Here is a 144,179-nt window from a genome sequence, read left to right as displayed (position 1 = left end):
CTCCTGAGTTCCAACCTCGCTTTAGGGTCTTTCTGTGTTGAGTTTGCATGTTCTCCCTGCATGCATGGGTTTTCTAGGGTTCTCCGGCTTCCTCCCACAGTCTAAAAAATGCTCAGGTTAATTGGCAATTCCAAATTGTCCGTAGGTGTGAATGTGAGTGTGGTTGTTTGTCTCTATGTGTAGCCCTGTGACAGACTGGTGACCTGTCCAGGATGTCCCCTACCGTCACCTGAAGTCAGCTGGGATAGATTCCAGCCCCCCACAACCCTACAGAGGATAAAGCAGTGTATGGATGGATGGATGAATGGATGCTCATTCTTTACCATAAAATACATTTAAATCAGCTGTTATTTTTCTCTAAATTGCACAGATTGACAGGGAAATAGAGAAAGCATTAGTTGCAATTGTTCCTGTTTTTATATTCAAGGTTTCGTGATTTATTAGGTAAGTGAAACATAGTTCATAAGCTGACATCAGTATCCATCAGAGTTTCCTAGTAAGACAAAAAACTCCTAACTTGAATTCTTCGTGACTTTGAGCTATCGTGCATTACAGATCTACTTGGTAAAGGGCAAATTTTCTTTTAACTGATGTTCCTGCTGCGTCTTGTTTGAATTGTAATCTTACCTGTAGCTTTCAGCTGCAGTGGAAATTCCTGACTTTTGTGTCTGAAACTGATCTGATGATCAACAAAGTGCACGCAGTCCATGCTATGAAATATCAACTACTCAGGAAACATATTTCTAACTCATTTCCATTGAGTGGACCTCTAAATTAAAGTGTCTCAGCGTGGCTTCTTTTTATATCAAATCAAAACTTTAATATTGTGTCAGTCTTTCTACGAAACTGATGAAATACAAAACTTTAATTTATCTAATAAAAGTGGATACTTTTTTCAACCTGGTGCATTTCCTGTAAATTGTGGCTGTTGTGGTTCAATGGATCATGCTAACTTTTCACTCCCTACATCCATTTTACAGATTCAGGGAAACAAGAATTAGCACAAACTGGCATGCAAACAGCAGATATCAGGATGAAAAGCATGAGCACCATGCTGCTTTCAAAAAAGCGAGATTTTTACATGAACCCTTGTTTGTTCTCATGTCAGACTGTAAGTGAACACAGAAATTAGGACTCAGCTGATTTGACAAGAGACGTAATGATCTTGCATCAGGTTAGCTGGTGTATTCTACTGTGAGGTAGAGTATAGCATCAGTGGTAGAGAGGTTGTAGCAAATCAGACATCCAGTGCATAAAATGTCTTCTTATTTGTTATTTGTAACTGTTACTTACTGTATGGACAGCTGAGCATTGGGTCCAGCCGGTGAAGGTCTTTTCTTGCAGTTGATTTTAGGGAGGTGAAACACGACTCTCAGGACACGATGTTGTAGATTCATTAGTCACAGTTGCACAGTTGGGGTTACTCTGATCCATGGACACATGGAGATTATCCAGTTCTGCCATGCACAGATTCCATTCTTTGCAGCAACAGTTTACCTCCTCAGTTGGCAGCAGAGCAGTGAGTGCAGGAACACCACCAATGTCATTCGTCTTTTAGGATGTCCGGATGTCTGACTGCCTCCATCTTCTGAGTCGTGTCTTTAATTCGGTTCCTCGTCCGTGGACAAATAAATACGGCCAACCATCAAACCGAAATGATTTGCCACTTGAGTTCACAGTAGTTACCCCACTTTACACAGTTTGCATGCTGTTTTATGCGATTGCTGATTTCCCAAAAGCATCATTCCCCAATGAACGTGACCCACAGAGACACAACAGCCACAACAATACTAAATATACCAGGCTGAAATAAGCCAGAATTGCCCTCGAATACTGTCACATTTCCCTCATAACTTGGGTAAGACTGGACACATCTTTCTTAGAAATATCCTTGAAGTTTATGGCTAAACACGAGGAGCAGGTACAATTATACCTACATTGATTGTTAAGAAGCCACACTGACAACTGTTCAACTTACAGCTAAGTAGCAGCGTATTTTTCGGAAATTATGAGGAAGGCTTTCTGGAAATTAGGGGTGAAATACAGGATAAATTTTTAAAAAGGACTCACCGACTTCTACAACTACTATGCAGTTTAAAACGCTTTATATTTTACGGAAACATTTTTAAAAACTGAGACACAAAAAAATAACTCAGATGGCTAATACAACTGAAAGTAACATTAAGAAAACAAAATTGAATCAAAAATATATACACTACTGTTCAAATGTTTGGGGTCACTTAGAAATGTCCTTATTTTTGAAAGAAAAGCAGTGTTTTTCCAACGAAGATAGCATTAAATGAATCAGAAATACAGTCTAGACATTGTTATCATGGTAAATGACTATTCTAGCTGGAAACGGCTATTTTTAATTCTGTTCTAATGCTACATTGTGTGAGCTAATGGTGTTGAAAGACTAACTGATGATTAGAAAACCCTTGTGCAATTATGTTAGCACATGAATAAAAGTGTGAGTTTTCATGGAAAACAGGAAATTGTCTAGACGACCCTAAACTTTTGAACCGTAATGTTATATATACATACATACATATATCTATATATATATATATATATATATATATATATATATATATATATATATATATATATAATATATATATATATATATATATATATATATATATATACATATCACACACATAAAAGCAAGATTATCATTAGTTTGACTAGACAGTCAAGGTGCTAACATACCTTTAAATGAACATAGAAAGAATCTTTACAAAGCAGAACCTTTTTTAAGAAATACAAAGTTCTGATTCTTACTGAAGCGCTATCTTGTGTCATCACGTTATATTCTTCTATATGTTGTCTCAGGACTCACACTGTCACTGCAGCTGTGTGATACTGGATTTCTTTGTGCTTCGAACTGTCATTTCTGTTCCTGTGATGTCCTCTGCAGAGCCAGAGAAAGGCAAGAAATCTCCATCATTACAGCTGCAGTGTGTTGCATGTGATCGAGCTGCATGAAAACATGCATGTGGGTAGGAATGTTGGTAGGCTGTGTTTACAGTGTGTGTGTGTGTGTGTGTGTGTGTGTGTGTGTGTGTGCACTGCTGAAGCTGGCTAACAAGTGATGAACACACAGCCATCTCACAGTATCGGAATCTGAAACCGCAGCCTGAAAATACTGTCCTGACAGTCAGGATAAAAAAGGAAGCAGTTGACCACAGAAACCTGCGATTTGACGTGATTCAACCGCTGGTCATCCACCTCATCAAACCCCAGTCCATACCAGTGTTCTTGATAATGCAGCCTGCTTCCCACAAGCCTACTGGCAATCTGACCTGTGAAGCTGTGTGATGAGTGTTGAGTCTGGCCACACACATTCCTACCCAGCCACCAGACTCTCCACCCTGTGGGCTGAGGGCTCAAGCTCATTCCTGGACTCTTCCTCTGCACTTCTAGTAATTGCATGTGTTCACACTAAAGGATGCAAACGTTTTTGTAAATCTTATGATTAAAAAAAAAAAAAAATCACGAGAGCAATGTGATCATGCTGGATTTTAATAGACCTGAAATTCATAACATTTTGACCAAGAAAAGCTCTCAGAGAGTGCAGTACTCCGCTAAGGCTGCTCAGTCATTGTATCATATCTCACGGATGAAATCTTTCATAAAAAATTACCTTTCAGTGAGCACAGGTGTGTGTACACATGTCTACGTTAAGTACGGATACCGAATCCCGTGACCTAAATATGTAGCGGGTGGCGGGAATTGATGGGATTCAGACACACATCAATTGTTCCTTGTATCATTTCTGACGGGTAAGTCTCGATAAGTCTGCAACGGTCAATTTGTAGTAGGATCGCAATCATGTGATCGTCAGCAGGCAGCTGGCATCGTGTTTACTTATAGTTAATGACACCGTGCCACTATCTTGCAATGTTGCAGAAATCTTTAACAAATTCGTGGATCCAGACTATACGCCACATCACTGCCAAAATCTAATGTGGTGCTCCTTTGGTCATTTCTGAAGCTTCCCTGAAGATTTCATCCAAATCTGTTTGTCTGTTTTAGAGTAATATTTCTAACAGACACACAAACAGACGGACAAACATATGCCGATCATCACATAACTCCTTGGTGTTCCTTGGTGGAGTTAACATAAGAACAACAGCAACACAGTCAGATAAACCTGATAGGACTCTGTGTACAGCACCGGTCACAAGCCTGGACATACATCTTGATTTAAGGGTTTTCCTAGATTTTAGAATAGCACTGAACACACAATCTGCGCAGCAACACATGAAATTATGTAGTAAACAAAAAGCAAAGCAGTCTTGAAGGAGTTCTCACATATGCTGAGCACTTGTTTGCTGCTTTGCCTTCACTCTGTGTTCACATCCATCCCAAATGGGTTTAGGTCGGGTGATTGTGGAGGGCAGGTTGTCTGATGCAGCACTCCTAGTACTACAGAGCATTACTATTTTGCAACCAAATATTTGTCAAGATATGCGCCGAACATTTTGCAAGTCTGTCTCCATCCTCATTCTGCGTTACATTGCCAGTCGTTGACTGTGTAGAATTGCTGTGTCTGATTCTTCTGCTGCTCCCACTGCTCCAAAAAACTATGCTGCTGTGCCCTGCACCCTGACTCACAGGTGTTTCTATCATTTGTGGCTAACCGGTGAGGTCGAGTTTACACAGTTAAGTGTTTTATTTCAGCTCCATTACGTTTTGAGTACAAGTTGGGTAATGTACGCACTAGTGACATGTAATATGCTACATTAGCTGGTCCATTTTGCCTTGTGAAAGACAACAGTGAATTATACAGTGTCTTTTCGGATGTTTTAATGTCCTTCATGCACTTTATTGGTGTAATTACATTCTGGCGAGAGTACTTTTATTTGTTAACTTGCAGTGCTTTCACTGTTTCCTACTGTCACACAGTATTTTCCCAGCTCATTAGATATTCCAGTTGTAAACACTGGGAGTGCCGAAACCACATGTGAGCACAATCATGTGGCGCGTCGGATCCCTTTGGGTTTAGGAAGGGTTCAGCTGATTGTTTCATTTGGGAGAGGTCGGCCAGTAGCCCCCCACCCCCAAGTAATTAAGAATGCACTAGTCCTTGCTGCAGCTCCACACCGTTTGTGCACATTCTTAGCTTCTTTGTTGTTTTCTCCTGTGGGAGAGAAGCTGGAGTGAGCAGCTTATTACATACATCTTCTTTATCGTTTGTTATTTAAGAGATCACTGTGAGTCACAGCAACCTCTTCGCAAGGAGCCCACCAGTTATATCTATTATTGTTGTATCAACAGGTGTTGTGAAACATTCAGGGTGCAGCTGAAATATTTGCTGGGGCATATGAAGGAAGACGTCTAACTCTAATATTAAAAGTTAGTCTGGATTCCATCACTCTGCCTGTTGATCAAACAGAAACTTCAGGTGGTCCCTGAAGTTCCAAGTTCCACCATGAAGGCCTGGTTCATATTGTCTTCATTAGGAAGCACTGATTTGGGCAGGTAACTCTGATGAACTTCTCTTCTGCAGCAGAGGGAACTCTTGTTCTTCTTTTCTAGTGTAGTCCTCATGAAAACAGTGCTTGATTTCAAAATTCAAAGTTTTCAAAGTTTCAAAATTCTTGAAATTCGGCAGATTGACTGACCTTAATGCCTTAAAGAAATGATGGACTGTGGTTTCTCTTTGCTAAGCTGAGTGGTACATAGCATAATATGGATTCCTACAATAGTTGAATAGGGCTGTTTGCTGTTACACAACCTCAGTACAACAAAACTGATGCCCTCAAACACACTTAGAAGGTAAGAAATTCCATCAGTTAACATTTCACAAGGCTCCTCTATGCCAGGTGACGACCTCATACAGCTGGTTATGTACAGTATTACCGAAAATGTGCATGATGATGCATGAAGATGGATGGCTGGATAGAAGACAAAAAAAATTCCCATTTGCAAATTGTTCAAACTTTCTCAAATATTATTGTCATTAGCAGAAGAAACAATATCAGTGCCAATGCTGTTACATTAATGAACAACTGAATAGTTCTATTATTTCTATTATTGCAATTATTATTAAGAATTAAAATGTAGGTTGTTTTTATTTTAAACCAAAAATCTATTAATTAAGTTGTTCAAGCTGGTTCAGCTTTAAAATATAACTTCATCTGTTTCTTTACAAACTGAAGGGCTCGACATTTACATTTTCTCAGTTTGCAGAGTCAGTTCTCCATCTAACATGAAGAACTTACAGTGGTGGTTTCTCCTGCTAAAGACATTTTGTATCAAATAGCCCAAAGACAACATGTGTTTCAGGTAGCTAACATGGCTTGAGGGTAAGACCAATGCAAAAGTATCTCCATCCATCCATTATCTACACATCACTTAATCCTCATTAGGGTCATGGGGGGCTCTGGAGTCTATCCCAGCTGACTTAGGGTGAAGACAGAGGACACCATGGAAAGGTCACCAGTCTATCACAGGGCTAAACATGGACAAACAATCACACTGACATTCATACCTATGGACAGTTTAGAGTTACCAATAAAACTTAGCATGTTTTTGGACTGTGGAGGAAGCCAGAATACCTGGAGAAAACCCATGCATGCACAGGGAGAACATGCAAACTCCGTGCAGAAAGATCCCGGGAAGGCCGGGACGTGAACCAGGGATCGTCTAAGCTGCAAGGCCAAAGTGCAAACCACCAAGCCACTGTGCAGTCATAAAGTACCTAAACGTGCAATTTCACTGTATCCTAAAACTCCCTGAATCTCTGGATTTTAATCAGTAACTCATTATGGTCTCAACTAAACTTACTAAGCTAAACTTAGTAAAATTTACTAAATTGTTGTCACTCCAAACAGAAATGAAGATGCTGACTTTACCATCTTCCCCATCTCAGCTCCCTGTTCCTGGTGTTTCTTCTGTTTCTCCATCTCTCTCTGTGTCTTATGTTTGTCCTCATTTGTCCTCTTTGTGTGCTGGTGTGGCAAACTGTTCCTCGGAATCACGTAGCATACCTGGGAATCATCTGCTGCTTTACTTGTTCTGCCTGCTTCTGTGGTAGTATTGTCAGCCAAAACGCTCCTAATAGCATCTCCCAGTTCTAACCTGCAGCTTTGTGCCTCAGGTCCCAGTCATCTGCAGTTTGTTCCTCTCAAGCTCACTCTTTGCCAAGTCTCAGGCTGAGGCTCATCCAATGTGACAGCATTTTCAGCCATTCGCCAAGCCACACACCACACTCACAGTCACCAGCTCTCAGACTCCACACACTTCAAGATTCCCATGCCAGTCATTCACCTACAACAGTCTCCTGTATATGGATTACCTCCCCTGGTTTTCTCTCTTCCTCACAAAGAATGTTTTTGTGTCTTAAAAATGTCCATCTTTGTATACAGTGTACAGACTTCAGGATTATCCTTGATCACAATCCAAATAGTTTTAATTATTAAAAGAAAAAGCAACTAAGACTTAATTAACAAGCATTAAAGGGACATAACAACAACATTTTCTTCAAACTAAAATACCAAAGGGTCTCTGGAGAGTTCAGAAAAATTGCATGCTGCTAATTTCCTGATGATGTTTTTTAAAAAAAAACAAAAAAAAAACTGCGAGCTGAGCAAGTCAATCTTTAAGAACTGATTTTATTGTACAATATAATTGCAACAGTATATGTACACAATGCATATTCAGATAATCATAATTGCACTTGGATTGTGTTTTCTATTACCGTAATGAGGAAATATTGCTCATTAATGTATTTGACAGATGATAAACTTTGATAATGTCACTCAGCTTCTTTAAAGTCATTTTTATAGACTTGCTTTTATGTGAAGTTTACTTTAAGCTTTAATTGGTTTTAGTGTTTAATTTTAGCTGTCTAGTTCTTTGGTGTGACGTCATCTTTAATTCTTGAATTTATTATTTTTTCTTTACTTCTTTTCTTATTTATTTGTTATAATTGATTGCTCTAACTTGTCTCCTTATGTCTTGCTTGATTTTCTGTGTTGCATGTTTTAACTGTCAAAGCACCATGTGAAGGCTGTTCTTAAGGCTGCTATATAGATGAAGTTATCATTACTCTGCCAAGGAACGTGGAAGAGTTATGTGGCGATCGGCATACATTTGTCTGTCTGTCTCTCTGTCCGAAATATTACTCAAAAACAAACTCTCTGAGTGCGTTTTCTTGTATTATTACTCCGCCAAGGAACCCGGCAGAGTTATATGACGATCGGAGTACATTTGTCTGTGTACAAAATTACAAAAAAAACGGACTAATGGATTTGGATGAAATTTTGAGGGAAGGTCAGAAATGACACAAGGACCACCTCACTATGTTTTGGCAGTGATGCAGCTTATAGTCTGGATCCACAGATTTGTTAAACATTTCTGTATCATTGCGAGATAGCGACACAGCGTAACTGTAACTATGACAACAAGTGAACACTACATCATCTGTCTGCTGACAATCACATGATTGCGATCCTACTACAAATGGATCATTGAGGACATATCGGGACTTATCCATCGGAAATGATACATTGTAGGTGTGTTTCCGAGTCCCATCAGTTCCCACTGTCCGCTACATGTTTAGGTCATACGATTCAGAATCCGTCCATAACGTACACATGCATGACACATGCCTGTGCTTAATGCGAGGACATCTTGTTTGTGGGTACATCTATATTAAATGGCCACATGCCATGGTGCCGTGAAAACCTGCCACACAATTTCTCAAGATTTCAGCCATCAGAAATGATATAACGACTGAGCATCCTTGGAGGATGTACTGTGCTCTCTGAGTGCTTTTCTTGTACTATTACTCTGCCAAGTAACACGGTGGAGTTATGTAGCGATCAGAGTGTGTTTGTGCACAAAAGTACTCAGAAACAGAATAACGGATTTGGATGAAATTCTCAGGGAAGGTCAGAAATGTCACAAGGACCACCTGATTAGGTTTTGGCAGTGATGCGACTTATAGTCTGGCTCCATGGATTTGTTAAAGATTTATCATTACGAAATAGCGGCATGACGTCACTGTAACTATGACAACAAGTAAACACCAAGTCAGCTGCCTGCTGATGATCACATGATTGCGATCCTACTACAAATCCACTGCTGCGAACTTATGGGGACTTAGCTGTCGGAAATCATACGACAGAGCAACCTTATTATTATATCAGTCACATATTCATATTAAGTGCATTTCTTCGACAAAATAGAACATTTTGGAGAATTATATCTACTTGTCTTAACTACGTTATTCTTCAGCTTTTAATAACCCTTTTCCAACACTTGCTTAAGATTTGGGAGGGTTCTAGTCTGGTTTAATGCTGGAAACCTCCACAGAGACTTGAAACACAAAGTGTTTTCTTAAATTTGACCAAAACCACCATCTTTCCTTAACTTTAACCACAAACTATTGAACTTATTGTCTCTGGTGTGAAGGCTCTTTACGCCCACCATTCCCTGAAACCACCTCCTGCTGACTTTATTGCACTTCATAAAATGCTTCATTCTAAAAGATTTTTGCGTCTAAAAGTATTACACTCACAGATTATGTTGCATCTAAATGTAGCTGCAAAAACTCAGAAAAGTAACTACCAGGAGACAAGGTCACAACTCCTCAAAAGAGCTCAAGTCAGGAAGTCATGTTTGTAATTCTACAATTTCCTGAAAATCAAAACTAGATATTTTAGGTTGAATTAACTTATAATGAATAGCATTTAGAATAAAGAAATTCATGAAAAGCAAATGAGAAAATATCCACTGATTCCACTACATTCCTGTGATGTTTCACAGAATCAAAATCACGGCAGGTTGAGAAAAAACAAGTGAAAAACAAACATGTTCGTATTTGCCCGTGGCTTTTCTTCAGACTGCACAGCCCTCCTGACCTCTTCCAGGTTCCCCCATCAGACTTATTAATGATTTAGTTGACCAAAAGCCAAAGCTAAAGTGGATAATACCCTTGTGGAGGAGTATTTCTTCAACTGTGATGCTAACTTTTTTGCTTGTCCTCCTGAAAACAGGTGCCATCAGCAATGAATGGTAGAAACTTCAGAGAGAAGAGAGACTGAAGGGAGATAAAGAGAGTGAAGGGGCCTTTGAGTAACAGCTCATCTTTTATTTGGCAACACTTCAAATGTAGCCCGTTTACCACGTCTAGACAAGACAGCTTTCAAAGCTAGGGTAGGGTACTGTTTTTTTACCCGAGTATATAAAAGCTATTTACTGTAACAGCAGAAGACAGACATCTCTTTTAGTTTTCCTACCACAGACGCTCTGCTACTCCTCTACGTTGCAGATGAGTTTGTCAGATGCCTCTGTCCACCTCTCTTTCTCTCAGTATAACCCTCCTCCTCTCTCTTCCAGCAGTCTGTTTGAAGCTGTGAAAGAAGTGAGACAATCTGATCCCGTTTGATGGATAATTTGAAGAACTCAGCATGCGAGATCAGGGCTGAGGCGTTGTTCGCTTTCTGGAGGCTGGAGCTTCACAAAGCAGGTTTTTGGTGTTTTTGCTGCCCTTTAAATTCGACAGTCAGCATGTTGAGGCCATTCATGTACTCGAACTACAGCCACTGTAGTGCCAATACAAGCTTTTCATGTGGCTCTTGATGCTATTTTGTAATTGACAATCCTGATATTAAAAGATGCAGTGTGAGGAGAAGACTTTTTTACTTCAGAAATTATGATTTTACATCAGGTGTATCTGAACAGACACCCTAGCTCCCTTCTGTTTTCCTGTTTGACTAGTGCCATTCAGACATTCCAGTAAAAGTCTATCCATCCATTTGCTATGTCTGTGTATTTCTATGGAAGGTTGCAGGGGGCTGGAGCCTATTCCAGCTGACATAGGTTGTAAAAGAGAGGTTGCCAGTCCACCACAGAGCTTCCAGCAAAAATATAAGTCAAAATAATCTCAGTGTCTCTTTATAGTAACAAATGTATCTCTTATCTTACAACATTCCACTTTGTCTCGTTTTTTTTCACAAAACCAACACTTCTTATTACAACTAATTATGGGTTAATATATATATTAGTGGCTACACAGTGGTTAGCACTTTGGCCTTGCAGCTAGAAGATCCTCAGTTCACTTCCCCGCCTTCCTGGGATCTTTCTGCATGGAGTTTGCATGTGCTTCCTGTACATGTATGGCTTTTCATTAGGTTTTCTGGATTCCTCCCACAGTCCAAAAACATGCTCAGGTTAAATGGTAACTCCAAATGTGAGTGTGATTGTTTGTCTCTGTATGTATCCCTGTGACAGACATGACCCCCCGTGACCCTAATGAAGATTAAGCAATGTATAGATAATGGATGGTTGGGGATGGATGTATTTTAGCAAGACAATTCCATATTACTCCATCATTATCTAAAGAAGCACTGATCATTGGGTGATCATCTAAAATGATAAATACATATACAACATGATGATCTATGTATTATTCTGAGGGTTAAGTTTTCTCTGAGTACCTGTGCATTATCATTGTGATCACTGATCAGATTTACCAAATGTAAGATTTTTTTTCATGGATTAGATGTTGCGACCTGCAATGGTGAAAATGATATTTAATTGGCTGCTGAAAAATGAAGCCAATGAAGTGCAAAATACTGCAATTCCTCAAATGTCTACCTGAGACCTGAGTCCACCCACATAGACCTCAATATTAAATTATATATATGATGACGTCACATAGAGTTAATCCATCTTCATATCAGTGTCAACAAAAAATTACGTCCCTTTACAACTAAACTGTATTCTGATTTATGAGTGTAAACAAAATTCATTTTATTTTTGAACATATTTTCTTACCTACAACATAGTCCAATCTGAATTTACAAAATAACAGACTGAGCATTCCAGCATTTTCACATTTCACTCCTCTAATGTCATCAGATATAAAAAAAAACAAAAAAACAAAAAAACAACTGAATCAATGCAGAGGAGCCAGAGGTAACATTCTTCTGCTTTTTAAACACTGTCCACTTTACCCACAGTGCAATTCATTATTATGTTATGCTAGTAATGGCTAACGTAGCCTGCAGCAGAGACAAGCAGCAGGCTACAGAGGTCTGGTAACTTCACATCTTTCTTCCTTCACACTCTCAGATTTCTTTTTCATTTTCGAACCTGTGGCCCCAGCTCTCTCTGGAAACACAAAGGGCTTCGTACAGCTAATAAATCATTTACTGTGGGGGTAAATAGACTCTGATGTTTAAAATTGAATAAAGCAAGAATAATAGTCAAGTGGAAACAGCTGTGTACAAATGTATGAAATAAATATATTTATAAATAAACCTACTAAAGATGTTTTTTAAATTATACTTTTTAAAAAAAAAAAGACAGGCAGGCAGTGGTGCTACACCCCAGCATGAACCACAAGACACTCATTTCAAATGTTCACCCTCTGGACTCGCTAGACCTTTGAGGATTTTACAGACAGTGACACATTCACTGTCACTATGTCAAATATGCAACAGCTCTGGACCACTGGAAACCTCAAGTTGCATTGTGGGTAACGTAGGTGCAGATTTTCACTCGAAAGATGCATGGATCTGCAGCAGCAACTGTCATCTATTTATTCGTTTATGTCCACCAAGAGTGTGACATTGCTGAATCAGTGGAGAAAAGGCTCAATTGCAGACAGTAAAGTATTGCCACACTGAGTGGTGGAGTGGAGCTATGTCTCCAAGCCACAGGGTGTCCTTCTCCGCCTTGCTGGTGGGATCCAGGGCTTCTCTGATGACGGGGTGCAACTGTGGCTTTCTGGGGAGTGTCTGGAATGGGTGCCATCTCTCTGCGGTGCTCCACAGTGGCCTGATGACGGGAAGAGAGGGGACAAGTCACCGCTTCGAACCGGCCATTGCTTGACGCGGGAGGACGAGGAGGATGGGAGGTGTTTGAAGACAGAGGGTGCATGGGAATGGCTCATTCTCTCCTCCACCGCCCAGCAGCTCTGGCATATCCCCAACGTTATGGCGGTAATTGATTCTCTCTGTGCCATTAGTCTCTGAGACAAAGATGCGCCAATGAGAGGGGGTGCTGTCACTTAGAGGCTGGCATGGCGCCCAGCCACACACTTTCACCAACACACAAATAGATACATGCAAAGATATATTCATTTTACTGGCACACACACACTTAGTTTTTCACACAGATGCAAAGTAGCATTTGTATAATGTCAGCTGTCAAGGTCTGTCGAAGCAAGAGCATTGCTCATTTGCAAATAAGCCAAACATCAACAGTATACAGCGCAAACATGGTTAATGCAGGAGTCTACACACGGAAGAATCAAAGGGAATACAAATGGCTGGTGATCAGATTTGACATTCTCCTCTTATACATGACATTATTCTGTTTGTGCTGTGTTTGTGAGGTTATTGTGGTCACAGTAGAACAGCATTCCTCTAAGAGATGCAAGCACACACAAACACACACACACACACACACGCCTACACACGCAAACACACACAAACACACACACACACTCAAATATAAAAAGAGAACTCCCCAGACAAAGAGCAGGGCATGTCTTTATCTCATTAAAGTTAACGAGAGGCTGCTGTCTTCTGCCTGCAGACCAGGAGTAATCTGATACAGAAGCCTTTGCTGTGGGCATCAGGCCTCTTAGCCGTCACCACCAGCACCGTGCTGCTCGTCATCATCATAACACTCATCACCAAGCCCGCGACTGCTGTCGTTGCTGGCACCTTAACACTCATCGCAGTCGTAACTGTAATTCTATGGTCATTTCAGAAATCTCCACAGTCGGCACGTCACCATATCGTCTTTAATGTCGGCACATGGATGCCAAACATTGTACACAGTCACCATGGCAATTGTCTTTTGTCATCCTCCGCGATGCTGTTTCTCATCACCATGGCCACGGCAGCAGCACCTTCTTCACACGGAGGAAAAGAGGCAGAACAAAAGCAGGTAGAACCTAGTATACACACACGCACACACACACACACACACACACACACGTGTGCATGCACGCACACACACATGCACAGACACACACGTGCACTCACACACACCCACACAGACAAAGCATGCACTGAATGCCAATTAACCAAATGAAGGATAAACTAGTGGAGACAGTAGCCTCTCAAAGTCAGTTACGAGCTAATTAAAGAACATATAGCATACAATCTGAGATCACTCAGATCAGTGTGCCCCCAGGCGCTGGGAGCTGCTGGATAAGCATTCCTCTACATCTCTAAAGTGAGCTCTCCATATATGCAAAAGCAGGGCTATAAACTGGTGGCACCCTTCCATCACTCCAGTAGAGTCAAACCATCTCTGGCTGACTTTATTCCTCTCGCCTCTCAAGGCTTGCTACAACTTGGATGCTCATTTGGAGTCTGTAATTAATTGGAGCCTCTATTTTTTTTTTCATCTATTTTTGTTTGGCTGTTGACCGACGTGTGGTCCTCTCACGCGCTCATCTTCAGGTCGACGTGGCTCCCTAATTAAGACTCCAGAGGACGGCTAATTGCTGTTGCGTGCCTCTCGGCGGAGCAAGGGAGCCTTCTCTCTGGCGCTGCCCGGAAAGAGCGCCCGAGCGCCGAATTAAAGGGGCTTATGTAAGCTTGTGGTGAAACTATTAAACACCAACCAACTTTTCCTTGTGAGGAGCTGCCACTTGATTTAATGGGCCTCATTAAAAGTGCACATCACAGAGATCCAAACCGCTCTCTCCAGCTTCACACGACAATGGGATAATGGTTCCTCCTCCATGCTGTCAAAGCCTAATCCTAAATATTGAACATTGCTATTGCTTCTGCAGAACAATCCAAAATGGGCTGCAGCATTCTTAAAAGGAAGGATTCACATCATTTGTCTTTTTTGACAAGGGGCAGAGAGGAGGAATAGATGGCGTCGAGCAGCTCGGTGTTGTTTATTAGGAGAGGTAAATGGAGAAATCTCAAGCTGAGTGAAAATAGATCTGAAATATTGGTTTTATTGCACTCCTTAAAATTTTTGAATAAGCTTTGTCTGACAAGGCCAGATTAGATACATGTTGGCATTGTTTATTAGGAGACTGGCATGGTGGGGATCTGATTAAATGTCATCTAGCAAATCTTGAAATCTATCAATAGGTCTAGCTACATGAGTCCTGTTTAATCCACCTATTCTTCAAAAAAGAGTCATAAAAGGAGCAGGAGTTTGGAGGGCATTGTGTTTAAGAAAAGATTGGCTATGTGTTCATTTTTAATTGTTTCCCTTCTTGTAAATGTTACACAATTCTTTAATGACATTTTGATGATGCACACAGCTTATTTACATTGCCTATAACATACCCACAACAGCTAGCTCTACAACCAAAAGCATCAGTAGGATACTCTTCCGTAGCAATAAATATAATAGTGGATTGGCTTGGTAGTGGTAATGCTAATTCAGCTACTCTGTTGCTTATAGGTCATAGTGGCCCCACAAGACATCAAATTTTAGATTCATTTAATCAGATACAAAAGCCTACAACATATCTTTAAAGCTACACCAATAATTTTCATTTTAACTGCTCAAGTGTGTGGGTCTTTTAACCTGGTGTTTCAGTATTATCGCTGCAACTTTGTGGTTTGTTTTACATTTAGTCTTATAATCCTCATTTTTAATGGAAAGAAGCAGTTGCTTGAAAATGTTTTAAACTAAAGGCTGTATTTTGACCCAAACTAAGACCCCATAATGAACCTAACTAAGTAATGTTAATGCCTAAACTTAATCAAACATCAACTGATAAAAAACATGTGCAAGAGGAAGTCAAAACAAGACTGAAGTTAAAATATAACTCTTTAAGAATGATCAGAGACAAGACCCAAACTCGCGTCTTTAAGGTGAAAGCTCCCTGACTTACACCTCCTCCATCTCCTTCAAATGCACACTTTTGCTTCTCTTTGTAAGTAAAACATTTCTGCACAGCCAATAAATGAACTGAAAATGGAGTTTCATTGAAGGGGGTGAGTAGTTAACTACTGGCCCACATGATGCTGACAACAGACCATTAAATGGAGCTAACATCTGCGCTGTTTAACTAAACAGGCATTGCTTAAAACACTTGGGCTTACATGTTGCTCCACTGCACACACTGCACAGTGCAGCTTTAAATTGAATTTGTATAGCTTTTATGAATGCAGGAAATATAATGTTACAGTAAAACAGAGAAGAGAAGACTCTGACACTCATACAGCTGTTTCTATAACATTTGCCAATATTAGCTAACATAGCCACTTTGAGATACTGATCATAAAAGACCAAGTCAGGTCATAGCATCAAAATGTGTGAGAGTATTAAATTGAGTTATGAATCCACATTTTCAGGCTGCATAGTGGCTCAGTGGTTAGTACTGTCAGTGTACCGTTAGTACAGTTTGTGCATGTTCTCCCTGTGCATGCATAGGTTTTCTCCAGGTACTCCGGCTTCCTCCCACAGTCCACAAACATGCTGAGGTTAACTGATAATTCTAAATTGTTCGTAGGTCTGAATACCAGTGTGACTGTTTGTATATGTAGCCCCGTGATCGACTAGTGACCTGTCCAGGGTGTCCGCTGTCCCCTGTCCCTCCCCTAAGTCAGCTGGGAGAGACTCCAGCCCCCCCGCAACCCTAATGAGGATCAAGTGATGTATAGATAACGGATGGATCCACATTTTCAGTTTCACCTCATGAGAAAAAAAAATTTTGACACGAGGTATAAAGCAACTGAAATGTACGGAGACATAATTTGATCTCTGACTGACCTTCTCACTTTGAAAGGTCCTCCATACATGCTGTCTGTAAACACCCCAAGGAATACATGAGGGGTTGGCTACAGTTTCAGTAAGAGAGAAAGGGAGGAAACACAGCAGCAACAATTACTTAAGAGACATAATTAAGGCATAAGCACCGCAAAGACCACCACCACAATGGGCGCTTCAGTAGATACCCTTGAAACATTCCTTCACTTCAAACACATAACTTGTGCTTCTCATAGAAAAAAAATCCCTAAAAGAAGAAAGAGATGGTGGGAAAAAAAAAAAACAAAAACAAATCAGGAAGAAGCTGGAAATGAGTGCAATTCATGCATAACTTCAAACACTCCATCTTCAAAGTTGCATAACATTAAAAACCAAGCTCACTCCGAGTTCTCAACATCAAAAACCAGCCAGCATCGAGGGGACACTGCCGAGCCTGCTGAGCCATGCCCTCACTCTGAGGCACAGCGTGCACCCACCCTCCTCTTCATCTTCATCCTTTGTCGTCCCTTGCTATCTTCCTTAGGGTATTTGTTACTGCAGAGCAATACAGCATTGTGGGTAAGAGGAGGGCCAGGTGGTAACACACATAATGACCCAAGAGCGAGCCGTCAGAACACAGAAATCCTCTGAATTGTTTCCACAGGAATGCTTCTTAAACCACATGCATATATTTTTCTGTTTGTGTGAAAGAACCTATAATGACAAAGATGAAGGCTGTACTGTGTTGGGTCCCAGATTTTTTTTTGTCTGATGTGCTGTCCTTCATCAACACCTCCAATCATGTGATCATCTGAAACAATGTTTAAACAGTTAATTAGCAATTTCCTGAAGAAATTGGTAGTTCCTTAGAAAGTTCCTGGACATAAGTTCCTGAATTTTTCTTTGATGATATTTATAACATCATTCTAAGCAGTCATAATGACAGTTGGAGATATCTGAAATAATGGCAGCTGCTTTGGTGGATAAACCGTTTAGAAAACTATGAAGTTTGAGGAGAATGAGAGCTTCATGTGAGACTTTTGAACTAAATGAACTAGAACTTAGGCCTCAAGCTGCTCTGACTTGTCATATGTTATTAAGGTTATAGCGCCAAAGTATGTTTTGAACAGCAAGTCTCCTCCATGTTCCACTTGCAATAGCTTCTGACAATAATACTAATATCTGAAATGCCATTTCACAGAATAAAAACTCTAATTGAAGATATCTGTGATACATTTTGATGAGGCAGAACTGTAATTTGAAATATCTACCACACAACTGTGACTACTTCAGATTTTATGGAAAACATCTGAAAAGGGCAATGCACGCCTTGAAATGTGGGGAATTAAAGATATCTTTAATTATAAATAACTGCTAGTCAGAGTTAATCTTTAGATATTTGGAAATGGAATTACAACTAGTCAAAAGTAGTCTAGTAATACATTCACATTCACATTGTGGACATCTGTAGCTCAATTGTAGATATCTGTAATAATGAATCCCATACACATTCTTAAAAAAAGTGACATAATTTGTCCCACAAAGAAATAAAGTAACGGACATCTATCAGTGTGGAAAGAGTTACAAAGCCATTTCTAAAGCTTTAGGACTCCAGGAACCATGGTGAGAGACATTATCCACAAATGGAGAAAACATGGAACAGTGGTGAACCTTCCCAGGAGTAGCCAGCCTACCAAAATTACCCCAAAAGCACGGCAACGACTCATCCAGGAGGTCACAAAGTAACCCAAGACAACATCTGGAGAACTGCAGGCCTCCCTTGCCTTGGTTAAGGTCAGTGTTCACGACTCAACAATAAGGAAGAGACTGGACAAAAACGGCATCCATGGAAGAGTTCCAAGGCAAAAACCATTGCTGACCAAAAAGAACATAAAGGCTAGTCTTACTTTTGCAAACAAATATCTGAATGATCCCCAAGACTTTTGGGAGAATATTCTGTGGACTGTGTCTCATTTTATCTGGTGTAAAAGTACCACAGCATGTCAGAAAAAGAACATCATACCAGCAGTCAAACATGGTGGTGGAAGTGTGATGGTCTGGGGCTGCTTTGCTGCTTCAGAACCTGGACGACTTGCTGTGATTGATAGAACCATGAATTCTGCTCTCTACCAGAATCTTCAAGGAGAATGTTCGACTATTAGTTTGTGACCTCAAACTAAAGCGCACTTGGGTTCTGCAGCAGGACAACAATCCAAAACACACCAGCAAGTCAACTTCTGAATGACTTAAATAAGCAAAATGAAGGTTTTGGAGTGGCCTAGTCAAAGTCCAGACTTGAATCCAATTGAAATGCTGTGACATAACCTTAAAAAGGTCGTTCATGCTGGAAAACCCTCCAGTGTTGTTGAATTAAAACAATTCTGCAAAGAAGAGTGGGCCAAAGTATCTCCACAGAGATGTGAAAGACTCATTGCCAGTTATAGAAAATGCTTGATTTTATTTTTTGCTGCTGAGGGTGACCCAACCAGTTATTAGGTTTAGGGGGCAATTACTTTTTCACACAGGGCCAGGCATCTTTGAATAGTTTTTTTCCCCCCGACAATAAATAAAATCATCATTTAAAAGCTACATTTTGTGCTTACTTGGGTTGTCTTTGTCTGACATTTACATTTGTTTGATAATCTTAATCATTAGTGGGGAAAATATGCAAAAAATAAGAATTTGAGAAGGGGGCAAATACTTTTTCCACACCACTGTATATATATATATATAGTCTAGTAATTAGATATTAAAACAACATGCTACATGTGAGAAAGCACAAGTGAGCATGATGAAAAGCACGCTATGTATTTCATACCTCTGTGTGTGGATGTTGTGCATAAACTATTGACTGGCCTGTTCTTCAGGGTGGTGAGGAGGTCATGCTGATGTCCTATCCAACAACACCTTGAATTTCCGTGACATCCTTCCACATTATATGGTTTATATTCTGTATTTTTTTTCCATCTTCAGTGTCTGTATTGTTAACCAATTATTTTGCCCATCTGTACACACAACTATTGAAAATGTGTCTGTCCTCTGCTGCTCTACCTGAGATTCCACTGTTTTGTCCTTATTCAAATTAAGGGTCTAAGGACAGGCAGTGTTGCGTGCTGTACAGATTGTAAAGCTTCTGCAGGCAAAATTGGGATTTGTGTTTTTGGGCCATATAACTCAAATTGACTTGACTACCCTATTGGTCACAACTATGTATCCAGCGTGTTTTCTTAGTTTTTACCATTTTTTACACTGTAGAACAAAACTAAAAACATCTGTAAAATAACATATGGCATGATGTAGTAAACAAATAAAAAGTGTAAACAAAGCAAAAATTATTTTTAATCGTAGCTTCTTCATAGTAGCCTCCTTCTGCTTTGACAACAGCTTTGCTCTCTTGATTCTCCAACCAGCTTCATGAGTTCGTCACCTGCAGCTTTTCCAACAGTCTTGAAGGAGTTCACACCAATGCTGAGTTTGTGTTGACTGCTTTTCCTTCATTCTGTGTTTCAACTCTTCCCAAACCATCTCAGCTGGGTTTAGATTGGTGATTGTGGAGAAGAGGTCATGTGATGCAGCTTCATCACTGTGTTTGTAGTTCCAACGGCCCTTACAGAGGCTGCAGGTGTTTTGGTTCATTGTGTTGCTGAAAGAAAGGGATGGGATGTAGAGTCTCAGCAGAATGTTGTGGTAGTGATGCTGGTTAAATGCTGCCTTTAATTCTCAAGAAATCTTCAACAGTGTCACCAGAAAAGCTCCCCTTCACCATCACAGCTTCTCCTCCATGCTTCATGGTGGGAACCACACATGAAGTTAGCATCACTTCACCCTCTCTGAGTCTCATAAAGACAAAGCCTCTGGAATCAAAGATCTCATATTTGGTCTCATCAGACTAAAGTTCAGATTTCTGGATTGTTGTTTGTGTTTCTTTGTCCAACCAGTTATTTTCTTCTTTTTGGTCTCCCTAAGTAGTGGTTTCTCTGCAGCAGTTCCACCATGAAGGTCTGATTCACACAGCTCATGTTGACATGTGTCTTCTGCTTGAACTCTGGGAAGCACTGATGTAGGCTCAAATCTGAGTTGCCATTAATTGTTGATTTCTAAGGCCTGTAAGTCGAACAGACTTCTGTGCAGTAGAGGGAATTCCTAATATTTCTTTACCTTGTTTCCATAAGAGTCAGTTTCACGACAATGTTTGATAGTTTTTGTGACTGAACTTGAAGAAGCTGTCAAAGTTCTTAAAATCCTTCAGACTGACTGAACTTTATGTCTTGAAGTTTTGCTGGACTATTGTTTCTCTTGCCATATCATCCAACACTACCTCAACACAACACAAGTCAAGCTCTCAAACACATTTAAAAGGCAAGAATATCCATTAGTTAACTTTTGACAAGTTAACTGGAAGCCACTACAGGTGACAAGCTCATGAAGCTGTTTACTATATTACCACTCGTGTGCAAAGGCATGATAGACAGTGGCCTGTGACAGTCATCTTTAGTTTTGTTCTGCATTGTAGAAGATAGTAAATCTACAAAAAAATGTGTCCAAACTTTTGACTGCTGTCATACCAAGAAGTTCTGAAGACAACTGCCTTAACATACAAGGGGAATTTAGAAATAAAATATATGCTAGTATAATACTTGGTACCTAAAAGGTACATTACTGTGGAGGTGGAGCATGTTGTTAGCGTGAGAAATACTTTATACTGGATCCCACATAACTTTTTATTTCTGTGTAAGCAAGGAAAAAGAGCAAAAAAAGGTCTAAGTACTAATTCTAGGTTTTTCAATAGGCGTTCCATTAGCCATCTATATGTAATATTATCACATGAATATATTATATTGTAATTTTCTGACATTTCTGAGCTTCAGAGCTACTTGAGCAACCCTGAACAGGAAAACGAGTCTGCAGTGTACAGCACCAGGGAGATTTAGGATCAGGTGTGAGGTGACAGTAAGCAGATTGCAATCAGCAGGTACAAAGTGTTAGCATGTTGCCATTCAAGAAAGGACAAATACACTGGAGGCAACATGGCTCGAAAACACAACCTAGGTGTAAAAACACAGAGGTGTCTTGAAGTCTCCCCTTCTTTGTCACTTTCCAGTGCTCATGACAAATTCTCCAATATACTGATAAACACATACAAAATCCCGCCCACATGTTTAAACAGAGAAAGCTCTTCAGAAGCGCACCTTTCCACCCACATATGTTGACACAGGCTCATGAACAAACTGGTAATGTTCCATCAAAGCTTATAGCACCCATTAAAACGCGGAGACACACATGGAGCCATGCTCATAGTTAACACCCACACACTCTTGAATGGCGTGCCGTTCCATCACTGCAATTGCCGGTGACAATCATGTACCCCACTCAATTACACCTGGCTAATTGTGAAAGAGACTTGCAAATACAAGTCACACACTTTATATATGCCTATATAGACGTGTGTGCGTGTGTGTGCGTGTGTGTGTGCACGCGTGCATATGTGTATATATATATATATATAAAAAAGAAAAAAGATACATAATTTCAGTTTTGCATTGGATGTATCAGCCTCTTGTAATCAGATAATGGATTATTTAAGCATCTGCTCTCACCGTGCCGTATAAACTGATAGAAATACTGTAGATTCTCTCTGTCTTTTTCCTCTCAAACACACACACATACATACTGTGCACAGTACATGGCACACACTTTGCCTGAAGGATTTTAATTTGAGATGCAGACTCCAGTGTCATAGTGAATGATATTAAAAGTCGTATCATGAATAAATCAGGAGACAGAGGACTCACCTCAGCAATGTGACAGATAAGCAAAGAGAAACAGCACACAGGAGGAGACAGGGAGATGGAGAGAGAGGAAAAGGTTCAGGACTGATAGAGGAAAGACCGTTAAATAAAGCAGCTTCCATTTTAACAATACAGTCGGTGGCACTGTCTGATGTAGGCCATTAGTTTATGGCACTACTTAACAAGGCTGTAATTACTTTAGTGCTAAATTCACAACATACCTTCATCTGTCATTTGATCACTCAACAATGTTTTTTTTGTGTGTTTGTTTTTTACTGTGGTTTCCAAAACAGGAGACATGCTCATAATGAAGCATTCATTTGTAAGAAATCACTCAGTCGTAACATCAGTGGAAATTGACAATTTGTCAATTTGTCATGTAGTTACTGAAAAAGAAAAGATGTCACAGCAGGAGAGTGATGCAGCCCAAATTTCTGAAGGACCAAGAATTCATTCAAACCTGTCAACCATTCAAATCAAGGAGGACCGCAGATGATGAAGTGATGTGTTAGTTTAGGTGCAGTAAACATGTGAGACCTTGAAGGCTCTATCTCGCGCCAGCAGTTGTTAGTGCACATGTTGCATCTTAACCTTATCCTGCTCTTAAGCACCATGGGCTTATACAAAAAGACAAAAATAGTCGCAAGGCAAGGCAGCTTTATTTGTATAGCACATTTCATACACAAGGACAACTCAGGGCTCTTTACATTAAATCATTAAAAGCATTGGAACCATTTAGACAAACATAAAAGAGCACAATTAAAATGACAAATATAATAAAACATAAAAAAGAAAAGGAAAACTAGAAATATATTAAAAAAATAAAATTACAGTTTGCATTTAAAACATGACAAAATAAGCTGTCATAGGAAAGCAGTGGCAAACAGAAAAGTCTTCAGCTGTGATTTAAAGGAAGTGAGAGTTGGAGCCGACCTGCAGCTTTCAGGGATTTTGTTCCAGATATGTGGAGCATAATGAGTCAATGCTGCTTCAACATGTTTAATTCTAACTCTAGGGACTGAAAGCAGACCAGTACCTGATGACCTCAGAGGTTGACAGTGGCGTGCACAGACATTTTGGGGGGCAGGTGCTCAGTGGAAAAAAAGGGGCACCTTGTGCGGTGTGTAGAACCACTGGCTGCCTTAATATAACAGTGTGAGATTTGAAAAAGTAAAAAAATCATGGCATTTATTTTAACATTTTAATAATAACACACAAAGGGTCAATAAAACATTGTAACCTAACATTGTAAATGACATCATTTATTTAGTTACTAAATATTCAACTACAGAATACTGATCATATGCTGTACCAATTCACCAAATAACATTGGTTGTGTGGTCATCGTCGTCACGTTATGTTGATTAATTGATTATTATTATGGGTAGCACCGAGCTTGTTAAGCAGGCGGGCAGTTGGCTAATTTAGACACAGTTGTTTAGCACTGCATGAGACAAGCTACTTCACAACAGAGACAAATAAATGCACCGTGTGGCAACTGAGGCTGATGAACAATACACTTGATTCATTTGTGTGTTACCTGGTTGGTGGCTACAGTCAGGGTGGAGATGCCTGTGGGCTGTGCACCTGCTGCCACACGCGTGTCCGCTCTTCGTGTTCACGTTACAAGATGGGGCGGGGCGAGGCGTGGCACGGCACGTCACGGCACGGGTCGTGTGTTTGTGTGCGCGCCTCTGTGTGTGTGTCTGTGTGTATGTTTAATGTTAAATTTTTTTTTTAAAAGTTGAGACGTGGAGGGCACCTGCTTGATACTGAGGGCAAGGGGCAGGTGCTCTAGCACCACCTGGTGTCTATCTGTGCATGCCACTGGAGGTCGAGATGGTTCATAGAGTGATAGCAGCTCGGCCATGTATTTTGGGCCTAAACCATACAGTGCTTTATACACCATCAACAGGATTTTAAAATCTATTCTCTGGCAGACAGGAAGCCAGTGTAGAGATCTAAGAACTGGAGTGATGTGATCTACTTTTTCGGTCCTTGGTGGGACTCAAGCAGCAGCATTCTTTATGAGCTGCAGTCGTTTGATGGACTTTTTAGGGAGTCCTGTAAAGACACCATTACAGTAGTCTAGTCTCCTAAAGATAAATGCATGGATCAGTTTTTCGAAATCCTGCTGGTACGTTAGTCCTTTAACCTTGATATATTCTTAAGATGATAGTAGGTTGACTTTGTGATTGCCTAAATGTAGCTGCTGAAATTGAGGTCTGAGTCGATGCCTACACCAAGGTTTCTGGCTTGGCTTGCACATTTCATTGTAACAGATTGAAGCTGAGCAGTAGCCTTTCACCTTTTTTTCATGGCTCCAAAAACAAGTATTTCAGTTTTTTTCTTTATTTAATGAAGAAAATTCTGGCACATCCACTCATCGACTTGTTCGGTGCACCTACTCAGTGTTTGTATGGGACTATAATCCCCTGGTCATATGGTGATGTAAATTTGTGTGTCATCTGCATAGCTATGGTAATTTTATTTTGTTGTTTTCCATTATCTGACCCAAGGGGAGCATGTAAATGTTGAATAGCAGAGGCCTCAGATTGGATCCCTGAGGTGCTCCACATACCATTTTCATCCGCTCCGATATGTAATTACCTGTAGACACAAAATAGTCCTGGTCATTCAAATAGGACTTAAGTCAATTTAGAACTGTACCAGAGAGTCCCACACAGTTTTCAGATCTGTCCAGTAGTATCTTGTGGTCAACCGTGTCAAGTGCAGCACTGAGATCAAGTAGTGGAAATGTTTCTCTATACCAGCCTTCGATAACCACTCATAAGCTGCAGTTGCACTGGACGGATTGCATCCACTTACTTCAACAGTGTAAATACAAAGCGAAACTTCACAAATTCTCTTAATGTTCACAGTACAGCAATGCTTAATATTCAGTGGGTTTTAAATCACTCTGTTTCTGACAAGACTAAAGGTATGTTCTGACTTGTATTATTTAGCATGAACATGGCCACTGGAATGTTTCAATCTATGTTTAGTAGACAGTTAATGAACAGAAAATGAAAATGTTAGTACTGCCAATCTATGTCCCAGCTGTCTGTGATGGTACTTCAGTTCTTGCTGTGATTCACAATTCATTAAGTTCCCACTATGACTTGTTATTACTCCACCAAGGAATGTGATGGAGTTATGTGACGATCACCGTCTGTCTGTCTGTCTGTCTGTCTGTCTGTCTGTCTGTCTGTGTGTTTGCAACATTACTCAAAAACGGATTTGGATAAAATTTCCAGGGATGGTCAGAAATGACACAAGGACCAAGTGATTAGATTTTGGCAGTGATGCGGCTTACAGTGTGGATCCACGGACTTGTTAAAGATTTCTGTATCATTGTGAGATGGCGGCATGGTGTCACTGTAACTATGACAACAAGTGAACACTACATCAGCTGCCTGCTGACGATCACATGATTGCGATCCTACTACAAATCAACTGCTGTGGACTTATCGGAAGTTACCTTTCGTAAATCATACAAGGAACAATTGATTAAATTGTGGGGGTGTTTCCGAGACCCATCAATTCCCGCTGCCCGCTACATATTTAACTGTCGCGATTCGGTATCTGTACATAACGTACACATGCATAACACATGCCTGTGCTCAGCGCAAGGTCAGTTTCTTTGTGGGTGCATCTATATTAAATGGCCACATGCTATGTTGCCATGATTTCTGATCATCAACAACTAATAAACAAACAAATGCTGTATTTCTAACAATGCCATATGGGGGAATAAACAGTCTTAGCAGTGTACTGCGCTCTCTGAGTGCTTTTCTAGTTGATGCTTTTGTTAACTTGAGTCATACCGTACATGTTCAAACTGGGACTCGATTCTGAAGAAAGATAATGATACAAAAAGCTACACCTGGCAAGTTGACAGGAATGGTTACCTGAGGTTGTCACATTTGAAAGTCTGAACATGTGTTTTTGAGACTCAGCCATGGTGTTGACTGCTTGTTTTGTTCATGACATGTTTTTCAGCATAAAAAACATAATTTAGTCATGTTGATAAGTTAAAAAACAGAATTTTGCATTGTATCAGTTACCTGGTGATAGGTGGACTGGGCAGGGAGTGGTATAGAGGTTAATGGAGAGAGAGGCAAGGACTTCATAGATACACTACTGTTCAAAATTTTGGGTTCACTTAGAAATGTCCTTATTTTTGAGAGAAAAACAGTTTTTGTCAATGAAGATAACATTAAATTCATCAGAAATACAGTCTTGATATTGTTAATGTAGTAAATGACTATTCTAGCTGGAAACTGATGATTTTTAATGGAATATCTACATAGAGGTATAGAGGCCTATTTCCAGCAACCATCATTCCTGTGTTCTAATGCTACATTGTGTTAGCTGATTGTGTTGAAACGCTAATTGATGATGAGAAAACCCTCGTGCAATTATGTTAGCACACAAATAAAAGTGTGAGTTTTCATGGAAAACATGAAATTGCCTGGGTGGTCCCAAACTTTTGAACGGTAGTGTATGCACATTCTAAAGAAAGCAACAGTGGAGATGCACAGCTTGGCTATTTTAAGACAGAAAAAAATCATTTTAATGGGGAAAAATTTTAAATATACAATTTTAATTATAATTATATAAAAGGTTAGTGTATACTTCTTGCCCAATGCTGCACAAAACTAAAAACAACAAACCGTCTGCTCCAGCTTTGAGCAAGTGTCGGCATTGCCTAATTTTTCCTTGTTTATTTGTGGCAGCAATCTTTTCTTAAACTTAACCATCCACATTGCAATGTGACAACATCTTAGAAAACAAGATTTTAATCTTTTTTTAATAGCACTAAACATACAATTTTAAAGTTAAATAAATAAATCTACTTGCTGCATTTTGGGGTTTTGCTGATTTGTCTGTTATCAATATTTCTAACACTCTTGGCTGGTTGTAAAGTAGCTCTTTTCCAGAAGTCATTTTTTAAACCGAAAGAAACAGAAGGAGCATTTCCACCAACACAAAACCATTTGTGTTCTGGTTTGCAATCCTACATTTGAACTGTTCCATTTGTTTTCACAAATAATAAATAGATAAACACTGTAAAAAAAATAAAAAGAGGTTCACTCATTGAAAAGTTTCTTCTCAAATTGAACCATGAAATAGAACCTGAAGAATGAATCAAGAATCAAGAATCTTTATTGTCATTATGCTTTCACACAGCAACCTTTCGATTGGTCACTCCCAGCTATAGATAAAAAATAGAAAAAGACACACTATATAGAAATAAAATAAAATACTGAAAAGATATATGTGAACAGAATTAGTGCAAAATGAGCAGTGAGATGGGTGGTAAAGTGCAGTCCAGTGCAAGACTCAGTTCTTTGTTGCACATAGTGTGCCTGTTTCTGTGTGCAGGGGGGGAAATGAATTGGACAGCTCTGGGATAAAAAACTGTTTTTCAATCTGGAAGTTAGAGTTTTTATGTTTCTGTACCGTTCGCCTGAGGGAAGCGGAACAAACAGTCCATTTCCCGGGTGGATGGGGTCGGCAGCGATACATCGGGCCTTCCTCTGAATCCGGCCTGCGTATATTGAGTCCAGATCTGAAAGAGGACTTCCCACAATCCCCTGTGCTGTTTTCAACACCCGGGCTTAGTCCTTTCTGTATTGAGCTGTGCAGCAGCCATACCACACTGTTGCACTGAGGCACTGTAGCTCTGTAGAAGTTTGCCAGGAGCTGAGGAGAGAGACCAGCACGTTTCAGCTTCCTGAGGAAGAAGAGTCTTTTCTGAGCCTTCTTTACTAGGTGAGCTGTGTTCAGGGACCAGGTCAGATCAGATGTAATGTGGACGCCCAGGAACTTGATGTTGTCTACCGCTTTCCCTTGCATGTGGAGAGGAGCGTGCTCTGTCCTCCTGGACCTCCTGTAGTCCACCATGACCTCCTTGGGCTTGCTGGTGTTCAGAACAAGGTTGTTGTCTGAGCACCAATAAGGTGCTGGATCTCCTCTCTGTAGTGGGTCTCACCATTGTCTGATATGAGACCCACTACGGTGGTGGCGTCAGCAAACTTCACGACTGTGTTTGTGGAGTGGATGGTAGAACAGTCGCTGGTGAGGAGAGTGAAGAGGGCTGGGCTGAGCTGAGCATGCAGCCTTGTGGTGTCCCTGTGCTCAGGTCCAGTGTGGAGGATGTATTGTCTCCCATTCTCACCACCGGAGGTCTGTTGGTGAGGAAGTCCCCAATCCAGTGATACAGCGATGTGGACAGTCCCAGGTTGTGGGACATGAACAGCGAGTGCATCATTTTTAAAAGGGAAAAACAATAGACTTGCACTGACATTCTTGCACTGCACATCTCTGCACTTTTAAACTTTATTTTTATTTTTATTTTTTCTGTTAAAAATTTTTTTCACCCTTGTATATATTGTAAATAAAGCTGCTGTAACAATGTAAATTTCCCCTGGAGTGGGGAGAAATAAAGAACTTTATCTTTATCTTATCTTATCTTATCAATAGCAAAGTTCCAAAAAATAAAAACATTTTACCTATGCTCATCTTGCACATACTCATTATCTGCATCTGTGCAATAAGCATATTGGTCTCATGTAGCTCTGTTGAACTGACAAAAATATTTGCAATAAAAGATGGTACCGATGTATAATATACCAGAGCAGAGCTGATTCCACAACCAGAATTTTTCTGCAGAAAAGCAGTAACAGTGTAACAAGCTTTATACAGAACTGAGATCAAATGTATTTTATAAATGATGCATGCATCACTTTTCACAGATTTGTGAAACACACACAGACCAGACACAGACACACAGACACACACGCACACACACACACACACACACACACACACGCACACACACACACACACACACGAATAACATCTAAAGGGAAATCATGATGACATTTTAATATCTTTCAATGAATTAGTTCAAGCAAGTCTTTAAACGTTGTCTCCCAGATTGTCTGATAATGTGGGAATGACACGCATTAAATCATAAAGTCAACCTCCAATATCCTGCATGTTGTCTATCAATAGGATGCTACTGCTCACGACATGTACAAGTGTGTAATATATCTACTGCACCTAACAACACAAGGGCTGCTCTTGTGGTGTAAAGTGGAAGAATGAGCCACTTGTACATTAAAAAGGATAGAAAAATGATCCACTGACATCTATTTATGAATAATTGTAGGAGAGGCCACCAGACTTCTGCATGTGTGAACAATTGCTATATGACAGAAAACAATGTGTAACAGGGAACAGTGCTTGCAGGCAAGTGAGACTGGTGGGCATATTCTTGTTTTTAAGATTGTTCTTACCAGTAGAGCAGCCCAGTATAATGTAGCAGCCTAGCAGCATACTTCCACCTCAGCCAGTGAATCGAGCCAAACAGTGCAGACAACCAACTAAAAGGAAATCACTGTAGTTTGAATTAAACTACTTAGGCAGTAAAGACTAACAAACAAACAAAAAAACACAAGTAAAACACAAAGCCAGAGCAAAGTCAGTGAGGTACAGAAAATATGTTTTTGTATTGTTCCTCAGTCATGGGGTCAATGTGTTATGTTGTGTGATTTAGTATAACATATGGCATTTGATGCACTCGCTCACAGACGTTGACATGAGTGAAGGAGTTACCAGTTACCACATGAGGTGTTTTAGAAATAAAAATATGATGAATTATAAACGTAAACTCCAGGTTCGTTCCCTGCATGAAAAAAACATCAACATAAAGGATCATGCATGGACTTGGTAACTGCATGATTAAGCATTTTGATGAGAATAATGTGCCACACTCATGTACACTCCCCTCCAAAAGTATTGGAACAGTCAGGCCAATTACTTCATTTTTGCTGTAGATTGAAAACATTTGGGTTCGACGTCAAACAATGGATATGAGACAAGAGATCAACATTTCACTTTTTATTTCCTGTTATTTACATATGGGTCTGATACACAACTTAGATAACATTATTTGTAACAGAACACCACATTTTTAGGTGAGCAAAAGTATTGGAACAGATAGACTGCAAATAGATTAAAGCAAATAAAACTTAATATTTAGTTGCAAATCCATCCCTCCATCCATTATCTATACAGTGCTTAATCCTCATTAGGGTCACGGAGACTGGAGTTTATCCCAGCTGACTAAGGGTGAAGGCAGAAGACACCCTGGACAGGTCGCCAGTCTATCACAGGGCTACATATACAGAAAACCACACTCACACCTACGGACAATTTGGAATTACCAATTATCCTGAGCATGTTTTTAGACTGTGGGAGGAAGCCGGAGTACCCATGCATTCACAGGGAGAACATGCAACCTCCATGCATAAAGATCCCAGGAAGACCGGGACGCGAACCAGAGATCTTGTAGCTGCAAGGCGAAAGTGCTAACCACCAAGCCACTGTGCAGGCACTAGTTGCAAATCCATTGGTTGCAATAACTGCATCAAGTCTGTGACCCATTGACATCATGAAATTTTTGCATTCTTCTTTTGTGATGCTTTTCCAGGTTTTTACCACAGCCTCTTTCAGTTGTTAGTTTTTGGTGGGTTACTGCCTTCAGTCTCGTCTCAGCAGGTAAAATGCAGCTCTATAGGGTTTTAGTCTGGAGATTGACTTGGCCAGTCTAAAGCCTTCCACTTCTTGCCCCTGATGAACTCCTTTGTTGTTTGGTAGTGTGTTTTGGGTCATTATCTTGCTGCACGATACAGGATCTCTCAATCAGTTTGGTTGCATGTTTCTGTAAATTGGCAGACAAAATGGTTCTGTAGACTTCTGAGTTCATTTTGCTCACGACCAGATCCTTTCTTTCTCCAAACTTTATTCTTTCTGTCACTTTGGTAAAGGTTCATTTTTGTCTCATTAGTCCATAAAACTTTGTCCCAGAATTTTTGAGGCTCTTCTCTGTACTTTTTGGCAAATTCCAGCCTGGCCTTCCTATTCTTCTTGCTAATGAGTGGTTTGGATCTTCTAGTGTAGCCTCTGTTCTTTTGTTCATGAAGTCTTCTGTGAACAGTAGATCGTGATACCTTAACTGCTGCCCTGTGGAGGTTGTTGGTGATGTCACTAACAGTTGTTTTAGGGTCTTTCTTTACAGCTCTCACAACTTTTCTGTTGTCAACTGCTGCTGTTTTCCTTTATCTACCCGTTCGACGTCTGTTATAGTATATACACTAGTGGTTTCTTTCTTCTACAGGACATTCAAAATGGTTTAACTGGCTATGGTCAATGTTTGTGCATTGGCTCTGATTGATTTTCTATCTTCTCTCATCTTCACATTTGCTTGTTTTCACCCATAGACAGCTTTCTGGTTTTCATGTTGGTTAAACCTCTAACTATAGATGCTGTCTTCACAGGAGAAACCCAAATCTGAAACTGAACATAGAAACTGAGCACTAGTTATTGTTGAATAATCAATGTACTAGGACACACCAGGGCAACAAAACACACCTGTCAGTCACATGTTCCAATATTTTAGCTCACATGAAAAATGGGTGGGTTCAAACAAAAGGTGCTATCTTCTAAGTTGTGTATCAGATCCCGATGTACACACCTGGAAATAAAAGCTGAAATGTCGATCTCTCATATCTCATTTTCATCTTCTGATGTCAAACCCAAATCTTTTCAGTCTACTGCAAAAATAAAGAATTTGGCCTCACTGTTCCAATACTTTTGGAGGGGAGAGTATGTATGTTGACTGCAGAGTTGGTAGATAATTAGCCAAAATGAGGATTAAGACTGGAAGCACAGGGATAGTGTTAGCAGGGTTATTCTGAACTTGGTGTTAGTGTTTACGGTAAAAAAAATAATAAACACACCCTGACTTTGACTGTGCTTTCTAAGCTGGTATCGATATCAGTCTTTCTAATTATTTTTATTACGTGTGACACCTTTTACATTATATGTAGTTATTTGACGTACTGCTTATATTGAAATATTGCTCAGCCAAGCTTGTATGTAACACATGGCTGCATGATCATCACCCACAAATGAAAAAAGTTGGAGAAAAGCAACTTTAGCTACACAGAATCATTTTTATATTGAAATATTTATCTTTTTTTTTCATTTTTAGATTATCATTGTTTCATATTGTACTCTTGTAATTTCTATACAAATGGAGATTTGGAAATTTAGTTCAGACAGGCACAGAGTCAGTTAAAGTCACAAGTCTCTGTCTGTCCAGTCATTCACAACCTCAGTCCAGCCCATCCAATTAGTGAGCTGCACTGTATAACTGAGGCAGCGATCATTCATTTTGTTCCCGCATTGGCTGAGTATACAGCTGCAACTCATCTCGTCCACCTCTCCAGTCCCCTCTTGCATGAGCAAAAATTATTTGTTTTTTTTTTTTTTTTTTTTTTTTTTTAATCATTTTTTGTTCATTTAATTGATTGCTGTGCTCTCAGGGACTGTTGGTGTCATGTTTGTTCAGATTATACACAAAGCATCACTGAAGCCAAGTCGTGGATCATCCTGAAATGAACGCTTAAATCGATGTTCTGCTCGAGAAATAAATGAATAGAGGAAATACTTTCCTGTCCACATACAGTTCTTTTGGGTATTTTTGGGCCAGGTCCCTTTTTTATGGTCCAGACTACGCCATAAGGGTGGACTCTCACTTTGGTTCGTTGGGCTTTAATTAAATTTCAAACCTCAAATTTTTTCAGAAGAAAATGAACCACTATTTTTAGGCTTTAATAAAAATATATATTTTAGTGCAGCTTTAAAGTTGAAACAGAAGGAAAGACAGATCTGTATATCTGCTTCCAGTTTAATAAAGGTTCCACCTCGGCCACAGCTTCCTACGAACAGGTCTGCAAACCTGCAACCAAATGTTGTTTGCTACATGGCTTTATTTCATCTTTCATCCATAATATTTTAATTGAAATGAATTCTCCTTTGAAGGCTGAGTTTCCCTTGAAAAGGTGAGCTGGTTGACACTGCCTTAGGGAGCTTCAACTGCTGGAAGAATTTTATTTGTACAGTATGGAGAGTTTTCTGTCTCCCATGATGCTCTGAACACACACCCATGAGACCCACCCACCCAGAGCCATTCATGGGGGTCAGGAGGACAAATGAACAGAGAGAGTAACAATCAGCCTGCTTAGAAGTGTATGTGGGAGGCGGCACGTCATACGCACCTCTGTCTAAGTAGCCAAGAGGGCCCACCGCGTCAACTGGAGTCTGCTGTGTGCATGTGCACATACGTGTACATGAATATGCATGTGTATTTGTGCTGTGGTTACCTCAGAGGGGGAGACAGCGGAGCTATCGGCAGGTTAATCCAGCCCTCAGGCTAAGCATCAAACTTTCAGATCAGACAATCAATAATTCAGACAGCAGCTTGTCAGGATCTATCACAGAACACAGACTGAGAGGCAGGCAGCAGTACGACAAAGGCACAGAGGTGATTTAGAGCCTCATACAACTCACACACATACAAATAAAGGTGGACGCAGACTCACTGCATAATTGTATGCCGATACACTGGCCCGAACCACAGCTGCAGATACAAACACATAATACTTAAAAGTAAGGAAACATGCGCTTACATAAATTTGCCCACGCACAACAAAGCACACATTTACTTCAATACCAGATACACAAAACTACAGTGTAGGAAAGAAACTGATTGATGGTCAGAGTCACTTTTAATTCTCAAACCTCAGAATCTAAAGTCACTCCCGACACTGGTGCGTCACAGGTGTACTGCTGTGCTTAAGATCCACCAGCTAGTCCTTGAAGCATATACCACCATATTAATATGGCCGTGGCACTGCTGTAAATCCCCTGCAAATCAGAGAAACATAGCAACAAACCATGTCTGTTTAGTGTGCGTTGTGGGGGAGTGAGCTGGTAGGGGGTAAGAGAAATTGAGGGATATTTCAGCGCGTGGGTGTATAATGGCTATCAGAGGTGACTTTCAGTGGGATCAACTCAAAACACTCGCACACAAACACACAAACAAGCTTTTTTTTCCCCTCGTACAGTCACAGACACAGAACATTACCTTATACGGATAACCATATCAAATGATCATGCAGCAACGACTAGCAGGATCTGTGGGTGTATGTGTGTGTGTGACTGCGCGAGGCAGTCATAAAGTGAAAGTGCTGACGCTCAGAGACGTTTTCTTGGAGCTGAGTGAGCCCCTGCAGGCCTGGTAACCTTGAGTTCCAAGCCGTGTGCAAACCTAGAGCCTGGCAGTGAACATAGCATGTGTGTGTATGTATCAGTGTCTGTGTGTGTGAGGAGCGCAACCAATCACGGCTCTCCTTACAACCACAGGTGGTCTCCAGGTTGCAGCCCTTTGCTGCAGACTAGGTGACCCATCCTGTAACTGAGGGTGCAATTCCAACCTCACTTCAGTTTGAGCTACTCGCTAAAATCTCTCAAGCCGCACATGAAAAATTATTTTTACCAATGTGTACACACACAGATAATGGCTGGACTCCCCATCATTTTTTATTTGCTTTTGATATTTGTCTGTATGTGAAAATTTGAAAAAATTTAAAGTGCTTTAATCTGCTCATGACCGGAAAGGCTATCCACACAGAAGCTTGAGACGAGTCGAGATTGGAACTCAGTAATCACTTGTTTAACTCGCCATATCTTCCTTGTGAACCTACGCTTTTGCACAGAGCAAACAGTAACCATGGTAACAAGCATGTAACAGACCCCAGTCTTTTTAACATTTTTTTTTTACCTTGATAACATGTTAAATTGTGGTTTTACTTGCATTCTAGAAGACATATCATTAGTGAAATAAGCAGTGAACACAATTTCTGAGCATTTCCACCTTAAACTGCAGTGTATTGATGACAGTCTTAAAACACAGATTCAAACTCATTCATTCATAGGTAAAAAACCTAAGGAACCAATCCTGTCAACTTGGAGGGATGGGCTTTCTGTATTATTATTCTTCCACAGAATCAGTTAGTTGAGTATTACAACTTGCCATTGTGTCGTGAAGAGTAGTATCACAATGGGCTGAGTGGTAGGTGAGCTGATGTACTCAAGTTGGCAATAGAGGGAAGAGGTTTATGATGAGAGAGGTGGGGACTTAAAAGGTCTGCTCATTCTAGAGGAAGCCACGGTGTAGAGTCATTTTATGGCAGGAAGGGATTATACGGCTGGAAAGACTTCTTAAACATGTGACTGCTACTTGGAGATGACGATTTAGGGGGTTAAGTCAATGACCAGAGAAAGACTTTAACATCACAACACAAAGAACAGCAGTAGTAATGTATTAGAATGTGTCTGTAATGTGCTTGTCAGTCAGACAAGGTCCATGAGCTTCTCTTTAAAACATTCTGCCATTGTTGTGGCACCCAAAAACTGCTGCTGACCTTAATTGCTGATACTGCCCTCACCAGTTATGTCTTGGGTTTAATCTCTTGGACATGCCACATTAATTTCTTATGATGTGTGCAACCAGTGCCAGAAACTTCTAATTCAAAAACATGTAAATGTTCATGAATCAGCCTGAATTCCATTCAGCAACCTGACCAAAATCTGACATGTCCATGCAATGTGTTATGCATCAGGTTGGGTTGAAGTCATTTTTTTTGTGTAATATTCTGTCTTTATTATGGCTAAGGTTGGATATTTCAAATGTATCTAAAAGAGAAATATGTCCGCATTGATTCAGGCAATACCCACTGCAAAGTAGGAAAATGGGTTGCCCATCAGTAGTACTTAAAATGAAGCAACAACTTTCAAAAAGAAAAACCTCTTAAAACTTCCAGAGATTGGGGGAATGCCATGCATCATGGAGACAATGGGACCTTCTTGTGACAATATGGCCGACTAGAGAAGGGTTCAAACACTTCTGTTCAAGATTGGAACTATTTGAAAGGTTGTCAAATTAAGAACTTCAAATAGGCATTTATGGTGTACCAGACTCATTCTTCTGGCCAATAGTAAGAAAAGGTCATTTTTACCTTCACTACTAACTGAAAAGGCAGATAATTCATCAATTCTGAGATGTTACAGCATAACATGCTAGTTGTTATATGAGCAGTGATGTATGCAGGCCTATTGCAACCAAACTTTAGCACTGTATTCTCTGTTGGTCTAGATTGCTGTTGATTAAACCAAGACAGAATACTTACATTACTTTTCATATCCATTAAATCTTCCCCAAACCAGCATTATACGTAAAAGGACAGCACAAATAGAAAGGTTTGGTTTTAGGTCAAACTCAGGGATCAAATTCAGGAGTACCAGTGGAGTCCAGGTGGTTCAGGTTAGCAAGATACAGGAATGAAACAAAGTCTTGTCTTCATTATAGGCAGAAAAAGATCTTGAGTATTTAGTCCCATCTATTACACTTGTCCTGACTTTTGCCTTACAGGTGACACACAGGCTATCACTAAAAATCTGCGATGTTTGTTGGATTCTATACTTGATAGCTTGACTAGTTTGATACAGAAGCATAAGCAGACACTATTCAAGGCTGAAAAGGAATGTGCTGAAATGAAGTAGCTGCTTTTAATCACAATCTGCTGGTTTTATATAATGGTATATTGATACATTAAATATACCCCTGTGTACATACATTTAAATACTTCTTGTGTGGAGCTTTGTTTTTTATTAGTTGGGCAAGACCTAAAGTTTGGGAATCCCAGCTCTTGGTGCTTTGATTCAAAATCAAATCTCAATTTAAAATGGTTTCAAGACCTATTTTGAGGTGCCAAGTGTGTGTGTGTGTGTGTGCCAAACCTTTTAATTGTTACATGAATCATAACTATCTAACAAACATCTGACTAAACAAATAAATCAATTTTAAAAAGTGTGTGGGAGTGTGGAGGAAAAGGTAACTTCACTAATTTGGAAAATGTTAGAGTCTTCAGCCTGTCATTATGCACTCTGTGCCCAGTATTAGAGAACACCCTCCACTGTAGCACCAGTCACAGCTGATCATTATCCACAATTCTGTTCTGTGGATTCAGATCATTTAACATGAACCAGGCTACTTTGGGCTGAGTTTCTTAGTGTGATCAGAGTTACATTAAAAAAAAGTTTGGAAGTTTTACAAAGTGGAGTAATGTATGTTGGGCAGCTGGAGTTTGAGGTTTGGATTTGCAGACATTAGACCCCTGGGGATGCCAATAATGTTTCTACAAAGTACTTAACCTTCACCATGAGCCTCAACTCTGGATAACTTCAGGGTGTGTATGTGGCCCATCATGTGGGTGTTGGAATCAGTATAAAAATAGATATTTGTAAGTTGAATAGATTTGCATGGAGAACATCAACACAGTTCTTCTGTGAATCAACATTTCCCCACTCTCAATAGCACTTTGTTCTAATTCATCATTAAGGAGGCATTATGTGCATTTCTGGCTTTTCAGGATCAACTGCCATTTCTTTGCCATATTTTCTATCTCAGTGCCAATTTATGGTTTCCATATTCATGGCATGATTCAAACTCCAGACAGCAATGGACAGTTAGACACTTCTACGTGTAATAAAATCCAAGGTATGCGTAAGTGGGCATGTTCCACATATGCAAAGTGGAAAACAAGATGCCACCTCCTGACAGCAAGAAGAAGAGCAGTTTCATTTTATTTAAAACAATCACATTCACACCTATGGAAAATTTGGAATCACAGATTAACCTTTGTATGTTTTTGGACTGTAGGAGGAAGCCAGAGTACCCAGAGAAAACCCACGCATGCACAGGAAGAGCATGAAAACTCCATGCAGAAAGATCCCGGGAAGGCTGGAACGTGAACCGGGGATCTTCTAGCTGCAAGGCAAAAATGCTAACCAACAAGCCACTGTGCAGCCCTAATCTGTACATGCTTCCTTTTTTTCAAAATTTCCAAAACTTCAAGGTTGCTTATCATAGTTGCGCAGTTGACATCCAGATCTATCTCACATGTTTTGTAGAAAACTTGAGGATCTAAACAATTGGATGCAACAAAATGTTCCCATGGTACAATTTGGAGACACCTGTGCAGGAGTCAACAACAAAAAGCCATATGAGCCTTTTAACACTTGATGGCCCACATGGTGTTAGATTTTTGGCTGCATGCACACATCTGCAGAGGGATCTCCATGGACCCTTATGAACACGTAGAAACATATGGTTTGTGGTATAAAAATCTGTGAACAGTAATGTGTCCACACCAAATGTTCTCTGGTGGTGTCTTCACTGTTGCTCCTTTTCAGGTCAGGAGAAGTTTCCCTTGTAACATGCGGTCAGTGTTTTGAAATGGTGTATTCTAACCAAACCCTTTTCTAAACTTAACCAAGTAGTTTTGGTCTCTTAAGTTTAGTAAGCAGTGAAAATTACACTTCAGTCACATAATAAAACAAAACTTAGTAAAGAGACAGTAGTGCGAGACACGGCACAAACCTATACCTCAGATGCCAAACAAAAGGGCAGTATTTGACACTGTAGGAATGAGAACAGGTTGAGTAAACAGCAGCATTTTACTGGCTGTGCGACACAGCTGAACTGTTCATGAGGCCAGAGGCAACAACAGTACAAGCACCAGCTCTGTTCCTGATGAGAGTGACCATAGTGTTGTACAAACAGTGTACTGGTTCCTCTCAGTGTACCTCAGCTAGCATATTTGGTTTTCTCAAAATCAGGATCAGAGCTTATCCAGATTTCTGATATTTACATGCATAAAAATTAGGTACTTCAAAAAGTCATCATAACTGGGTTACTCAAGTCCATCTAATCTTCTTCTAAGATTATATAAATGAGTGAAAATCCCAATGCTGCAGCACATAGTGGCATTTGAAAGAATGATTTTATTTGTGTTGGTGTTTTGTCCTTTCCTGTTTCACAATGACAGTTTGCTGTTTTCAGTTTGCTGCAGAAGAATCTGACTGACCTGAACAGAGCCCTGACCTCAGCCCCGTCCAGCTCTCCTGGGACGAAGTGGAGCACCGAATGTAAGCCAGGCCTCATCACCCAACATCACAGATCACAGCTGGACCTCACTAATGCTCTTGTGTCTGAATGGCAGCAAATCTCTTTAGCCAGGCTCCAAAATTTGGTGGAAAGCAAGAGACCAGAAGACTGGAGGCTGTTGTAGCACAAGGTTTATGCCCATGTTTCTGGAATGACATATTTAAAAGGTGTATAAACAGGTGTCATATTTAAAGTTTCCAAATAGTTATTTACATAAATTGGCATCATTGTTGCATTTGTTTGTTTGAAGAACCTTTAATAAATTCCATACCTAACCTGTCCAGACATAGAGAGAGTGAGAAAGTGAGAGAGAGTCTGACCTCAAGAGGAGAGGCAGATAAAGAGATAAAAGGATAAAGAGGGATGAGAGATGAGATGGAGGATGCAAGAGAGGAAAGGGAAGGAACAGCCTGCTTGCTTCCTGTGTTCATCTATATTTCACAGCACTTTCAATTAGTACCAGGGTGGCTGCAGTAGGCCGAGACAGATAAAGAGAGCGATGGAGAGAGAGAGGGGTTTGCTCCAGGTCACTGTGGTCCTGGTAATGGCCTCTCTCTCTCTTTAAAGGTGTTTGCAAACATAAAGTCTGTTTGCTTTGGCCTCAAGCAAGGCACAAGCACTTGGTTTGTTACATCTATATATTGCTCAGGTTGTATTTAATGTGGCAAAACTTCTAGCACGCTGTAATTTATCAAGACGAGCCACATGGAAGAGGTCCTTTCGTTCACAGGTAGAAAAAAAATTAGCAGAAGAAGGAGGGCTCAATTTACAATTTATCCACCTAACCCAGTGCAGAAGGAGACCAACATCAAAACAAACAAAATGCTCTGAATATGATATTGATGTGATAGAAATCCAGTTCAAAATAGCTTTGGGAACTGTTTTTAGCTGATAGTGGAGAGACTGTATGACCTGAATTCACCTGATGCAGTTAGAAGTTCTGTGTAGTTTCATGTAGACACTAAATTTACAAAAGTTCACTGTTAAACTGGAAATCTGCTAGTTTTTAAAATAATAGTCTGGCATTTGAGGAGATAAATTCATTATGTCCTTATACACTACTGTTCAAAAGTTTGGGGTCAGCCAGACAATTTCATGTTTTCCATGAAAACTCACACTTTTACTCATGTAGTAACATAATTGCACAAGGGTTTTCTAATCATCAATGAGCCTTTCAACACCATTAGCTAACACAATGTAGCATTAGAACACAGGAGTGATGGTTGCTGGAAATGTTCCTCTGTACCCCTATGGAGATATTCCATTAAAAATCAGCTGTTTCCAGCTAGAATAGTCATTTACCACATTAACCACGTCTAGACTGGATTTCTGATTCATTTAATGTTACTGTAACTGCAAATGCTTTTCTTTCAAAATAAATACATTTTCAAATGACCCCAAACTTCTGAACGGTAGTGTACTTATGACACTAATATACATGTAGCAGTTTGCATCAGTCATTTTGGAGGCATGACAACTCATGAAATTGTGTTAGACCAACAAACTACACTGAGTTAGGGGAACTACCTGTTCTTCTACCATCAGGTATTTTAATCTACCAATTTATTTAGTTATTGGTAGCATAAACAAAGGTTTTTAAGTTGATTACTCACCAAAATCACGTTGGTCCAACTAGTATTTCAGTGTTAGGTATCAATTCCCAGAAATTCAAACAAAAGTTTTCAAGTTGAGAAATATTTTGAAAATTATATTAAAATTTCTCCAGTGGTTTTGTTTATGTAGTGACTTTCAAGAAATTAATTAATTTAACTACAACATTTTGTCTAATCACCTTTATTACATTGAACTGCAGTTGTGAACTTAAACAAGCAATGAGTTTAAATTAAATACAACGTTAAGTTGATGTAATTATCAATACCATTATATCAATAAGTTTATCTAAAAAGCCATTCAGCCTTCATGCACATGTGAACAGAGTTAAAACCTAATAAAACTGATGTTCTGAATCACATCCTAGAAGCTGCAAACACAAGAGTGACATTATATCACCATATAAATTGGTCAAGGACATGTTAGCGAGCAGCAGAGAACTCATTTCTATTAATTTTGTGTTTCTGGCCACTTGATGAATACACAGTAAGGTCAGTATTCATTCTTCTCTTCAGCTGTGTTGTGGTATCCATTATATCTTTAGAAAAATATTTTTAGCTGACAAAAACCTCACTATTCTCTCCAGCTACTTACTAACCAATAATAGCAGGAAAATTTACCAAACTAAATCATGTGCCATAAAAACTGAACAATGACCACTACGCAAGACTTTAGCTGCACATTCAGGTTACAATTGTGGTTTCATCATTTTATCTTTTCAGTATGACATTCTGTCCAAGCTGTCACTATCAGTTCCATACAAATCTGGCCTATACAAACACTGTACAGAAGGGTAATGGCTCAGCAGCTCATGATTTACCACTCAGTTATCAGATTATGACTGTTAATGTGACTTTGCAGAATTTACCAAGGTTGAATTTCACTCACTGAAAATTTGTTGATGGAGAATCAATAGATCATCTACATGAGTCGCACCAAGCAGCCAAAGACCTCCTTGTCACCTGTGGAGTGTGTCCAGCTTTACTAAGTGCTTATGGCCGGTTAAACAGCTCCACAGGCAGAAACAACTGGTCTCTACCAACCAGTACGGAAGAACCTGTCAGCCTAATGAAAGGTTTGTCAGAGGTAGTGAGGTAGTGCTGATGCTACCTCCTCTGACCCTTCTGAAGCTGCACATTCTAGGGTTAAGTCCTCAGATGGGTACCAATCATCAGAATCCACAATCATCCACAGAGGAGAAAGTCATGACTGAAACAAATGTGTGCTGCTTTCGTTAGAATGCATCTCTGAGGGAGCCTCAAAGCTAAGAATGTCTTTATGGCATTTACTCCTGTGGAGATGTTTCCCTTGGTGAGAACAAACTTGTTAGTAGCCCAAGACCAAAGTCCACACTGGATGGTGGCCAATCAGACAGAACCATGTCATTTTTGAGCTGGTTTGATGACAAGCATTAGTTTAATAGTAAGTCTTAGGGGGATTGTTTTGTGTTTTAACTAAGCTTCTTCAGTTCATCTTCAGCGAGTAATGCTCCATCCAACCTTCATCTGTCTCTTTGAGTTATATTTAGACCTTATTTAAATTTTTATTTTTCAAAATAAAATATGCAAATCTCCCTTTTTTACTCTCATTATAAAACAGGTCACAGTCTGATTGGGGAAAAAAATGATATGAAAATGAAACTTAATATTTAATCAATTATTTCTCATTCACTCTGGGACTCTCATGATCTTCATCTCATCCATGTTTCCTAACATTTTGTCACTCTTACAAAAAGTATTTTCTGTGTAATCAAAGTCACAAGTGACCAGTGTCCTCTTTGCTGGTGTAAACATTACAAAACCTTGATGAATAAGGACTTAAAATTAATGAATTCCTTTTCCAAAAATTGGTAAATGCTGAAAGTACCTAAATTATAAAAGACCTAATCAAATTTAAGGTTAGAGATATGCTGATGGAAGTGTTAATTAGCAGGCCTACTGAGCACAGGTCCAGTCACCCAAAGGCTCAGGGGACCCCAGTGCTTCTGTTAGCATTTCTTGTTGGGAAGTCAAACAACTACAAAGAGACAGAAAACAACAAAAAGTTACTCTAGATGTCCATAAAGTAAAAGACAAGGCCACAAAAAAACACAAAAGTGACCTAACAAATGAGACAACAACAAAGACATAAAATAGCTGCAAAGTGATGGGAATCACTGTTAAAAAAAAAAAAAAAAAAAGAGGCAAAATGACAGCAATCAGTTGAAATGCACTGAGCAAGATACATAAAACATACACAACAGTGGCAACATGACTGCATAGACAAAAGATCAAAAATAGGTCCAAAACATTTAATGATGACAAACACCATAGGTAGCACAGTAAAGCCTGGCTCACACTACAGGAGTTTTAACATCCTCACAGATACTGAAATCAAGTTGCATCCCATGGGGAAACAGATGGAAACAAAATTGAAACTGTCCTGCAACAACTGGCTGTGGCATCAGTTTTAATATCTGTAGCTAACATTAACCTTAAGGGCTGGGATGTTAGCATGTAGCATTGCTTTGCAACAGCAACTGCTGCTCTGGGTGGCCAATCTTAACTTTTAAATAATAAATATATTAATTAATCTGAGTGGCGACGATAAGTCTGCAAAAAAAAAAAAAATAGGATGTTTAATTCTGGATCTGTGAATCCTTTACATTGTCAAACAAGAAAAGCACTCAGAGAGCGCAGTACTCCGCCAAGGCTGCTGAGTCGTTGTATCATTTCTGATGTCAAATTTGTGGCATGAATCATGGCAACATAAAATGTGGCCATTTAATATAGATGTACCCACAAACAAAATAACCTTGTGCTGATCGCAGGCGTGTGTTATGCATGTGTACATTATGTATGGATACCGAATCGTGTGACATAAATCTGTAGTGTGTGGTAGAAATTGATGGGACTCGGAAATACCTCCATGATTTAATCAATTGTTTCTTGTGTCATTTCCAATGGATAAGTCTCGATATGTCTGCAGCGGTCAATTTGTAGTAGGATCACGATCATGTGATCATCAGCAGGCAGCTGACGTAGTGTTCACTTGTTTTCATAGTTACAGTGACACCTTGCCACTATCTCGCAATGATACAGAAATCCTTAACAAATCTGTGGATCCAGACTATAAGCAGCATCACTGCCAAAATCTAATCACTTGGTCCTTGTGTCATTTCTGACCTTCCCTGAAAATTTCATCCAAATCCTTTAGTCCATTTTTGAGTAATGTTGCTAACAGACAGACAAACAGATGGACAGACAGACAAAGAAATGTACGCCGATCATCATATAACCCCACCTTTCCTTGGCAGAGTAATAATATGGGGCAAACATTCAGATTAAGATCCCAGACCAGATTTCTCCTCGGATTGTTAGGAGGTGAAATGAGGCTAAATCGACCCGAAACTCCTGTTGTATGAATTAGTTTTTTCCTAACTTCTGGCTTATGTTGTCTCTTTATTGGATAGATCTGCTTAACTGAAAGACATGATTCCACTACAAATTTTGCAGTTCATCTAACAGTTGAGACACTTCACTCTGAACCACCAATGCTAGCCTGCTGATGTTGCTAAAAGACAGGATATTAAAAATCATGAGGACGTATCCTCTGGGGACTACAAACATCTCTTCCAAATTTCATGTTAATCCATTTGGTAACTGCCAAGACTTTTCACAAAAAAAGTGTAATAGTGTAATCTAGTGTAGTCTCATAGTGTAATCATAGGAGAAGTCAGGGGATAACCAAAGTCAGAAGAATGCATCATCTTGGGGCCATGAATGAGCGTGACTAACCTCCTAATGGCTCTTTAGATATTTCTGTCTGGAACAAAGTGGTGGACCAACATCCCTGAAGTCATGCTACTGCTGTGGCTAAAATTAGAAACTTATTACAGATTTTCAAAATGCCACAAGAAAGAACAAGATTTGAAGGCACTAATGTGTTCTGCCATTTTTAAAGCAATGTGTGCTTCAGCTCTGGAAGGATCAGAAAATTTCCACTTGCTGCTTCATAAATACTACAACACTGGAGCTTTCATACAAAACCCTGACCGTGACCTCATTTCATGACACCAGGACCAACATCAAACATGTGACTGAAGACATATGAATGAACAAGAACGCACACTAAGACCTCTGAGTACTCTCAACCACACGGTAGTGATCCACTGGTGAACACAGTGTACTGGTGGGACTGAGGGAGAGCGGGATTGAAGGCTGCATGTGAGGACAGAGCATTTCTACTGCATCCAGCAGCTGTTCTCTGGCAGCACCTGCTTCTCCAGGGAGCCGAGGCCCACAGAGAAGTGACGCCAGCCTCCAGGCGTAACCCCGGGCGATGTATGTCAGCCATATGCCCGGCCTGCTGCAGGGACTAGGGAGGCAGGGAAAGAATGACTCCAGTGTTGGACTGAGACAGAGAGACACTGTCATTTCAGCCTGCACTCTGGCTGACAGCTCAGCTGACGCCACACCAGGTCAATCCCCGGCCACGGAGGACGAGGGGTTCAGGCTCGCCCCCTTAAGCATCGCAGCGGACCATTTTGATGTCAGACATCTTTGATAAAAGTAGAGCCACAGGACACAGAGCAGAAGATGTGACTGCAGGGAGCGACGAGGAGTGACGCGTTAGGAAATTAATTAACGTAGGAAAAGGAGTGAAGCACCTGCCTCTGGGCGTGCAGAGCTGAGCAACCGTCTGAATCAATGAAGCTGTGTTCGACTCTCTTTGACCAGCCGGCCAACCCGCGGCGGTTAGCAGCATATGAAAGTGTAATGAGATGTCTATCATCTGGCTCAACATCACCCCCTCTGTTTGAAGCTAGCCAGAGCTGGATGGCAAGACTGATATCATAGCGCTGTCTGACACCTCTGGAATTGTAGGGAATTGCCCCCCTTTACAAAAAATAAGAAAGCAGAGTCTAGAGGCGGGCAATGTTTTGGGGGAAATGATTTCTCTGTGATAGATGCAATCTACCTGCCATCCAATCTAACACTCCTCCTGCCTCTCAGACTCAGTCTGATACTGCAGGTTTCCTCACACATCTTTGGAAATGGAGTTTCAGTCATGGCAGGCTGGAGAAAAATCAACATGCCAAATTGCATTGTTATATGAACCTCAATGTACTTAAGCCATACACATGCTGTAATTTATGGCTCCCAACAATAATTAAATTAAATAACACATAAAAAACAGAAGTGAAAAAAAATCTGATTATTTTTAGCTTGTCTCTATCGCTGGCCTTCAAAGCGAGTGTGAGCTTTACTGCACATGCGTTTGACACTCTATTCTTTGGCCGTTCCGTCGTGTTGGCTATCTGCAGAGTTTCCTTTTCTTTCCCAGGGGTCATAGCTTTATCTACAGTGTGTATAGGACAATTATCATGTTAGACACAATTTCTATGAAGGCTGAATGAAAACAGCACTCACATGCTATACACTGAAACAGTTACTGTAATTATTACTCATCTCTGTAGCGGCCGGTAAGTTATGCCTAACTGAGAAACTGTTTAAACACAATGTGAAGCAAATTTTACAGATTTGTTGTGATGTAATTTAAGCAGATGTACATTACCAGTCAAAAGTTTGGACACACCTTCTCATGTAATGTTTTTTCTTTGTTTTCATGACTATTTACATTCTAGATTCTCACCGAAGGCATCAAAACTATGAATGAACACATATGGAATTATGTAGTAAACATAAAAGTGTGAAATAAGTCAAAACATGTTTCATATTTTAGATTCTTTAAAATAGCCACGATTTGCTTTGATTAATGCTTTGCACACTCTTGGCATTCTCTCGATGAACTGCATGAGGTAGTCACCTGAAATAGTTTTCCAACAGTCTTGAAGGGGTTCTCAGAGATGCTGAGCACTTGGTGGCCCTTTTGCCTTCACTCTGTGGTCCATCTCATCCCAAACCATCTGGATTGGTTTTAGGTCAGGTGACTGTGGAGTCCAGGTCATCTGACGCAGCACTCCATCACTCTCCTTCTTGGTCAAATAGTCCTTACACAGCCTGGAGGTGTGTTTGGGGTCATTGTCCTGTTGAAAAATAATTGATGGTCCAACTAAATGCAAACTGGATGGGATGGCATGTCTGCAAATCTCTTCTGCACGTTGCTTTTCCTTACTAGAAGCTATTTGATGTTCTCATCTGAACAGTTGATGTAGAGATATGTCTGCTACTAGAACTCTGTGTGGCATTTATCTGGGCTCTAATCTGAGGTGCTGTTAGCTTGCGATTTCTGAGGCTGGTGACTCGGATTAACTTATCCCCAGCAACAGAAATGACTCTTGGTCTTCCTTTCATGGGACGGTCCTCATGTGAGCTAGCTTCGTCGTAACGTTTGATGGTTTTTGAGACTACACTTGGGGATGCATTCAAAGTCTTTACAACTTTTTCCAGACTGACTGACCTTCAGTTCTTAAAGTAATGATGGACTGTCGTTTTTCTTAGCAGTTGTCAATTAGGGCTGTCAACTGTGTACCAACTAGACTTCTGCACAATACAACAATGGTCCCAACTGCATTAAGAAGGCAAGAAATTCCATAAATTAACCTTGACGAGCCACACCTGTGAAGTGAAAACTATTTCAGATGACGACCTCATGAAGTTCACTGAGAGAATGCCAAGGGTTTGCAAAGCAGTAATCAAAGCAAAGGGTTGCTACTTTAAAGAATCTAAAATATAAAACATATTTAGAGTTATCTCACAATTGTTTGTTTGCTACATAGTTTCATATATCTTGCTTCACAGTTTTGATGTATTTAGTATGTATCTATAATGTAGAAAGTAGCAAAAATAAAGAAAAAACATTGAATGAGAAGGTTTGTCCAAACTTTTGACTGGTAGTGTATAAGCAGAATAAAGTCCCAAAAGCTTGTTTATTTATATAACCCTGTTCGAACAAAATTTGGTGCGACAGAAACACAATCCTACACCTATTTCGGTCATGGTAGTACTGAGCTGCGTGTTCATCCTCTGGTGGGTTGCATTTTAACAACAGGTCCTAGTAAAGGGATCTCTGTGAAAAGGGTTAAAAGGATTCACCTGTAAAGCTCTGATCATCCATGACAGAGCTCTTTGAAGCTGGATCACGAATGAATCACCGTCAAAATCTGCACTTTTATGTGGGTTGCAGTGGGCTGTGATGTCATCCTTGTTTGCCCAGTTTGATCTTCGCTCCTCTCCTCCAACACTCCCCTCTCTCGCAGGTTTTCCATCATCTGAGATGGTGTTTCATTGATCTGTTTTTTTCTCCTGCTTGTTTTGGCATTTCAACATGGAGTCAACAGGCAAGCGTCCTAAGGGCAGCAGAGAGCTGCTACTAGTAGGATCACGTTGAGTGTTACAGGCCAAAAAAATGTGTGCAAGCAAGTTTCAGTGACTTTCACTTGTTAGTGATAACATGAGAAATTTAAAGAAAGTTAAAATTGACTCTTTTTTTTCAGAAAAAATTAAGCACAGTTTTTCTCATTTCATTCAATGTATTTTTTTTTATATTACTGTAAACTGAAACCTTGTCTATGGGTTTGAATGTGACTTCAATGCAGAAAAGGCAGAAGAGACAAATCGATTGAATTACTATTGCTGAAAAAATGCCCCTAGCAGCTTATCAAAACATTTGGCAATATTTTAACATTGTTTTCTAGTCTACTATAATACAGGTTGGCGCTTTTCCAGAATTTTCTATTGTTTCGCATTGTGTGGAAATTAATTTAGGAAACAATCGCCAGAAAAACTGAAACTCTGATTGTGAGACTTCACAAAGATAGAAAAGGATACAGGAAGAACACAGTTGCAGCTGTAATGAGAACGTGTAAAATAAGTCACAGTACCACTAATCAGAGCTGCTGTGATCGCCTTCCCAAAATGATGCCACCGAGAGTGTGCTACTTGTACAATCTATGAGACAGGAAAGTGCCTCAGACTTTGCCCAGGGGTTATCAGTGGAAAGAAAAACATTTCTGTGACAGTTCAGACATTGTGAAGGACAGTGCCTAACATCAGCCTCAGTGTATAGCAGGGCTGTCAAACTCATTTTAGTTCAGGGGCCACGTTCAACCCACTTGATCTCAAGTGGGCTGGACCAGTAAAATCACAACATAGTAACCTATAAATAATGACAATTCCACATTTCCTCCCTTTGTCTTAGTGTAAAAAGTACATTCTGAAAATGCTCACATTTAATCAACTATCTTTTTACAAAACATTATGAATAACCTGAAATTTCTTAAGACAATTAAGTTCAATTTCAACAGTATTGTATCTCATTTCATCATTTCCACATTACAATTTACAGATCAGTGAATCTACAAAAAGCACAAAACATTTAGACTGGAACTCAACACTGTAGTATTTTACTTTATGATCAAAACAACGTCAAATCTAGAAATTATTTTAAATTTAAATTCATTTCCACATCTGTGCCATAATCCTGAGCACCACACCACACAAACTAAAGTGGGAACTATAAAGAATGAAGGTTAAGTTGTCCCCCTGCTCTGTAAATGTATTCAATTTATACATTAAAAAAACAGAAAACTTGTGGCCTTACAGTGGACAAATTTAAAATTGCAGTTACTTTTTTTTTTTTGAAAAATTACACTTAATTTCTTCTCTGTAATTTTTACACTTTGCAAAGTCGTCCCACGTGCTGGATTGGACCCTCTAGTGGGTCGGTTTTGGCCCACGGGTCATATGTTTGACACGCCTGGTGTATAGCAACCAAGGAAATCATCCCTTGCTTGCTCTTTGGTAACACACTGGTAGAAAAAATTTTGCTAAAGAACATAAAAAGAAGCATTCCTTGGTCATGTGAGACCAGGATAAATTTGTTTAACTCAGGTAGGGTCCAATATAATAGGTTTAAATCTAGTCAGGATTACTACAGTGAATGCAAAGTCCTGACCTTGCCACCCCATTTGAATCTAAAGCCTGTTTTAATAATAATCTAACGGGCTACTTTAAAGAGAAAGGGAGAGCAACACAACCCCTTAAGCAGAGACAGCAGCTGAAAAAAAGTCTCTGAAGAACAGAACATCTATTCAGAAATTTGTAGACACCAGTAACCTCAATACTGAGGAGGTCTGTCATCAAAAGTAAAGTTGACGTGCAAAGTAATGAAAAACTAAGCAATTTTAATCTTAGTAACAAACACACTTTTGTTGCATTTACCATGGTGCTTGTATTTTTAACATAGTAAATCTAAACTGGTAGCTTTTAATTGTACATAACAGCAAATATCTACTATTTAACCTAGAAATAATGCATTTACTGTAAGGTCATACAATTTTGAATGATTTAACAATTATTATTGAAGCTGATTTCACTCTTTTACCATCTGCTGAATATGATTAGAGTCATTGAACAGCCTATTTGTTGTCTTATGACCCTATGCAATCAGCAGAAATAAGCGGATAGAATTTTACAGGACCCCTCCCATATTTTTCCATATATACAGGGTTTCCATAAAGTCTCTTTACAATTTTAAGAATTTATTACAAAGGCAGTTGATAAGATATCTTAACCAGATTTACTTTATTGTAATCAGTGTTTATTACAATTTGTAATCACATTGAAATTGTGTGTTTCAGGAATCCTGTTGGTGAAAGAGGTACTGTTAAATGAAACCCTAAAAAATGGCTATTCCTCAGACCGGTGGATTGGAAGGGATGGACCAATTCCTTGGACACCGCGTTCACCAGATATCACTCCCTTGGACTTCTTTCTATGGGGTTATGTTAAAGATATCGTGTATCGAACAAAGATACGGGACACTACTGACTTGAAGCAAAAGATTTCTGATGCCATTGCCACCACTGATGAGGCTATGCTACAGCGAAAATGGCAAGAAATCGAGTACCGTCTTGATGTGCTTCATGCAACTAATGGTGCCTATCTAGAGGTGTATTAAATGAGGCCGAAAAAACTTTGACAACCACTGTTTACAATAAAGCAAATCTGGTTGAGATATCTTATCATCTGCCTTTGTAATAAATTCTTAAAATTGTAAAGAGACTTTATGGACCCCCTGTATATGTTTCCAGAGTTTGAGGGGCTTCGCTCAGGAAGCAGACTCCACTGTCCTGGCTGTAAGACGTAGAGGAGAAAGACAACCTTCCTCCCCAGGACGGTCCAGCTCTTCAATGCAGAATGGCTATAAGTTCCAATGCAATTCCACGAATGATTACTTTCAATAGTGCACAATTTTATAATTTATAACTTATTTATTCATGTGTTTTATAACATATGCTTTATCTGTGAATGTTGTCTGCCGTACTGTGAGTGTTATTGGATGTGCATTTCTCCAGCTACTTTCATGCCTTTTTAAATTACCCCTCAGGGACAAATAAAGTGATCTGAATCTGAATTAAGTAATATTTTACAGAGGTATATTCATGACTCAAACTGACCCTAGACTATAGGTGTGTTAACATCCTATGGGTGGGTATCCAATATCTCAGATTTTAGGCAATGCTTAGACTGTCAGGCTGGCAGCTGCCAGGCCTAGGTAGTGCCCTCTCCCTCTTTCTCCGCCTCTTCTTCCTTTATAGGTTTGTCAGCAGTGCAGTTGCAGCAGCAAGTGTCTCTCTTTAACAATCATCATCAGCTGGTGCAGGAGCAGTTGGAGATCTGCCAATCAAGCTCCACTCTCACCACTATAAAACCAGACGCCACTCACCTCTCAGTGCTGATCTCTGAATGTTATTCCAGCCACAATTTTTGTATTCTCCTTCTCCTGGTAATTCTGGTTGTCCTCCTTTGTTCCAGTTTCGGGTTCACCTGCTCCTGCTTCGTTCATCCTGGTTTCAACGTCACCTCCAGTACTCTGTTCCATCCAGCGTTCTGGAAACACTCACCTATGAGGTTTCCTCCATCCTGGCGTCCATCCATACTCACCTGTCGCTGTAGCTTGCCATTCGTCGTTCAGGCTCAAAACCAACTGCCAAGATCCACCTGCCGCTTACAGCTATGAGCCCTGTTCGAGCATCTAGCTTTGTATTCGTGAGTTATAGATCTAGAATCCTGAATCTAGTTTTGTATTCGTGAGTTATGATCTTGAATCTTAAATCTAGTTTTGTATTCGTGAGTTATTGATCTAGCATCTTGAAAATATTACTTCGTATTAGAGTCACGTTAAAACGTACTCCAAGTACTTTCGGTTTTCTCCGACAATATTCTAAGCTTCCTAGTAGTAGCTTCACCTTGAGTTTAGTCCTGTATTCTCGTTCATAATATTATTGTATCTTTCTTGCCTGGGTGTTACCCTATGTGAGTTACTGGTTTCAGGATTTTGTATTTAGTCCTCCTTGCCTCTAGTAGTCACCAGGAGATTATCCGAAGGCTTGCATTCGTTTCCTGTTTAAAATATTTCCTGTTGTAGTTCTTAGTTATAGACTTGTAGTTCTTTTTGGAGATTTTGTAAATAAAGCACCTTTATTGCATCCTTTATCTGTCTGTTCATTTTCTGCGCCTGAGCCTCTTGGACAATCATAACAGACACCTTTTGCATGATCGTTAGATCATTGTGGATTGAATAAAATTAAAACCAAATTATTTCATGCACAATGTGTCATTTAACATTAAATACTGAATCCATCATCTTAAATTGTGTGGCTGCTTGAGAAGAAACAGGACAAAATGCATTACTCCACCTAGGAATGGCGTAGTTATGTGACAGTTGGCGTACGTTTGTCTGTCCATCTGTTTGTCTGTTTCTCAATACTCAAACATTACTCAAAAATGGACTAGCGGATTTAGATTAAATTTTCAGGGAGGGTCAGAAATGACACGAGGACCAAGTGATTAGATTTTGGCAGTGACGCGGCTTATAGTCTGGATCCATGGATTTGTTAAAGATTTCTGTATCATTGTGAGATAGCTGCACGGCATCACTGTAACTATGACAACAAGTGAACACTACGTCAGCTGCCTGATGACGATCACATGACTGCGATCCTACTACAAATCAACCGCTGCAGACTTATCTTATCTGTTGGAAATTATACAAGGAACAACTGATTAAATTGTGGGGGTGTTTCCGAGTCCTATCAATTTTGGCCACAAGCTACATATTTAGGTCATGTGATTCAGTATCCGTACACAATGTACACATGCATAACAGATGCCTGTGGTCAGCGCAAGGTCATTTTGTTTGTGGGTACATCTATATTAAATGGCGACATTCTATGATGCCGTGATTTCTGCCACAAATTTTTTCAAGATTTCAGCCGTCGGAAATGATACAATAACTGAGCAGCCTTGGTGGAGTACTGTGCTCTCTGAGTGCTTTTCTTGTTTTTGTAATTCTGTAATTATGCTTACTAGCAATCAGCTAGTTAGAAGAATGGCACCCAGTGGCTAATAAACTATGTAAGACAATGCAGTTAACTACATGCTAACAATCCCACAATGACAATGCTTTTGTGTTTTGTGTTTTTGTAATGTTTACCCTTTTCACCATCTTTGTTTAACATGTTACCATGCTAACATTTACTTTAATTTTACTCTAACTTTTTTAAAAAAAAGAAAAAGGCAGCATGATTGTGATATACATTAATGCATGTATTTGTGTTGTGTTCTTTATGTTTAATGCCAAGTAAACAGCTGTAAACAGCAGTATAATGATTTAAGCAGCCCATCCTGCACTAATTACAATAAAAGTTCTCACGCTTTTATGTCATATTTGAATTTTGAGCACTTCACCCCCTCCAAAAAGCCCAGTATTCTTGTTTTATCAAAACAATGATCTAAAACTGGGGTGTTGCACAAGGATTTTGACAATTATCACATGTGAGCAAAGATGCAGAGAACAAAGACAGCATATCAATGAGCAGCTGCAGACAGCAGGCGGACCACAAGGTAATATCTGGACAAATGGAATTTTTATTTATTTCTTCCAAGAGACAATCGTCAATTGTATTTAAAGAAAGAAAAGCCTAATAAATATCACTCTGCAAACAATGGAACACTGGCTGATAAACATACACTTGGCTTTGTTTCTTCAGTGAGATGTGCAATGAATGCTTGGCTGTAAGAAACATGTAAGAGTCAATGACAGGCTTTGTCTGAAACTCACTGAATAAATATTACAATTTAAAATATTAGGAGTGAGCTGGGAGGAAATTTGTGGATTCTGAGGCATTGTTGGGTATAATGACAAAATCATACAGCGAAAAGTGAATACACTGTATCGACGTACATGCTGTTCTGATTATTCGAAACACTATTTTACATAGATGCACTTGCTAGTAATCATTCTCAAGTGTTTTCACAACTGAGTGGGTTAACAGAAAAGAGGACCCAAATCCTGGACAACCAGGCAGGTAAGAACAGTGCAGTTAGAGCTCGTATGAAGACTGAGGTGGATGTTGAGGGAATAAGAAGCAGGTATGTGAGTGGGTGTGGTAAATCCAGAGATCAGCCCCTCTTCTCATTTGTCAGTTTGTACATATTTGACTTATTTCTTCTCTTCTCCTTCTCCTGTCTTAGTCTGTCTGAGATGCAAGAGGAGGTGAGGACAAGACACTAGGACAGAGAAGTCAGTTAAATACGACTTAAGGCACTGCTGCATCAGCCGTCCATTGTTCTGTTACAGCCCAGTGCAGTACTGTGTTCATGATAGATTATATGTATTGGCTTCTAATATCTCATAGTATCGCCATGAATATTGTATACAAGTGCTTGTAGAGCTACACCTGTGCACTAAAAAGGACACAGTGAGGATACACCTGTGCAAGCCTATTTTCTCCTCCCTACTTTCTCTTCAAGATGTATTTCACTAGCAAGGACCACATCATCAACTTGAAGATCGATTGTTTATTGAATGCAAATGAGTGTTTTGCTGATGATGACTGAGTTGAGCTGCTGCGGTGTAGGGGAAGCCTCATCATGGGTCAGCAGCAGCTCCCAGGCCGGTGGACCTTCTGGGAAAAGGAGGAGAGAGGAGAAGCGAAGGGAGGGTGAGTGGAGCATAAGAAGTGAGAATGAACAAGTGGGAAGGGCAGAGTGGTATGTATAGATGTACGACAGGAAGGGGAGGGACTAAGGTGTGGTCCTGCTTCTGAACTTAAGCTAAAAATTTGATTGCCATTTTAGGATATGAGATTGCATTCAAGATGCTACACTACGATCGATTTCCAAATCACAGGCAAGAGGGCAGAGGACAAAGGAAAATAAGTGGCACAAAATAAAGAAGTGAGAAGAGCCTCAGAGGTTACTACAGGGCAGGTAGGTGAGAGTGTCTGGTGACTGGATGGGGAAGAAAGTTCGAGGGCATCTGGTGGATGGAAGGAGAATGGCAGTCTGGACATCATAGGACTGTGGAAGGAATTGGAGCAGCAATTCCCAATATTCACTTCAAACTGTCAAATTTTGCCAAAACCTTTGTAAGCCAGTTGCTGTTACAATCAGTTCATTTTCTGATGCTGCCTGTTGTCATTTTGTTGTCTGATTGATGTGTCCATCCTTCAACAGAACCAGAGGCCCACTGGGCTGTTCATAAATCCATCCATCCCTCATGTTTCCTGTGAGCCAACACTGTGATGAGGTACATTATAAGGCAATATAACATTAAAATATGAGCAGTTTGTAACCTTCCACAGTCTATTTTTAGTAATAAGAAATACATAAATCTTTGTTTTAATCACTTAGGAAATGTCACGTTTCTACGGTCTTATCCTCACACAGCCCACTGTGACTTCTCTTACACTGTAAAAAAAAATAAAATAAAAAATTAAAGTAAAATTCCAGCAGTTGTGTTTGCCAGAATGCTGCCGTAAAATTACAGTAAAACATTTTCTTCCATTTGCGGTTTAAAAAAATTTGCTTCATTCCATATTTTATTGTAAAAAGAAAAGTTTTAACCTTTAAAAAAATATTTGTTTTGCTTGAAAATTTACATGAAAATGCCAAAAAAAGCATTTTTCCATTATTAGCACAACAGTTGGTGTATTCAACATTTACTATGTGTATTTTTAGCAATGAATATTATATAATTATGCAAAAATTGCAGTTCTGGCTGTCATAAATATTAAGGCATATGTCCATTATTGACACAAAAGTGAATCAATCTGACAGGTGTAAACTGTATTTTTTACAAGAAATAAATGCAAAAATCGCCATGTTACTTGTTATAAATATTACAGCATGTTTCCGTTATCAGTACGTACATATTTTCCTGGAAATAAATGCAAAAATTACAGTATTGATGTTATACATATTATGGCATTTTTTCATTAAATAACTGTGCCAGAGTAGGGAAATGTATTTTTTCAAGAGAAAAAATGTAAAACAAAAATAAAATAATAATAATAATACATTTTTCTCCTGATTACCTTATTTACGGTGATTCAGTGTTATATAAACTGGATCAAACTGTTTTAGAGTTTGCAGATTTTTACTGTCATGGTTTGACAGTTTTTTTTACAGTAAAATTATGAACATTTTTTATAGTGTAGAGTGACTGAACCTAAATTAGTCAGCACAGAAATCATTAATCACAGTTGTGTGTTTGGCACAAAGTTCACACCACTCTACTGTTTTGCAGTTGAGAGCAAATGGACAGACAAGACATGTACAGCATTTTTGTGTGTCTCTCAGCTGAAGCAGTTTTGATTCTGAAGCTTTTGGGAGTCGCTTCACCTCTCTCTTTTCCTCCTGCTATGACCACGGCAGTTTTAACATTTTTGTGTGATCCTCTGGCTTCCCAAGTTGAAAATCAGGCCAGGAATTTCTTCTTTTTTTTTGCATTTATAGGAGGAGGGGGGGAGGCAGTTGAGGTAACTATTTAAAATTCCCACATGAGTGCTAATTGGACATATTTTCATTATTGTGCCATTCAGAGTGTATCTCAGGTGACTTTTCTTTGTTATGACTCTGCTTTAAATGGTCTGCTGTTGATTTGCAGAACTGCTGTGTTCAAATCTTTCAAGAGGTAAGACAGTGCTGTTCTGGATTAAAGCTGTAACCCAGGTGGCTGTCATGCTACTGTAACACCAGAAAAATACAATCACTGGGCTGCTAACAACCCAAAGTTGAATTCAACGGTTAATGAAAAGCAAAGTCTTTGTTACTGCCTGTCATTTGTAAGTGTCTTAATGACTTAGTGTTATGTTTGCGCAAATGCATGGGTAAAAAAAGAGTGTGTACAAGACATTGTAGTATTCGTGTAGTTTAGAATTATGCAGTATGTTCAATCACGCTAACCTAAATTACATTACTTGATTTTACTGACATAATGTTTTAAAGTCTAAAGTATATCATGTGAAAATATATTTTAAACCTTCCTTGTGTGTATCATCACTGAACATCATTTCAGACATGCATAAACACCTCTCTCTAATTGGTTTAAATATTTCCAATGTAATGGAATTTTTTTCTATACAAGAGTTACCCTTGATATTTATTCAATTTAAATTCTGCGAGCTTCTAAATAAGAAATAGTCTGTGTGATGCAGGCCATTTTTTTGATGCATAACATTTAGAAAATGGCTACAAATTCCCTTCTAATAACTATTTACACTCTTCAGTTACTTCTCTTTACATTACATGATTAAAATGCTTCATCTTTAATATTTACATTATGCTGAGTTGAAGAAGGGACAGTACAATAAGGAGTGATACGTTGATAACTGCTGATAGGTCCACTTTACCAACATATATGATATGATAATTCCCTTGTCTTTTTTCCCCCTGTGGATAAGACCAGAAAAGCTAATATTAAAAATATTCTCCTACTGACTGACCCAGACACATCTCTATGCAGGAAAAATTGGTTTTCAAGTCTTCATCCTCCCCCATATAAGTAACAATCAACTTTCAGATCAATTAGCATTCAGTATCAAATCTCATACCGTGTGTACTAAGCCCGAGCCGCGTATTATTGAGGGGATAATTGTTGCCTTGCGGTGGTTTGAAAGTTGCTTGCTGATTGACTGACACTGATACATACACATACATGAACAGTAATTACTAACAAGCACATAAAGACACATAAAGAATGAGTGACACTGATAATTAACACACATGCAACACATGCACTCCTCTTTCTTGTGCCTTTCAGAGGGGCCTGTGTACACCCCAGTCAGAATAATCCATCTCCATCATGTCGACACAGCGCTCCGTCTCTGGGATTGTCACACTCACTAATTACTCTTTAAGATAATCAGCCTGTGTGGCTGGAGATGCAGCTCCCCTCCATGGCTCCGTCTTCTCGGGGAATGAGAGGTTTAATCTGCGGCGAGATCAGAGCTACTGGGAGCAGGAGGAGGAGGGATGGGAGGCGGATGGAAGGAGGCGGGTGGAAATGAGAAGGAATTTGGGCATCTTAACAAACTCTTAATTACGTTCTCTATCCTCTGCTGGTGGCAGGCGTAAATGGCGGTCCCCAGGGAGCCTCTGATCCACTTTCTGATCTGCAGAATTCACAGCCGAGCTGCTGATCAAAAAGATGGAGCGGCCTAGATGCTTCAAACACATGGGATCTTTTTCTAGCATGGGACTAGTAGCTTGTCATTGAGCGGAAGTTTGAATTGTCGAAATTCATGCTCAAAAAAGAAAAAAAAAACACACTCGGTTCTCTTTAAAGACCAGAAAAAAAAACAGAATTTGAAGAGAGACAGGGAGCGTTCAATGGTTCCATGAATTGATAATGAGCATTTGTGCAACGTGCTGAAGGCGTTTGTCCCATATATGAGGCAGAATTCATTGGAGATGACCTCCACCCACATCCTCGCTGTTCTAATATGCCAGGCATGGCTTTGATGTTCGCCATCAGCTGAATCCCTGGGGAGGCTCTGCTGTAATAAACCACAGCAGTGAGCGCACAGCAACGCACTCACCAGCAGGAAGTCCCATCAGCCCATCCCAGTGGCTCGCTGGGAGCTGCATGGGGTCACTGGATCATGACACATTACTGTACAGTATGTCCGCTGACCACCAGTGTTACAGTTTATGTCCTCTGTGGATATCAAATTAGATAAATACACAAAGATACATAAAGGGTTGTCTCTGCGGTTTGCATGCTATTTTATGGGTTGAGATCATTAACATTTACTTCAAGCACATAGACCCCCTTCATGGCATCACCGTGAAAAAAAATATTTTCTGATTGGCCGGAAGATGTCGATCATGATTATATAATAACACACATTCTACAAAGACCTGGATCACAGTTTGACCACACTTACACAGTGATTAGTCAAAGTATTATGACCACTAATCTATAATATGTTGCTGATCCTTTGCTTGACACCAAAACAGATCCAATTAGTGTGGCATAACACACCGATACTAGAAAGGTATCACAATACTCTACCACTGAAAACCATTCTATTCCCCTTTTATTAGTATTGGAACTTAAAGAATGACAGTGTTTTAATAGAAGCCTATGAGTATCTTTGCTTTTCCACAGCAGTGCAGTGTGCAGTGCTCTGCTACCACTCTCTGTAGGCATAGTGGGTGTGCCAACCGCTTTTTTCTTCTCTCCTAAGCACACTGCAGCTTTCATGGTGACAAAACAGGAGGTTGCAAAAACAAATGCTCCCGCCGGCTGTCCAGATTGTCCGCAAAATAGATGCACAAAGAACAATAAGGCATTATTTTCTTTATAGTTCAAAAGCCTTTCCGTAAAACTGAAAGACTGTTTTAAACCGCAACCAAGTGAGTCAAAACATCAACCTAGGCAAAGTATCTCTCTGGCAGATATGCTGACTTGTTCAAAGACTTCAAAGAGCAACAGGTTGCCATTAATGTTAACTCAGTTTACTACAATCTACTAAAAATCTGCCGTTTACAGTCTGCAGATCAACAACACTGGTTATAAATGATCAACTGAATTCCTGCTGAAAGAGTGAAAGTAGGTGAATAAAATGTGCACTAAAGTACTGCTACACTTGACTCTGCAAGGATTTAACCTTTTCTCAGCAGCAGTGTGACATGTGAAGGTGGAGAGACGTGAACGTGTAAAGAGCTGGTCTTAATGAGGAGTTCCTCCAGTTCTAGTAGGATATAGGAATGTGTGAACACACTGTGGTACAGTAATTCATTCCTGTTGTTTTATAGATTCCCGTCTCCCACTACCTTTAAATTATCTGTAGGTGTGAATGCGAGTGTAGTTGTTTGTCTCTATGTGTAGCCCTGTGATAGTTCTGTCCAGGTGTCCCCTGCCTCCACCCTAAGTCAGCTGGGATAGACTCCAGCCCCCTGCAACCCTAATGAGGATTAAGCGTGTATAGATAATGGATGGATAGATGTTCGGTTTCATTTGTTATTCCATTAGTTTTCTGCTTTTAGATTTTTTTTCTGTGGTATTGTTTCACTATTAGTATAAGTATATTTAGGTAAATATCGAAGTTACAGTTTTGGTACAATGACAGCACTAGCTCTGACCCACTAAGGCTTTCACACTACAAGACCTGTAAAGGTGCCTTGTGGTATCTAACACAAATATGTTCACACCAGGTGCTGTTGATCAGGCTTGTTTCACCACATACCCACTTTGTCATCGGAGGTAGTGTCCCTCAGTAGGGATCCACCACTGCTGACTGGCAGCACCCCACAAACCTTGCCGTATCAGCACTATTCTGACCAAGTTGTCTGGCTGTTCAGGTTTAGCCCTTACCAAAGTCTCTCAGGTCTTTAAACCCGCCTCACTCTTCACTTAGATAACCAGCGTTGCTCATGTCTTCTGTTATTGGTCATAACGTTTTAGTTTATCTGTGAACACAAATGTGAGACCTCTAAACCTAATTGGTGGCCTGTTTTACACTGGTTGGCAGCTAATTACCATTCATCATCCTGGTTAGACCATTGGGAGCAGTTTGATACATTGAGCTTCCTTCAGTAGATAACTTTGCTCAACCTTCAGAACCAACACCTCCAATCTGATCTCAGGAATCCCATCCTACCACGGTTGTTCGGAAATTGCCATTGCTGACCATTAGCACCAACAAGTCTTGCCCTGAAAGTGATGTTCCAATCCAGTCATCGTGGCCACCTCTGCCCATGTGCTGTGCATGTATCCACCCTGTATTCTTACCTCAGACTGAGTTACTCTCCACTGTGTTGAGAGCTGAGTTGCATCAGCATGTCTTTGAGCTCCATTGTCCAGTCCTTCAATTGCTGACTCTGAGCCAGAAAGTGTGTTGTGTTACTATGACAACCAGCAACCATGAGTTGTTGTTACATACAGTTGTTGCTACATACAGTAACTGCACATTAAACACAGTTTGGGGTTAAGGTTAGTTCAGATAAAAAGTCTTACCCATCTTTGGTACAACTTCTGGGAGTTGTACATATCTGCAGATAACACTGAGGTTGGGAAAATTGCAACTTCTTTATTCTTTAACAGGTTGGGGCAAAATGATTATTTGAATTTTGATTCACAGTTAAACTAATTATCAGTTACAATCTTCTCATGAAATCAAATGAATCTGATTTCAATTGTCATGTATTAATAACACAGCTTTTTCCATAGAATTTATGATTCTTTTGTTAGACTGTACTGTAATAATTATATAAAGCACAACAACCATTTTAATCATAATCAGTTATTTGCAATTTATTTTAGAAACAACACCACTAGACTGCATGATTAATACTACGGGAGACTGATAAGAAGAGTAGTTTCCTGCGGTTCAGTGAAGAATTTCAATCTCTCAGTAATATTTAGTGACAGACCCTGCACATTACACACTATCGTACAGTTTATGCAGATATCACACACCAGTACAGAGCTCGCATATCAGCCTACAACCTTTGTCAGATCACAAAATTCCATATCCTGTGAAATATGGGGACGTCTCTGAACTAGCTGCAGAGGAACATGGGAGATTAGGGAGGAAAAGTGCATTAAGATGCTCTAGTTGTAAATATATACGAGGAGGGAGAAAGGGAGAGGGAGAAGGAGTGTAGGTTTTTAAGTTGCTGTCACCGGGCTGTCACCGTGTCTGTCAGAACAGATCCATCAAGGCTCTGACACATCAGGCTTCACATTTGCATGGAGTGCAGCAGGAGCCCGTCCTTATTATGCATTCTGTCTCATACTAACCTTCTTCTTCCCTCTAACAGATGAACTAACTAGCAACCGAGAGGCATATTTTATAGAACGGCATGAGCTGAAGATGATGGAGAGCTGTTATTGGCTTCTGACAGCGTGCGTGTGTGTGAGTGTGTGTGTATGTGTGCGTGCAGTGCCAAGTGCTGCCATCTTCCCAGGTGTACAGGGATCAGCCATCTTGTCAGGTGAGCCGCTGCTAATTAACTATGTATTGCTTTGAGTCTCCTTCTCTGCAGACTCATGCCACACACAGCAACAGAGGTGAGGGGTGATAGGGACATGGTCGTGTGTGTGTGTGTGTGTGTGTGTGTGTGTGTGTGTGTGTGTGTGTGTGTGTGTGTGTGTGTGTGTGTGTGTGTGTGTGTGTGTTGCACAGTATGGCGGTGCAGATGCAGTCAGTCCCTCAGTGCAGAAGCCTCCGCTGGGACGGACACAGCTGTGGCACGGCATCGGGTTGCTAACGAGCCTTATCACACAGGCGCTAGACTAGACACACTCCCCAACACACACACACACATCCACATACGCATGCAGGGAGTTTGCAGCAAATTCACACTCAGACAATCACAAAACTGAGGTCTGGGGTGATACAATGGTGTGTTTAACTCTCCATAAAGTCTCCCACACTCCCATAAACACGTTTACACACACAAACACACATATGTACATATGTGCTCCACAGACATTCATGCACAGGCACACACAGCTGTAGAAATAAAGGTAATGACGTGTCTTGTGATATATCACCAAACTGATGTTAACTAAACAGCAAATTAGCTGTTAATGTGAAATCCTCGAAATTAGTGATCAGGGATTTTTTTTAATATAATGTAACTCAAAAGTTAACAGCCATTACTAGGTTTTTACAACATTGATCTTATTTTTTGTAGTTTTGTCATCCTTTCTTTGCATGTATTGCTTGTAATCATGTACTCAGTAAGTTACCTACATTTGCTCCTTTACTGCACAGAAAAGTTCTGATCTTCACTCTCTCCGTTCACAAGATCATTTGTTGCTTTCTGTTCCATATATCCGAACTGAATTGGGGAAAAAAGGATTTTGTTTAGTCTGCACCTTTTGCATAGAATATGTTGCAGAAGGACTGGACACTAACCGAGTTAATCTCATTGAGCGTTTCTAAATCTAAAGTGCGAGTTCTTGAGGCCGACTCCACAACATGCACTTTGTAATAATTAGCTTGTAAATTGAATCTTTTTGTTTTTACTAGTGTCTTAATTGTGTTTTAACTGTGTTTAATATTTGCTGCTGCCAGGACTTCCTTGAAAAAGGGATTGTGAATCTCCTAGTTAAATAAAGATTAATAAATAAATAAATAAGTTAACAGCTAAGATGGGGTCTTCACTCAGTCACATCAGACATGTTGGTAACTGGTAAGTCAAACTTTACTAGAGGAGAAAACAAAGGCAAACACTGAAGTTATTACCAGTAGCAGTTTACAGACTGATTTCTCAGATCAGCTTTGACCTCACTCACCATTGTTGTACATGCCTAAAGTTTTCATTTGCAATGAAAATTTATTTCCAATGTTTTAGGCAGAATAACTATTAGTTTTAGTGCAAATAAAATGGTTTAGCAATAAATTTTGAACCTGTACAAAACATCATATCCTCTGGATGCTTGACTAATCAACGCCCTGGAACTTCTTGTTTTCACATTTTGACAGTTGCACTGCAATGTTATAACTGCTAAAAATGATGCAAAACCTACAAAAATAAGGCCTAAGTTGTAACAAACCAGTTTGATGCAGGTTCTATGAGTTATAGGCAATATATGGCAACTGCTTCATGTCCTCCCTGAGCCACTGACTTCACATGTGTTTACCAGTATGATCATGTTTCCAGACGCAGATGCTGCTTATAAACTTTTGAGGAAGCGATTTCCTTATCAAGCTTTTCAAGTGATATACACTACCAGTCAAAAGTTTGGACATACCTTTACATTCAGTGGTTTTTATTTATTTCATACATTGTAGATTAATACTGAATACATCAAAACTATAAAAGAATACATATGAAATTTTGTTGTAAACCAAAAAAGTGTTAATCTTCAGTATTAATATACAATGTAGAAAATACAACAGCTAAATAAACATTGAATGAGAAGGTGTGTCCAAACGTTTGACTGGTAGTGTATATGTTTATGTAGTTCATTTGGTTACCATGGTAACATCTATGCACAGTCAGTTATGTTTTTGTCATCTGTGGACTTTGTTCATTAGGTCCATAAAAGAAAATATTACCAGCATTATACCTAAAAATATTTATTTTCCATTTTCTATCCTTTACTTACCCCTTAATTATACAATGATTTGCAGCCTGGTAATAGTAATGTATCTTGTAATTAGTTATTTGTCTACCTGAAAACATAAATATACATATTACAAGTGGAGCACTAGTTCTGATGGCATCACTCTACTCCCTTGAGTGAGTTCCACATCAGTCTCTATGACTCCATATTCACTCTTCTTGAGTAATTAGTAAAAAGTCAATGTGAACACGAATTAAACCAAAACTAAAACCCAGCAATATTCTGGTGTAGATTCAGGTGTCATTTCTTTCCTTCATTGAGATCAAATGAACTGAATTACAGGTGTAAAAGCACCCTCACAGTTCACTTGGGCAAGATACACCTGAGGACAGTGCACATGTGGTTGTGTATGCAAAAACAAACACGAAAAACATATATGTTCTTATTTGTTTTTATTTTACGTTCACCAGATGAGCAGATACATCATTTTAGAAAAGAAATTGATATTTTCAAAAAAATTATAATACAATTTTCTCAATATAGATTATATACAGAATGAAATGTAGTCAAACTGAAATAGCATTCTGCCTCTTTGTCATCAAGAAGACAAAGCAGTGAGGGGTCTGAGTGGTCCTCCACAGACCCATCTCCCTAACCAATAAATATAAACTGTATATATTATGTATGCTGCACTCAGCCAGGCATGGACAATACCAGGGCAAGTTACTTCTCAACAATATTCCCTTAATCAGGTCTTGTACATCACTGTGCTACACACACGCACACGCGCTCGCACACCCACGAGAAGCTTGACACACAAGTGCACACAGGCCAGAGAACAAATTACAGTTGGGTTACAACAATGGGCCATCTGAACTCATGAAAAGGGAAGAAGAAATCAAAAGAAATGTGTATGGAAATACCCGTCATTGTCCTTGATCAGGAGGGAGAAGTGGCTTTCTGGTCAAAGCTCACTGGAGCTGGCTGAGTAGCACTTGACATTTGGCCTGATTGAAACAGCCAATTCTACAGAAAGCTACTGAGCTGGAAAATCTCTAACAGTCTCACAGATCCTGCCTACTCATCTAGCTCCTTCCCTCCTATTCAGTATCTCTCTGTATCTATCTACCTTTCTTCTCTCTCTTGTTCCTATTCTCTCTATCTTAAGTGGGACAGGTGCCAGAACAAGGGTTAACAATTGCCCCCTTTTGACTGCTTTCCCACTATGACCGAAGAAAATAAAATGCACACGAAAGCTCCTATCCACGTTGTATTGAAACAGGACAGACAACTGCACAATCACAGAACGAGCACAAGAAAAGACGACAGCAAAGTAAAGCTATGGCCAGGACGGGGCTAAAACGCTTGTAGAGGATGCTTGAAGGACTTGAAGGACACTGTAAGCACGACACTTGCCAGCCGCTTTACCTTGTCGCTGGGCACCACCTCTCAAAAATCGCCTTCCTTGTGCTTGGTGGGGGGGAAGAATTATGACTTTGTGCCAATGAGCGAATACATGCACTTGCATAAATCATCCATCTTGTTTGGCGGTTAATTACTCTTGTTTACCCTCCGCGTAACCTCGGGATGGGGCGGCGCGATAGGAGGGAGTCTGGGAAGAGGAGATAGCACCAAATAGTAATCTGCTGACGCTGTTCATCAGTGAGCAATTCACAGGAGTAAAAGCACATAGTGGGCTTGAACCTGGGTGTTAGTGAATTAGACAAGGTTGCCGGGGGTCTGAGGACGGCAGCTCCATCAACATCCTGGCCTGACCGCAGCTGCTCGCTAAGCTGTTCTGGGGTCAGCCGGTGAAGGTGCCACGCTGAGGCAGCCCAGTGCAGGCCAATCAGAGAGCTCCTCAGGATGTACAGCAGGCTCTGATCGTTGCTTATTTCATTACGGGGAAAGCTACATAAATCCACAAAATGGAGAGGAAGAGGCACAGAGGGAATATTTGCATTTCTCCTCTCCTATCATCTACCCTCACTGCCCCCCTCCCCAACACCACCCCTTTCAATCCCTCCCCCATTTAGTGCAGAGTGACTTTAATCATCACTTTCGCCAAAACACATTAAGCCGGTGTGTCCGGAGTTGAAGAGGGAGAAGGGGGGTTGAAAAAACACAGAGTGGCGCATTAGATTTGCAATAGTGATGCATCACTCTGGCATTACTTTGGAGATTAAAGAAGGGACGTTGCATTTCAATGGAGTGGCGCTGATGGTTGCCTGATGCATGACTGTCCTCCTTCACTGAGTCGCAATAGGAGACACCACCGTCCACTAGGGAGAGGAGAAATCACACTGACCCTCGAGTTCCTTTCTTTCCTATACCTCCATCCCTTTAGTTCTTATTCCCTCTTTTTCTTAAAAAAGTCCTTTTTTCTTCCTCCTTAAACCTCAAAGCCCCCCTTGCCTTTTAACCCGCATTCTGAGAGCACCTCTACATTGAATGTATTCATGCAGCTGTTTGATCATGTTCTCAAGTCAAAACAACACCTCCTTTGTCGAAGGAGATAATACCGTAAAAGTGGATTGCATACATTAAACTTAAGCCAACACACAACGTGACTTTGCCTGGTCTTTGTGTTACTGCATCTGTATGAAAAGATGGATGTAAAGTGCTTGAGAGCTTAGGACAGGCAGGATGAGACTGGGAGGAGAGCATAAAAAAACACAACAAAACAAAACTGAAGGGCATGAATAGGGGGTGTCACTTTAGCACTGGGCTCATTGGGGGCAGGGTCAATGTAGAGACAGAAGGCTTTATAAACAGGGCTGGAGAGAGAGAAAGAACACGATGTGGGAATGTAGGGAGTCCCCAGGAAACAAAATGACAATACATATTGTCTCAGAGAAACAGAATCACAGTCAGTCAGTCCAAGGGTACAGCCCACCAGCAGCTTAGCCCAGTAGGCGAGCGTTCTGGTCATGTGTCTTTCCAAACCCTTGGGCCTGAGTTCATCCTGGCACCCAGCTCTGGTTGCTGTGCGCCGGTGGAGGGCAGGCAAAAGCTCCTAAACTCATGCCCATCCCCATTCCCACTCCCTGGGACAGAGAACCATCAAAGTTGAAGTCCATGCTGTCTGTGTCCATAAAGTCACTGAGCAGGATGGAGTCCACATCACAGTCCAGACTATTAGGGACATTCTCCATTTCCAAGCTGGCAGCCATTCTACTGTGGGTGTTGTGCTGTTGCCCCTGGTAACCAGCATTCCCCGGCTGGTGGTTGTTATGGTAGTAACCATGCCAGGAGTCAGTCATACCCTGATGGTGAGCTCCGGGGTATGGCTGGTGACGGGGGTGAGGCGCGGACGCCAGGCGGCAGGGGTCCTGGGGAACGTCCATGACTCCAGCAGGGTTGGGTGGCAGGGAAGGGGATGTTGGGAGGTGGGGGCGGGGCCCATAGTGGTTAGAGGTCTTGAGACTGTAGGGCTGCAGGATGTCAGTGCTCACCCGTGGGGACAGAGCTTGATGGTGAGGTCCACTGTGCATAGGGTTATGAGGGTTGTGAGGGGTATGATTGTGCATGTGATTCTGACTGGAGCGAGAGCTGTGATCATGGCTGGGATTCACTTTGTTACCATGACCATGCTCATGACTCGGACCATAGTCATGGGCAGGGTGGGGCTTGTGGCTGTGGCTGTAGTCGAGGCTGGCTTGGTGTTTGTGACCCTGATTGTGGTTCTGATGGTGGGTTGTGTTCTGGTCAAGGACTGAGCCATGGCCATTGTGTAGACTGGGATTGTGAGCGTGCTCCTGGCTGTGATTGTGGTTATGATTGTGGCTGCGATTCTGATTGTGATTGTGCTGGCTGTGAACGCCATTGGTTCCCTGTGTCATTAGTGTGTGTGTCTCCCGTTCCTGGCCCAGCACTGTGTCTTTGTTGCAGTATGGAGGACCTCCAGTGAGCAGACTCTGCAGGGCGTTGTTCTCTGAGTAGCCCCTCATTGGGCGCTGGAAGCTGACTGGCTTGTTCTCCTGGATGGTCTCCATGGGAGTGTGGTGCCGGAGCATGCCCATGGAAGCCTGTCCATACATGGGCCCACAGTAGGAGCCCTCTGCCTTGGGCCCAGGCACATAGGGATAACCATTGCATTTGATTTGCGGTGGCTGAGGGTAGCCACTTTCATCTAGACTGATAGCCCCTGTCAGGTCGGTCAGTTGAGGCAGCTCCACAGTGGGGCAGTGGCCCCCAGTACCCAAGGCTGGGGAACGGGTGCTGGTGGGGCTGGGGTATAATCGTGGAGAAGCTGAACAGGAAAGTCCACCCTCCTCTGGTTCATCAGCCTCTGCCTCAGCTAGGATTGGGGACAGGCAGCCACTCAGCGTGGAGGCAGAAGATGAAGTGCGGGAATGAAGGTCTGTCCAGGTGTCGTACTCCTCACCACCCATGCCCACACCTCCTTTCCCTGCTGGACTGCCATGCTCTGGCGAGCCTTGCATTGCCGGTCCAGCTCCCTGACCTTGAGCCCGTCCAAGGCCAACAGCCCCTGCTCTCTTCCGACTGATGCGACCTTTGGTCTTCAGGTAGCGGTTGCCGTTGTCTATCGAGGCTGCACGTCGTCTGGGACCTTTCCCCATTTTTCCACCTTCTGGGTTGAGCATCCACCAGGAACTCTTTCCCGTCCCTTCATTTTGCACCCGAATGAAGCGACTGTGAAGGGACAGGTTGTGTCTGATCGAGTTCTGGAACGAGAGAGAGAGATGGGAGGGAGAAAGAGGGAGGAAAGCGAGAGAAGAGAAAAGAGATAAATATTAACACTCAATGGAACATTTAGGGTTAAATAATCATTTCTTGAGAACACAAAGTCATTTCAAATTATGGCCAAACTATCAAGCCTGCACGGCAAGTGAGAAAAAAGATGGATAAAGAAAAAGCGGAGATGGAGGGGAGAGCAAAGAGGGCAGGCAGAATGGAGGACCAATCGATACCTCCCTTGACCAGCATCTCCTCTCCACACGCGTTCACTGAGTCATAATATGGACATGGGTGCAGCCTCCACATCAAACCATCACCAAGGTTACAGAAATGAATCACGCGAGGCAACCCAATCACAGACAGCCCATATCGATTGCAGGGCCTCCAAATATGAAAGCCTGAGATCCAGCCAGAGACGGAGAGAGGGAGGGAGGAATGGGGGGAGGCGTGATTTGGCAGAGGAAGATCTGGAAGAGCACCAGAATGAAAAAAGAAACACTCATACACAGGCCTGAAATAAGATAGAGGGGAAGTAAATGGAAGGGGGAAGGAGGAGGGGAGGGACATGCTCATTTAACCTCTTTTAAAATCATGGCACAATTAACATGACCGTAGGCAACCATGGCGGATATTGTTACGCTGAAGTCTTACTGCGAGTAGCTTTGAAGGGGGGACGGATGTGGTGGTTGTGGGTGGGTGTGGAGTGCGGCGGGGGGGTATATAGGATAAGCCTTTCCAGACCCCTGTTTAAGTGTCTGAGTGACGGCTGTATAGTTAATCCAGGGCTCCGCAGCAGCATTTGAAGCCAGTGCCAACCTGGAGTGAGTTGATGAGATCTAAGCCTGCCTAAAGGAGAGCTTAGCAGTGATACACATCATCTCAGCTGGCCAAGTTAGTCTAAGTACAGCATGTTCATCCAAATCTTTCCTGCTTGTGTCATTATTCACACTCTCTCCAGCTTTCTTCCCTTTGCCTTTCCGCCCTCTCTTTCTTTCCCTCTCTTTTGCTTTTTTTCCTTTTCTGATCTTTGGGGAGGAACAAACCCCCCGCCCAACCATGTACCTCATGCACGCAATCACACACTTTTCTTTTTCCTCTCTGGAGATATCTATCTATTTCTGCCTTGTTTATTACCTGCACATAGCTCACAATCTCTGTCTCCTGATATCTCGAGCCATTCTCTATCTTCATTCACTCTCCGCCTCCTGTCCAATTTTCCTGCTCTCAGCCCCATTCATCTCCCTCTCTGTGTCCCAGCCCCTCTTGATCACGACATTGCTCATTCTCTCCCTCTCCACATCCATCCTCTCATCACCTTACAGGACTTCCACCCCCTCCTCCCCTCATTCATTCATTCAGTCAGTCAGTCAGTCAGTCACACTGAAAAGCAGGCAGATTTCAGAAATAAACAGGATGGAGGTTCCGCTTACATTTCAACTTCAACACACACACACACACACACACACACACACACACACACACACACACACACACACACACACACACACACACACACACACACACACACACACACACACACACACGCGCACACACACACACACACACAGAGCCACATGGCTGTGAACTGGACAGCCAGCTAAAAGAGGTGATGGCTCTTTGTTGTTGCAGCGTATTTTGAAAAGCACAGCATCCAGAACAGCAGGTAATAGGTTTCTCGCAAAATGTTTACAAGAGGAATTCAGCTTTAAGTGGGTTTCAAATCAGTCTTGTATCCTACCTACTACTATTTTCATTCATGTAGAAAAGCCCCCTCCCCATGCACCCTTCCCTACAGCATGACTCCTAACAGGTAATTTCATCCCATCCTCCACTCAAATCACGCTGCTTTGACTAGACTCGCTTCACAGTCGTGGAAATTGGATAGGCGAGGTGTATTTATGGTTTTTTTTCTGCTGTTCAGAGGGGTCCTCTCCAAAATACCAGGTCGACAAAATTGCACAAGCTCAACGCTTGGCTACGAAATAGACCGACTGCACTCGTCAGCCGCGGCGTGCTACGGAGAGCAGACTTAATCAAAGCAAAATTGAACGATGACGCCGTCTGAAAGAGGCCGCCGGTGGAGGCGACCCGCATCAGGTGATCTGAGAGTGGCGCCCTGACAGGTTCCTCCACAACATGACAGCTCTGGCTGAGCGTAGCCATGGCAACAGAGTAAACCAAAAGAGAGAAAAATGAAGAGAGGGGAGGTGATGGTAAGGAGGAGAAGCAGGAGGAGGTGGGGAGGCGGCTGATGCTGTTTGATGCTGCAGGCAACTCCAAACAGCCTTTTATCTGTGTCTGTCAGATTCCTGCTTCCAATCCACCAGGGAGGCTCAATCACCAGTAGTCCCAATGCCTCACTACCTGTACCAAGCTGTGATTAGCAGTCGTGTGTGTGGGTGTGTGTGTGTGTGGGTGTGTGTGTGTGTGTGTGTGTGTGTGTGTGTGTGTGTGTGTGTGTGTACGTGGGTGTGTGAAAAGAGGGGGTGGGGGGGTGCTCCATACAACTACAAGAGCAACAATTACAGTACACCACAACAGTAGACTGCTGTTCCTTCACCTGCTGATATATTGTACGGTTACTATTATGTGGCAGCTCTCTACTCTGCATTGTCTTCTGTTAAAGTGGCATTCTATACAGACAGAGACTGACATTTCTGTATTGAAACTGCTAATAGGGAAACTCTGGTGGTGATATGTCCCACTCAGCGTTCCAATTTCTGTGCCCAAATGCAATGATTTCTGATTGTCAGCTTTATCTCAACACAGGAGAGCAATAAGGTTCCAATGAATCATCAACAAGGTAAAGCAAAATGAAGCTATCAAAGTCCTCTGGAGTTCTTTAAACTTGATGTACCGTAGCTCCCTGACAAAGCTCATTCATATTCATATGTGTGGAAACTGATCGAGATGAATCAGTTTCCAGTATGGATCTGAATAGACACCAGTGTGCAATTCATCAAATGAAAAAGAGAATAAATTTGATGATAAATACGTATTCAGTCAAACTAAATTGAATTAATAATTATAACGTTGACAAAAACAGACTAAAATTTGATTTCTTCTTTCTTTTTTGTTTTTCTAGTCTTTCAGCAAATAAGGTTTAACATTGATCTTTTGCTTAAGTCCATACACACTCAGTTGCCAGTTTATTAGATACAGTACACTGAGCTAAAAGTAATACAGTCCCATAATGAATCCTCCTGTCAGGAAGGTTCTGATGTTCTTATTGTGAGAAGCGTTGATTCAGGTGTGTGATTTTTTTGGAGGCTGCTTTTTGTGTGGCTGTTAAATTTTGTTTTATTAGATTGGCACATTGATACCAGAGAGGGTGGAGAAAAGAAGCAACTCACCCGTCTCACTCTACCAGTGACTGGTAGCAAAATTTTCTCTTTCTTTTTTTTGCCTTTGTGGAGACAGACAGGAAACAGGGGAGAAGAGTCAGGGGAAGACATGCAGCAAACGGCCACGAGCAGGAATCAAACCCGGGTCGCTACGTCGGGGACTAGCGCTTGTACGTGGGTCACCCGCTTAACCCGTTGAGCTATACGGACGCCCGGTAGCAAAACTTTCATGTCACTTCACCTTTATGTTTTTGTCTTTTGACATGAAAGTAATCCATTGATGCCTGAAAATGGCTTAGATGTAACTCTGTGGTGTTGCCTGCATAACAAGTCCCTGCCTTGTTCTCCACCTACCCCTCCTCACTGCAGCTCAGCACACCAGCTCACCAACAACTCTATTCAAACACTGTGAAACTACTCTACACTACATAATGACAAGTTGTAATATTGGAGTAATTCAGCCATACACACACAAACCATAACATTATTCTAAAGATTACTTTTAGAGGAAGTCTCACCTTGCAAGTTCACAGAATTGGTTCCCTAAGTTTGCATCATATGAAACTCCGTAAGTGTCAGATAAGAAAAATCTTTAATTTTTGCAGCAGTTAGGAAGGCACTGACATCCCATCTATAAACAAACATGCTGTTAAACAACATTAGCAGTATTTTATGACTAAGTGCAGCAAAACGGACAACATGACAAAAAGAAATATCAAGGAACGCCTTGACAATCACTTCAATGATTCAGAGACCAGCATGTGTTCAATATATAAATGTGACTCTGGCGCAGGATTGGACCATCACACCGCAATGAGAAGGATGACGGTTTGAACGTTACAATGGCAATCAAAGGCTTTATAGCAGAGCTGATTATCACACCGTCAGTCACTGAGGAGGAGCTGATCAGTGAAATCCTCCAGCGGTGCCTTTGGCTGGAATGAAACCTGCAGATTCGCAGCTTTCTTTGGCACACAGCTGCCCATCCTAGCCTCAGTGTATATATTAACTTGTCAGAAAGAGTGATTCTGAAGTGGAGGAGCCTGCTCCCACTGCTCTCAGCCTTTGCCTTTCTGCTAATGCAGGAGGAGATGGACTGCTGCAGAGAAAACGGTGACTGAATCTGTCCACACATCCACCCTGCTCCTCTACAGGGAACCCGCTGCACTTTATCCAGCTCCACTACTGTATATTATACATAAATAGTGACTGAGTTTGACCCTGACACACTGCTGCTTTCACTGAGTCAGGGGATAGTCAGTCCAGTGGTTAGCTAATGGCCTGTGGACACACAGATCTGTCTATACATGGAATTCTTACACTTCTCTCCTTTTTTCAATGTGCCTGGGTGTGAGCATACTGGTCAAGAAGACACCTCTGGCAGGGCAGTATGACTTTGAACTACATCGTCTTTCTATAAATGCTGCTCAGTTCACCTCCAACCAGAGAATACACATTGAATACTGAACATGAAATTGCCTTTTGACTTAAAAAGTAGAGCAGCATGGTGATGCAGTGGTCAGCTCTGTCACCTCACAGCAAGAAGATTTTTGGATTTGAACCTGCTGGTCAGCAGATGCCTTCCTCCCACAGTCCAAAGACAAGGTAGGTTAATTGGTTATTCTGAATTGGGAATAGGTTTACAAGACACGGTTCCATTGGTGCTCATGCACAGGACAGTGGCACAGAGCCTGGAAGGAGTGATGGGCTACAGGGGGCAGTGGAAAAATGTCAATTCTGGCACATGCTATCTAAATATGCTAACATCCTAAATATCAACAATCTTATTCCAATATTGCAGGTGCCACCTTTAAGGGGGTACCAGGGCAGTACTGTAACATTTAAGCTGGGTGACTGACAAGAAGCAAAGAACAGTCAGAGTCGAAGCAGCAGCATCAAGTAAAGTCAAGCTTGAAGAAAATTATATTTCCCATAAAAATTCCACCATTATTTCCATAGTTGAGGAACATCTTAATTTAGAGCTGATTTTTTAAGTGACTCTCCTGCTATTTGTCTTGGTATTGCAAATGAACATGCAGAGAATGGACACAATAACAGTCATCTGTGCAGTGTAGTTCAGTCCTGCTAACTGAGTTAGGCTGAGAAGGGTTGCCTTTAGGATGCTTACTGTATGCTTGATCACATCATTCTGTGAGCTGCTGTTATTTTGTGTTTTATGTTTTGCGTTTTTTTATTGAGATCCCAACTACAAACAGCCTTTTGAATGGTCAGAAACTGTGTGTTCTCTTCAGTGTGATGCCATGAGCCCACATCCTCCGTTTTAGAGTGGCAATAACAGAGCAATGGCTAATTTTCTTGATTATTATTATTTTCCATCCCCTTGTCCCTTTTTTATTCTGGGTAACCTAGCTAACACTAATTACATCTATTGCAAATTATCCAGTTTGTGTTGCATAGCAACGAGAATGATGTAACCCTTTGCACTCTTTCCCTCTTGCTGTCTCTCTGTTACTAACAATTCTCTTAATGGAGCTTTGTGTGTGAGGAGAGAAAAGCCTCAAATGTTCACAACAGCAAATATAAAATGCATCCATGTGCCAGATCCTATCAAACTAAAGAGGAACAATCTGTTTCTAGACATTTTCACACTTCTTTGCTTGATAGTTAACCTTTTCCATCCTGGAGCTCCCTGTACTGCAACCACACCATACCTGTCCACCATGAGGTCGCAGAGTGTGACATATTCAGTGAAGTGGCCTCTTAGCACCACAGTGACTAAAATGGATGTAGTATTGTTGTGCTTCATTTCTACTCTGTTAAATTTGGGGAAGTTGAAGGTGAAAATGTTTCAAACAGGTTCAGTCCATGTTAGTGTTACTGACTCACTGTTATAGGACTGATATTTACTCTCCAATTTACAGCTTTGATTAGGTGAAAGTAAAAATGTTCATTGTAAATTGGAGTTTTTCAAATTTCTCCCTGGCCTGGTGATAAGGAAAATTACTGTATTTCAAAATTCTCTGAAGTGTGTCTGAACCATAGAGCCTAATGTTGTTCTTCTTGGTTTTATAATTTTGCAGCTGTTACTGACTGACTTTTAGTATTTTTTGTCAGGTGGATTTAGTTTTTTTTTTTCACAGCTAGCCTTGGGTTTAAGGGGTTAATAAAATGGACATTCAACTAATCATAGCGAGTGTTGTCTGGACTTTATGGTCCAGGCAGTGCATGTTGCTGTTATCATGGAAGTATTACTTCAAACAGGCCTGTCAGGGGGTCAAGGGTCAGAGGTCCTGCATCCTCACCTGCAATACATCCCAGAAAGAAACAACCAAATTGAGATGCAAAATGACCACAGACACAAAATATCCCCGAAGGTAAGTAAAGGGAGCTGCAATATGGCTACAAAGAGATACAAAATGACGCAATACATCTGCAAGATATACAGTTGAAGGCACAAAATGGCTGTGTGGTTAGTAGTCATTTTGTATCTTTTACCTCAGCCTGGCTGTCCTGTTTCTATGTAATAAGATGGGGGGGGACTTTCACAAATCTGTGCCAAGGGGTTTGTTGTTTCATAATCTATTTGTGATTACTATTATCATTATCTTCAATCTGTTGTTATTTTTTTAAAATCATTTTTCTTCTGTTTCTTTTGTTCAGTTTTCCTTTTTGTGTGTTGTGAAGCACTTCAGATCGACTGCATCTTGTGTAACGTGCTACATACTGCAAGTTAAGTCAACACTACATGTTACACATGCTAAGCAAACATCACCATATATATTTCACAACTTGTTCACCTCAATGTGCAGCGCACACAGCCTCACACGCAGCACCCCCCACCCCAAACTGGCAATCATACTTAATCCCTCTCCAGCCTGAGTAATCCCCGACAATCCAAGGCTAATCCTGGTTAATTCTGGGCACTCCTCAGTTGGGTTTCACCCTGAAACCACAGAGACAGGGTGGGGATTGGTCGGATCATGGCGATAGAGGGTGGGCGCACCGTTGATAGACATAATTGGTTGGGCAGTTAATGGGAGCCAAGAAAAACAAGCACAGGTTTTCACGGGTCTTCAAAATAGGTCTGGATTGACCCCGTGCTATTTGTCACATCCTAGCCTTACTGTTTTCGTCGCTCCGGGTAGCAAACATGTTTTTCACCAGTGTGTGTTAGCATTCCCATGCTAATATGGCACTGTGTTACTGTGTTGTCTGCTTGCTATAGGAAATTGAGCGCGGGAATCAAATAAACTTTTCTGTATGTTGTAATGGAAATAAACAGACAAAACAAACAAAAAACCAAGCAGGATATACAGTATGAGCTATTCCTCTGCTGTAAAGCGCTTCTGAGAAGTCATTAGCCTCGATTCAATCAGCTCTGCCTACCGAAGCTCCGAGCTCAATTCTTCTTAGTGACTATTGATCCTGATTCCAAAATGAAGCACTTAAGACGCCTTGATCAAGCTGCTCCTTAATCTAGCGTTAAGGAGATTGAGACCTTTTCACCCCGTGTCTCAGACAGACTTATTACTTTGGCACAGGGATACAGTGGCAGTCACATCACACTTCACTATCAGCCTCAGTTTGGGTTTTATAGTCTGTTTAAGCCCTTTTGGTGCAGAGCAGGCGGCAGAAACACTTTTACTCTCTGCCATTTTGAAAAAGCTGTCAATATACACAAAGCCAAGAGTGTTAATGAAGCAATATGTCACTGACAGGGGATGGATGGGGATGCTTTGTTAAAAACAAGGAGGCCTCTGGTGTTTGCAGGCTCGACTGTGTGCCTTTCGATTGAGTTTGAACACGGAAACTGCAGGATATGTGTCTTTGAACCACTGGTATACTCATGAGAGCGTGAAAGCAGAAGCAAAAAGGAAACTGATTTACCTTCTGCTGCAGCTCTGTCAGCAGTGAGACGGGGGAACAGGTTGCAGAGGAGTTCTGCTTCTGGACATTTTTATAGGCTGCTTTTACCTCTCTGTCCTCACAGGAGAGAAGCCTCTTGGAGGGGATTCTTTAGAGGATTCAGTCGAACATCATGTAGTGGATTTTATAGTACTTTCCGCTTCACATTTTAAGGAGCCCACCTCTAATTTATGACGCATTCCATAGCGCATTCAAGAGGACTGTTGCGTTTTAAATTCCATACAGCACCCCATTAGATTTGGTCAGGCACAATCCTGGCCAAGTGTTGTGGGGATTGTTCTTTGCCGCCTTGTTGAGAAGTAGTGAGACTAGGCAAAGCCGTTTTCTCCCTTTGCTCAACCATTATTTATTAATCCATTTCACACAGCCAGGAGTCATTATGCACGGTCCTGTCAATGGGTATCTCTCTATGCCGCGCATTTATTTGATAATAAGCAGGAGTGGGGGAGAAGATAAAAGCGCTGACTGCGTTCATTGTGGAGCGTTTTCTGCAGGCGGGGAGACTTAAATGAGAGCAGCCAGGCTCTGTGTGGGAATGGGTCTCGTCTGCTAAGCCTGTCTGGAGGCAATCGATGGAAATTAGTCAACGCTAAAGATTCACTTCCTGTGACTGATGTCACGGGCAGCGCTTGTCTCTTTGAAGGGAAATAAAGAAGTGGGAGGCTGAGGGATTAATGGGGTTGGAGAAGGTGTGAGCATGCGGAGTTTGGGTGGGGGCTAAGCTGGGAAAAAAGATGCTATTCTTTTGGCAGATTGCAGGAAAATAATAGGTCAGAGAATCCAGCGGAATGCAGTGTAGTTTGGAACATTTAAGGGACACAATAATTTTGTTGTGCATGAAGCCAGGAAATGAAATCTTTTGCTCTTTAGAATAAAGATGCGCAGAATAGTGTTGCTGCAACTGTTAAGACATCACAGCCAGAACAGTGTGGAACACTGCAAATATTAAATTTGACTCATATATTTGAAAAGCTTGTTGTAGCATTGCTCTTTAGACAGGTATCACATAGTTGATTAGATTAGATGAGATTAGATTAGATTTACTCTGAACATGTGACAGTTCATAAGTAAGAAAATAAAACCAATAAAACAAACAGTTAAAGTGCATAACAAACTCTGTAAACAAAAAAATACATAACAATGTCTATAAATATTACATGCACAAATAGGAGTAGGAAGGAGTACCCATTATTAAACATATGTATAACAAACCATACAGTTTCTGTTATGCAATACTGTATGTAGAGAACATTTTGTGGTAAGGAAAATCTGTACGTCAGCCGGTTCAAACAAAGAACACTAAAACTGACACTGAATATGCAAGGGTCTTTGCAACTGGCTCGTTCATTTGGTCCTGATAGTCCGACACAACTCACCAATCAGCAATTCTTTCTCTGTGTTGAGGATGAATATCAGTGTTTACAGTACTAGCAGCAGTTTCAGCTGCACACTTGCAGTAGCTGTGACAATTGGATCAGAGTTAGTGTCTCCAGCAGTTGTACTGAGGCCGCCTCCTGAAAGGTGCACCAGTTAGCTTCTCCTCAAAGTACAGCCGAGGGACTAGAGCCAGCCCTCAGGCGACAGAAGGCCTTTCACTCCCCCTTACTCCCTGTGGAGCTCCACAAGCTCTGCAGGGGGGGTAGAGTGGGAAACAAGGCAGACAAGGAGAGAAAAGATGAGTGGAGAGAGGCAGGGAGCGAGGCGTCGTCTGGGGCTAACCTGAGAAAAGGTAGACAGGAAGAGAGCCTGAGGGGCCGGGGGCGGACAGCAAGCCCAATTCCCAGTGAAGAGGCCTCTAATTGGAGCTGCTGGCCTGCCGAGGTAGCCTCTCCCTCTGCGGATGGACATAAGGAGCCGAGTGAAGGCGGAGAGCCCGGGGGCAGGAGGAGAGGGCAGATAAAAATAGAGCCGGCAGATTAACGAGCATCTGAAAGCAGGGCAGGGGATCGGAAAATCCTCCCTGCGTGCCAGAGATGCCCGGTCCACAGGCCACAGCCGGATCTCTAAAGACCGATGGACCTGGAGTGGCCACGAGTGGTGCTTCCTTCCTGTTGGCCTTCCTTACATCACAAACACTATGTGGGCTTTTAATCAAGTACTGTAGTAGCATCTTCCTGGAGTACAGTTACAGCAATATTGTGTCGTTTGTGTCATGTTTACAGAAATTAATCTTAACATAGAATCACCAATCTGCAACAACTTTGTAGTTTATGTGTCTGTATCAATTTTTGTTTTTTTTAGGGGGGAGGGGGGGGGGTGCCTTGTCCCTTCAAAACTTCTTTGGTAAAAACCTTGAAATTTCCTTTAATGTCAATACGCTTAACTCCAGTTATTAATGGTTTAAAATGCGAAGAACAACATTGCTGTTTGAACTATTACAAATAAATTGCTGTCATACTTCTCATTTAGGTTTTTGTGTTTTTAGTTATGAAGCTTCAGGAGGGAAGGTAACTAGCAAGAGTAGCTTGCTAGGATGATCTCAGCTGAGTTTGTTGGGAGCTCAAAACTAAAGAATTTAAGTGTAGGCTAAATGTTGACTTCAAGCTATTCTCAACCCGCCCGGCCAGCAGGCAGATGGGTTCCCCCACATTAGAGCCGGGTTCTGCTCGAGGTTTTTTTCCCTGTTAAAAGGGTGTTTTCCTTGCCACTGTCGCCTTTTGGCTTGCTCTGGGCGTTCAGGCATATGGGTTCTGTAAAGCGTCTCGAGACAATTTGACTGCAATTGGCGCTATATAAATAAAACTGAATTGAAATTAATTGATAGTTTTTGTCTCATCTTAAGCAAACAAATAAACTTCAAATAAATGCACTCTACATGGAAATGCTGCTGGTTTCTAATGCAGTACTTTTAATTAAGTCTCAAAAAAACAGCAGAAATAAAAGAAAAAAACCCTAAATTATAGTAACAAGAGTAAATGTAGTTTGTCACCTTCACCTTTGACTCATAAAAGGAGTCACCTCCACGGCTGTGATTTCTATCCCTCCCCTGGGTGCTTTCACACGCCAGGTGCGGCATCGTGACACCTATGGGAGCCAAAGGAGAAGCTGATAAACAGGCCTGATCACACCTGCCATCAGGTCTCAGGAGAGCACCACCCACCTCAACACTCAGCTGTCACATCCATCCCCACACCAGAGGATCCAGGAAATGTACTGATCTACAGTCAAAAGCTGATACACTGGCAGAAACACATTAATAAAAAGTAACAAAGGCTAGACGGTATTTCTCATCCAGTTAGATTTTATTTGTGGTGGTAGCTGTTAAATCAGTTGGTAAGTCATGCCGTATAAGTGGTGCTGCACCGCAAACATTCTAATGGTCAAGTAGTTCATGGCAAATAAAGAACTGAACACTATACGGAGCTGCATCGCTTCATTTTGTGTGAAATGATTGACGATACCTCTGATTCAGACTGTCTTTGTGTCTCATAAGAATGACCTTTTTGGTCTTTTTAAATATTCATCTTGAATGAAGGAACGAATATACAGTACCAGAGTTAAATAAATAACAGTAACGTTATCCACTTGCACAAAGAGTTGACTCTAATTTGAAATGAACCTGGAGTTGATCATACAAGCTAGACTGTTTACATGCTTGTTAATAAGAACTCAATTGCAGAGTTGGGCCTCTCAGATAGACAGCGCTGTGCCAACAACATAGTTTCCTGACTTCTTGGATTTAAAGGTGGAGTATGCGATTCTAGTGGAAGATTTTGGATATTTATCTCTTTTGCATCATTGATTGTATATAAAGATGGATGAAGTTCTGTGATGTCACGCTTTGCAATTCAGTGTGGTGGCTCCAGCTGTTACTATCTTTGTATTTGCATGTGACTTCTCCTAACTACTGGTGAATCCAAATCTGACCAAAGGGGCAGAACTGAGGTAGGCCATGCAAATATCCCTGTATTTGTAAGCCTTCATACAGTTACCATGGGCGACTTACACTACCGTTCAAAAGTTTGGGATCACCCAGGCAATTTCATGTTTTCCATGATAACTCACACTTTTATTCATGTGCTAACATAATTGCACAAGGGTTTTCTAATCATCAATTAGCCTTTCAGCACCATTAGCTAACACAATGTAGCATTAGAACACAGGAGTGATGGTTGCTGGAAATGTTCCTCTGTACCTCTATGTACATATTCCATTAAAAATCAGCCGTTTCCAGCAAGAATAGTCATTTACCACATTAAAATATCTAGACTGTATTTCTGATTAATTTAATGTTATATTCATTGAAAAAAATGTTTTTTCTTACAAAAATAAGGACATTTCTAAGTGACCCCAAACTTTTGCATGGTAGTGTATATAAAAACTCACCCCTTCTAAAGCTGTCATTGACAGGGACATAGCTATAGAGACCAAAACTGTTTTTTGTAACAGGCTGTAAATACTTTAAAAAACGGTATTCAAACTGACAAAATGACTACAAGAATCACGGGCCACCTTTAATTTGAATTTTAGACAAATTCATGCAGAGGTGGTCTTGGCGCTGGAGTTCAGCCAGCTGTCATCCTTGCAGAAAAAAAGCCAACAACAATCATTCCTCCTGTGCATGATCATGTTTTAGTTCAGAGTTTACAGGGAGAGGAGGAGCTGCTCACAGACAGGTCTGTTTTCAATGTGTGTGTGAGACAGACAGATAGGAAGAGAAAGATGGGAGAGGGGGCAGCTGTAAAATTAAACAAGATTTTTAACATTTTAAGTCGTAAAAAAAATAGAAAATCAATATTGTAGAGGGCAGCCACAAATAAATCAGTGTATGGGAAGAAACACTTTAAGACTTACTTGAAGAACTGGACAGATAGGGACACATTATATGAACACACCTATCTCTTATGGTAAAATAATGAGTTCAACCTTTTGGCCTTTCATCCATAACTTAAGAGGGTTTCCAAACTGAACACAGCATCCTTGAATAAATAACAGATTTGCAAAGACGAGATGATCAACTTTTAACATCTGTACCTCCATTATAGGTTAGTTTGATTCAATCCAAAGTAGTACTGAAAAGCCACTTAATCACGGCCATGAGTATTCAACACTTAGTACTGAATATTCATTATTACTTTGAAAAAACTGAGGTGTTGTTGAATATTCAGAACCTGAGAACCTTTGCTCCCAAACTGCTGCTTGATTAAAGTATCAAACTACTTCAACATTTACTGCCTCAACAGGGAACATCACTAGCCTGACAATCAGACTGAATTGCTATTTTGTTTCACTTCATTCATTTAGCGTGGCAGTGTATTCATAATAGCTGATTTTTGTTAAGGAAGAGGGGGCATTTTATCTTGTTTACCCCTATAACCAAAGTTGACATATCTGTCCTCGTAATGTCATTTTCAGTCCAAATAGAAACTGAGGTAGTATAGAAGCAGTTGGTAATTCAATGACATTATGTAAAAGACACATGCCATGCAATGACTTATGGGTCGCTCTAATCATCCCATCTCGCCATGGTGGCTTTGAAGTGATACGTTAACCGAGCAACTACAATATAGGATAAAAAAAGGCAAAGTCCTCCAACTGACAGAACAAAAGTAGTCTATCAGTTTTGGTGAGGGACTACTAAGGCCCCAAATTAGTGCCAGATAAACTTTAGCATGCTTCAGAGTGCAGAGGTTCTAACTAATTGACCAGTGGCAATTGTACACCTGCTTTAGGTTGAATATACACTACCAGTCAAAAGTTTGCACACCTCTTCTCATTTAATGGTTTTTATTTATTTTCATGACTGTTTACATTGTAGATTCTCACTGAAGGCATCAAAACTATGAATGAACACATATGGAATTATGTAGTAAACAATAAAGTGTGACATAAGCCAAAACATGTTTTATATTTTAGATTCTTCAAATAGCTATCCTTTCCTTTGATTACAGCTTTGCACACTCTGGGCATTGTCTCAGTGAGCTTCATGAGGTAGTCACCTGAAATGGTTTTCTAACAGTCTTGAAGGAGTTCCCAGAGATGCTGAGCACTTGTTGGTACATTTGCCTTCACTCTGCAGTCCATCTCATCCCAAACCATCTGGATTGGTTTTAGGTCAGGTGACTGTGGAGGCCAGGTCATCTGACGCAGCACTCCATCACTCTCCTTCTTGGTCAAATAGTCCTTACACAGCCTGGAGGTGTGTTTGGGGTCATTATCCTGTTGAAAAATAATTGATGGTCCTGCATAATTCCATATGTGTTCATTCAGAGTTTTGATGACTTCAGTGAGAATCTACACTGTAAATAGTCACAAAAATAAAGAAAAAACATAAAATGAGAAGGTGTGTCCAAGCTTTTGACAGGTAGTGTATAAGTTTCCCTCATGGCTTTTCTCATTTTGACTCTGATGAAGACACAGCAGTGGTGAAATAGTCTGTCTGCATGATAAAAGGCAGTGAATTAAGCAGTGTACTCAAACCCACTTTTGTACTGTGAATTTGCTGTCCTTGAGCTGAGAAGCAGCTGTTTGAGTTACATTTTGCTGGAAGATGCGTGCAGAACCCTGTTTCTACTAAACGTCAGCATGGATTGTTGCACTGAATAAGGACTGTGGATTTTCTCTGCTTTCTTTTTCTATAGAGGCACCATATCAATAGGAGACTCAACAGAATGGGTATATTCGACATTCCTCTCTCTCCTCGTACATCTCTGGAAGCATTTCTGGTTCTGAGGCTGCACCCTGGTCCCTCCAACCTGCCCTCTGTTCATGTTGTCTTAATTGTTGTCTCTGCTAACCTGTTCTTTCTCCTCTTTCCCCTCAACCCAACCAGTCAAGGCAGATGGCCGGCCTCCCTGAGTCTGGTTCTTCAGGAGGTTTCTTCATGCTGAAAGGGACTTTTTACTCTAGGCTGTCGACAAATGCGGCTCAACAGAAATCTTTGGATTTGTTGGGTTTTTAGCATAATTTTGACAGGCCTAAAAGCTAATTTTCAAATGAGTCAGGTAAATTGGTAGGGTATATAAAGGGTAGGTTTTTCACCGTAATATTTGAACTGGTTGACGAATTTGTAACATTTATATTATTCCTCTGTTGGACAGCATTTTGGTTCGACATCTGTGTTTTAAATGTATTATTTAAACAATGGTAAATTGACTTAACATGACTATTACAGTTCTTAAGTTCAACTTTTTCTTAAATATTTTTTCCAAACAGTGCACTTGCGGAGACACAGCAATGGTCCCTATATGTTTGTTTTTGCTGGTAAAAGCACCCAAAAATATACTTTTAATGACTGAGACTTGGACGCCATAGAGAAGCTATCGCTAAACTTGCATTTGAATTTCTACAAATGACTGGATCCCATCCCCCATTTCTTCTTCTGTAGCCACTCTATGGAACTACCTCTTTATGACCAGTATGAAGAGGAAGAATTATTCCATGGACCTGTTGCTCTTTCAACCAACACATGGGCATGTGAGACTTGCATTAAGATGGACTTCATTACTTAAGTCCCATCCTCAACACATCCCCAAATTATGTTGTTAATTGTTCCATGAATGTAAAGCAAACATGAACAGCATCATCATCTTACATACTTGGGAGACTTTAAAATAAAAAGGAACAACAAGATTTGAAAAACTGGAGCAAAAAAAGTGAAATTTTGCCTAATCTAAACTAAGAGTCAGCGACACTGATGTCATTGAATGTGCTCTAAAAGTTCTCAACCTCACCTCTACTAAATCAGATGAAACAGATGAAACACAACAGTGCTACATATGTTTTAATCATACCAGGAGTAGTATCTCTCCATTAAATGTGCCATGCTCAGGAACTCTCTAAAAATGGCCAGTTGATTTTTATGAACAGATATCGCCTGGTCTTGGTACAGGGACCTCTGGTAGAAAGGGTTAAGAATTTGGAATCAATCCTTGAAGTGTTATTTTTGTAAGAGAACGTGCAGCAACGTGAATAACTGCATCAGTTTCATCCACGCTTGTCTCTATTTATGTGGTCACGCTTTTTCATGAATGTAGCATTCTTAATCCTGCCAAGCCAAAGCCCAGAATGTGTGATTCAGTCTGGAACCAGGCCTGAACATCACATTGGTACACTACAAACCTTTACAGGAGCATCATTTTATAAACCATCACAGTTTGGACCATCACTGGAATCACAATGACCTGGGATTGCAATATTCATCAAAACAAAGTGCTCACATGGATCTATTTAGATCACGTTTCAGTGCAGCTTTGGTGATGTGTCTCTGTTCATAATGGATCATCATTAGCTTCATCTTTAATTGTTTCTCAGTAATCTGATATCTGCTTTGGGGCCCACACTTAAATACCAAAGCGAGACTGGAATAGTAATGATAAATACTTCATAGTATCCTTTGATTCAATTAGTCCTTTTTTTTTTTTTTAAATTCACTCAGCTTTGGATACACACTTCAAAAAGTCACTGGATGTGACTTGAGATTGATTATTTTTTTCCCAGAAAACAATTTTGCCAATTCACACTGTCACACTTTTTGAGAACTCAAATGTCTTTTAAGAGAAGCACATCTCCCATCAGATGTGTTCTTTTGAAGTATGCCAATTTTTAAAGGGAAAATATTCGACTCTCCGTGTGATGTGTGTTGACTATTACTATTCCAAATCACGCCTATACATTTTTATTTAAAAGATTTTTTTTTTAAAGTTGGAAGGGAAGACGGTATATGTATTCCTAGATAAAAGCTGTAACAAAACTTCTAATTATGTGTTATCAGTTGACATCACAACACTCTGACAGCAAGCATCTCACCTTCGCAAAGACAAAGCCATACAAACACACACACACACACACACACACATACACATTTTGTGCTTTGCTAGCATGGCATGCTGGGCCGGCTCATTACTACAATGCCAAGCTACTAGTTGCTAAGGAGACCTGAGGGAGAGGGAGGGTTCCTGTTGCCATGGCAGCAAGCCTGCATCCTGCCAACTGTCTTCCCCCATGAGACCTGACCATCGTAGACAGAGAGAGAGAAAGAGAGACGGGGAGGAAAAGTGAGGGCAGAACGGAGTGAGCAGAGAAAGGCTGCAGGGGGTTATGGTTAAGATGTTGAAAGAGGAGGACTTGTAAAGATGCCTGCCAGGCTCGCTGGAGAACCACAGAGACTGTTGAAATGATGCACAGGGAAAATTGATGGGATGAGAGAAGGAGAAGAAGGAGACCTTGAAAAAAATACCCCCTTCTTTCAAAAGTGCCCATGTGCAAGTAGCAGCTTTCCCATGGCTAATATGTTCGCTGCCTGGGCGACCACAACTCGACAAAGATGCCACAATGACGCTAAGTACCCCAAACCCAAAACCCCATCTTGACTCCCTCAATTCCAGCCCCGTAATGCCACGCATGTCCCCGAGTGAACCGCCCGCCTCTCAGCTTTTACTACACGAGCTGAAGATCTGACAGGGCTTTTGGACGAGCGTTCACAGAGCCCATCCGTCATGGAAAGAAATCTGCTCTGGTGAGAGTGAGCAGTAATGAACGACGGATGGGAGGGAGAGAGAGAGAGAGAGAGCGCATCTGTGAGGGATGAGAAGAGAGAGATTAAACTGATTGGGGAGCGCAGAAGAAGGGCGAGGAGGAGGTCATACAAGGCGAAAGAAGAGAGGAGAAGTCCTCAGTCTCAAATTCAAATTAGCCTTATTGCTTTTCAAGGACACTGAATTGTTTCCATCCTCCATTTCTTTCTCTGTGTCACTGTCCCCCCCCCCTTCCCCTCCCTCTACCACAAGTCTCTTTTCTTTTCTCCTGTTTCTTCTCTCTCTGACTTGGTTGGCTCTTATTAAATCATTCTTTTCATTGCCTGGGACTGGTTCGTCACATTGAGGAATACATGTGTGTCAGGGGAGCTATAATTGCAGAGCTACAACATATTAACACTTAAAGCCCTCCACACACACTGCAGCTTTGCTACCTGATTTGAACCAATGAACTGGTTTAGTCGGGTTTAAATCAGGTAGCAGAACTGTTTTTTTTGGGGCGGGGGGGTTTGCATGATGCTTCAGGTTCAGGGTGAGTTCAGGTTACCTTTCAAATGTTATTTGTTAATAACTTTCTCTCTTTTTAACTGTGCCATGTCTGTGCCCATGTTTTAACATCCAGTGCTGATGATTTTAAAATTAATTATCTGTGAAAAGGTTGAAGGTTGTGGTTATGGAAAACAGACTATGGTCAAGCTATGTGTGAAATTAGAAAACTGCATACATGGAACGTGTTGCTGTGTGGAAATCATGCACAGAACTGTGAGAGGCTTTTCTGGTGATGTATTTTAGTGATATGCATTAGTCTGGTGAGGTAATCATTAGGAATAAATGAAATCAATTAAAAGCTGGGACCTTGTAGCCACAACTGCTTTTGATATTAAGCCTTCTTTTGACAGGATTGGGTTCTGCTGGGATGTGAAAAGCTTTGTACTTGGATTGTGTTCACTTCAGGTATTTTTGAACATACTTGATCAAAAAATGTCTCTCTTTCCCTATCTGATTGCTTGAAATGAAGGAAAAATACAGCTTTTGGGTCAAGTTCGGTTCAGTTGGGTCAGGTCTTACTCTAGGCTCACTCTAGCATTTTAGACTTATTTGACCATCTAACAGTTGGTTCTGTTGGAGTCTGAACTGGTATCACAGACAGTTTATTAAAATGACTTGCTATAATGTCCAGTGCGCTAGTGTTGGTAGCTGGTTGCAGACTGTGCTGTTGCCACCGATACTTTTTCGACTAGTTTGTGTCTTGCGTTGGTGAGCTGCTGTGACTTCATTTATGTTAGTGTTAAATAGTGTGGAATATTAATGTCTTTCTTAGATAGATATCCATATCCTTCGTATGGGGCTGTTTTTCATGGTTTTTGATATGGCCTTTTGCTAAAATGAAAGTCAGTGATACAGTGAGATTTTAGCAAATGTGAGATTTTGGGTGAGATCCTTTCCTGTTTAAATGTGGCAATGGCCCTTTGGACAAAGCCACGAAACAAAGAAAAAGTTTTCCCAGTACGGATTTGGCCTTAACGCTAACCAGCACCTTTTGAGATAAGCTGGAACACCAGCTGCGATCCAGGCTGTATCACTAATGCTCTTGTGGCTGAATGGCAGTATATTTCAGCAGTCACATCCCAACATCTTGTTGGAGATTTGTGGCTTTGGAAGAACATGTTCGACAGTTTATTAGTGAGAAAACCTTTTTGTCGTCCTGAACCGAACATTTCTTTGTCTTGAAGAAGAGACTGACAAGAGCATAAGTCTTGAGTCGGGTTTGGGTTAGGTTCAGCTAGGTTCAGGTCTCAGTTTGAGGTCTGTGCAGAACTGGAACACACACACACACACACACACACACACACACACATATATACACGCAGCACGAAGCATAGTCTCACATACTTTTCCTTCCAACCAATTTTGTGCAACATGCAAACATGCTGTAACTGTCCCAACCAATCCAAAGCACTCCCCTCTTCCTCACTCTCTTTCTCTCCCTCTGGTTTTGATCTCTCTCTCTCTCTCTCTCTCTCTCTCTCTCTCTGTCTCTCAGTGTCTCTCGCTCTTTCAGTCTGTTTCTCATTGCGAGGGAATGTGGCGTCGTCTCTTTGTCACAGACGCTGGGAAACAAGAAGCCTCATCACCCTCATCCTCATCTGATACTCTTCTCTTCCCTCCCTTCACTCAGTCTCACCCACACCCACGGACAGACACACATGGAGACACACACACACACACACACACACACACACACACACACACACACACACACACACACACACACACACACACCACACAGACATGGTTTTATTGACTTATTCATGCATGGGTTTGTTTTGGGGGCAGAGCTCCTGTCTGCCAGTCTGACAGACACCCTGTGAACCCTTGAGACTCCCCATCTTTGTCTCCATACACACACACACACACACACACACACACACACACACACACACACACACACACACACACACACACACACACACACACACACACACACACACACACACACACACACACACTCACATCCTTCCATCCTCCCATCCTCCCCCGTCCGACCCCTGACTCCCCCCTAACCCGAGCATGGCACACGGTGTACTCGTAGACCAACTGGGGTTCACTCAGGTTCGTCCTGCATCGTTTCCCCTCCCATCTGCTGTCGTTCCCCACCTCCTCTTCACTTTCTACTTCTCTTTTCTGTCTCTGCTGGGGAGAAGGGGAAGGTATGCCCACATTTCCCAGAACAAAGACAGCCCAATTAAGTCAGTTTGAGTTAAGGTCTGTGTGGCAGAGAAGGATCGGAAGCAAGGAAGCTGAAGAGAGAAAGCGACGGCGGAGGAGCCAACAGCGAGGAGAGGGGAAGAGAGAGACAGTCTAACGAACAGGGAGAAGAGGGGGTGAAAAAGAAGCAGAAGAAGAAAAAAAAGAAGAGCGCGAGTCACTTTGTAGCGGAAGCGGGTCGACTTCGTTTTTAGCTCCTCAATGGGAGACTATGAAATATTAATAACTGCTCCAGCCATATACTTCAGAGGCCTATGGTAAAACTTAAAGTCTAATGAGACGCCGCTCATGAATTGCTAATGGGGATGCTGGAATGTGTGTTTTTTGTGTGTGTTTGAGTATCTGCACATGTGTGTATGTGTGAGTGAAGGGAGGGGGGGTCAAGCTGGTAACTGAGGGGTGGAGTACAGCGGAGCTTTCAGTCTTTCAAAGAGTAGACGAGAAACTTCATTAGAGGCTTGAAGTTCTTCGTGCTGCACATGTAAGCGCCATCAAATTTCCTTGAACAGGGAAGTTGCTTCACTGTTCTCAACGGTCCGACCACAGCTAACAAAGTTTGAAACTGTCCTGCTAATTGAAACAAAATGGAAATGGATGTTGTTTTTTTCTGTGGGTGGGTTTTTTTGTGTTTGTCAATCTTTTGTAACAGCTTCATTCTTTCATTCATTGTCTGAGTTCCATGTACGTTTGGAGGACAAAAAGTTTGTTTCAACAATTCAAAGGTTCCATCAGATGTTTTTTCTTTTCTTACTCCCTCCAAGCTGTCCTTGACTATGTGTTCATAATGTGGTTGGTAAACTAAGAGACATTTCATTCATTAATCGACAAAGCTGCATCCTAAAGCAGTAGTTTAACACCCAAACGTTACATGTGCTTGAGTTGTAAGCTGTAGCGCTTGGAATAGCCAAATTATTCAGTGTTTCACAAGGAAAAAGAAGACTAAAACTAAGACTATGGCTGTATAAGACTGTACTGTGGCCCATCAGGTCTCTGAGCTAAATACTGATATCATGCTCACAATAGGCAGATTTCCACTGCAGCAACTTGGGGCAAGCGTGAACTTTAAAAGACACAGTCCAGTAATGGCCCTTTTGGCCTTTGTGTTTCTATTGTGCTGTAGGATCTGACACCTTGACCGAAACATTAACTCTGAGTGCACCAAAACAACGACAAATAGTAGTTACTGAATGTGACTCCTGCTCTATGGAGGACATAGCAACTAGAAATATGGAAAGTTGTCATGTTTCTGGCGAATTGTATGTTGCTGATGGCAGTTTAAGTGGAAAAGACTGCTACTGGACGAGGACACCAAGATGGCAGAAAAGAAGAGAGCACTTGTAGTCCTCGCAAAGTTCAACCAGTCAGTGTGAGACCTCGACAGCAGTTTTTTTGACAGCTTGCTCAGAAGTACTTACCCTGGAGTAGGTACTTTTTTCTCCACAAAAGAAGGTCCTGATATTTTACAGGTATGTATTTCACCGTATTCGCCATCTTAGTCTGGCATGAAAGGATCCTGACATTTTTTTTAAGCACTAAATACAATGTACGGCTGGGGCTGAGAATGTCTTTATGTTTGCAGGAATTTGCTTGCAAATATAATAACATCTTCAGCAAATGTATTATAATTCGTCCTTAGGGAACATGAATATGTCTGTCAACATTAATGGTTGGATTCAATATTTTCCTAGATATTTCAATCTGTATCAAAGCAGAGACCACTGTTTTTCTATCAGAATACCCCTTGTTCTAATACAGGTTCTGTTATTTTTTACAGCGGAAGTCGAACATGGACAACTAAGCAACATTGCAGACCTCATGATGTTTACCTGCAAGCTTTTAGCATCTTATTCTAAATATTTCCTTCTGTCCAGCAGAATTCACAGAAGCCAGGATATGGTATACAATTCGAAGATGTTTTCCACTGTTTTTGCTTTTAAATAAGATACTCAAATGAATGTTTAAGATCTACTATTTTGTAGCAGTTTATCAGTTTGTGAACTCGTTTTCTTTTTTGGGTGTAAACATGTAAAATGATTCAAACTGAGGTTCACAACAAGATGGATGAAATACTACTAGACTGGCACTGCAAGCATTACAGGTGTGCTCTTAGCCTAGCTAAAGCTTATTTTAAGAAGTGTTATGTCATAGCACAACTTTTTAATTATTGAACACATTTTAAAATCTTTTTACTGTAACTCCAGATTTGATGGATCAATAATGAAGCACAATGATGCTACAACCATTATCATTATCATAGTACCAGAGGGAGTCTTGACGACCCTCCATAGGTGGCGGCTGTTTGCTATTTGAATAACAGTAGCCTGATCTCAGTACAGGTACCTTCAGGTTAATGGTTAACTATACATTTATTAAAATGTTAGAGGCCATTTAGAAACCATCACTGACAACAACATGTAAAACTCCCCCAGCTGGTGTCGATGCTCCTCTAGAGCAATACTTGCTTTGTCTTTTTAAATGCACAACATCTGCATCATAGGTCATGTATTGAGTTCAAGACTTAAACTGAAGTCCAGAAAAACCACTATCAATTTATAACTGCAACTGGCTTATTATAAAGTGAGAAAGTCATGACCTATTGTTAATTAACTTGATGTCAAACTGCAGGACTGATGGTTTATTACCCTATATTAACTACTTCATAATGTTTGTAACTGAAGACTTTTACAGCTTTCTTGAAAGAGAGAAGCTCAAGAGCATTAATTAATTACTCACCAGGTATATTTTTTACAACCTAAAAGTTACTGTTGTTAGTGGTTTATAGCTGATACAGTAGTATGGCTGATTTAATTTTTAAAAAGCCATGGGTTAGTAACTTCCATCCATCCATCCATTATCTATACACCGCTTGATCCTCATTAGGGTCATAGAGGGGCTGGATCTATCCCAGCTGATTTAGAGTGAAGGCCTAAGGGCTCACAGGGCTACATATACAGACAAACAATCACACTCACATTCACACACAGGGAGAACATGCAAACGCCGTGCAGAAACATCTCAGGCCCAGGCCGGGACGCGAACCAGGGACCTTCTAGTTGCTTATATCCCTTCAAAGTGTGCTATATAAGAAGGCGATTTATTCCAAAAAATGAAACCACTATATCCTGTCTTAAAATGGGAATCCTTGCTCCACTACGGTGCGCTCTGTATTTCTCCGTAACTCCCTCGTATAGGTCTCCGGCACAGATGTTTCGTTCAGCAGTGAAGTACTGAATCTCCTGGTCTAGCATGAGTCCGAGTCTCCTGGTTGAATCTGTGCCAGAGCCAGCAGGCCTCACAGAGCCTTACATAACCCCCCGGCTGAGCGTAATGGCAGGGCTGAGCCATCAGCTGGGGGACTGTGTGCCGTGTGCAGGCTGGGACTGAGGGGAGCCCAGGGGTGTCGCCCTGCATCACAGTGTTGCTTACTGACCTCATTTTTTACCTCGCTGAAACTCCCCTGGCAGTGCGCTGATGTAGAGATGCTGAACAGCACACGTTTTGATTGTTAAAAATCAAATATTAATAAGTCATTCAGGAATGTACAGTATACGTTGGACTGACTGCAGAGGTGACCAACACCACACTGGTTGTCTGGTGGAGTAAAATATTCTGAATTGATTTAAATGCGCGATTTTGATCGAATATCCATATACATGACTGTTTATTATAAGTATGGGCCAATTAGTAATTAGGAGCAAGAGCAGCAGGAGAATACTGAGTTTGAGCTCTAGCACACACTAATGAAAGAACAGAAAGATAATCAGTTATTATTTTATTGAGAAAGTAGGCTACATCCACAGGCTGCAATTTGGAGGTGTTGCTAAATACATGAAGTCCCCACGATTTATTGCTGAGCACCGCTGAAGTGTTTTCTGCCTCATCTCCAGTTAGCTAATCTGTGCATAAATACATTTATTACAGGGAAAATCTCATATGACAGCAGGCTTTTCGAAAATGGTCTGATCAGTGTTGGCAGTCGTAACCAATATGATTCAAACCAGAGTCTGGAAAGAGATAGTAGGGACCACATAGGTGTAAAGACAGTCTAAAGCAGAATTTCAAAAGCTGCAACAGCATGATATGAACTAGTTGTTTCTGTTCAGGGGAATTAATAGGTTTTCGGAATGTGAAAATATATGGTGTCATGTAAGTTTGTTAAATGTGCAGAAAAAGGGGGAGAAGAGACAAGAGGCTTAAAGTTTCAGGTCTGAATATGATTCTTGCAGTCCTTCATTGCTACAAACGTGTGGAAAGTATAAATGATAAATTACATCAAGGGCTATTTCAATGTGAATACAGAGGCTGCAACTAATAATCTTCATCATCAGTTAATTAAGCAGTTGGGATTAGTCAATCAATCCTTCATCAAAACACCTTCACTAACTGTATTTAGAATTAAGTAGTATATCAAATCGTTTACACCACAATATATTGTAGCCATAATCAGATATTATTAAACCAATGTGGACACCCATTAGAGCAGGCTACCATATAAACAGATATGACAGTAAAACACGGCCGTAATAATATCGAGTACATCTTCAGAGGACGAGTTATAATTGAAGAAAAGTTTAAAATGTTCTTAAAACTCCATAAATACTGGACATACAGTTAACAAAGGTTTCCATGAAAGGACTTCATGTTGATAATTCTAGTAAATCAGAGAAAATCAGCAAGTCTTCACATCTGAAGAGCTGGGACCAGCGACGAGCATTTTTTGATTAATAAAATAATTATTATCAATTATCAAATTTTGCAGGGATTCAGTTTCTGTCGGTCAGCTGATCCTTAACTGTTTCAGCACTTATATATACACTTGGTGATATTTTAATATATTGTAATTATCTTGTGCTGCATAGAGACAGCACAGCCTCTAACTATGCGATGTGCTCAGACTGCAGCATTCACTAAGCTTAACATGTCAAACATGCACCATTGTTAATATGTCTAATTCATTCATCATCAATATTTTTCATTGCATTATTTTTTTATCAAGTTTTCTGCTTCAAGCAAGAAAAAAAAAAGTATTTTGGGACACTGCAGGAATTTCACCGAAATGCGGTGCTTACCATTCAGTCTAATTCAATACGTTGTCATTTGCATAAAAATGCATGGAGGGTAAGTCAGCTACTCAATAAGCATGCTATAGTATGGCAGAGGAGGGGCGCTCTGTGGATAACGTATACATTCTGTGTGGTCTACTTGTGTGTTTGTCATCTGCTCTACATATATGTCTACTGACATGTGACTGAACAAATGGGTGTGATTAGTTAATGTAGATCTATCTATCTCACTGTGAGCGCTTATGCAAGTTGGCGTGCATGGTGCATGTGTGTCACACATGCATAGTAAATATGTAGCGATGTGATGTGTAGGAGTTCATTACTCTCCCTCTCTCTATGTGTGTGTGTGTGTGTGTGTGTGTGTGTGTGTGTGTGTGTTTATTAGTGTGTGTGAAGGGGAGGAGGGGGTGCAGATTTCCGCATGAGTGGGGCTGTCAGTGGGCATCAGTCAGCCAGGCAGCGACAGGCGGAGCAGATCATTAGCAGAGACGGAGAGGGGAAAGAGAGGGAACGGGAGAATGGGGAAGGCGAGGGGGAGAGGGAGTGCAGGGACAGAGTGGAGGGAAGGCCTCGGTGTTGTGTCTTTAATATCCGTCTTGCGAGAATTACACAGACAGGCCTGTGTGCTGCTCAGTCACGCAACCGCACCACTACCCCGCCATGCTGTCCTCCTACTGCCCTCCCATCAGCTTCGGCACTGTAGGCTTCAACTCATATCACATCTGTCAGTATCTCAGGGGTGAAACTGCAATTTGGCAGCGTTTTACAACAATGATAATCAATAATGCTCAGTTTTCACTACAAACAAGTTTGAGCCATTTTAAAGTGTGATCCTATTAGAGTAATGTCACTATCATGAGACATTAAACCTGAACTCCCAGAAACTACAGATACAATAAAAAATATTACTGCCGATAGCACTCATGTTACTGTAACATCTAAACAAAAGCACACATTAGACCATCAATGTGTCAAGCTCATGTTCAGTCAATAATACTGCATCAGCACTGGAAGACTCACTCAAATCATCGTTCACAATGTAGAAATATTCAGTGTCGAATACAAGTTCTGCATTTGAAAAAATATTTAAGGAGATTGTCCTGCAGAATACTGCACTTATAAATAAAGACAAAGAGACTTGCAATAAACAGAACAATGACAGGAAGGAAAAAATGGACCTGTTATTTAATACACCAAAAACTCTAAAATGAACCCTACAGTTCCCACAGTGCAACCTGATGGCATGCTTTGCTTGATCGTCCCTGGCTCGCAAACACAGACACCTTTTGAGTGTCATCTTCATAGCTGGTTACTAGTAAAAATTTGCTGTGTCCAAGCCCTAACTGAAATAACCCTAATGACATCCTTGGGGTTATTTTGTTGGACTTGACAAACCTCCTCCAGTTTATGGCGGCCTATTGTCATTTTGGACTGAGATGAAGAAGTTTGCCTTCAGTAGAGCTCGGAGTCTGCATATTATGGATATTAATATCAAAATGTAATGTAGCATTGAATCTTGATGTTAAATAATTAATTTCAATTTCTATTGTGTGTAAATTGCATAACTATAAAGACATTTCTGTACATTTTTGTTTGAACATAAAATCTATCTAAGAATAGAATTGATTTGCGATTGAATCTTTTAAAAAAAAGACATACATATTTTTGTTTTTCTATTTATATACATTTTTGATTATTTTAAAAGTAAAATTATTTAGTTTTAATATTTTCCATACACTGATGAATGCCTATAATCCATCATTTTTGTTAGGATTTCACTTAAATGTAAAATTGAATTATGTTTCGATGCAATACATTGTTAGAAGCTTCATGACCCTCCAGAACCATAAAAAACATTATACAACTATTTTCCATTCATGTACTCTTGTACCTCAATGCTTAAAGTATAAAATAATGTAAAGTAAAAATATAAGTACTTCACAAAAATTGCTGGAAGGCTTAATTGAAGCAGTAATACCACCACCTATTTAAATACTCATGAACTACTGTAGCTTAAAAAGACCTACAAAAGTATGAGCAGCACATTTAATTTTAAGTTTCAGCTGTAGAAGTTACAGTCAACAGGCTAGCCCCTGTCAGAGTGCCACATTACTGAATTATAAATATTGATGCATTAAGCTGTACACAGCATGTCAGTGTTTTAGCTGTTTGATGTGAAACTCAGATATTTTATTTATATATAGAAAAAAAATCTTGCCATAAATGATCACATAGGTTGCTGTTAAGTGACTTCTAGCAGTGGTGTGAGATGGCATCAATGTTTAAAACAGTATTGCTTTTCTATAGTAATGTTGGAACAAAGGAACAGGTTTGTTTAGAACCCTATGTCTACAAAGGGAGGAGGTCAGGGTGAATGGATAGGTCAACAGAACACTGGACTTAAAGATGAGAGACTATTGTTTGTTTTCTGTTTCAAACAGTGAAATATGACTGTTCAACAGCCTTTAACCATATATTTATATTGCAACCATGGCAACAAAACTCCCCAAACTTTATGAAGTTCTTATTTCAACCTAAACCATGATCTTGTCTTAAACTTAACCAAGTTATTAACCTAAACACCCTTTATTACGGTATCACTACTTCATGAAAGGGTTAGTTATCTATTTTTCAACAGACAGTTTTAACAGTTTTACATAGTTTCTGTTACCAGTACAGTGCTATGGATTTGGAGTATTTCTCTCTTAAATGTACAAAGCAGAAGTAAAATATAGAATTCAATGGAAGTAAGACAAAGAAAACCACCAGTACTTAAGAACTATACCGTTTGTTTGGGGTCACTTAGAAATATCGTTATTTTTGAAAGAAAAGCATTTTTTTTAAATGAAGTTAACATTAAATGAATCAGAAATCCAGTCTAGACATTGTTAATGTGGTAAATGACTATTCTAACTAGAAAAGGCTGCTTTTTAATGGAATATCTACATAGGGGTACAGAGGAACATTTCCAGCAACCATCACTCCTGTGTTCTAATGCTACATTGTGTTAGCTAATGGTGTTGAAAGGCTAATTATCTTAGCACATGAATAAAAGTGTGAGTTTTCATGGAAAACACAAAATTGTCTGGGTGATCCCAAACATTTGAACAGTAGTGTATATAATCACTGATGTTCAACTTGAGTGACTATATTTCAATGATAACATATATCCTGTTCCTGTTATATCCACAGGTGGACAATATTGTTGGCCCAGAACATGAGAAAAGCCTTTTACCATCAAGCAGGCATACTGATGTAACTTTACACTGGCATAACCTTATTCAGAATCCCAGACATTTAAACGTTGTACAAAGTTTTTACTGAGCCTCATTTCAAAGGACAGTCAGTCACAATGTGAGTGCTTTAGAAAAACACCTGAAGAAAGGTGTAGGAAATTAGTGAACAATTACCAAGGTAACAAAAGAATAGGAAATGTGAGTTTACGTGTAAAATGTTAACTGAGAATCAATTAGTATGAATCCTCCATAAATCAGCAAAAACACAAATCGTGTTAACAAATACCTATCACTTCACACGTGTTAAACCACACCTAGCAACCAGGGAACAACCTGCTGCAAGCTCTGGCAGCACAGTCTAAAATGTTTTTATTTCACATCATGTTCACTAACTATCCATCCTCCCTCTCTCCTGTACTGTGTATAGCAAGACCTTGTTTAATTCCGCCACTCTCCTCCACATATCCACTGTTTTGCATTTTGCCCTTTCATCGTTCACCGGCTGGGGCCATAACTCATCTTTTAGTGCAGCGTCTTGCGGTGACCACCTTCCACTCAACAACACCATTAAACAGGCAGATTAATGCTGCTATTAAATCCGCACATCGACTTCGGTGGCACTCATCAAAGACAGTATATATGACTAGAGGTATCAAGGATTTGATGAAGTCAGACTTTCAGAGGGCCAACAAATCAGGTAGTGAGGCGCAATCTAACTCTTCACAAGGTGGAGGCTGACAAAGGAGGAAACAGATCGTAGACAAATAAGTCTTTGCAGAAAATAAACATAATGGACATGTGTCCAGTTGTGCAAACATTGAAAACAACCTAAGACACCTCTACTAAGGATACTCTGTATTGTATGTATGTGGCTTTTGAGCCACAGTGACCTCACTGAGCCAGATGTGTTAGATAAACCTGTCAGGGGGCCTCTAGGGAACAACTTTTGCTGTGCCCTTATCATGATAATTTAGTAAAATGCCATTTTATTTAGGAACATGTACCATGTGATCACAGGACTCCTGTACTGACCAGAGCCACAAATTCTGGACCCGATTTTGTTGATTTTGGTTCATTTTTCTTATGTACATTTCCAAAACTCACCCAGTGAATCTGGGCCTTTTGGGGGCCTCAGTGATCCAGCACCCCTAGCTTGAGCCAGTTTTAGAATATGGACTACATAAAAAATATAAAACAAACATAAACAATAGCTTATGACTGGACTTTAACACGAGGTCCCACTAAAACGGGGCCTCAAATTTAGCTAACACTGCACAACTCACTTTAGTTGATATTATACATCACTGACGAAGATTCTCCAACAAATCTCGATGAATCAAATCACAGAATACCAACTAACATGCAGTGAACCTGAGACTTCAGGGGCCCCTGGGGTTCTTGGTTATTGGAAGTAGTTTTTTCATTGCTGATACATGCGATTACTTAATAACTACAACTGCATTCAGCCACGACTGCCTTGTTGAAATCAGATTTTCCTCATTTATTAATGGAATGTGTTAACATCAGAGAAACTATAAAGTCATTCCCATGGCCCTTCGAGACTTAAATGCTTATTAAAATCTGAAATTCGAAAGTGCTGGACAGTTCCAACAATACTGTTACGACTTGATGATTTTTTTTTTTATTTTGATGATGCTAACAAAGTTTTTCCCGAGGGTGACACCAAAGGAAAGGAAACAATAGTATTATTGAAATAAAAATCTCTTAGGGGCTTGAATGTGCTCTGCAGGTTTTGGCATAAATTAATCCCAACTCTTAAATGCCATGCCTTGAATTTTTAAATAAAGACAATCCTTTTAGCCATTGGACGGTATCTGTTTTTTTTGGTTTTTTTATTAAGTTGGCTGATTACTTTTGTGCAGCACTGGTCTCAAATGTTGCTTGAATCATAGTTCACTGCAACAGACAATGCATGTGAAATTATGGGATATCTTTGAAACAAAAATTGAGGTGAGATGACACTAAAAAAGGCTAAAAGAATGTGTGGTGTGGGTAACATAAATGCGCTCAGTAAATGTCATTCTAGTCTTCCTCGGCCTAGTATTGGCAGGACTCAGTGGCTAACTGAAATCATTCGAACTGTACATAGCCATATTAAATTTTAAGCCAATTTGGCTAGTACCTGGTGCTATCTAGCTGTCATGTTGGATGCACACTCTGATAAACACCTCCATGCTTAAGCCCTGATGCTAGCAGAGTAAAAATTAGTGTTAGCAAGGCAGATACAAGCCACACGTTCACAAGTTGTTTTGCTAAATTAGTTGCTGGCTAATAGCCAGTTAGCGGAGCCAACCCGTCCCAGAGAACAAGACAATGTTTTGAAGGCTATGAAACAAATCTTTTTCTGTCTAGTTAATCTAATTGGACACAAATCAACCTTATCAGAAGATTCACTTAACAGAATTGACTCGCCGCCATGTTTTAATTTATCTCTCCTTCACTGTTAGCTTTACTTTTATCAATTATTCGTGTACAGCCAGTGCTCCATGTGCCAGAGGTGGTTGCTATGACTCAATTGCAAAGACTTAGATGTAGTCAGACATTGAACTGGCTCATCTGTAAGTGAATTCACCTTTAGGAGAGTACTTTTTCAAGCATAGCAGTCATGAGAGATGAATGTCGGCTCTGAAGGAGAACAATAAATCAAGCCAAACATAGTGGTGACCAAACATACAGTATACCTTATGCTAAGCTAGGTCATCGCTGGCCACGGCTGAAATATTATCCTCATAAAACTTTGCAGCACATCTATTTTCTCTCTCGAAAGCAGAGCTACAATACTCAAAAGTACATTTAAATCAAATAAATTCCACCATATGCAGCCTACTGTGGATTTGAGTGCAATTTCTGTGGCGGAGCTGACTTTTAATCTACGGCCCACAGATTTGAATTTCTTTACGTGAGCTCGAAGTGATGGAAACCACGGCAGAGAGACAGAGGATGACAGGACAGAGTTTAGATTACAGAGGAACAGGGGAGGGAGGAAGACAGAGAAGAAATAGGTGGGTGGGGGGGATGCAAAGGGAGAGACAGAAGAGTCTGGAGTTCATTCGAGGCTAGCTGTCGTCAGGCGCAGCGTCAGTCATCACATGAGCAGAATGCTAAACGGCGAGCTCTGAATCCTGACCTATTTTCATCAAACTGACACAGAAATCCACTGAGAGGCCGTCTTACGCTGCTAACCTCTGTCTGCCTCCTGGACCGCCATCAGCAGCAAGCCATCACACTCTCTCACACACACACACACACACACACACACACGCACACACACACACACGCACACACACACACACTGTGCGGTCTGTACATACCATAATGTAAATCTGCTTAGCCCTGATTTAAAGCAATTTAATGATGTTTGATTAATAATCTCCAAAATGACTAGGTTGTAAATTATTCCTACTCAGCTCCAGCTTGAAAGGCTTTTATTGTAATTTGTCCAAATATGTCGTTGGACTGATGAATATTCATTAGTGAAAATACTCTTCCCTGACCCGTCTTTGTGCTGACAACAGACAGTAAGCATGTTGTTTTTTTTTTTTGTTTTTTTTCCTGCATCCAGGCTTTGCTTGACATTGTTAACAGACACCTTCCCGGGTGTAGAAACCGCTTTAACAGACATTTCACAAAGACAATAGGCAAATAATTCTGTTAAAACACAGCAAATGATCCTGCTCTTAAGACACTAATGGCTTTAATTTTCAACAGGCTTTTATCAGTTGTGATCAAAGTGCAATAACAGACATCTTTAATGAAAATGGATTCAATTGCCAGCAAATGAATGTGACTTGATTGATGCTGAACATCACCTCAACATGAGTGAACTACACTGAGAACAATACGCATTAAGGGTGATTGATAGTACCGTAAAATGATGGAGTGTGGCTTTTTACTAATATGCTCTGTTGTTCTTTAACCACTGCAGCCATTAGTTTTCCTACCAAAAAAAACAAAAAAACAAAAATCAACCATTTTAGCATCTGTCACTATACAAATGCATTTCTGAACTGATACCACTGTCTAACACCGCAACCTCTACCTTGTATCTCGCATGTAAGAGGGCATATAAGGGCCATTTTTTTATTTTATTTTTCAGTTGGTTTTTTTTTTCAGCTAAGGGAGAAAGTCATATTCCAATTTTTTAAAAATCTATTTTTTTTAGACAAAAGTTATAAATTTACAACAAAAAACTCACAAATCTAAAAGCCAGAATCCATATTCTTTGACTTTTTAGAATCTGAGACACAACAACAACAACAAATATACTAAAGTACCATTTTTTGTTATTGCAGGACATCTTAACCATAACGATAACATTTATTTCTGCAATTCTATTTTATCTACTTATCTTTCTCCTTTTAAGACTAAAATTATCTTTTAATAATTGGGTTTTAAGGTAGCCAGTGAGGAAACAGACCTTGAATCTTTAGTGGACTGACTTAATTCAAGCAGCGTCTTCTCATGTTTCTCACACTATCGCAACAAGCAGGGCCATTTTAAGTTACATGACCTTGAATTAGCCCATGTAGCCTAACTGCAGCAGCTGAGTGCAGTGCGGTCAGTGCAGGTTAATTTCCTCAGTCACACCTGCTCCATTCCCAGGTTACACCAAACATCTACAGGAAAGGCTGTACCTGTGGACTCGGCATGTTTCCCCTAATAGATTTGGCAACAGTAGTGGGTTGGTCTGCGGTGTGTTTTCAGCAGCTCAGAAACTACTGGAGGATCATAGAAATATTAGAGGAACATGAAATCAATACTATGTCTATGATCCTCTTGAACTTCCACCATGACATGTTGCTATGCATTACTTTAAAATTATAGTCTGGATGCAGATGCAGGTTTGGTTTCAGTTGCAGATTACTGACAGCCATAAGAGGACCTGCATTCTCCAGTGCATGTGTGTGTAATAATATGAGAGTGTTTAAGAAGGTAAAGGGAGGGGAAGAGAGTAAAGCAGAATGTAGAAGAAGCAGAAAAAAGATAGACTAACAATCACAGCCTAGCCTGTTGCATGCAACTTTTCTGTCAGTTATTGTCAGCTTATTTTTTCCAAGTTCTTTTTATCAGAAATTTGTGGATTTAATCAAAATTAATATCTGAGATTTTTTTCTTTGTGATAAAAAAAAGAGTATACATGATGCTACGCTGTTACAAGTGGTCAAGTCTAAATATTGACATACAACATTTGATTGCTTTGTGTTATCACTAGGGACTTTAACGCGTTAATTGCAATTAATTATTTACAGAAAAAACGTGTTAAAAAAATGCATTTAATCGCACCTTTCTCAGTTCCCTAATTTTGGGCACACCGGTAAAGCTGATGCACACAGTCCAGCCCGGTAGGTGGCGCTATTGCACCTATAGTCTGTTTGTCTGCCATGAAGAAGATGCACATGAGTGATGTCAGAGAAAGTTTGGTGAATAGTGAAGGAAGACAAGAACGCAGTGAGTTTGTTGGGTGGAAAGTTTTCTTTTAAAAATCTTCCCAAATGGCAGCTTGGATAAAAGCGTGGTTGTGTGCAAATTGTGTAACAAGGAGTTTTCTTTTCACCGCAGCACTTCAAGTCGACGGTATGACCTCAATGCAAAACATGTTGTTGTTAGCACCAGAGCTAATGTTAGCTACAACAGTCCTGGTACCGGCAAACAGTGTAGTCATCCCATAATTGACCACTTTAGACGTGTTTGAATTTTCAAAAAGTTTTAAAATGTTGAATATAATCGCTATAATTGCACTTTGAGTTTGCAGTAATCTGTGACTGTAGTAGATAAATGAAAAATGCACAGATAAATACAAATGAAACATAAACATTTTTGTTTGAGTTCATGTGTATGTCTATTCATTGATTCAGTCGTCGACCAAAATATATTTGAATTGAAAAACTTTGCTTATTGTGTCAAATATTGCCATTTGACAAAGATGTGATTAATCAAGATTAATTGATTCCAAAGCCTCTAATTAGATTAATTTTTTAATCGCATCCCACCACCAGTTATCACTACACCAACATGTCTCCACCCTGAACAACCACATATGTCGTCTGTCCCTAACTTCTAAATCTGCGTCAAAGAAATGCAAATATCTACTTGATAATTTTTAGGTTGAAAAATTATTTCGTAGAGTTTAAGGAAAGATCAGGGCTTCAGTTATAACCACTGATCAGACATCAAACAATAATAAACCTATAGATAATGTTATGTAATGGTTAATAGTTAAAAATAACATTTGTAACAGGAGATGTCTGTTGCTATATCAACCCATCCATCCACGCCAATCTTCTCCATGAAAAACACTCTGTGGCCTGACAACTATATTGCAAAACCTCACTCCCTACTTTGCTACCATCATGATTACTACAACCACTAGAAGGCGCTGTCACAATGAATGCTCTCTATTGGATAGTTAACAACAGACCAAAGTAAAAGAATGAAATTGGTCAGTATTACACCTGCTGAACATAAAAAAATATGCTAGCTTTGCCATTGTAAGCATGTTAGCATGGTGATGCTAGTATTTAGCTCACGGCATAGCTGCAAATTACAGTGTCACCTCCATAAGCTAGCGAGTCCAAATTCATGGTCATTCAATAATTCCTTTGCCAAACAAGTGTTTGTTCTGAATGAAAGGCAGAATTTTTATACATGGCTGTAACAAAAAGGTCTGAACCATGTAGCAATTTAATTTCTCCAGTTCATAATACGGGGGTCTTATTATGAGAAAACAAATGCAACAAGTTATCCTCAATAGTTTGTAGGTCACTACTTAAAGAGGAATCCTTTGTTACTGGTGGTTCTTTGGACAAGGATAAGGTCCAGTGAGCTCATTTCGGACATTTTTCCCCATGAAACAAAGCTCTAACCCTGGCAAACCGGGTGTGTATCTCACTTTAGTAGGGATCAGAAGTAGATTTTCTTCACCTCATTCAAAGTAAGTCAGAGATGTATGCTAGTGCTCTCCAAACACTAGGTCAAGGGTGACCACATCTCAACACTTACTTCCCATGAACAAGCGTTACGATCATAAGATTTTTCTGTATTCGTGCATTTAATTCTGACATCTGGTATAATCACTTGTGGGTAGTCTCTGAACGCTAATTTCACTGTGAAAGACCAGTCTATTATTAAAATGCAACATACGTCTAACTTGTCAAACAGCAGCAGTTCCCCTGTTTGTACATGCCCTCTACACTTCAGCTCTTCAGAAAATTTGGAGTTGAAAAGCCATGATCCAGGTCATCCAGCATGGTGCTGAGAGCTTCACTCTCCAGCAGCATTAATCACAGGGCGGCTGTCCTCTGACTGATTACCTCCCATCAATCTTAGTTTGCTGAGCCCTCCAACAGGAGAAAGCCCTCATGAAGATCTGATTAAAAATGTAAGTGACTCATAATAGGAGCACATGCCTGTCCTCGGAGTTGATACTCTGTGATAGACAAAAGCTCTGAGTGGGACTTATCTACTCATCTCCAAATGTCCATCCATGTGCTCATGTAAAGATCCAGGCCTGTTCTGAGCGAGGGGACCTGCTGTGAAGAGGTGAGGTCTGGAAGAGAACCAGTGGAAGTGTGTGTGTGTGATTGTGTGTGTGTGTGTGTGTGTGTGTGTGTGTGTGTGTGTGTGTGTGTGTGTGTGTGTGTGTGTGTGTGTGTGTGTGTGTGTGTGTGTGGTAGTCATTTGCAGCTGCAGACAGGAGGGGGAGTGACTTTGAGAGTGTCTGAGAGGCACATCCTGCCTGCAATTAAGGTGGAATCAGAGAGAGATCTGCGCTGCCTTGATAATGAGCCTCATCTGAATTATTAACTAGAGCTGTACCCCCCGGACCTGGACTCCCATCAGGCCCAGCTACACAACAACAAGAGCAGATGCACACACACATACACACTGAATCTTCAGATCCATACAAACCTCTATCAGACCCATTTTAGCATGTGCAGGAACTCAAAAACTAATCCCATTTGCAGTAAAAATAAGGGCAACACATTTCTTGAAGTGGTCCTCATAAGGCATTATAAGGCATCAAAAGCCCATTATAAACACACCGTGAGTGCATAATGATTTATTAAAATTGGTGCATAGTATAATGAGTACAATATGCAGAAAGTTGGAGGGTGAATACTTTATGAGGCAACTCTGTCATTAATCACATTAAAATTTAGTGCAATTTCAGATGCATGATTACATTATAACATTTTCTCTCTGATTCCAGAGGGATTATAATCAGTTTGATGCTGCTGTGAATTGATGGACTGGGATTGTTAGGATGAGTGACTGCACAGTAGGTCCCTGTGTAATGTTTTACTTCATGGTAATCTCAAAGTACAAAATCAAGCATGATAAAAATGCTTTGTTGCTACATCTCAGTTTCTGAAGTTAACTGTTTAAAAATATGAGAAATTCAGTCATTTACTATAACCTACTCCTTGCTTGCGTGCTTTCACTGTACCAGTGCTTGCTTCTTAATACTATACGATGTATACTTCACATCACACTTCCAATTGTAGTGTTTCGAGGTCAAACCTTAAAACAACTAAGCAACTGCTCTCGTGGAAGACTAAGTAAACTAGCGGTCACAATGACTAGATAATAATGACACAAAAACAGCAAAGAACCAATGTCCAGAACACTACAGAGGCTAAAATCTGAGATAAAACTAGGATAGCTGCTGACTTTAAAAAAAGGTAACTGCCTTAAATCCATGTGAAATAGCAAATCTAAATTCCACTATACTTTGAAAACATAGGATGAGGTTTCTGCAATAAAATATGATTGAGTGTCATGTCAGGATATGAGTGGAAACCAATGGCTCTCCATGAAGCTGAACAACTACACAAACAAAAACAATCAAACACTGCATAGCAAACATATAAAAATGGTCAGAAAAATGCTGATAATACATGACTTGTTAGGGAGGTAATATTTGTCTGTGGCTACCTCGGGCAGAAGATGATGAAATGGTTTGCAAAATACTTATTTGCGATGTAAAGTACAATGGATGTGATTTGTCGAAAGTGAAATAAAGCATGTAACAACCCTCTGGTGTGGTCCTTTAGGTGCTTGTTAGCAATGCATCAACACTCAGTGCTGACCTGTTCCTGAGTCACAGTCTGACAGTGAGGACAGAGGACTGAATGTTTTTTGACTACCGCTCTGCTCATCGTCCGAGCCAGACACCAGGACATTTTGAAGCCCTGAGGTCTGGTAGACAACACGGAGAGAATGTGTGCTGGGCCGACATTTTACGACACACCACCAGGCACGATTCCCAAGATCCGCCTGCCTCACTGACTGTTCTGTGTCTGGACTCGGTTTTCTCTCTGGAATTTCCGTCTGTAGAGTGTTTCTCAACGTTTTATTCCAGCTGATTTATTCCAAATGATTGAAGTGTGAGGGCTGAGGGCGAGAATATTATGTTCTATTCCAACCACTATGACTCATTTTAAGCAGTGAACACCCCGCCTCCACTGCCGGTGCATCCCTTGTTTACTTCCCAGCCCTTCTCCAGATTGAAGTGATATCTATTCAGATGCCTTTTGTAGCTCAGCACCAACTGACGAGGCAACTGATCCCTTCGGATCAAAATCTGTCCGTCTCTGCATGGCCTCCTTTCCATTCAAGTCCTCAACGACTCTTCCCAACTGTTTTCTCTCCATTCACGAACTGATCAGATGAGTTTTACCATAGTCTCAGATTCAACAACCAGCCCCCTTTGCCTTCCAAATTCCTCTTCCCATTCCCCGCCCCCAGTTAACCCAGCGCCAAGCCCGCCAACTCAAGAGCTGCCTCTCCTTCTGCTGTGCCTTTGTGATAATAACAATAACTGTGTAGCGGTGCAGAGGGCTTTCTGTTGAGCCAGCGCCAGGCCGGCTGGCACAGGGAACCCTCTAAGCCTGTTCCACCATCTCCAACCAATTCCCCTCTGTCTGGGCTGGCACTGGAGCATCACAGGCATTAAGACTGCTATCAATGTGCTCAGCAGCAGGGGCCACCGCCACCACTCGCGCACTCGCTCTATCTTTTCTCTTTCCGCCTCTCTCTTCCTCTCCCACTCAATTCGCAATCCAATTCAAAAAAGGTTTTATTGGCAGGACAAATAATACCTTGTTCTTTAAAATGTTTCTTTGCCTCCCCCCGCCTCCCCGCTCTCTCTCTGTCTCTCTCTGTGTGCTGTGCACCTTATTATCCTTCTCTATCTCCCACAAGTGGAATCTCAGCAGAGCAAGGTGATGGCCATCAGCGTGGGCGGTAATACTTTACGTGAAGTGCATTGTGATGCATTACACGGATATTAGGAGCATATTAGATGTAAAGATACACTTTTGCTCTCAGTAATAAGGGATATAGAAGGTAAACTAAAGTCATTTTGACTATTTCTACGGTTGACATAAATGTTATTTATATTGTAATCAGAGCTGTTTCCCATGATATATATGGCAAAACTAATTTACTCTGTCTCTATAACATACATCTGTGTGAGAAAAAACATCAAAAATAAGCTCCACCTGTAGTAAATGATTGAAATATTTATGCTCTGGAGTGTCTGTAGATCATCATCTGTGTTACTGGAGGTTCAGCTGGACAAGCCTTAAAGTTAATTGTTGCCTAACCCTAACCTTTTTGTAATATTCTTTTTGTCACTTTGGTCCTTATGGATGATTGATATTTAATTTACGTTTATATACTCAGTAACTACTTTATTATGTACACAATCTACAGTTCAATTAAATACAATCCAAATGTTTTGGAGTACAGCGAAGCCTTCTTTAATGACGTCTATAATGTTCTGTTTGTGGCACTGTTGTAGAGGCGTTGGATTATATCTGTTTAAGCGCTGAAGTCATGATTAGAAATGTTGTTGCATTGGAGTGTGTCATATTTAGAGGTCTAGAATTCATGGGAGAAGTGCTGTAATGAACTTCAGTGAGAGCTTACTTGTGATGCATTTACCTGTCTATATATGTATTTTGCTGGTATCCAATATGCAAATATTTTCAAAGACATTTTAGGTGATTGGCAAAAATTAAATCTGGACATATTTTTAACACCTACAATAGCATTCAAAGGTTTGGGGTGACTTAGATATGTCCTTATTTTTGAAAGAAAATCTTTTTTTTTTAAATGAATATAGCATTAAATCAATCAGAAATACAGTCTAGACATTGGTAATGTGGTAATTGACTATTCTAGCTGGAAATGGCTGATTTTAATGGAATATCTGCATAGGGGTACAGATATTTATTCTTATATAATAGTGTCAAACAAAACTGTCAACTTTTAGCCTGACATACTACAAGTTATCTACTTTTCATGTTTATTTTGGACTGATGCTGGTATTTCCTTATATTTATCAGCTGATACCAATGATGGCCAGCTACCATCGTGTATTCTTGCTACTCTTCTACACTGACTTCACACTGAGACCTCCAACCCATTTCTTATTCAATTGCACTAAACCTGCCTGGTACAGTAAATTTAAGACCCAAACCTGAAACCCCACCACCACCACCGGTCGTCCTTCCAAGACCCACCATTACTTTCCTGGACTAATAAAACACATGGCATTCATGAACTCAGATATTTGGCAGACATAGAGGAAGACAGATTCGCACTCTTAATAAATGAATTTTGAGTTATTAAAGCCAGCAGACCTTTTTCACAGCAGACATTTTAGCTTGTCGTAGCAGGAAAAGCACATGCACATTAAAAAGGACTGTATTCCATATCTGTGAGCAAGTTTAGGATCGATGTTATTGTGCAGTCTGTTTCACTCTCCGGGCTTACGGGGACGCTTGATGGAAGTGTGCCATTGTTAACAAACTCTGGCTCCTTTTTCCTTTTGCGATTATGACCGTTAAAGAAGTCCAACCACACACCTCAGTTTATGCATCAATGTTTAAAAAAACTGAGAGAAAACTCCACACTTGTTAGTACCTATCGGGTGCAGGTCAGGGAAAGGTTTGCAAACCTTATTTTTGTCTGAAAAAATAAGACAAGAAAGATGGGGAAGGATACTTAAAACAAGGTCCCTAGCCGGACCCAAAGCAGGGGTGTTACGGTTCATGGTTGGACCATCACCCCTACACTACCGTTCGAAAGTTTAGGGTCACTTAGAAATGTCCTTATACTTGAAAGAAAAGCATTTTTTTTTAATAAAGATAACATTTAATTAATCAGAAATGACGTCTAAACATTGTTAATGTGGTAAATGACTATTCTAGCTGGAAACGGCCGATTTTTGATGGAATATCTACATATGGGTACAGAGGAACATTTCCAGCAACCATCACTCCTGTGTTCTAATGCTACATTGTGTTAGCTAATGGTGCTGTAAGGCTAATAGATTAGAAAATCCTTGTGCAATTATCTTAGCACATGTATTAAAGTGTGAGTTTTCATGGAAAACATGAAATTGTCTGGGCGACTCCAAAGTTTTGAACAGTAGTGTATATCACCAGAGCACCCTGAGAATATATAATATTGTGTCAGTGGCCTGTGTGGAAGTAAAGCTGTAAGTGCAAACTGATCCATAACTCTGCCAGAACGGTGCATTCATGTGCAGTCACATAGATGGACAAATATGACTCCACTAAACTGAAGCAAATTCAATGAAAGCTCAAGAATCTCTGCAGCCATTTCTAGTGGTAAAAAGAAGACAGCAGAGAGACCAGCGTCTCATAAGTTCAAGACAAACAGCAAGAATTAATGTTTTTTGAACTAATTGATCCTCACATGTATCTCTGCTTGTTTTCCTTGTGTCATTATATCATAGTCTGATTACAACAGTCGTACACCCACGATGTGTCTTTAACGTGCTGCTTCGTGAAGCCTTCAGGTAGAGTCAGAGAGCTCCTACCTGCCTGCCTGCTGCTGAATCTGTGTACAGTACAGCCTGCAGACAGGCCACAGCTCAGCACATCCATTCCCACGCAGAGCCACTTGTGAAATGAACACAACAGTGTGTGTGTGAAAGAGAACGCAAACCCCCCGCCTTCCACCGCCAGCACCGTGACCACCTACAGAACTGAACTCACTCTGTGCGACCAAACACAGCCTCCCACCTCAGATGCAACAACAAACATGGTCAAAACACTTGACCACAATTACTGAACCATGGTCAGAGAAATCCATACATAGTCATCATGGCAACCCTGCTGCCACACACTTAAGCAACACCGTTTGTGTGTGTGTGTGTGTGTGTGTGTGTGTGTGTGTGTACAGTATATATGACCACAGTCAAAGAAATCCATAGATTATCACTGGAGACAAGAGTGTGAATGCCTCAAAGGAATCCAATCCTCTGCCGTAGCCTTCGCGCTTAATGCTTAAACAAGTGACTGACACCTCAAAAGTGTGTGTACGGTATGTATGTACAGTTTCTGTGTGTGTGTGTGTGTGTGTGTGGTGTTGTGGGGTTGCAGAAGCTGCTGGCCCAGATGAAGACAAAGAGCCCAGCGGCTGGACTGAGCAGCGGCTCTCAGACAGGATTACACAACAGCTCTTAAAGACTGCTTTTAATAGCAAGACTCTGACTGGATCTTATTTCCCTCCCACTCATCCCATCCATCCATGCATACACCCCCCAACCCCTATCAGTGCTTTTCAATATAACCAGAAACATTCAACACAGTGTAGGTTGTATATATACTGTACGCAAATGTGTGTGTGTGTGTGTGTGTGTTTTTATGAGCGTTTCTGTACCTCCGTGTTTCAAATCTCATTAAAGACACTGCCAACTATTACAGTCCAACATGTGCCTACATGTCTCTCTCTGCTCTCTCTTTACATTCTTTTTTGTTGTTGTTGCTGAAGAGTGTTATTATGATTGAATCAAGTTGTTTTTCATCCCAGACTTGGAGCCTCTCTCCACCAATCAGCTTCCTTGCCAGACCGGCCAATCAAAACCTCCACGCAAAGCTGAGCTAGCCAAGCATCAAGCTGGGTATCCCTGGTCAGCGAAAAACACGACCCGGGGAATTAAACCCCCGCTTTAAATCCAATTTTTAAGATTTGAAGATGAAGATTAATCTGCTTCTCAGTACTGTTCAGCTGGAAGTGGGTAGGAGTGGAAGCATTGAAGAAAGCTTGTGCATGTGAGAGAGACAAAAAGAAGGGAGACAGTGGCACTTATCAAAAAATGCTGTAAGGATATGATAACATGACAAAAGAAACAGAGAGAGGATTTTAGACCAACACAGTGTCACATACAGATGGTGCAAAATGCCTGCAAATCCCACTGCGACTCGCGTTTCCTGTTCTTCTGTATGCTTGATACAGTAGCCCCTGGTAGTCTCAGTAAAGCAACAACACAAAGGAAAGAAAATGTTACTTCAAAAAGCATCAGAAATCATCATGAGGGGTACTCTGCCAATTTTACGCAAGAAGCTCAGTCTAGTTGCCACAAGAAGTTATGCTCAGCCTGTAAAAACACGTACGTGTATGTCACAGACTGGATGATATTTCCTGTGGCATTGGTGGGAGTTTAAAAGTTTGAAAAAGAAATCTCAATTCAGGTTTTGAAATTAAGAGCAGAAAGCTCATTGTTAAAAAGTGGAGGTGCAAGGTTCAGAGTGCATTCATGAGGCAGGGGGATGCTTTTGACCTGCACTACGTGAACTGTGGGACTGAGCAATCACTCTATATTGAGGACATTAAAACAGATCTACCTTCCCAAACTTAGGGAACTAAAATATCTAACACTTCTGAGCCATCTTTAGTGTCTTTAGTGTTTTTATTCAATTAAATCATTCCTTTCAAAGCTACTGATAGACCAGGGCCAGTAAATGGTAAACAATGCTATCAAATTAATCAAGACAGGAGTTAATGTGGCTACCTCCCACATTCATTTTGGGTATGGACCTGTACATATATATATATATATATATATATATATATATATATATATATATATATATATATATATATACATATATATATATACATACATACACACTACCAGTCAAAAGTCTGGACACACCTTCTCATTCAATGGTTTTTATTTAATTATTTTATACATTGTAGATTAATACTGAAGACATCAGAACTATAAGCGAATGCATATGGAATTATGTTGTAAACAAAAAAGTGTTAATCTTCGGTATTAATCTACAATGTAGAAAATAATACAAATAAATAAAAAGCATTGAATGAGAAGGTGTGTCCAAACGTTTGACTGGTATTGTATGTGTGTGTGTGTGTGTGTGTGTGTGTGTGTGTGTGTGTGTGTGTGTGTGTGTGTGTGTGTATTACTAAAAATAAACTTTACTTATTGCTAAAAACTTGATTATCATTTGTGTTTAAATGTAACTTTGATGACAGACTTTAGCCTTTCCTAGTTCATACACAATGGAGCATTTCATTTTATGTTTGGAACACAAAGTGCAATTTTAAGTTGCAGACCTGATTTTGACACTTTCCTTCTTGCTTTATAGCAGGCAAAAATAAAAAAAACAATGCAAAAGCTAAACTGTGTCAAACATAAAGAGCAGTGTGAGGGGAAGCTACAGCAGAGGGTTTGAAAACAAAAGACTATTAATCCTAACACAGAATGGGTGGTAAATTTAAGTAGATTACAGCTACCAATCTATTAGATTAACCTCATATTAATTTGAATGTAAGGGATAATCTGTAGTTACATCTGTTTGCCCTGACACCCAATGTCATCATCTCTTGTTATTGTCCTTTTAAGCCCCTCGCCTTGTGCCATGCTTTCGCACAGCCCGTGCGTAATTCGGCGTACGAGCATTGGATAGCGGGGGCGAGATGGCTCCAAACGGTTTGTCCTGAGCACCCAACCGGCTGCATGGGTGACGCTCAAGTCGAGGAGCCAAAAATCGGACCGCAGGCACACACTGTCTCCCGTGTGACCCGATATCGCAGAGCAACATGGGCTTGAAACCAAACAGCGCGAATGCGTCACAGCGCGCCTATCCAAAAGGAACAGCGAAGAGGGGGAGTTTGGCTCCGTGTGGCTTCTCCTATATGCATAGGCTACAATCCCTAAATACGATGAACCCAGTGAACCCTTTTCCAGCCACGCTCACCGCCCCTTTCCACGCACTGCTCTGTGGAGTGACATGGGGACACGCCACTGACATAAATTGCTGGAACCAGGGGTCAATTATGTGGCTTTCAAATATGCAGAAAAGGAGTTATGCTGCAGGCAGAGACTGAAGCTAAATATAGGGAAGCTTCTCCACTAAAATCTTCACCATGGTGGTATCAGAAAATTCTTTCATGTGGCCTACCTTCCATCCGGCTGAACTGTTGCTGTCGCCTTTATCCTTGAAATAAGGAACAAAGCGAACCATCCAGTCATAGATCTGGGACAGGGTGAGCCTCTTCTCCGGGGAGCTCTCGATGGCACGGGTGATGAGATCTGCATACGACAGGTTTCCCCACGCGTTCCGCCGGGAGGACTTTGCTTTGCGCAGCTGGCCGGCCACGTCGAGCGCAGCCCCGGACATGCAGGCAGGAGCGGCCACGACCGGGGCCGGGGCGCCGGCTGGATGCTTGATCTCCGCCGGTGCGCCGCCTTTTCTCTCGGCCCGGCATGCGGGCACGTTGTACTGCTCCACTTTGACCGATGCCAGGGCCAGACCTCGGCTCGCCTCTTCTCCCCCGGGGAAATCTTCTGGACACGGCAGCGGCCAGGTGCACGACCGCGACCGACTGTGAGGCTCAAATTCCGAATCGATATCAACCTGATGCGCATCCATGCCGCTGTTCTCCATCATCATCAGCATGATGATCTCCCGCTGAATAGATGTCAAAACCGGGCAAGGTCACTATAACAAAAAGCCTGTCAATTTTGACGTCTGCCAGTGAGTTAAAATGCCGAAAGTGGCCTCTTGTACAAAGAAAAAAGAATTGAATTGTATTGTTTCACACAGAGAGATGAGCAACCAGTATGAAAAAGCCGGCAGCGGTGTGGGATATTATCATTCTCCTTAGCGCAACAATGTGGCATCACATCAGGACAGATGAAGGTGTATCCGAGGCATCAACAACAGTATCAGTCTCTCTTCCATGTTAATTGCACAACACCGTTTGTGTGGCTGCATGCAGGACCAAGTGACGGTCAAACATCCATTATGAAAGCCAGACACACTTGGAGAATGTCTCTATTCTCGCTCCGGCTGCAGCAACAGTTGATCCTTGAGACAGATGAGGTCCAGAGCAGGTTAAAAAGAACGCTCATCAAACTCCCACAAATTGAATGGACTTCACAATTTTCTCCAGGCTCTCGTCCCTTCTTTACTAGCGTCTGTCTGCAGATGGGTTGGTGACCGGCTTCAGCTCAAACTCACTGCGAGCGCAATTACTCCCTTAGAAATAGAAACAGGCTCTCATGAATCATTTATATGAAGCCGTGAATTTCCAGACGAGAAAAAAAGCCCCTCATGGATTTGGTTTGGAGCATCCTCTGTCTCCTCTCCACGCTGCCAGACGCTTCACTTGCTGGAGTAGATATTTCTACCTTTGTCTTTAGCTTTCCGTGCACATGTCACATGGGTGCCGTCTCTCTGCCTATTGCTCTGCCTTTATACTACAAGCATGTGTGTCTCTGAAGGCTTCAAGCCACTTAACTGTAGCCTGGAATAAAGTGGAATAAGTGCTGCTTCCATATAATTGGACGCCGCCTGGATCAAGTCACTCCCTCCAGAACAGGTTTCCAGAGGGGGAGGAGGGTGTGTGTCTGTGCGTGTGTGTGTGTGTGTGTGTGTGTGTGTGTGTGTGTGTGTGTGTGTGTGTGTGTGTGTGTGTGTGTGTGTGTGTGCGTGTGTGTGTGTGTGTGTCTGTGTGTGTGTGTGTGATATTCCCAAAAATACAATTTCCAAACGCAGTCATTTATATACAGCAAACGAATTTAATCACAGACTTTTTCACAAGTGACGATCACCGAGAGTTTGATTAAATTTTTGCCAATTAAAGATAAATGTTAACTTAATTTTCCTCTTTGCTTCACTTTTTAAAAAAAAAAAATCGAATTAGCAATATACCACGAATTAAATCAATTAACACATGCCTCCTAGAAGAAACCTGTGCTTAGTAAGCTACACACACAGCAATAATATAACCCATATGTATGAGTAATTAATACCTTTTTCAATTTCATTTATTTTAATAATTTTCATAGTTTGATTTTGGTACTTTATTTACTCTGTTGGGAGTTCATTTGCTCCAAAGTCTTTTCTACACACACAGGGTTGTATTTCTGGGGCAGAAATGCTAAAGCTTTGCACCTTCTGCAATTTGTTGGTCTGAAAGTGGTCAAATTTAAACAGACTAAGTAAGTTTGGGCAGTTTGGGTATGAGAAAGTTAGTATATGGTTGGGATTGGGAAAGTAAACATAAGGGTTATAGTTAAGGATAAAGCTAAGCCACACTTCTTCCTGATTTGGCATAAATGATGCCACTGGAAGTAAATCATTCAGAGTTAAATAATTTCATGTGGAAATAATTCTGAGAGGTATTGGCCTGGTTTTGAAAAGCAGACAGTAAACCCCCCTCCCTTGCTGTAAAAACCCCAGAATACGGGGGAAAAAAAGGGGAAAAACAAGTAGAGGTGATGACCTCTGTGTCCTCAGTTGCCCCCTTTTTGAACAAATATTTCCAGGAACAATTGAACCACAGGGACTAAACTTGGAATTTAATAGTCATTTTAATACATTTGTGCTGCATGTTGTGAGTTTAACCAATGGCACATTTGGTACTACTGATTCAATCATCAAGAGTTCCTGGGTCATCAAAGGGAAGCTTTCCACTGCAGGAAGTTAAAGTCCAAGGAACAGCCTCAAAATTGGCCTTTTCAACCATTCTTGTTGTATTGTCTTGCAGGATCCAACAACTTGAACATAGTAAGTGAACACAACTCCAGTTGAATATACACTACTGTTCAAAAGCCTGGGGTCACTCAGACAAGTTCATGTCTTCCATGAAAACTCACACTTTTATCCATGTGCTAACATAATTGCACAAGGGTTTTCTAATCATCAATTAGCATTTCAACACCATTAGCTAACACAATGTAGCATTAGAACACAGGAGTGATGGTTGCTGGAAATGTTCCTCTGTACCTCTATGTAGATATTCCATGAAAAATCAGCCATTTCCAGCTGCAATCATAATTTATCACAGTAACAATGTCTAGACTGTATTTCTGATTCATTCAATGTAATCTTCATTGAAAAAAACTGCTTTTCTTTCAAAAATAAGGACATTTCTAAGTGACCCCCAGTTTTTGGAAGGTAGTGTACATGGAGGGATTAGAACAATGCAAGGTTGTTATTTTGTCCTATATGGTGACTTGAACATTGCTGACAGCGATTTTAGGTCCTCTCTAAATTCAACCAATCAATAATGTCTTGTCCCAATTTAGCAGTCAACATTGCGTCAACATAGCAGTTTCTTGCATTTTTTTTTTTTTTTTTAGAAGCACCTGCCTGGGGGTGGAACTTTCGTCTCCCCTGAAAGCGCCTTGAAAGAGGTTCCACAAAGGAGCTTCTTGCAGCTGGAAAACGTACAAAATGTCATGCCGCCCTAAATCAGCCCACAAGTTTCTACACTGGAAAACAACCTAAAAACTGAAACTACAAGGGCAAGGACACTGTCCTCCCACATAAAGGCGACCCGTTCATGCTGCAGCTTATAAATACCCACTATTAAGCTTTGTTGCTAAGCTACCTCTACTGGTCATGTGATGCAGCATCAGTGTTTCAGCAAACACCCCAAGAGAGTATGTTTACATTTGAGACACAAAACCCTCTAGTGACTGTAGTAAGTAGGACCCTAGCCAAGATGACGTAGATATAAAACCATGATTTGGCATAGGGAGGTCAGGGTGGACAGATGGGTTGACAAAACACTGGGCTTTAACACGGTAGACTGCAGTTTACTTTTTTGGCCCCAAGAACTGCTGCTGCAGAACAAAATTAAAAAGTAGGAACTATTTGTCAGATTGTAGGTAAGGTTTGGGATTTCCTGAGATTTTCTTGGGTGCCTGCAAAAGTTCTTTTGAAGAAACTGCACTAAAAAATGTTCGACGCAACATTCTACTGTGCAACTTTAAAGGATCACTTGCTTGCTTGTATTCCATTTTTTGTTGTTTTTCTTACATCGCGATTCAACCAACTGTTTTCTTCACAAGGACTAATTCATCTAGCTTTTCGTATGTTAATCTAAAACTATACTAAAAACTAAAGACTAAGTCAACAGACGAGGCAATTCTTCCCAACTCACAAAGTAAAGAACATCACAGCCTCGTGATTTAAGCACAAAGGGTCAAAGAACCAAACTACCAACTCCCTTCACTGTCTTTGTTACACACCACTGCCTTTGGTGGGTCTGAGTCCATAAAGTGGGCTCCATCAATAGCTGCTCTGTGTGTTGTACGCTCCTCTGGAAACCCCCAACACTGATAGAGGCTGCCAGTCTCTGACAGCTGGTTGTCACTGACAACCATAACCTCAAATGCACCTAAATGGAATGCTTTCATGAGAACTAAATGGGCCTATCAATAAGAAAAGAGCAAGCGATCAGTGCTTGTGTGTGAGAGAGAGAGAGAGAGAGATGGAGTAGAGGAAAAAAGAAAGAGAGAGGGATGCTGTAAATGGGTACAAACAGAGGGAAAATTCAAAACACATGGCTCTGCGGTTTGGAGAGGAGATTTTTATGTGCCGCAGAGAAGTTGTAACAGGAATGTGGTCTGACTCCTATCATATGGAATGAAAACACTGAGACTGTGCCAGCAGGGTGGATATAGGATGTTCAGCTGTGGCTTATAGCAAAATCCTCGTCATCACAACTAGGTGATGTACCACCACAGCGTAAACATGAGAAACATGAGTCACATGGCTGGACGGGACATGAGGCAGACGGAGAATTACATGGTTTTACACGGGGGGGGAGTGGATTTGTCAAAGATACTGGGTCCGTTTGTGCAAAATATGAGGGGACTACAAGTAGAGCCTGAACATTTAGCTCTTCCAAGAAACACATTTTTACATCAGTGTTTCATTTCCAGCAACTATTTGTCAGATTAACTGTCTGTGCCAAGTGGATTTGTGTGAGATTCATGTTTATCCAATGTCCCTCTGTTTTCTCTCCATCCAATATTCATGATATGCATATTGACTGTCACTGCCATTTCCTTCATGGTGTAGTTTTATTGATCTCTAAGTCCACTAATGCCCAAATGAAGGGATGTAGTCAAAGGTAAATAAACCAGCAAACCAAATTTATGTTTATACGTGCTTTAGAATGGCATATGCTTTTGGGAAATACGCAAAGTTACAGACAGATAAGTGGCTTCTATGGCAGATGTGCTGTAGATCCAGGATGTGTCAGCCTAGTATTGCTCAAAACGCCTGGTGAGCAGGGAACAAATGTCAGCCCTGGTTGTTTCTTCAAATGTTTTAAACAAGTAACTTTTTGTTGTAACACAAGTAAAGTAGTAAGACACAAGGGAACTGGTGGAGTGGATGGCTGGGTGAACAAAGCATTGACTTTGGGTTCTTTCAACAATGAACCATGTTGTTTTAGATGCATACACTTAACCAATGCTTAAAGTTGCAGCAAATCAGTTGACTGGTATAATGTGTTAGCTGTGAAAGGGGTACTGATGACTTCCCAGTTCCCCTTAGTTATTTCATCATCGTCCAGTACATTGTTTTGAAGCCACTTTTAGTATCAGTGTTAATGTTCTGGGTCACTCTCATCACCTCTGTTTCCAGCTGTTTACAGTAAAAAAAAAGCTATTTAAGAAACTCTCTAAACATGCACAACAGTAAGCAGATAAGGTCAGCGATTTGTTGTCATCAGGTGGCCAGAAATGACTCCAAATGCAATGTTCACAACAACAAATTCTAACCCTGTTCCACTGTTCCCAAGTGGATAAAAAAAATCAGTTAATTGAGCTTTAACCATAGGGCCAGCAGATCTACAAAAAAAAAAAAAAAAAAAAAAAAAAACTCACAGGGGTTGTTTTGTAAGGCACTGACATGACCTACTTTGTCATTTAGGTATGGAGACTTGTTGTGAAAGGCATAAACCACAATGTCTTGTTTTTACATTCTGTTTCTACATTGCATGAGAAGAGAAGCTTTGGAGTCGTTGGAAGGCATATTTTATACTTCGGACAGAGCAATACTAGCTGTTTCCCCTGCTACCATTTATTTTTTCTAAAGTAAGCCTACATGCATTTTAAGTCTGGCTGGTACAGGACACATACGGGTGAAATTTGCGTTTGGTTTTTAAGATGACTAAGAAACAGATTTTCTAAAATATCTGTACTTTTAAGTAGACACAGCATGAGTATCGCGCAGTTTATTGAAATGACATGAAAACTGGTCAATAAAGGTAAAAAGGTCACCGCTTTCTAAGAAATTAACAGATTTTTATTTTCTCTGGGCACTAGCTTGCATGAAGCTAATCACCATCTGGGGCTCAGGGTTTACTTTCCTTTTTAACTGTACATCACTAAATATTCCAAGGCCCCATACACCTTAGAGTGAACACTAATTGCCTCTTCTCCACAGGTCTTCCTCCTTCATTTTCATGCCTTACCCAGTGAGCCAGTCAGTCAACCTGCAGGATTATTGATGTGTTTACTGGTGGAGGGGGGGTGCCACTCCCTGCCTTGGGAAACCCTGAGGCTTTCAACTGTTGAGTAACACTGACTGCTGCCACTGACGCCTCCAATCAGGAAAGCTGGGATGTGCTCCTCCATACTCATAATGAGGCAATACAGAAAGAAAGAGATGGTTGCACCTTGGGTTTTTGACTCACCTGTTTCAATACATTTAATCATGAAGTGGAATTTCAAATACGGCTCATGGATGCCTTCATGCCAAGCTGACACAAAGAGAATAAATCTGTCAAGATCCTGCAGCTCTTTTAGGATGCTTTAACCAGAAAGTTTTTTTAAATTTGAAGTTATTTCAATGTAGGTCCATAGTTTTCTCCACAGTTAGTGGCAAAAATAGCATCTCTATGGAAGCAAATCAGACTCATCAGATTCTGAATTTTAAAAGCTGCTGAATTTCTTACTTTGAAATTTTTTGCATCAAAATTACGTATGTGAATTTTTTATGCCTGAATTTAGCTCATCAAAATTCTAAAAACCAGTTAAAAATTCAATGTCTTCAAAATTCACCATCAAAAAATTCAATGTTCAAAATTCGCCATCAAAAAATTCAATGTTCAAAATTCACTGTCAAAAAATTCGCTGTTCACATCCGGGAGACTCAGGCGTAAACAATCGATCCTGGCCAAAATCGAACCAACGCCCAGCCAATCACGTGGCGCTCCTCCGGTCATGTGAGGCAGACGGTTCACCTCACAAGACCGGGGTCAACCACGGCTACCAGCATGAACGACGGCGCTTCAGTGAGTGTATTAATCCTTTTTGTCCTGTATGTGGTTTGTTTTTGTGAGAGTCAGTAAGCTGTAATGCATGCCGTTAGCTGCGCTAGCACAGCGTTAGCCGCGCTAATACAGCGCTAGCACAGCGTTAGCCGCGCTAATACAGCGCTAGCCGCGCTAATACAGCGCTAGCCACGCTAATACAGCGCGAGGCACGCTAATACAGCGCTAGCACAGTAATAAGGTCATACAGACAGCACGTTCTGCAGCTGGGTAGTTGAGTAACAATTTTATAAACGCACAAATAGGTGGAAGTGTGATTTATGCGCCCAAAATGCAGTTAAGTCACAGAGCAGTGTAAAGAAACTGGTCACCGAGCAAACTGAATTAGTCTAGGTAACATTTTATTATGTGTTTTCTGCTCAAGTGAATGTTCTGGTTTGTTTCATTTTAAATTACTCCTGATCTTGAAAGGTTTTAAACTGTGCAGTCAAAGTAGTTACAACTGTGAGTGAATAGCTTGAAATGTACTGCCCTAGACTGCTCTGTTCATAGCCCACCATTCTTTCACAGCTATATCAAGAGTTATTGTACAATGATAGTGATAAATGCAGCCCATTTTTTCAACTGTTTCCTGTTTAGTATGCGTACCCTAGATTGTTTTTGATCATTTGTTGTAGCCATTTATTTAATCAATTTTAATCCACTCCATAGCAACACCGTCTGAACTGACCAGTCTGGTGAAATTCTGGACTGGATGAGAGACTCTACCAAGAACTCTCTCTACAGAAGTAGTAAATGGCAGATACCTGACAGCCTCCACCTGCTATGAGACCTTACATTTCCAAGGACGTTACAAGGACTGCGCATCATTTAAGACTGACATCCTGGCCTGTATTTAACTTGCCAGTCAAGATGTTATGTGTTGTTCTCTAGTTAGTTTTACTTGACTGACAAAACTAAGTGCACTGTTGGATTCCCTCCCCTACCTGTTCTCCCAACTCACCTGACAGGTTATCTGGCTCAAGTATGCGTGTTTCTGCCATACATTTAAAGTATCTGAAGTTAAGAATATTTCTGGTGAACAATACATGCAATCACGGCATTAAAGCAGGAGTTAAAAATGAACTGGACTGTACGGACTTTATTTTCTCACTGGTCAATGGGATGAAAACCCGTTGCAATATTACAAAACAGCAGCCTATAAATATATATATATATATATATATATATATATATATATATATATATATATATATATATATATATATATATATATAAATATATATATAAAAATATATAAAAAATATTTATAAAAAATATTTATAAAAAATATATAAAAATATATATATATATATATATATATATATATATATATATACAGTTGTAACTACATTGACTGCACAGTTTAAAACCTTTCAAGATCAGGAGTAATTTAAAATGAATCAAACCAGGACATTAACTTGAGCAGAAAACACACATAATAAACAAAGTGTTACCTATACTACTTCAGTTTGCTAGGTGACCAGTTTCTTTACACTGCTCTGTAGGGTTGCCACCCGTCCCTTAAAATACGGAAACGTCCTTTATTTGACAATTAATTGTTGCGTCCCATATTGAATCAATACGGGACGCAAGTTGTTCCGTATTTTCATAAATGTCTCATACACGTCTGTCACACACTCATCAAAACTGCATAATGAACAAAATAAAACACAGGAAATATTAAGGGCAGCCAATGTCATCTTCGTAGGACCTTTGTAGCGAGGACCCGATGCCAGCTCCAGTGGACAGACGTCAGACGTCTGTGTGTGTCCGGTCCTGTCCGGTCCTGTCTCTGGTTGCCAGGTTACAGAAGCTGCTGCACCCGCACGTTTAAAAATGTCTACACCTGAAACTCCACAACGTCTAAAGAAGCAAAAACGTTTGCAAATGTACAGACTGGAGTGGGAAGAGTGGAACCCCTGGCAATGGATGGTTTTCTGTTGCTCATGGACTGACTGAAGTAAGGCAGCATCAGCAACAAACATGGAGGAAATATGAGAACAGAGAGAACCCAACCAGCAGGTCACAGTTTATCATCATCTAATCATCTCCTGAAGTCCATATGGTAAGTGGACATCATGATGAGATCAGCTAGATTTCCTACAGTATATGGCTGTGAATTTACCAGAGAATGCTTATAATAATGCTGATGTGGCCGTAGACTCTACACTATTTTAGTGACTCAGTAAATGCCTAAGTTGGTTATTATTTTTTAAATACTTTTTAGTTTTTAATAAACATTTATTTAATAGCCTATATGTAATCAAACATGGCCTTTGCCTAAAAAGAATATTTCATTGCACAAGTAAAAGTATAGTAATTTTTAAAACTGTTCAAATTATTATATGTGGCAAAAAAACAAAAAAACACATCATAGTAATATGTCAATTAAAAAAGCCTATAGTATAGCATGTTCCCAACAAACGTCATAGTATAGCCTTTGGTCCAGAAAATGTCCATAGTATAGCATGTCATCCAACAAACGTCCATAGTATAGCATGTCGCTCTAAAATTGTCATAGTTTAGCATGTTGCTCTTAAAACGTCATAGAAAAGCCTTTAGTCCACAAAACGTTGTTGTGTCCCGGCTGTCTGAAGTAGGTGAGGAGCAACACAAAAACAGTACAAACACTGGTTTCCAGAGGGTTTGACGAGTATTTATTTGAAAGACTAAGTTTACAACAACACAACATGTGAGGGGGTTAAAAGCAAATGGGTGTTAGTAAAATAAAAATAAATAAACAGAACTAAAAGTGAACTTCATGTTGACATTGATGGACATTCCAACCAGGAACAAAGTAAAAGATAATCAATACGAAAAAAAACCTCTTCCTGTTCACCTCTTAAAACCCCAAAACACACCGCAGTAGCACCCTAAACTAAAACTACCAATGGGTTTCCTGTTTTCCTTTGTGAACAATTCAAAGGTCCCTCTCTATCTCCCCACACATCCACCAACCACTGGAACACATCTCCAAAGTTCTGCCAGGCCAGCTCAGCTTCCCCTCAGAAGAAGTGCTGCCACCTGCCAGATGAAGGAGCCTTTTGAGAGGCAGCTGGCATCGTGATTGGACTGTACTTTGGTCTGTTCCAATCCAGCTTCAGCTCCAGAGACGGCAGGCGGGACGAGTCAGCGGAGGCCGAGTGGACGAAGGCATGAAGCTGAGTACAATCCAGAAAACAACAGAGGAGGAGTGCAGGGCCAGAACAAACAGAGTAGCATCGTATGTCTCTTAGAAAACATCATAGTAGAGCCTTTGGTATGAAAAAACACCATCATATACATCGTATATTGTACAAATAACAAGTCAAAGGAAAGAGACATACATTGTAGAATTGTAGTAATTGTGGGCTGACTGATTTACTGATTATCAGTATTTTATTTTTTTTACTGATTTATGGTAATAAATACATTTAAAAATGGTGCTACTTTTGCTCTGAACCTTTATCTACCTGTGGTCGCTCTGTCTTCTGGAGTGATTTGATGGGTTATCCGTCACGAATAAAACTCTTTTAACATCTGTAAACAAAACAAAAACGTATCAACAAAGTTTTCTGTTAGAGTTTGTGTTCTTCTAAGTTTAACTCCAAGATTTTAAATATTTTCATTTACTGCAAATGAATATCTACTCCAAATGTTTCACTAATAATCATTATCAGCCTTAAAAACCCATAAAACACCCCTCTATACTCAACCACACTTAGTACAGTCCGGTTCCCCCTTCTATAAATCTGCTTGGAATCTTCCACTTCCTGTTTGTCAAAGTGGCCTTCTACCTGGACAGGTTTTGTTGGAGCTCATGCAACAAACATTTTAGGTAACTGCACTTTAATATGGATGGATGACACTGAATTAGAGTCTGTTTTAATGAGACTGAGTTAAGATGTGTAGCTCTGTCATTAAATAGGAAATTATTTCTCAGAATTCACAGAGAAAAGTCTGAAATGTTTGCTAAGTTAGCGTCCCACATGTTCTTTGGCTCAGCTAAAGCTAACTCTCTCCAACTTCTGGATCTCTTGAGTTGCTTGTTGTTAAAATATCTTGCGAGAGGTGCTGAAGCTCAGAAAGTCTGAGATGTTTGTTCAAAGTAAGCTCATTGTCAAGTCTGATCTGAACTGTCATCTTTTGTTTGAACTTTCCCTAAACTTAGGAGTTAATGACAGAGCAGCACATCCAGACTCAGTCTCATTTATGTAGAGATTAAACTTCAGTGTCATTCATTGATGTTAAAGTGCAGTTTTTCAAATGTTTGTTGCACATGCTCCCGACCAAACCAGTCCAGGTGGAAGACGATGTGAAGAGAAAGCTCCAGAGGATGAATATCACACATTTACGTTGGAAATAAATGTCCTTTAATTAGACATTGTCATGCAAAAGTTGGATTTCCCTTTAATGATGTTCAAATCTTTGTTGAGTGTTTCGTGGATGTTGGTTTCTAAATGTTTTTTGACACTCGGCCCCAAAGATTAAAACCTTCTACGGCTCACAAGCTGCAACAATTCACACATTATCAACTATGTTTCTGACTAAACTAAGATAAAAAGTGAAAAACTGCCTGATTCCTGCATCATGAATGTAAATCTTTTTGGTTTTTATGACAGTAAACTGAATATATTTGGGTTTGACATTTTATAAACCAAAACAAGAAATGAATTACTGGAGAAAACAATCAACAGATTAATGGTCAAAGAAAATGTGTTTTCCAACATGTATGGCTGAATTACTCCAACATTACAAGATACATACAATTTTAATTAAATTTTATTTATATAACGCCAATTACAGGTGAAATTGTCTCAAGACACTATTTTTCCATTTTCTGTCACATTTAAAATATGACAAAGTAAGAAATTTAAACTGCTTGACTAATCCAATTTATTATTTGGTTTTTAAGAGACTAATCGACAACTAAAATAACTTTCTCCACTAAAACTAATAAACATGAGGTCAAATAGAAGGAACAGTTTTAAATACTACAGTCCCACAATGACAAGAATAAAGTTTCTCAACAAAAACTAAATCTGCTGGTGGATTCCGATAAAGTCCTAAGTGTGATACTAAAGGTTTGTGGTGCTAAAAATGTCAAAGTAAAGATATGAAGTTGAACATCTGGATGGAGGTTGATAAAAAATTGACCTCCGTTCATTTCTCTGGAGCCGACTCCATGGATTTTATGGATGCTGGTTAAAGACCTGCTCTTCTAGTCGTCTTCCTTCTAGTCGCTGTAAAAAGTCAGTCCATCCTGGCCGACATCAACACCTCTTCATGACAACTTGTTCTGCCTCCGACCTGGTGGAAACTCCAGAAACTCGGGAAAACCCATGGAGACTCGAAGAACTCGTGGAGACTCGAAGAACTCGTCGGGCGGGGGAAGGTGTGGTGGGCGGTGGGGGAGTCTGGGTGGAGTCAGGGCGGAGGGTAGGGGGGGGGGGGGGGGGCGGCCCCCCCCCCCCCACCCCCCCCCCCCCCCCCCCCACCCCCCCCCCTGACTCCACCCAGACTCCGCCTTGACTCCACCCATGTGGTCACTTGAGGAACTACGATGCCAAAGGGACGACGAAATTATTTCTTTTCATCTGATCTGTAGCTCAGTGAGTTAAGGATTTGCCTATGGAGCTGCAGGTCGCTGGTTCAAGACCAGACCCTTCTTAAATTTTTATCAAATCCTGACAAAGACAAACAAAGAAAATTGCCAGTGGTGGGTCTCGAACCTGCGACCTTCCACTTGGTAGTCTGTCGTCTTATCCCCCTGAGCTACTCGCTCAGATACTAATTCTTCTTTTTTTTGCGCATTTATCATCTATTTTTTGTCGTGTTCGAGTTTTTTTTTAACTCGTGTCTCGACTCGACCGTTTTTCTCAGGAGGTTGGACTTCAACCTTTGTGCTGGAGGGTGGAACCCTCAGTTCCAAGACTTTCCAAAGCCTCCACACCTCCCGAGTCCTCAGGACCTGAGCTTTCACACAGTCTGAGGGCTGAAATTTTCTAAATCCCACAGTAGTTCTCTGTTAGATTTGACTTTCAGACAGTCCAAGGACTGATATCTTCTAAGTTCCTGAGTAGTTCTCTGTTAGTTTGAACCTTTAGACAGTCTGAGGACTGAAATTTTAAAAGTTTCTCTGTAGTTCTCTGTTAGTTTGAACTTTATGGTTAACAGAAGCCTTAAAACTTGTGACCATGAGTCTTGGTTTCACATTTAGATCATCCATCCAAGTTCTTCTCAGACGTTCACCTGTGGGTTTTTTAGAAATACTCAACAAACTTTGATTCTCTTCACTGAAGAGTAAAGTTTGTGGAGATCAGAAGGTAACATTAGTTTGATCAATGCCTTCAACTACTAGCAGACTTTATCTGGAAAGCAGTTTTCTGAAATGAGTTCTTAGTAAATCTGTCCACAATCAAACCAAGAACATAGAAAGAGGAAATATTTGAAGAAACAACTTGATGTTTTCATTTCAGACTAGAAAACGCTTTCAGACCTTTATCTGTTTTTGCTCTTTTGATCATTTTATTGTTTCTTCTGTTTAATTTGATCTTCTAAAGTTTAACTGGTGTCTTTTCAAATGTTTTGTCTTTAGTTTGATTCTTCTTAAATGTTTAGTTTTGCTCTTTTCTCACCTTTTATTCTTTTCTAATGTCTGATTTGATTTCCAAATGTTTTGTCTTTTTAATGTTTGTTTTTTCAAATGTTTTATCGGCTTGTTTGAAAAATTTCCTTTTCTTTCCCCGTGTTTAATTTTTCGATTAAATCTTTAAGGTTTTTCTTTTTAAATGTTTTACCACCTTTTAATGTTTAATTTTCTTTTTAAATGCTTCATTGTATTTTCTGTTTAATTCCTATTTAGTTTTATTGTCTTTAAGATTTAATTTTCCAATTAAATATTTAATTTTTAATTCAATGTTTTGTATTTTTAAAGGTTTAATAATCTAATTTAATGTTTTGTATTGTTAAAAAAATGTGTAATATTCTTGTTTAATTTTATTTTTTAAATGTTTAATTACCTATAATATTTAATCTTCAATGTTTCATATTTTTGTTTAATACATTTTGTTTAATTTCATAATTACGTTTTGTATCTTCTGTTTATTTAATTATTTTGTCTGTTTAATATAATTGTATTTAATGCTTAATTTTCTTTTTAAAAGTTTTGTTATATTAAATGTTTTTTCCTTTGATTTAATTGCTTTTTAAAATGTAGTTTATTTCTTTAATCTTTTTTTCTGTCAAGATTTTAACCAACCTTAGAAATGAAACAAACCCTTAAATCACAATGAAAATACTTCTGTTGTCACAATCATGAGTTAGTCAATTATTCAGTTTATCAATTGAGCTTTATTTGTTCAGCACCTTTTACACAGATGACAAACTGTGAAAAAAGAGAAAAAACTATGCTAAAACTATGATTAAAACAAAAAACATATTTAAAAAAAAAAAAAAGATTTATCGTAATAAAATCTGTTGTGTCCAGGGGATGGAGGGAGTTTATTGAAGTCTTCTTGGGCTCACATGGCAAATCATTTAAAATATAAACTTTATATTCAGTCTAAGGAAACTGCAGAGTGACAGAAGAACCAACATCTCCTGTTTTCTCCTTTAATGAGTCGATTCTTGTGCTTTCAGACTAAAGAACTACAGACTCTTCACAACCTGCTCAATGTCTTGGTACAGGACCTCACCACACGGGTCAAGAAGGTTTCCTTCTCATTTCTACTCTGAAGCTCACCTTCTCCTGCTCAAACTGCTGACAAATTTTTCTGCTGCTCTAAAGTCTGGTCTCCAGAACTTCCTAAAAACTCTCAAACTCTCTTCTGCTGCAGGTTGCTATGTAGAACTGTTACAGAAAACCTCACTAAACCACATGGAGGGGCCTCAAGATAGTCGTCCAAATGAAACCGTACAAAAACCAAACTAACACAACTCAAATGCTAAAGTCTCCTGCAGCCTACCAGAGAACCTCTGAGAACAGAGAATCAGGACAGGAACTCTTACCTTCTGGACAACCAACGTTGGTTCACAAACAAGAATACAGAATGTGTCTGACCAAACACCTCTAAAGACTCACTACAGCCAAGATAAAGACACAACTCACCTGCACCAAATCCACTAATCACTGCACACATTAGCACCATGTGCTAACTGTGGCTAAAGAACCTCATTTACCAAGACAACTATCCAGTACAAAGCCCTAAAACACACCAAGAAACACATTAAAGATGATTTTACTGCTGGAAGCTGCAAGTCAACGCCTAAAGAACAAACTAAAGAAATGGAGCCAAACCCGGTTCAGTGCTGAAGGGAAGCAGAAGAAATGTTTGTCTGCAGCCACATAAAGCAGGAAGATAGTGAGCTGCTCAGGTGTTCCTGATAACACCAAGCAGCCACCTGGACAGCCAATAGGAACACAGCTTACTGGAAGTCCAAAGGGTTGGGTTAGTGAAGGAAATTTAGTTTAAAGTTGAGGCAGAAAGTTAACAAAGAAAGTTGAAAACCACCTTCTGATACCTGAAATCTCTGAGTTTTCACACAAAGAACGCCTGAACATGTCAAACTGGTTCCATAGTAGAACCATCATTGTAAAAACGTCATAGTATGGTGTGTTGCTCAAAAAACATTACGACCCGGCTGTCTAGGGTCGCCGAGGAGCAACACAAAAACAAGTGGTATATTCCACCCAACATCCTTGAACATAAACTTAAAAAGTTCATTCAAAGGAATATTCCACCCAAAATCCTTCAATGTAGACCAAAAAAATCTTGGTGTAAAGGAGTATTCCACCTTAAATGTAGAGCTAAAGGATGGTTTGGAGTAATATTCTACTCTAAAATCTTCCAATGTAGACCTAAAAGGTTTATCTGATGGTATATTCTACCCAACATCTTGGAACATTTACCTAAAAGGTTGGTTTAATGGTATATTCCCAGAAGAACCCTTGAACATTGGGCTTAATGGTATATTCCACCCAAAATACTTGTACATATACCAAGAAGTCAGTGTAAAGGAAATGTAGACCTAAAAGGATTGTTTAAAGGAATATTTAAACGATTACTTTCATTATTTAATAATCTGTTATCAGTCAGAACCCTGGCAAACTTATTTTCATCAGTTTTTTTAGTGGCAGTCACAAATAAAGGAGCTCTTGGTTTTTCCCGGCGTTACTGAGTCCAAAGCTGCTGTTTCAACACGGAACGTTCACATGCATCCACAAACCTCTCAGCACTCAAACACCCACAGACAGGCAGCCGGCTGGACCGAGGCTCGGCGGCGTCCTCAGACCCACGGGTCGGGGAGTCGCTGAACTTGTTGGTCCGGTTTGAAGGCCTCCATGTGGTCCAGTAGAAGTCCACGTAGTCGGTGTTGGCTTTGAACCACAGCGACTGGCCAGCATCAGGTGGACCGGCTCGTCCTCGTAGGGCTCCTCCTGTAGCCTTGAGGGGACCACAGGAACATTCAGTAGCTGTTGGAGTTCTTCCTGTCAGGCTCATGGTAGAACGGCTCTGAAGAATCTTGTACTTGTCTTATCTGGAACAATCTAACAGCCTAAACTGTTAACAGCGGTGTAAAGAAGCAAACACACAAGCATTGATTAGGACACAAACTAGATTTATTTTAGAAAACAAATCAGCTTAGAGGCATTTGTTCACACATGTAGCTGAATAGGAGGCCGTCCAATCAGATTCGAGGTCTTCACTGTGTAGGTTGTTTGTTTGGTGAGACTCTTGGACCTCCATCAGCTGACGTGGATGTTTGATGGTCTTCCTCTCTAGTGCCAGATGATTCATCCATGAATTCAGCAGCTACAGACTGAAATGAAGCTCATGCTGCCGTTATTGAATTCCTGTTCCAGATCAAATGTTCAGAGCTCACCTTGAATGCAGCCGTCTGCTGTCTGATCGTTTTTCTCATTGTAGTCTTCAATAAAGTCTTTTTCCTCATGTCAGGATGTGGTGAGACTCTTTCTCAGTCTCTGCAGACGTCCCTCATTGTGCATCTCCAGAGAAGAAACAGAAAAACTGATCACTGCTTCAGCATCACAAACACTCTCCAGCACTGTTCCCTCTAAGCTGCACGCATGCGCAATTGCGCACTGCTGACACGGTCTCCATGCACAGAAAATCTGCGCTGCGCACAAAAAAAAAAAATCCAACCTAAATTGTAAATAAAATAAACACGTAACAATTCATTCTGTGCTATTTTTCAATGTGAGTCAGTGAGTGACCGGTGACTGGCTGCTGCAGCCAATGATGCGATTCACATACATATTTACCATAGTCTGTATATAATGGTATTTACGCAGCTAATCAACGTCAGGCGTCCTTATGTGCAGCCACCGTTGTTCTCATAGATATGAATGAGTAGATAGGACACGCCCCTTTGAGCTGCGTGCTACGGCGAGGCTAAGCTAGTGGGGGCAAAGTTTCAGTGCATTCCATTGATGTAGACGGCGTGAAAACGGAAACGAGTATGCCGGCTCACTGTGCTGCATACAGTTACACACTGCGTCATACGATTGAGACAGTCTGAGGACTGAAATCTTCTAAGTTCCTGAGTAGTTCTCTTTTAGTTTGAACCTTCAGACAGTCTGAGGACTGAAATTTTAAAAGTTTCTCTGTAGTTCTCTGTTAGTTTGAACTTTCTGGTTAACAGAAGCCTTAAAACTTGTGACCATGAGTCTTGATTTCACATTTAGACCATCAATCTGAGTTCTTCTCAGACCTTCACCTGCGGGTTTTTTTAGAAATCCTCAACAAACTTTGATTCTCTTCACTGAACAGTAAAGTTTATGGAGATCAGAAGGTAACATTAGTTTGATAAATGCCTTCAACTACTAGTAGACTTTATCTGGAAAGCAGTTTTCTGAAATGAGTTCTTAGTAAATCTATCCACAATCAAACCAAGAACATAGAAAGAGGAAATGTTTGAAGAAACAACTTGATGTTTTCATTTCAGACTAGAAAACGCTTTCAGACCTTTATCTGTTTTTGCTTTTTGATCATTTTATTGTCTCTTCTGTTTAATTTGATCTAAAGTTTAACTGGTGTCTTTTGAAATGTTTCGTCTTTAGTTTGATTCTTCTTAAACGTTTAGTTTTGCTCTTTTCTCACCTTTTATTCTTTTCTAATGTCTGATTTGATTTCCAAATGTTTTGTCTTTTTAATGTTTAACTGTTTTTTCAAATGTTTTATCGGCTTGTTTGAAAAATTTCCTTTTCTTTCCCCGTGTTTAATTTTTCGATTAAATCTTTAAGGTTTTTCTTTTTAAATATTTTACCACCTTTTAATGTTTAATTTTCTTTTTAAATGCTTCATTGTATTTTCTGTGTAATTCCTATTTGAAGTTTTATTGTCTTTAAGATGTAATTTTCTAATTAAACATTTAATTTTTTAATTAAATGTTTTGTCTTTTTTCTTTTTTTGGCCTTTTTTAGCTTTTTATTGGATAGGCGTAGTGAGAGACAAACAGGAAACGGGGGAAAAGACATGCAGCAAAGGGTCGGGAGCAGGATTCGAACCCGGGCCGCTGCGTCAGAGACCAGCCCCTGTACATTGGTTACCCACTTAACCTGTTGAGCTATACAAGTACCCATGTCATGTTTTTTTAAAGGTTTAATGATCCAATTAAATGTTTTGCATTTTTTTAAAATGTTTAACATTCTTCTTGTTTAATTGTATTTTTTAAATGTTTAATTCTGGAAAATATTTTATCTGTAATTTTGAATATTTGTATTTTAAAAATTTTGTTTCATTTCATAATGACATGTATTGTATATTGCTGAATTATCTCATTCAATATTTTGTCTGTTTAATATAATTTAATGTAATTTAATGTTTAACTCTATTAAACAGACAAAAATATTGAATGAGATAATTCAGCAATATACAATACATGTCATTATGAAATGAAACAAAATTTTTAAAATACAAATATTCAAAATTACAGATAAAATATTTTCCAGAATTAAACATTTAAAAAATACAATTAAACAAGAAGAATGTTAAACATTTTTAAAAAATGCAAAACATTTAATTGGATCATTAAACCTTTAAAAAGACAAAACATTTAATTAGATTATTAAACCTTTAAAAAGACAAAACATTTAATTACAAAATTAAATGTTTAATTAGAAAATTACATCTTAAAGACAATAAAACTTCAAATAGGAATTAAACAGAAAATACAATGAAGCATTTAAAAAGAAAACTAAACATTAAAAGGTGGTATATGTATATATAATTTAATTGTATTTAATGTTTAACTCTATTAAACAGACAAAATATTGAATTAGATAATTCAGCAATATACAATACATGTCATTATGAAATTAAACAAAATTTTTAAAATACAAATATTCAAAATTACAGATAAAATATTTTCCAGAATTAAATATTTAAAAAATACAATTAAACAAGAAGAATGTTAAACATTTTAAAAAATGCAAAACATTTAATTGGATCATTAAACCTTTAAAAAGACAAAACATTTAATTACAAAATTAAATGTTTAATTAGAAAATTACATCTTAAAGACAATAAAACTTCAAATAGGAATTAAACAGAAAATACAATGAAGCATTTAAAAAGAAAACTAAACATTAAAAGGTGGTATATGTATATATAATTTAATTGTATTTAATGTTTAACTCTATTAAACAGACAAAATATTGAATTAGATAATTCAACAAGATACAATACATGTCACTATGAAATGAAACAAAATTTTTAAAATACAAATATTCAAAAATACAGATAAAATATTTTCCAGAATTAAACATTTAAAAAATACAATTAAACAAGAAGAAGGTTAAACATTTTAAAAAATGCAAAACATTTAATTGGATCATTAAACCTTTAAAAAGACAAAACATTTAATTAGATTATTAAACCTTTAAAAAGACAAAACATTTAATTACAAAATTAAATGTTTAATTAGAAAATTACATCTTAAAGACAATAAAACTTCAAATAGGAATTAAACAGAAAATACAATGAAGCATTTAAAAAGAAAACTAAACATTAAAAGGTGGTATATGTATATATAATTTAATTGTATTTAATGTTTAACTCTATTAAACAGACAAAATATTGAATTAGATAATTCAGCAATATACAATACATGTCATTATGAAATTAAACAAAATTTTTAAAATACAAATATTCAAAATTACAGATAAAATATTTTCCAGAATTAAATATTTAAAAAATACAATTAAACAAGAAGAATGTTAAACATTTTAAAAAATGCAAAACATTTAATTGGATCATTAAACCTTTAAAAAGACAAAACATTTAATTACAAAATTAAATGTTTAATTAGAAAATTACATCTTAAAGACAATAAAACTTCAAATAGGAATTAAACAGAAAATACAATGAAGCATTTAAAAAGAAAACTAAACATTAAAAGGTGGTATATGTATATATAATTTAATTGTATTTAATGTTTAACTCTATTAAACAGACAAAATATTGAATTAGATAATTCAACAAGATACAATACATGTCACTATGAAATGAAACAAAATTTTTAAAATACAAATATTCAAAAATACAGATAAAATATTTTCCAGAATTAAACATTTAAAAAATACAATTAAACAAGAAGAAGGTTAAACATTTTAAAAAATGCAAAACATTTAATTGGATCATTAAACCTTTAAAAAGACAAAACATTTAATTAGATTATTAAACCTTTAAAAAGACAAAACATTTAATTACAAAATTAAATGTTTAATTAGAAAATTACATCTTAAAGACAATAAAACTTCAAATAGGAATTAAACAGAAAATACAATGAAGCATTTAAAAAGAAAACTAAACATTAAAAGGTGGTATATGTATATATAATTTAATTGTATTTAATGTTTAACTCTATTAAACAGACAAAATATTGAATTAGATAATTCAGCAATATACAATACATGTCATTATGAAATTAAACAAAATTTTTAAAATACAAATATTCAAAATTACAGATAAAATATTTTCCAGAATTAAATATTTAAAAAATACAATTAAACAAGAAGAATGTTAAACATTTTAAAAAATGCAAAACATTTAATTGGATCATTAAACCTTTAAAAAGACAAAACATTTAATTAGATTATTAAACCTTTAAAAAGACAAAACATTTAATTACAAAATTAAATGTTTAATTAGAAAATTACATCTTAAAGACAATAAAACTTCAAATAGGAATTAAACAGAAAATACAATGAAGCATTTAAAAAGAAAACTAAACATTAAAAGGTGGTATATGTATATATAATTTAATTGTATTTAATGTTTAACTCTATTAAACAGACAAAATATTGAATTAGATAATTCAACAAGATACAATACATGTCATTATGAAATTAAACAAAATTTTTAAAATACAAATATTCAAAACTACAGATAAAATATTTTCCAGAATTAAATATTTAAAAAATACAATTAAACAAGAAGAAGGTTAAACGTTTTAAAAAATGCAAAACATTTAATTGGATCATTAAACCTTTAAAAAGACAAAACATTTAATTAAAAAATTAAATGTTTAATTAGAAATTACATCTTAAATTTCTTAAATCTTTTTAATAATAAAACTTTTTAAAAGTTCTACTGTATTAATTTTTTCCCCTTTGATTTAATTGCTTTTTGTTATGTAGTTTATTTCTTTAATCTTTTTCTGTCAAGATTTTAACCCCAACCTTAAAAATGAAATAAACCCTTAAATCACAATGAAAATACTTCTGTTGCCACAATCATGAGTTAGTCAATTATTCAGTTTATCAATTCAACTTTATTTGTTTAGCACCTTTTACACAGATGACAAAACTAAACAAGCAAAGAGAAAAAACTATGCTAAAACTATGACTAAAAATCAATAACATTTAAAAAAAAAGATTTAACATGGTAATAAAATATGTTGTGTCCAGGGGATGGAGGGAGTTTATTGAAGTCTTCTTGGGCTCACATGGCAAATCATTTAAAATGTAAACTTTATATTCAGTCTAAGGAAACTGGAAACTGCAGAGTGACAGAAGAACCAACAACATCTCCTGTTTTCTCCTTTAATGAGTCGATTCTTGTGCTTTCAGACTAAAGAACTACAGACTCTTCACAACCTGCTCAAACTCTTGGTACAGGACCTCACCACACGGGTCAAGAAGGTTTCCATCTCATTTCTACTCTGAAGCTCACCTTCTCCTGCTCAAACTGCTGACAAATGTTTCTGCTGCTCTAAAGTCTGGTCTCCAGAACTTCCTAAAAACTCTCAAAGTCTCTTCTGCTGCAGGTTGCTTTGTAGAACTGTTACAGAAAACCTCACTAAACCACATGGAGGGGCCTCAAGATAGTCCAAATGAAACCGTACAAAAACCAAACTAGCACAACCCAAACGCTAAAGTCTCCTGCAGCCTACCAGAGAACCTCTGAGAACAGAGAATCAGGACAGGAACTCTTACCTTCTGGACAACCAACGTTGGTTCACAAACAAGAATACAGAATGTATCTGACCAAAAACCTCTACAGACTCACTACAGCCAAGATAAAGACACAACTCAGCTGTACCAAATCCACTAATCACTGCACACATTAGCACCATGTGCTAACTGTGGCTAAAGAACCACATTTACCAAGACAACTATCCAGTACAAAGCCCTAAAACACACCAAGAAACACATTAAAGACGATTTTACTGCTGGAAGCTGCAAGCCAACGCCTAAAGAACAAAGGAAAGCAATGGAGCCAAACCCGGTTCTGTGGTGAAGAGAAGCAGAGGAAATGTTTTTCTGCAGCTAAATAAAGCAGGAAGACACTGAGCTGCTCAGGTGTTCCTGATAACACTGAGCTGCTCAGGTGTTCCTGATAACACCAAGCAGCCACCTGGACAGCCAATAGGAACACAGCTTACTGGAAGTCCAGAGGGCGGGGTTAGTGAAGGAAATTTAGTTTAAAGTTGAGGCAGAAAGTTAACAAAGAAAGTTGAAAACCACCTTCTGATACCTGAAATCTCTGAGTTTTCACACAAAGAACGCCTGAACATGTCAAAGTGGTTCCATAGTAGAACCATCATTGTAAAAACGTCATAGTATGATGTGTTGCTCAAAAAACATTAGGACCCAGCTGTCAGGGGACAAACATGTAAGAAACATGAGAACAGAGAGAACCCAACCAGTAGGTCACAGTTTATCATCCCCCAGTCATCTCCTGAAGTCCATATGGTGAGAGACATCAGTATCTGGTTGTTAATTTACCAGAGGATGCTTATAATCATGCTGATGTGGTCTGTACTCTACAGTATTTTAGTGACTCAATAAATGCCTAAGTCAACCCGCCCGGCCAGCAGGCAGATGGGTCCCCCCACATTAGAGCCGGGTTCTGCTCGAGGTTTTTTTCCCTGTTAAAAGGCTGTTTTCCTTTCCATTGTCGCCTTTTGGCTTGCTCTGGGGGTCAGGCATATGGGTTCTGTAAAGCATCTTGAGACAATTTGACTGTAATTGGTGCTATATAAATAAAATTGAATTGAATTGTTTTATTTAAAATGCTTTTTAGTTTTTAATAAACATTTAACAGCCTATATGTAATCAATAAATGGCCTTTGTCTATCTTAAGAAAAATTCACTCAGAACTCTGATATGTTGACAGTACTAAATAAATCAATAAATACATGCATACACACAAAAATAAGTTAATACATTAACTGTGTTAAGATAAGATTTAGATTTCAAAAAAAGTTGTTTATGTTTTTGCAGAATCCAGTATTGCTCACTGGTTGGTCATTACATTTTGTTAGTTTGATTTCACTGTTTAAAATGATGCCACCTCTTTTCAGACAGAACCTGTGATAATAAAACAATACAAAATGTTTAGGTCCGTGTTAATAAAGCACTTAAAGCTTTAAGTATGGCTAAATGCTTTTTTCAAAATTAAATATATCACTCCTTAGGTGGTAGTGGCCCCAAGTTCAGTAAAGTTGGAAAGATATTCACAGATTCGGACTTCCAGCATCAATAACTCATTAGATATAGGTTGTCAAAACATAAACGGTGCCTCTTTCCCATTGTTGCAAGGCAGACAATGTGCTACAAGCCCAGTTTTATCAAAAGTAGCTGTCTTTCAAGCTACAGGAATAACATTGGTGTCTATGGAGTGAACAGGGTCCGTCTGCAATTTGCAAAACCACTGCAACAGTAAAGAGAGACAAATATTCAATAACTTCACTCTTATACATTGTAGTGTCACTAAAATCACTGCAGCCTTCAACTGGCTCCTGTTGACAAAGTGTTTTAACAGAAATGTAAATGCTGTAATTTGATTCTTTTAATGAACCATGTAACTTGAATGGATGTGATGCTGGTGTGACCACAGTGCACACGTCTGATGTTGCTCACAGTGGTCCAAGGGACGCTCAGGGAGTTTGTGTGTTTGCTCAGACTCAGGAAAAATTACAGGGAACATTGCTCTCCAGCATTGAGAGTGTTTTAGGAATTCATTCATTGTGTTGTGAACTTTGAAGGAGCAGAAACTTTACAGCTGTCAAAGATATGAGCTCCAATTCTGGATGTTTTAGGAAATGAAGTTCATCAAATGAACACTTGATTATTGCTGATAATGCTCATTAAATTACTGAAGAAATCCAACATAAAAACCTGTAAACTGTCAGGCAGCTTTTGTTAAAGTTTGTCTATAATTCTATCATCATGTTCTGGAACCAGGACTCTGCAGAAGTTCCTTCAATCAGATACTTGTGTGTTTCTATTTAAGGCCTCAGGTTTGAACGTACAGCAGAGGATTAGAAAGGAGTGATTTTAATGTTGAAATCAGTCCAGTAAATGTTTAGAGTAAAAATGATTAAAATTTTGTTTTAGATAGATTTGTGTCAAAGAATATTGTAGAGTCTCACTTAAATATATCCAAATGAGTTCAGTGTATTTGCATTTTATAGAATATTTGATTTCTTAATCTTAATACTGTAGAGTCTGACCCTAAATATTATAATAATGATGTAAATCTAAATAATAAATAATATTGTAGTGCAGTCATAAACTTTAATCAGTTAAACTTACAAAATAAATATCACTGTACAATCTTAACCTGAACATTCATATTATTGAGGTAAATTTACATAAATCATGATATTCTAGAGTCTTAACTGGAATATGTCTAACATTAATCTTTTTGTATTGTGCTGATAAACAACAATAACCCGACTTTCAGATAATATTTATTCACTGTGTATTGGGTGGTACAGAAGTATTAGTACAGAATATTATTTCTTGTTTTATGTGTGATAATTGGCAGTAAACATTTTAAGAAGTGGAAATTGACAGGGTTGTAATAGTGCTGTTCTTGCACAATATTTGTCACTTAATTGCCCTCAGGATGCTGTCGTTGAGCTACCAGTTTTACAGAACAGGCAGATGTTGCAGCTAATGATGTTGTAATTCACATAAACAAGGAAACAAGTTCATCATAATTTGAATGTTAACAGTCCAAAATGAAAAGGTCATATACAGCTTTCCTACTGGGTTAAAGAGCCAAAAAAAAAACCCATGAAAAAAACTTTGTAAAAGCGAGAGGTCGGTAGCAGCTTTAAAACTTACAACCCCCCCCCAAAATATCTGTTGTACCCCCTGTGCCCCCCGCCCCCCACTAAAATTAATCTGGATCCGCCCCTGTCTGACATGAAAGCTGGGATCGTTCTGCAGTTACTGTCCTCAACAAGCAGCAGGTGGCGCTGTGAGCTCCTCCCCTTCCAAAGCACAGCCGGTCAGTCTAGTGACCTGCAGCATCCCACTGTCTGATTAGAGGAGACCCACATCACTCCATGTCCAGACGGCAGATGAATCAAAGTCTCTGCAGATCCCGTCCTGCTTACAGAGCGGGATGGAAATGAAAATGTTTATGCACTGTCACACTAAAATAAATCACTGCATTTAGCCTCTAGTTCAGAAACATATTTTGGGTATTTTAAACTCACTTTTTGTCTCTCCCACAATGTTGATTACAATTACATGCAAACGGGAAATTATGCAAATTAGGCGATGACATCATTTAGCGACTTCTAGTGACTTTTAGGACAGCCAATAGCTACCTTCCTTACTGAGGAGTTGGCAACACTGGTCAAAACATAAACGATGCCTCTTTCCTATCGTTGTAAGGTAGACAATGTGCTACAAGCCCAGTTTTATCAACAGTAGCTGTCTTTCAAGCTGCATGAATAACATTGATGTCTATGGAGTGAACAGGGACGTCTGCAAATTGCAAAACTGCTGCAACAGCAAAGAGAGACAAATATTCAATAGCTTCTCTCTGATACACTGTAGTGTCACCAGAATCACTGCAGCCTTCAACTGGCTCCTGTTGACACCAATGTTATTTCTGCAGCTTGAAAGACAGCTACTGTTGATAAAACTAGGCTTGTAGCACATTGTCTACCTTACAACGATGGAAAAGAGGCATCGCTTATAATGACTTATTGATGGTGGAATTGATGGCCAGGATCGATTGTTTACGCCTGAGTCCCCCAGATGTGAACAGCGAATTTTTTTGACAGCGAATTTTTTAACATTGAATTTTTTGATGGCGAATTTTGAACACTGAATTTTTTGATGGCGAATTTTGAACATTGAATTTTTTGATGGTGAATTTTGAACACATCGAATTTTTTTGATGGCGAATTTTGAAGACATTGAATTTTTTTGATGGCGAATTTTGAAGACATTGAATTTTTAACTGGTTTTTAGAATTTTGATGAGCTAAATTCAGGCATAAAAAATTCACATACGAAATTTTGATGCAAAAAAATTCAAAGTAAGAAATTCAGCAGCTTTTAAAATTCAGAATCTGATGAGTCTGATTTGCGTCCGTACATCTCACTCACCAGGTTAATTGACGAGTCCTAAAAATGCAGTGACAGTCCTAGAAAAGAGTCAGACAGTTAGACAGGTTGTAAACAGCACAACATGTCTGGTCAAATAAATAGACTATTCAAACAAGCTCTTCATTGTAACCTCAATGTTCTACTTTGGTCTCACATAAGCTGCTATAGATTTACATCCAAGTAGGTCTTGGTGGGTTATTGTGGTGAAAGAGGGACAGACAGATGGATGGATGGATGGACGGACAGACAGACGGCACTGAAAACATTTATACAACATTAGCATTCATTTATACAGAATGTAATAAAAAGGAATTCCATCACATACAAAAACTTGAGAAAGGCTATTCAAACAAGAAAAGCACTCAGAGCACAATAGTCCACCAAGGCTGCTCAGTTGTTGTATCATTTCCAGCTGATGAAATCTTTAAAAAAAATTGTGGCAGAAATCACAGCATCATGAAATGTACCATTTAATATAGATGTACCCACAAACAAAATGACCTTGTGTTGAGCACAGGCATGTGTTATGCATGTGTACATTATCTATGGATGCCAAATCGTGTGACCTAAAAATGTAGCGGGCGGCGGGAATTGATGGGACTTGGAAGCACTCCCACAATGTAATTGTTCCTTGTATCATTTCCGACGGATACGTCCCGATAAGTCCGCAGCGGTCAATTTGTAGTAGGATCGTAATAATATGATCATCAGCAGGCAGCTGACGTAGACACTTGTCATAGTTACAGTGACGCCATGCCACTATCTCACAATGATACAGAAATCTTTAACAAATCCGTGGATCCAGACTATAAGCTGCATCACTGCCAAAATCTAATCACATAGTCCTTGTGTCATATCTGGCCTTCCCTGAAAATTTCACCCAAATCCGTTAGTGAGCAATGTTGCTAACAGACAAACAGACAGACAGACAAACCAACGCCGATCGCCACATAACTCCTCTGAGGCTCTGCCTCCTTGGCGGAGTAAAAATACAGACACCAAAGTACAAATTCAAAACAGCCAATGAATACACCTGTGATCACTGACACACAAATTAGAAAACCTGAGATCGCTGAAACAAAATTGAGTGCACCTGTGATTTCCAAATTAGCCGAATTGCATGAACACAGTTATAAAATGACTTGATAACACCATGGCACTCTTATTTTTTTAACCTATGGGTTGTGTCTGTCTGCATGTCAGCATCATGGCTCCACATGTAAAAAAAATGAACAATCTGCTTGTGACACTTCACAAAAATAGAAAAGGACCAAGGAAGATCGGTGACCAAGGAAAAATCAGTGGAAACATTGTTGCACCAGTAATCGTTAGGTGTACAATGAGCCATAGTACCACTAATCAGAGCCATGGCATTTCTCCTCCTGAAGTATAGCAATTGACGGTGCACTACCTGCACTGTCTACCTCTGAAAAATAGAGCTTCAGAAATCAGAGTTTCTGTGACAGCTCGGACAATGTGAAGGTTTATGGGCAGTATCCAAGAAAAACACCCTTGCTTTGCTCTTTGGCACAAAACTGCAAGATGAAACTTTGCTGAATAGGGGGTCCAGCACACTTGACCTTAAGCTGCCCAGGACTACACAGTGAATGCATAATCCTGACAATGGAGCACAAAGACAGGAGTGTGATGAAATGGGCTGCATGAGAGTGAAATGTGTTGGGGAGATGACCGTTACAGACGGCAGCATGAATGCCTGTGGATATATTAAACCACTGGCTGACAGGACTCCCAGGCTGCAGAAGCTTGAAGAGGAGGAATATTCCAACGTAATAACGATCCAAAGCACACTATCTAAATCACACAAGAGTTTCTAAACAAAAAAAGGGAGCAAACCTATTATCTGCCAGACTTGAATCCAGAAGAACATCTTTGGGGTATTTTAAAGTGAAAGGTAGAGCAACACAAGCCTTCCAGCAAACAGCAGCTAAAAAAGACAGCCTCTGAAGAGCGACAGAATATCGCTCCAGAAATTTGTGCTACACTGGTATCCTCTACGCTGAGGAGAACTGAGTTTGTCATCAAAAATAAAGGCAAACATATAAAGTATCGTGAAAAAAAGGGGTCTTTGTTGCATTGAGCTTCTACGGTGAGGCCCGTGTTTATGATACAGTATATCCTCAGTTTTTACTTTAACATGAGAGCAAATTCATCACTGTTCAAGTTAGAAGCAATAGAAATACTAAGGTAGGATAAAAAATTTGAATCCTTGACGTTTAAGTAATATTGCATATAAGTATAGTCCATTCTGTTGTTTATGGTATTATTAATTTGTATTAATATTTTTGGGGGTACTTAGGGTCAATGAAACAAGCAACTTGATGGCAAATAGTTGCCTATTCCTAACCCTAACCTTAAAATCTTAATGTCTATAGGTTGAGGCATGGAAGGCAGTATGTGTTACTGCGTGCCATGTCTCAACCTATAGACATGAAGATTTTAGTAGTCAGTTTCAATGGTTTCAGCCTCAAAGGTTTTCCATACCTCTGAAGTCAACATTTCCTCTTTTTCAGTCAGAATTTCTACGAACTCCTGAGGGAAGTATCTGCTATATAGCTCTACATAGCTGATAAATGCTCCACTATGTCCACCAGACATTGTCTTCATATTGTTTAGTGATGGACAGGTAGCATACAGTGGGTTTACGATAGCTTTCTTTATTGAAAACAGCTGCTGCCGTGGCTGGAAGTTAGATGAATGAGAGTGGTGAGAGAGAACCAAATTAGTAGAGGGCAGTAAAACCAAAACACCGAGTTGAAAGACATTAAATCTCTTAAAACTGACTGGAACTGAAGTTTTTGGTGATAGTATTCTGTGCTTTCATTACTGTCACACTCATATGATATATATATTCATTTGATCCATCATTAATATAAAAATAATAATTATCTCAGCTTTAAGTCTTAAGAATGAATTTTAGCTGCCTGCGTTAATGAGGCCTGACAAAGGCTAATAAAGCTGAAACATGTTGCTTTTTTAGTTTCAGACTTGAGTAGTTCCAATCCATAATTAGCACATGTTCAAGCAAAGAAAAAGGACTAATGACTGAAATCACCC

General features: G+C 39.8%; 1 protein-coding gene across 1 annotated transcript; it reads right to left on the bottom strand.

Annotated features, from left to right (window-relative positions):
- Positions 1-64,776: 64,776 nt before the first annotated feature.
- Positions 64,777-115,420, bottom strand: foxo6b (forkhead box O6 b). The gene is made up of 2 exons (XM_023265514.3): positions 114,083-115,420; positions 64,777-69,029 (listed from the first exon to the last, which is right to left on the bottom strand). The coding sequence occupies exons 1-2, from the start codon at positions 114,578-114,580 to the stop codon at positions 67,302-67,304; spliced, it is 2,226 nt and encodes a 741-aa protein (XP_023121282.1). The 5' UTR covers positions 114,581-115,420; the 3' UTR covers positions 64,777-67,301.
- Between the last annotated feature and the right edge of the window lie 28,759 nt (positions 115,421-144,179).

The sequence above is a fragment of the Amphiprion ocellaris genome, chromosome 15, assembly GCF_022539595.1.
Source record: "Amphiprion ocellaris isolate individual 3 ecotype Okinawa chromosome 15, ASM2253959v1, whole genome shotgun sequence".
Lineage (NCBI taxonomy): Eukaryota > Metazoa > Chordata > Actinopteri > Pomacentridae > Amphiprion > Amphiprion ocellaris.
This window is presented reverse-complemented; position numbering and strand designations above follow the sequence as displayed.

What these genes read in the sequence shown, in the direction of transcription:
- foxo6b (XM_023265514.3), bottom strand. Translation starts at nt 114,580, where the DNA reads ATGCTGATGATGATGGAGAACAGCGGCATGGATGCGCATCAGGTTGAT. An exon ending in ACAGTTCAGCCGGATGGAAG is followed by an intron (nt 69,030 to 114,082) that starts GTAGGCCACATG and finishes CTCTCGTTCCAG; the next exon opens with AACTCGATCAGACACAACCT.